The sequence below is a fragment of the Lontra canadensis genome, unplaced genomic scaffold, assembly GCF_010015895.1.
Source record: "Lontra canadensis isolate GAN:19392208 unplaced genomic scaffold, GSC_riverotter_1.0 scaffold1, whole genome shotgun sequence".
NCBI lineage: Eukaryota > Metazoa > Chordata > Mammalia > Carnivora > Mustelidae > Lontra > Lontra canadensis.
The window spans coordinates 81,324,287-81,468,465 of NW_022630995.1; the positions used below are offsets into that span (position 1 = coordinate 81,324,287).

The 144,179-nt window shown below is 36.4% G+C and overlaps 3 protein-coding genes across 9 annotated transcripts in view; all 3 read right to left on the reverse strand.

The window, feature by feature from the left end:
* Positions 1–31,237: 31,237 nt before the first annotated feature.
* On the reverse strand, positions 31,238–81,059 carry HSPA4L (heat shock protein family A (Hsp70) member 4 like). Of its 2 annotated transcripts, none has more exons than XM_032857985.1 (20): positions 80,721–81,059; positions 79,322–79,519; positions 67,152–67,209; positions 65,453–65,593; positions 63,410–63,532; positions 59,974–60,073; positions 59,479–59,612; positions 57,501–57,745; positions 57,287–57,363; positions 56,274–56,425; positions 55,709–55,815; positions 52,594–52,727; positions 50,499–50,698; positions 44,935–45,033; positions 43,511–43,648; positions 40,296–40,421; positions 39,679–39,786; positions 37,248–37,367; positions 35,755–35,916; positions 31,238–33,862 (listed from the first exon to the last, which is right to left on the reverse strand). In XM_032857985.1, exons 1-20 carry the CDS (start codon positions 81,014–81,016, stop codon positions 33,671–33,673), a joined length of 2,910 nt encoding a protein of 969 aa, XP_032713876.1. In that variant the 5' UTR covers positions 81,017–81,059; the 3' UTR covers positions 31,238–33,670. The 2 variants fall into 2 exon arrangements, with proteins under 2 accessions (XP_032713876.1, XP_032713877.1); XM_032857986.1 differs by lacking the exon at positions 80,721–81,059 and adding an exon at positions 80,155–80,258.
* A 9,247-nt stretch (positions 81,060–90,306) lies between these two features.
* SLC25A31 (solute carrier family 25 member 31) lies at positions 90,307–120,307 on the reverse strand. The gene is made up of 6 exons (XM_032858019.1): positions 119,926–120,307; positions 111,876–112,003; positions 99,687–99,804; positions 96,667–96,821; positions 95,075–95,200; positions 90,307–90,756 (listed from the first exon to the last, which is right to left on the reverse strand). Exons 1-6 carry the CDS (start codon positions 120,167–120,169, stop codon positions 90,556–90,558), a joined length of 972 nt encoding a protein of 323 aa, XP_032713910.1. The 5' UTR covers positions 120,170–120,307; the 3' UTR covers positions 90,307–90,555.
* Positions 120,308–122,993: 2,686 nt separating this feature from the next.
* INTU (inturned planar cell polarity protein) overlaps positions 122,994–144,179 on the reverse strand; it is an 88,600-nt gene continuing 67,414 nt past the window's right edge. For 3 of the 6 annotated variants that reach the window (XM_032857990.1, XM_032857987.1, XM_032858004.1), the window contains exons 10-16: positions 139,721–139,783; positions 138,629–138,850; positions 137,531–138,013; positions 135,796–135,893; positions 133,043–133,232; positions 129,305–129,462; positions 125,154–126,363 (exon numbers count right to left, since the gene is read on the reverse strand). In XM_032857990.1, the coding sequence (XP_032713881.1) occupies positions 126,252–126,363; positions 129,305–129,462; positions 133,043–133,232; positions 135,796–135,893; positions 137,531–138,013; positions 138,629–138,850; positions 139,721–139,783 (1,326 nt within the window). In that variant the 3' untranslated portion in view covers positions 125,154–126,251. Of the gene's footprint in view, positions 124,868–125,153; positions 126,364–129,304; positions 129,463–133,042; positions 133,233–135,795; positions 135,894–136,224; positions 136,311–137,530; positions 138,014–138,628; positions 138,851–139,720; positions 139,784–144,179 lie in introns of those variants that run through there. The other 3 variants (XM_032857991.1, XM_032857988.1, XM_032857995.1) reach the window with 3 other exon arrangements.

The window sequence follows — 144,179 nt, forward strand, 5'->3', positions numbered from 1 at the left end:
TTCTCTACAACTTCTCCAGGATTTATTGTTTCTTGCCTTGTCAATTTTTGCCCTTCTAATTGGTGTAAGGTGGTATCTCAATGTGGTTTTGATTTGAATTTCCCTGATGACTAATGATGATGATCACTTTTTCATGTGTCTTGTAGCCATTTGTATGTCTTTGGAGAAATGTCTGCTCATGTCTTCTGCCCATTTTTTGACTTGATTATCTGTTTTTTAGGTGTTGATCTGAGAATTTCTTTATGGATCTTGGATATCAGCACTTTGTCTGTAGTGTCATCTGCAAATACCTTCTCCCATCCTGTGGGTTGCCTCTTTGTTTTGTTGACTGTTTCCTTTGCGGTGCAGAAACTTTTTATCTTGATGAAGTCCCAAAAGTTCATTCTTGATTTTGTTTCCCTTGCCTTTGGAGACTTATCTTGAGAAAAGTTGCTATGGCCGATGTTAAAGAGGTTACTGCTTATGTTCTCCTCTAGGATTTTGATGGATTCTTGTCTCACATTGATGTCTTTCATCCATTTAGAGTTTATCTTTGTGTTTGGTGCAAAAGAATGGTCCAGTTTCATTCTTCTATATATAGCTGTCCAATTTTCCCAACACCATTTATTGAAGAGACTTTCTTCCACAGGATATTTTTTCCTGCTTTGTTGGAGATTAGTTGACCATAGAGTTGAGAGCCCATATCTGGGCTCTTTATTCTATTCCATTGGTGTATGTGTCTGTTTTTGTGCCAGTACCATGCCATCTTGGTGATCACAGCTTTGTAATATAGCTTGAAGTCAGGCAACATGATGCTTCCAGCTTCGTTTTTCTTTTTCAACATGTCCTTGGTGATTCCGGGTCTTTTCTGTTTCCATACAAATTTTAGGATTGTTTGTTCCAGCATTTTGAAAATTGCCATTGGTATCTTGATTGGGATGGTGTCGAAAGTATAGATTGCTCTGGGCAGCATAGTCATTTTCATGATGTTTATTCTTCTGATCCATGAGCATGGAATGTTTTTCCATCTTTTTGTGTCTTCTTCAATTACTTTCATGAGTGTTTTGTAGTTCCTAGAGTATAGATCCTTTACCTCTTTGGTTAGATTTATTCCAAGGTATCTAATGGTTTTAGTGCTGTTGTAAATGGAATCAACTCTCTAATTTCTCTTTCTACAGTTTCATTGTTAGTATGCAGGAAAGCAACTGATTTCTGTGCATTGATTTTTTATCCTCCCATATTACTGAATTGCTGTATAAGTTCTAGCACTTTGGGGATGGAGACTTTTGGGTTTTCCACATAGAGTATCATGTCATCAGTGAAGAGAGAGAGTTTGGCTTCTTTTTGCCAGTTTGGATAGCTTTTATTTCTTTTTGTTGTCTGATTGCTGTTGCTAGGACTTCTAGTACTATGTTGAACAATAGTAGTGAGAGTGGGCATCCTTGTGGTGTTCCTGATCTCAATGGTAAGGCTCTCAGCTTTTTCCCATTGAGAATGGTATTCACTGTGGGTTTTTCATAGATGGATTTTACGAAGTTAAAGAATGTTCCCTCTATCGCTATACTCTGATGAGTTTTCATCAGGAAAGGATGTTTATTTTGTCAAGTGTTTTTTTCTGTATCAATTGAGAGGACCATGTGGTTCTTGTCTCTTCTTTTTTTTATGTGTTCTGTCACATTGATTGATGTGCAAATGTTGAACCACCCTTGTGTCCCAGGGATAAATCCCACCTGGTCGTGATGGATAATCCTTTTAATGTACTGTTGGATCCTATTAGCTAGGATCTTGTTGAGAATTTTGGCATCTGTATTTATCAGGGATATTGGTCTGAAATTTTGTTTTGATGAGGTCTTTGCCTGATTTTGGGATCAAAGTAATGCTGGCCTCATAGAAAGAGTCTGGAAGTTTTCCTTTGTTTCTGTTTTTTGAAACAGCTTCAGGAGAATAGGTAGTATTTCTTCTTTGAATGTTTGGTAGAATTCCCCAAGGAATCCCTCAGGTCCTGGACTCTTGTTTTTTGGGAGGTTTTTGATCACTGCTTCAATCTCGTTACTAGTTATTGGTTTATTCAGGTTGTCAATTTCTTCCTGTTTCAATCTGGGAAGTTTGTAGGTTTCCAGGAATGCATCCATTTCTTCTAGATTGCTTAACTTATTGGCATATAGCTGTTGATGATAATTTCTGATGATCGTTTCTGTTTCCCTGGTGTTAGTCATGATCCCCCCCCTTTCATTCATAATTTTATTAATTTGGGTCCTTTCTCTTTTTTTGGGGGTAAGTCTGGCCAGTGGTTTATCAATATTATTAATTCTTTCAAAGAACTAACTTCTAGTTTCATTAATGTGTTCTGTTGTCTTTCTGGTTTCTAATTTGTTGATCTCTGCTCTAATCTTAATTATTTCCCTTCTAGTTTGTGGGTTAGGTTTAATTTGTTGTTGATTACCTAGATCTTTAAGGTGTAAAGACAGTTTGTGTACTTGGGATTTTTCTGTTCTTTTGAGTGAGGCTTGGATGGCTATGTATTTCCCCCTTAGGACGCCTTTGCCTTATCCCATAGGTTTTGGATTTATGTGTCTTCATTCTCATCAGTTTCCATGAATTGATTAAGTTCTTCTTTGATTTCCTGATTGACCCAAACGTTCTTGACCAGGATGGTCTTTAACTTCCAAGTGTTTGAATTTTTTTCAAACTTTTCCTTCTGATTAAGTTCCAGTTTCACAGCAGTGTGGTCTGAGAATATGCAGGGAATAATCTCATTCTTTTGGTATCAGTTGAGACCTGATTTGTGACCCAGTATGTGGTCTATTCTGGAGAAAGTTCCATGCATGCTTGGGAAGAATGAGTATTCTATTGTTTTATGTTGGAATGTTCTGTATATGTCTATGAGGCCCATCTGTTCCAGTGTGTCATTCAAAGCTCTTGTTTGTTTGTTGTTCTGCATAGTTGTTCTGTCTATTGCTGAGAGTGGTGTGTTAAGGTCTCCTACAGTTAACATATTATTATCAATATGTCTCTGTATATTGGTTAACAGTTGGCTTATGTCGCTGGCTGTTCCCATGTTGGGGGCGTAGGTATTTACAATTGTTAGATCTTCTTGTTGGATAGACCCTTTAAGAATGATATAGAGTCCGTCTGTATCTGTAACTAGTCTTTAGCTTAAAATCTAATTTGTCTGAAAGGAGAATTGCTACCCCAGCTTTCTTTTGAGGGTGTTGGCATGAAAGATAGTTCTCCATCCCTTCATTTTCAGTCTGAATGTATCTTTAAATTCAAAACGAGTCTCTTATAGACAGCATATGCATGGGTCCTGGCTTTTTATCCAATCTGCAACCCTGTGCCATTTTATGGGAGCATTTAGGCTGTTCATGTTGAGAGTAATTATTGATAGATTTCATTGTCATCATGTTACCTGTGAATTCTTTGTTTCTATGGATTGTCTCTGTATATCTCTGTTCTGTGTCACTCTTGGGGTCTTTCTTCTTTTATAGAACCCCTCTCTAATATTTCTTGCAAGGCCAGCTTGGTGGTCACTTATGCAGTCTCTGCCAGTCCTGGAATTTTCTTATCTCCCATCTATTCTGAATGATAACCTTGCCAGATAAAGAATTCTTGGCTGCCTATTCTTCACATTTAGTACCCTGAATATGTCTTGCCAACCCTTTCTGGCTTGCCAGGTCTCTGTGGACAGGTCTGACGTTATTCTGATGTTCTTTCCTCTGTGCATAAGGAATCTCTTCCCCCAGTTGCCCTTAAAATGGTTTCCTTGGTTCTAAAATTTGCAAGTTTTACTGTTACATGCCTGGGGGTTGATCTACCCTCATTGATCTTGGGGGCTGTCCTTTCTGCCTCTATGACATGATTACTTGTTTCAATCCCCAGATTAGGGAAGTTCTTGGCTATGATTTGGTGAAATATATCTTCTAACCCTCTCTTTCTTTCCACCCCTCAGGGATCCCAATAATTCTGACACTGTAACGTTTCATGGTGTCGTTTATTTCTAATTCTGTTTTCATGGATTTTGAGCTGTTTGCTCCAGGCCTCCTCCTGATCCTTCTTTTCTATCAGTTTATCTTCAAGATCAGTAATTCATTCTGCCTCATTTACCCTGTTTGAGTATCTAGATTGATTGTATCTCATTGATACATTTTTAAGTTCTGCCAGATCTGCTCTCACTTCTTCCCTAAATAAATCTATATTGCCATTAATAGTTTTCTCCAGCCTGACTATTGTCTTCATAACTGCTACTGTGAAGTCTATTTCTGACATCTTGCTTAGATCCATATCTATTAGATCTTCCGAGAAGCCATTGTCTCTAGGTCTTTTCTTTGTTGGGAATTCTTTCTCCTTGTAATTCTGTTGAGTTGTGGTTAGGGATGTATAGCTGAAAATATCAACCACTATCCAGGCAAGGTGCATCCTAGGAAGTTTCAGAGCAATTTGGAAGCAATTGAAAATCACCTCCAAAAAGAGAAAGAAAGAAAGAGAGTAAGAGAGAAAGAGAGAGAGAAAGAAAGAAAGAGAAAGAACCCTAGCCAAAATGAGCCCCAAGAGTAAGATTTATAAAGTACAAAAAGAGAAACAAACAAAAAGACCAAAAAAACCCATCCAAAATGAGCCCCAAGAGTAAGATTTATGAAGTACAAAAATGAAAACAAACAAACAAACAAAAGAAAGAAAAAAAAAAAGTGGGGACTGATGGGAAGGTGGTTATAATCCCTCTATGTGGGCAAAGAAGTGTATTTCAGTTCTTCCTGGGTGTATTTTGTTATCTTTGTTAGAGAACTCAACTTTCCAGAAATACAGGGAAATTAAAACTATATAAAGGTAGTACTGAGGGGCGCCTGGGTGGCTCAGTGGCTTATGCCTCTGCCTTTGGCTCAGGTCATGATCTCAGGATCCTGGGATCAAGCCCCACGTGGGGCTCTCTGCTCAGTGGGAGGCCTGCTTCCCCCTCCCCCTCTGCCTGCCTCTCTGCCTACTTGTGGTCTCTCTGTCTCTGTCAAATAAATAAAAAATAAAAAATAAATAAATAAATCTATTTTTTAAAAAAGGTAGTACTGAATAGGGAAAAAAGGTCTACATTGAAATATACATTGTGTATACACACACACACACACACACATACATATAAAGAAAAAGAAAAAAAAAGTATGTGAAAAAGTTCATGTTAAAAAGTTACTATGGAGGGGTGCCCAGGTGGCTCAGTGGGCTAAGTAAGTCTCTGCCTTCTGCTCAGGTCGTGATCTCAGGATCCTGGGATCGAGCTCTCGGCTCTCTGCTCAGCAGGGAGCCTGCTTCCCCCTCTCTCTTTGCCTGCCTTTCCACCTACTTGTGATCTCTGTCAAATATTACCTTAAAAAAAAAGTTACTATGGAATATCTTGTATTAAACATCTAGTTAAAATAGTATGTAGTTAAAAAAATAAAAGAACAAGAATCATGAGAAAGTATTAAAAGAGGAGAAGAGTTGTATCTAAGAAATATACAGGCTGTGAGATAATACCAGGAGCTTAATATGCTGTTTTCTCCTGATGTTTGGAGAAAATTGTTTTACAATTTTATGGGGACCCTGTGGTGGTTGTCCTCTTATTGTATCAGCTTGTCTTCTGGGGGAGGGGCCTACCATGTTGTTTTTCAATCATCCTGCGTGGGCTGAGTTGCCTTGCCCCCTGGGAAACTCTTTTTTCTGGCTTTTGTTCTCTGGAGGCTTTTGTTCTTTGGAGACTTTTCAAGCCTTTCTGGAGGGTCAGAGCAAAGTAAACTGTCTGCACCCGACCTCTGCCTCAGAGGGAAGCCACAGTCTGCTCCTCTCTGAATCCTCCAGAACATAGACTCCCCCTCTGCAAACTCTGTTGAACACTGCAGCCTCCCACAGGCGGTGCACAGCCCCAGCCACTGTTTCAGTGTTTCCCCGAGGCCCCCACTTATTTCTGTACCTCCATGGTACCAAAACCTCTAGTAATACTGGTCCAGGCAACCCTGGTCCTGGTGGTCACCATTCCCAGGACTACTGACTCACGTTAGTGGGCCTTAGGTCCCTGTGCACCTGAGACCACCTGGTCCCAACAATTGCCCCTTAAGCCCCTTTGTTCTGTTTGAATGCTGTTACCAGTCCCTTCCCAACTTGCAGCCATTGCTCTCCAAGCTATTGCTGGTCCCCAGGCTCAGGGCACTTTCACACTGGGGTATTACTTTCCAATGGCTAGCTTCTGGTGACCCCCTCCCCTTTCTGTTTAATCTCCCATATATATCTGCAATTTTGTTGGTCTTTTCAAAGAAGCAAGTCCTGGTTTCACTCATCTGTTCTATTGCTTTTTTTACTCTGTTTCTCTTATTTCCTTCCTTCTACTGGTTTGGGGCTTTTTTCCTCTTTTTCAACCTCCTTTAAGGGTAAGGTTTGGTTATTTTTTTTTTTAGATTTTTCTTCTTGAGTTAAGACTATACTGCTGTAAACCTTCCTGTAAGAACAGGTTTTGATGTTTCCCAAAGATTTTGGTTTGTTGTGTTTTCATTATCATTTGTCTCCACCTAGTTTTTTATTTCCTCTTTGATTTCTTGGTTGATTCATCCATTGTTTAGTAGCATGTCATTTAGCATCCATGTATTTGTCATTTTTGTCTTGTAACTGATTTCCAGTTTTATACCATTGTGGTTGAAAAAGATGCTTCCTGTGATATCAGTCTTTTTTAACTAACTGAGACTTCTTCTGTTCTGGAGAATGATCCATGTACACTTGAAAAGAATATGTTTTCTACTGTTTTTGGATGGAATGGTCTGAATATATCTGTTAGTTCCATCTGGTCCACTGTGTCATTCAAAGCCATGGTTTCCTTGTTGATTTTCGGTATGGATGATTTATCCATTGATTTAAGTGACGTTTTAAAGTCCCCTACTATTCTTATACTGCCAATTTCCCCCTTTATTTTGGTTAATATTTGTTTTATGTACATAGGTGCTCCCATGTTGGGTACTTATATACTTATCATTTGTGTATCCTCTTATTGATTAGTTCCCTTTATCACTTTATCATCATATCCTTCTTTGTCCCTTGTTCCAGCCTTTGTTTTGAGGTCTATTTTGGCTGATATATGTATTGCTACCCCAGGGTTTTTTTTTTTTTTTTCCCTTTCATTTGGATGCTAAACATTTTTCTGTCCCTTCACTTTCAGTCTTTTTAATCCACGTCTTTAGATCTGAAATGAATCTCTTCTAGGTAGCATATGGAAGGGTTTTGCTTTTTTATCCATTCAGTTACTATGTATCTTTGATTAGAGCCTTTAGTCCATTTACATTCAAAACGGTAGGTAAGTACTTATTGCCATTTTGTTACTTGTATTATGATTGTTGTAGTTCTTCTCTGTCCCCTTCTCTTACTTTCTTTTCTCATGATTTGCTGGCTTGTATAGTGATATGCTATGATTTCTTCCTCTTTATTTTTTGTGTAACTATTACAGGTTTTTTTTTTTTAAGATTTTATTTATTTATTTGAGAGAGAGAGCATGAGCAGAGGGTAGGGGCAGAGGGAGAGGGAGAAGGAGGCTCCCAGCTGAGCAGGTTGCCCCATGTGGGCTTGATCCTGGGATCATGAACCAAAATCAGATACTTAACTGACTGAGCCACCTGGGTGCCCCAGCTATAATACAGGTTTTTGATTTGTACTTACCATTAGGCTCATATATAACATTTTGTGTCTGTAGTACTCTATATTAAATTGTTGGTTCCTTGGGCTTTAGCCCACTTAAAAGCACTACGTTTTTACTTTTTGCTCATTGATGTTTTATGTATATGATATTATAGTTTACATCCTTTTATTTTGTGGATGCCTTGACTGATTTTTATAAATATAATTGACTTTAGTGCTTTTGTGCTTTAATCTCTATACTGGCTTTATAAATGATTAATCTACTACTTTTATTATGTTTGAATTTACGTGTGAGTTTTCTTTCTTTTATAATTTTCTTACTTCTGATTATGGCCTTTTCTAACACTCAAGGAATTCCCTTTAATATATCTTGTAAGTCTGGTTTAGTATTGACGAACTCCTTTAACTTCTGTTTTTCTGGGAAACTTTATCTCTCCTTGTGTTCTGAATGATATCTTTGCTGAGTTTTTGTTTGCAGTGTTGTTGTTTTTCTTTCAGTACTTTGAAAGCACCTTATCCACGTTCTTCTGTTTTTTTTTTTCCCTAAGATTTTATTTATTTATTTGAGAGAGAGAGAGAATGAGAGAGAGAGAGCATGAAAGGAGAGATGTCAGCGGGAGAAGCAGATTCCCTGCTGAGCAGGAAGCCCGATGTGGGACTCGATCCTGGGACTCCAGGATCATGACCTGAGCAGAGGGCAATCGCTTAACCAACTGAGCCACCCAGGCACCCTATCCACGTTCTTCTGGCCTCTAAATTTTCTGCTGGAAAAGCTGTTAACCCTATAGGATTTCCCTTGTATGTAACTGGTTTTTCTCTTGCTGCTTTTAAAGTCTCTGTTTATCACTATTTTTATGCCATTTTAATTACTGTGTGTCTTGATGTGGATCTGCTTGGGTTATTTTTGTTCAACACTTTCTGGGTTTCCTGGAACTGGATGTCTGTTTCCTGCATCCATGTTATACAAGTTTCAGCTATTATTTCCTTAAATAAATGTTCTCTCCCTTTTACTTCTGGGATCCCTACAATGGGAATGTTATTATACTGGGTGATGTAACTGAGTTCCCTTTACCTATTCGCACTTTTTATTACTCTTTTTTCTTTTTGCTGTGTAGCTTGGTTTTTTTCCCAATACTCTTGTCTTCTGATTCACTAATCTTTATTTTTCTCTCTCTTCTAAACTACTATTAACTTCCTGTAGTGTGTTTTTAATTTTAGTTATAGAGTTCATCTTCTTTGGTTCTTTCTTATATTTTCTATTTCTTTGTCAAAGGTCTCACATTTCAAGTCCAGTGGGCATCTTTATGACATCACTTTGAATTTTTTATTAAGTGTATTCCTTATCTCCGTTTCATTTAGTTCTTTTGTTGTGGTTCTTGTTCTTTCATTTGTGACATATTCCCATCTCCTCATTTTATCTCTTTGTGTTTGTTTCTATGTGTTAGGAAACTTAGCTCTGTCTCCTGATCTTGAAAGATGCAGCCTTGTGAGTAAGAGTTCCTTTGGTACCCTGTAATGCAATGTCCCCTGTTCACCAAAACCAAGCACATGAGAGTTGTCTCCTATGTAGGTTTTGTGTACTCCACTATTGTAGCTAAGCCTCATTTGCTTTCATTCCAGTCAGCATCCATGGCCCATTTTGCCTCTTGTGGGCTGGTTTGGTCCCGTGCTGTTAATAAGCTAGTCTGGAGGTGTTGTGGGCATGTAATTGGGCAAGGTCAGCAGTCAGATCAGGCACCTGTGCTTAGCCCATTTGTCTGGGCTGTGGTCCCACCAACTACAGCCAGCAATCCTTGTCTTGTCCACTGAGAGGCTTTTTTTGGTAGGCATGGCCTATAGTTGGTCCATATGTTTTCCCCAGACCCTGTGCTGGGGCTTCAGATACACTGATCAGCAGAACACTCTCTCCACACTGCCAGTTTGGTGGCTGGGACTGCAGAGGTACTGGTGTGTGTGGTCATTTTCCCCAGGAATCACTTTGCAGTGGTGCTGGTATTTGCCAGGGCTGCATACAGGACAGAAGGTGGAAGGAGTTGCTTTGGAGGGACTCCTGCTAGGTGGGGCAGTTTGGATTCAGAGGATCTGCAGAAGAATAGGAGACGTGTGGTGTTTGAAAGGTAGGTGCAACGTGTTCATGCTTTTTCATGCAAGCATCCCACTATTTAGCCTGGAGGTAGGGGAGAAATGGTGCCCATCAGCTTTTTGTTCTTGAAGTCTCCTAAAGATCCCTGCTCCTCCAGCACACTTTGAGGGATGAGTAATTTTTACTTGTACCCCAGATGCTTTGCAGAGTGCTGCTTCTCTGTTGTATCTTGGTGGAGCCTCAGTTTTCCTATCTTCCTTTGGCTCTGTCAGGACTGAATCTGCCAAATTTTACCCAGAGTTAAGCTCCACTGATTGTAAAGATTCATGGTATTAAGCCCTACTGGTTTTCACAGTCAAATGTTACAGGGATTTGTTTGCCCATGTGTGTGGTGCCTGGTGTGGGGAGTGTTCCTTTCCCTTCTCTGTGCTTGTGGTGTCCCTCCCATCTGTGGTTAGTCTCACTGAGACTGGTTCCAGACTGCATCTCTACCCCCTTCTATCCTTTCCCATGTGTCCTCCTCTTGTCGGTTAACTACTGAAAGTCTGTTCCACCTGTCTTTGAGTTATTTTCTGTGTTCAGTGCACCCAGGTGGCTGTTACACAGGTTGGTCTGTGGAACATAATGAGTTTAGAATCCTCCTAATCCAGCGTCTTCCAAAGATCACAAGTTTTTTTTTTTTTTTTCTTGAGCACTTTAAACATACTGTGCCGCTCCCTCTTGGCCTACAAAGTATCTGCTAAAAAATATACTGATAGTCTTTTGTGCTCGCTTCGGCAGCACATATACTAAAAAATATACTGATAGTCTTTTGATTTTCCTTTAATTTTTTTTTAAATTGGAGTTGACATAGAATGTTACATTAATTTCAGATGCACACCGTAGTGATGCAACAACTCTATACAGACTGCTGTGCTCACAGCAAGTGTAGCTGCCGTCTCACCTTACAACACTATTAAAATATAGTATAGCCATTGACTACATTCCATATTCTGTTGCTTTCCTCGCCATGAGTTATTCATTAAATAATTGGAAAGTTAAGGCTTCCCTTTTATGTAACAAACTGTTTTTCTCTTGCTACTTTTAATATTTTTTTGGCCTTTAAATGTTGACATTTTAATTATACTGTATCTTAGTATGGGTCTGTTTGTATTCATCTTTTTTGAAATGCTCTGGGCATCTTAGATATGGATGTCTGTTTCCTTCCCTAGGTTAGAGATGTTTTCAGCCATTATTACTTAAGATAAGATTTTGGCCCTTTCTTCTTTTTCTGGGACCCTTATGTTAGTTCACTTGATGTTATCCTATAACCCCCTTAAGATACTTTTACCTTTTCCCGTTCTTCTTTTTGTGCTCTGATTGGATGAGTCCCACTGCCTTGCTTTTGAACTGACTGATCCTTTTCTCTGTTTCATGCAACCTGCTGTTGAACTAGTGTATTTTCCAGTGAGGTTATTTGGTTCTTCAGTTCTGTGACTTTTTTGTTTGATATTTTATTTCAAATCATTCTGAACACCCAAGAAATCAATCCAAGGACTGAGGGAACAAACTACACATCTAGAGGGAGAACAGAGGCCACATCGTGGAAGGTACCTAGCTGGTGCAGAGACATGATTTGGGGGAGAAAGAATCACAGGTGCTGCGGAGGTGGGGAAGCCTTCTCACAAAGAAGAGAGAGAGTAAGAACAGCGTGCAGAGATTGCACAAGAAAAACACTTCCTAAAATCACTGTCTGGGTAAATGAGAGGGACTGATTACCGCAAGTTTTTACAAGCAGTGGAGCTCAAGACTGAAGGGTTAGAAGTCCATGCTATCGCTGGGGTAGAGCCTGAAGTGCTCCTGTTGAGAAGGAGGGCAGAGGTCTGGGAGCGGACAGTATGGTTTGAGGGTTTCCTGGGTCACATAGGGAGAGACAGTTTCCCTTCTGGAGTGAATTTGGGACAGGCCCACTGCTTCTTAGGGGACACAAGAGCTGGTGAGTGCCATTGAGCTGCCCCATTCATTAGCAGAGGAGCAGACACACCTGCTGAGGGCAGCTAACCTGAATGCTGGCTTTTTGATGTGCTTTACTATAAAGTCTAGTCCCCCTGTGTGTTCATGCAAGTGCCCTTCCAGAACAGACCAGCACTGGCCACAGTGTGGTGAGACCCACATCATGGGTCCATCCTTTGCTGGGTCCCTAAAACGTGGAGTTTTGAAACCCAGCAGGTGCACCTGAGATAAAACACAGGAGCTGTGCTGTTGGGTGGACAGATGACTCAGAGACAAGGGTGAAGACAGGGATTTGAGGAATGCCTGGCAATCACAAGGGGATCGGTCACTCTTATGTGAGGGCTTCCTGAACAGCAGCAGGTATGAACTCCCCTCTCTGGGGATGAGACAACTGGCTAATACCATTTTCACTCTGCCCATCAGCATGGGCAGGCTTCAGTGAGCCCCACAAAACCCACAGTGGAGGCTCAAGCTGCTCATACCAAGCCCTATCCCTGCTATGCTCTGCAGGTGCTTTTTTTGTTGTTTGTTTTGTTTTGTTTTGTTTTGTTTTTTTACTGGGGCACGTGTGCCTGTGAGCCAGAGCAGTAATGGGCTCTTCCTCCAGGAAGCCAGCATAAAACCCCCTGGATGCACCAATTCTACTCACCACAGAATGCTGCAAAGCTGCAGTTCTAGTGGAAACAGGATCTAAGTTCTTTTTTTTTTTTTTTAAGGGGTAAGAGTGGGGGAGAGGGAGAGAGAGAATCTTAGCAAGAAGCAAGAAAAGTCTCAAATATACAACCTAACCTAACCTTACACTTAAAGGAGCTAGAAAAGGAATAGCAAATAAAACCTAAAGCCAGCAGAAGAAATAATAAAGATTAGAGCCAAAATAAGTGATATAGAAAAAGAAAAAAACTATGAAACTTCAATGAAATTAGAAGCTGGCTCTTTGAAAGAATTAATGAAACTGTTAAACCTCTAGCCAGACTTATCAAAAACAAAAGAGAAAGGATTCAAATAAATCAAATCACAAATGAAAGAGGAGCGATCACAACCAACACCACAGAAAAACAAACAACAATAAGAGAATATTATGAACAATTAAATACCAACAAATTAGGCAATCCGGAATAAACATAAATTCTTAAAAACATATAACTATCAAAACACAAACAGAAAAAAAAATAGAAAATTTGAACAGACCCATAACCAGCAAAGAAATTGAATCTGTAATAAAAAATCTCCCAACAAACAAAACTCCAGGGTCAGATGGCTTCCCAAGGGAATTCTACCAAACATTTAAAGAAAAGTTAATACCTATTCTCAAACTGTATGGTGGGGGTGGTGGTGGAAGAGGAATGGAAAGAAAACTCCCAAATTGTTTCTATGAGGCCAGTATTACCTTAATTCCAGAACCAGACAAAGACCCTACTAAAAAAAGGGAATTTATAGGCCAATGTCTCTGATGAACATGGATACAGAAATTCTCAACAAGATACTGGCAAATAGAACCCACCAGTACATTAAAAGAATCATTCAACACAATCAAGTGGGATTTATTTCTGGGCTGCAAGCGTAACTCAAAATTCACAAATCAATCAAGGTCATACACCACATCAGTTAAAAAAAGGTAAGAGCCATATGATCCTCTCAATAGATGCAGAAAAAACATTTGACTAAGTATAGCATCCATTCTTGATAAAAACCTTCAACAAAATAGATATAAAGGGAACATACCTAAACATCATAAAGGTCAGGGTGCCTGGGTGGCTCAGTGGGTTAAGCCTCTGCCTTCGGCTCAGGTCATGATCCCAGGATCCTAGGATCCAGCCCCACATCAGGCTCTCTGCTTAGAAGGGAGCCTGCTTCCTCCTCTCTCTCTCTCTCTGCCTGCTTCTCTGCCTACTTGTGATCTCTGTCTGTCAAATAAATTTAAAAAAATAAAATAAAAAACAATTTTTAAAAATATATCATAAAGGTCATATATGAAAACCTACTGCTAATATCATCCTCAATGGGGAAAAAACAGAGATTTTATTTATGGTCAGGAACAAGACAGGAATATCTACTCATTGTTATTTATCGTAGTACTAGAAGTCCTAGCCTCAGCAATCAGACAACAAGAAGAAATAAAAGGCATCCAAATTGACAAAGAAGTCAAAACTTTCATTCTTTGCAGACAACATGATCCTCTCTGTAGAAAACACAAGACTCCACCAAAAAATTGCTGGAACTGATATATAAATGCAGTAAAGTCGTAGGATACAAGATCAACATACAGAAATCTGTTGCATTACTGTATGCCAATAATGAAGCCAAAAAAAGAGAAATCAAGGATTGGATCTCATTTATGATTGCACCGAAAACCATAATATACCTAAGAATAAACTTAACCAAGGAGATAAAAGATCTGAATTCTGAAAACTATAGAACACTTATGAAAGAAATTGAAGAGGACAAAAAGAAATGGAAAAATATTCTATGCTCAGTAATTGGAAGAACATTGTTAAAATGTCTTTACTACCCAAAGCAACCTACACATTTAATGTAACCCCTATCAAAATGCCACCAGCATTTTTTACACAGCCAGAACAAACACTCCTAAAATTTGTAGATTACCCAAAAGACCCCAAATAGCCAAAACAATCTGGAAAAAGAAAAGCTGGAGGCATCACAATTCCAGACTTCAAACTATATTACAAAGCTACAGTGATCAAGACCGTATGGTATGAACAGAAAAACAGACACATAGATCAATGGAACAGAACAGAAAACCCAGAAATGGAGCCAAAACTATATGGTCAACTAATCTTTCAACAAATCAGGAAAGAAAATCCAATGGAAAATAACGGTCTCTTCAATAGATGGTGTTGGGAAAACTGGACAGCCACATGCAGAAGAAAGAACTAGACCACTTTCTAACACCATACACAAAAATAAACTCAAAATGGTTGAAAGACCTAAATGTGAGACAGGAAGTCATCAAAATCTTAGAAGAGAACACAGGCAGTAACCTCTTTGACCTTAGCTGTAGCAACTTCTTACTAGATATGTCATCAAAGGCAAGAAAAACAAAAGCAAAAATGAACTATTGAGACTTCAAGATACAAAGCTTCACAGCAAAGGAAACAATCAATAAACCTAAAAGGCAACCTTTGGAATGGGAGAAGATATTTGCAGATGATATATCTGATGAAGGGTTAGTGTCCAAAATGTACAAAGAACTTATCAAACCCAATACCCATAAAACAATCCAGTTAAGAAATGGGCAGAAGGCATGAATAGATATTTTTCTAAAGAAAACATTAAGATGGCTAATAGACCCATGAAAAGATGCTCAACATCATCATCATCAGGGAAATACAAATCAAAACTACAATGAGACCACCTCACACCTGCCAGAATGCCTAAAATTAACAACACAGGAAATAAGAGGTTGGCAAGGATGCTAAGAAAGGGGAACCCTTTTGCACTGTTGGTGGGAATGAAAATTGGTGCAATGACTCTGGAAACAGTACCGTGCTTGCTTCAGCAGCACATATACTAAAATTGGAAAAGAGTATGGAGGTTCCTCAAAATGTAAAACTAAAACTATGCTATGATCCAGCAATTGCTTTACTAAGTATTTATCTGAAGGATATGAATGCTGATTCAACGGGATACATGCACCCTGATGTTTATAGCAGCATTATCAACAATAGCCAGATTATGGAAAAAGCCCAAATATTCATTGACTAATGAACGGATAAAGAAGAGGTGGTGCATATATATACATATAATGGAATATTACTCATCCATAAGAAAAAATGAAATCTTACCATTTGCAATGTGGATGCAGCCTAGAGTGAATTATGCTAAATGAAATAAGTCAGAGAAAGACAAATACCATATCACTTCACTCATATGTGGAATTTAAGAAATAAAATGGATGAACAAAGAGGAAAAGAAAGAGAGAAGCAAACAGTAAGACACTCAACTATATAGAACAAACAGGGTTGATGGAGGGAGGTGGGCAGGGGGATGGGCTAAATGGGTGACGGATAATAAGGAGGGCACTTGGGATGAGCTCAGAGTGTGATAGGTAAACGATGAACCACTGAATTCTACTCCTGAAACCAATATTACACTATATTTTAACTAACCACAATGTAAATAAAAAATGATACAAAGAAACAAAGATTAAAATACTAGGCCAGTGGAAAAAAGAGGAAATGGAAGAATTATCTGTCAAACCGTGAAATGTCAATGTTGTTAAATAGGACAGTGAGCCAAACTGAAAGTAATGCTTTATTTGCTTCCTGAGCTACTGCAGGTAAGAAGCAAAGAAAAATGCTAGCTCTTCAATGTTCCGTTTATCATGGAATGGTACCAGGCTTGGGCCAGTCTGATGATAGGCAGTGCTGGTGGTGGAAAATGACTCACTGCTGAAGAGTTGGACAAAACACTTCTACCATTTTAAGGACTTCAGGCTTGGGAGAAGGAAAAGGGGTAATGGCTATGCGTAAAAATACTTGAAAATAGAAAAGATTGTATTCTTATTGTTTGTTCTTCCAATCACTGAGTCAGAAGGGAAAAAAGTTTTAGTCAAAGTCCCCTGATGAGGAAGTCTTGGTAGAGGCTCTACTGTATGGAGGCCTCTGAATAGAGGCGGTTGGGCTAGGAATGCTGAATGTGTATGAGCAGTGTTGGCTCAGGGGTGGAATGAAGATCTGAGTCCTTGATTGCAACTCCTTTCAGAGACTGCAATACACTAACCATTCACCAAGTCTGTTGTGAGGAGGGCAGTTTTCCCACTTGTGGCCAGCTTGGTAAAACCTGTATAATTGCCTGTCTTTGAACCTGAAGGATCATGTGTAAGATTTTGGCCTGGAACTAGACTCCTGTGGAATTTAATATTAAAAGTGGTAACAGGTATAAAGAAGGATGTATATAAGGTCACAACAAATTAAAAAGATGTTATAAACCCCTTTGCACTAAGGAAGGATACACAAAAGTATTAGAAATTTAGAAACCAAATTTTTAAAAAGGTACCTACAGGGGGAGCCTGGGTGGCTCAGTCCATTAATGTCTGCCTTCAGCTCAGGTCTTGATCTCAGGGTCCTGGGATCACGCCCCATATCAGGCTCCCAGCTCAGCAGGGAGCTCCTTTCTCCCTCTGCTATTCCCCTTTGTTTGTGCTCTGTCAAATAAATAAAACATCTTAAAAATAAATATGTACCTACAGGAGATAGCATCACAACAGTGACATTTAGAAATGGCATTGAATTGTAATAGATATGTGTGTGTGTGTGTGTATATATATATACACATATACACACACATGTGTATATAAGTTCACATAACAGTTCACATAATTCATGACTCATGAATTATTTCAGTTGCATTTCATTTGTGTTGCTAAGGAAGAAGTGCATCTAAGACAAAATTTGCAAAACTCTGAGGCTGGTTTTGGTTCTGTGTTTTTTTAGAGCACTAATTTCTTGTCATGCGTTTTTGCTTGTATTGTGATCAAGACAGGTTTTTTTGGTTTTGTTTTGTTTTTTTAAGTAATCTCTGTGGGGTTGAACTTGTGACGCTGAGATCAAGAGTCACATGTTACCCACTGAACAAGCCAGGCACCCTGAGACAGTATTTTTTTTTTTTAAGATTTTATTTATTGTCAGAGAGAGAGTGTGCACAAGCAGAGGGAGTGGCAGGCAGACAGAGAAGCAGACTCCTTGCTGAGCAAGGAGCCCAACATGGGACTTGATCCCAGGATGCTGAGATCATGATCCGAGCTGAAGGCAGCCTCTTAACTGACTGAGCCACCCAAGCTCCCCAAGACTTTTTTTTTTCCCAAAGATTTTATTTATTTATTTGAGAGAGAGACAGTGAGATAGGGAAATACAAGCAGGGGAAGTGGGAAGATAGGGAAGTGCCAAGCAGGGAGCCTGACGTGGGGCTCAATCCCAGGACCCTGGGATCATGACCTGAGCTGAAGGCAGACGCTTAATGACTGAGCCACCAGTTGCCCCTAAAACACATTTAAGATTTAGATTTACCCATACATTTCTATTTTCTGTCTTTTCCTTGCATTTTTCTTCTGTCTGAAGAGTTCTGTATTAGTATTACTTTTGGTGCAGATTTAAGAGCTTTTATATGAGAGAATATTGTGCCTTTTGAAGGATATTTTCAATGGGTATAGAACCCTAGGTTGGTAGGTTTTTGTTTCACTTTACTGTGTCAGTAGTGAAAATTTATCTTCTAGATTCTATCATTTCTCTTGGAAAGTCAGTCATTAACTAGTCTTGTTGCTCCTTAGAGGGGGAAATGGTCTTTGTTCTCTGGCAACTTCTAAGACTTTTCTCTTTATCTTTCAACAGTTTTACAGTGCTCTTAAAACAGAAGATGACCATTGTGTTGGAGCTCTGTGATGGAGGAGGAAGGCAGTAAACATGAGGTAAGAGTTAATGGTACAGATCATGTACAGCTGTACAGGATATGGTGAGGACTTTAGGTTTTACTGAGTGCTGTGGAGATCTATGGAGTGTTTTAATCAGAAGAGTGACCTATGATCGGATATACAAGTTTTAAAAGGATAAATTTGAGTTGTGTTGGGAATGTCAGGAAGACCCCTTAGTACACTACTGTAATAATGTAGATGAAGGACGATGGTGGCTTGGACTAAGTATAAGATTATTTTTTTATGGGGATACCCATGTGTCTCAGTTGGTTAAGCAATTGCCTTCGGCTCAGGTCATGATCCTGCAGTCCCAGGCTCAAGTCCCACATCAGACTTCCTGCTCAGTAGGGAATCTGCTTCTCCCTCTGACCTTATCTTTCTCCCCTCTCATGCTCTCTTTCAAATAAATAAAATCTTTTATTTTTTTAAATCATAAATGAGCAATGAAATGTACTCTCAAGCAACTGTTAAAAATATTTTCTCTTAGTCAAAGTGACGAATAAGGGATTTCCTAACATTAAACTATTCTTGCATCCTTGGGATATAACTAATCTGATAACATATTTTTTTTAATTTTATTTTTTATAAACATATACTTTTATCCACAGGGGTACAGGTCTGTGAATTGCCAGGTTTACACAATTCACAGCACTCACCATAGCACATACCTTCCCCAATGTCCATAACCCCTCCCTCCAACCCCCCACCCCCCATCAACCCTCAGTTTGTTTTGTGAGATTAAGAGTCACTTATGGTTTATCTCCCTCCCAATCCCATCTTGTTTCATTTACTCTTCTCATACCCCCTTAACCCCCATGTTGCATCTCCTCTCCCTCATATCAGGGAGATCATATGATAGTTGTCTTTCTCCGATTGACTTATTTCATAAGCATGATACCCTCTAGTTCCATCCACGTCATCGCAAATGGCAAGATTTCATTTCTTTTGATGGCTGCATAGTATTCCATTGTGTATATATACCACATCTTCTTTATCCATTCATCTGTTGATGGACATCTAGGTTCTTTCCATAGTTTGGCTATTGTAGACATTGCTGCTATAAACATTTGGGTGCACGTGCCCCTTCGGATCACTACGTTTGTATCTTTAGGGTAAATACCCAGTAGTGCAATTGCTGGGCCATAGGGTAGTTCTATTTTCAACATTTTGAGGAACCTCCATGCTGTTTTCCAGAGTGGTTGCACCAGCTTGCATTCCCACCAACGGTGTAGGAGGGTTCCCCTTTCTCCGCATCCTCGCCAGCATCTGTCATTTCCTGACTTGTTAATTTTAGCCATTCTGACTGGTGTGAGGTGATATCTCATTGTGGTTTTGATTTGTATTACCCTGATGCCGAGTGATATGGAGCACTTTTTCATGTGTCTGTTGGCCATCTGGATGTCTTCTTTGCAGAAATGTCTGTTCATGTCTTCTGCCTATTTCTTGATTGGATTATTTGTTCTTTGGGTGTTCAGTTTGCTAAGTTCTTTATAGATTTTGCACACTAGCCTTTTATCTGATGTGTCGTTTGCAAATATCTTCTCCCATTCTGTCAGTTGTCTTTGGTTTTGTTAACTGTTTCCTTTGCTGTGCAAAAGCTTTTGATATTGATAAAATCCAAATAGTTCATTTTTGCCATTGCTTCCCTTGCCTTTGGCGATGTTCCTAGGAAGATGTTGCTGTGGCTGAGGTCGAAGAGGTTGCTGCCTGTGTTCTCCTCAAGGATTTTGATGGATTCCTTTCTCACATTGAGGTCCTTCATCCATTTTGAGTCTATTATCGTGTGTGGTGTAAGGAAATGATCCAATTTCATTTTTCTGCATGTGGCTGTCCAATTTTCCCAACACCATTTATTGAAGAGGCTGTCTTTTTTCCATTGGACATTCTTTCCTGCTTTGTCGAAGATTAGTTGACCATAGAGTTGAGGGTCTATTTCTGGGCTCTCTATTCTGTTCCATTGATCTATGTGTCTGTTTTTGTGCCAGTACCATGCTGTCTTGATGATGACAGCTTTGTAATAGAGCTTAAAGTCCGGAATTGTGATGCCACCAACTTTGGCTTTCTTTTTCAATATTCCTTTGGCTATTCGAGGTCTTTTCTGGTTCCATATAAATTTTAGCATTATTTGTTCCATTTCTTTGAAAAAAAATGGATGGTACTTTGATAGGAATTGCGTGAAATGTGTAGATTGCTTTAGGTAGCATAGACATTTTCACAATATTTATTCTTCCAATCCAGGAGCATGGAACATTTTTCCATTTCTTTGTGTCTTCCTCAATTTCTTTCATGAGTATTTTATAGTTTTCTGTGTATAGATTCTTAGCCTCTTTGGTTAGGTTTATTCCTAGGTATCTTATAGTTTTGGGTGCAATTGTAAATGGGATGGACTCCTTAATTTCTCTTTCTTCTGTCTTGTTGTTGGTGTAGACAAATGCAACTGATTTCTGTGCATTGATTTTATATCCTGACACTTTACTGAATTCCTGTACAAGTTCTAGCAGTTTTGGAGTGGTGTCTTTTGGGTTTTCCACATATAGTATCATATCATCTGCGAAGAGTGATAGTTTGACTTCTTCTTTGCTGATTTGGATGCCTTTAATTTCCTTTTGTTGTCTGATTGCTGAGGCTAGGACTTCTAGTACTATGTTGAATAGCAGTGGTGATAATGGACATCCCTGCCATGTTCCTGACCTTAGCAGAAAAGCTTTCAGTTTTTCTCCATTGAGAATGATATTTGCAGTGGGTTTTTCATAGATGGCTTTGATAATATTGAGGTATGTGCCCTCTATCCCTACACTTTGAAGAGTTTTGATCAGGAAGGGATGCTGTACTTTGTCAAATGCTTTTTCAGCATCTATTGAGAGTATCATATCGTTCTTGTTCTTTCTTTTATTAATGTGTTCAATCACATTGATTGATTTCCGGATGTTGAACCAATCTTGCAGCCCTGGAATAAATCCCACTTGGTCGTGATGAATAATCCTTTTTAACGTACTGTTGAATCCTACTGGCTAGTATTTTGGTGAGAATTTTTGCATCTCTGTTCATCAAGGATATTGGTCTGTAGTTCTCTTTTTTGATGGGATCCTTGTCTGGTTTTGGGATCAAGGTGAGGCTGGCCTCATAAAATGAGTTTGGAAGTTTTCCTTCCATTTCTATATTTTGGAACAGTTTCAGGAGAATAGGAATTAGTTCTTCTTTAAATGTTTGGTAGAATTCTCCCGGGAAGCCATCTGGCCCTGGGCTTTTGTTTGTTTGGAGATTCTTGATGACTGTTTCAATCTCCTTACTGGTTATGGGTCTGTTAAGGCTTTCTATTTCTTCCTGGTTCAGTTGTGGTAGTTTATATGTCTCTAGGAATGCATCCATTTCTTCCATATTGTCAAATTTGTTGGCGTAGAGTTGCTCATAGTATGTTCGTATAATTGTCTGTATTTCTTTGGTGTTAGTTGTGATCTCTCCTCTTTCATTCATGATTTTATTTATTTGGGTCCTTTCTCTTTTCTTTTTGATAAGTCTGGCCAGGGGTTTATCAATCTTATTAATTCTTTCAAAGAACCAGCTCCTAGTTTCGTTGATTTGTTCTATTGTTTTTTTGGTTTCTATTTCATTGATTTCTGCTCTGATCTTTATGATTTCTCTTCTCCTGCTGGGTTTAGGGTTTCTTTCTTGTTCTTTCTCCAGCTCCTTTAGGTGTAGGGTTAGGTTGTGTACCTGAGACCTTTCTTGTTTCTTGAGAAAGGCTTGTACCGCTATATATTTTCCTCTCAGGACTGCCTTTGTTGTGTCCCACAGGTTTTGAACCATTGTGTTTTCATTATCATTTGTTTCCTTGAATTTTTTCAATTCTTCTTTAATTTCCTGGTTGACCCATTCATTCTTTAGAAGGATGCTGTTTAGTCTCCATGTATTTGGGTTCTTTCCAAATTTCCTCTTGTGACTGAATTCTAGCTTCAGAGCATTGTGGTCTGAAAATATGCAGGGAATGATCCCAATCTTTTGATACCGGTTGAGACCTGATTTAGGACCGAGGATGTGATCTATTCTGGAGAATGTTCCATGTGCACTAGAGAAGAATGTGTATTCTGTTGCTTTGGGATGAAATGTTCTGAATATATCTGTGATGTCCATCTGGTCCAGGGTGTCATTTAAGGCCTTTATTTCCTTGTTGATCTTTTGCTTGGATGATCTGTCCATTTCAGTGAGGGGAGTGTTAAAGTCCCCTACGATTATTGTATGATTGTTGATATGTTTCTTTGATTTTGTTATTAATTGGTTTATATAGTTGGCTGCTCCCACATTAGGGGCATAGATATTTAAAATTGTTAGATCTTCTTGTGGGACAGATCCTTTGAGTATGATATAGTGTCCTTCCTCATCTCTTATTATAGTCTTTGGCTTAATATCTAATTGATCTGATATAAGGATTGCCACTCCTGCTTTCTTCTGATGTCCATTAGCATGGTAAATTCTTTTCCACACCCTCACTTTAAATCTGGAGGTGTCTTCGGGTTTAAAATGAGTTTCTTGTAGGCAACATACAGATGGGTTTTGTTTTTTTATCCATTCTGATACCCTGTGTCTTTTGATTGGGGCATTTAGCCCATTAATATTCAGGGTAACTATTGAGAGATATGAATTTAGTGCCATTAAATTGCCTGTAAGGTGACTGTTATTGTATATTGTCTCTGTTCCTTTCTGATCTACTACTTTTATTTCAATATTATAAATATAATAAATATGATAAATATTTATTATATTTAATATATATATAATAAATACTTTCAATATTTCCTATAGAGCTGGTTTGGTGTTTGCAAATTCTTTCAGTTTTTGTTTGTCCTGGAAGCTTTTAATCTCTCCTTCTATTTTCAATGATAGCCTAGCTGGATATAGTATTCTTGGCTGCATGTTTTTCTCGTTTAGTGCTCTGAATATATCATGCCAGCTCTTTCTGGCCTGCCAGGTCTCTGTGGATAAGTCTGCTGCCAATCTAATATTTTTACCATTGTATGTTACAGACTTCTTTTCCTGGGCTGCTTTCAGCATTTTCTCTTTGTCACTAAGACTTGTAAATTTTACTATTAGGTGACGGGGTGTGGACCTATTCTTATTGATTTTGAGGGGGATTCTCTGAACCTCCTGGATTTTGATGCTTGTTCCCTTTGCCATATTGGGGAAATTCTCTCCAATAATTCTCTCCAATATACCTTCTGCTCTCCTCTCTCTTTCTTCGTCTTCTGGAATCCCAATTATTCTAATGTTGTTTCATCTTATGGTGTCACTTCTCTCTCGAATTCTCCCCTTGTGGTCCCGTCGCTATTTGTCCCTCTTTTGCTCAGCTTCTTTATTCTCTGTCATTTGGTCTTCTATATCGCTAATTCTTTCTTCTGTCTCTTTTATCCTAGCAGTGAGAGCCTCCATTTTTTATTGCACCTCATTAATAGCTTTTTTGATTTCAACTTGGTTAGATTTTAGTTCTTTTATTTCTCCAGAAAGGGCTTTTATATCTCCCGAGAGGGTTTCTCTAAAATCTTCCATGCCTTTTTCGAGCCTGGCTACAACCTTGAGAATCATCATTCTGAACTCTAGATCTGACATATTACCAATGTCTGTATTGATTAGGTCCCTAGCCTTCGGTACTGCCTCTTGTTCTTTTTTTTGTGGTGGATTTTTCCGCCTTGTCATTTTGTCCAGATAAGAGTATATGAAGGAGCAAGTAAAATACTAAAAGGGTGGCAACAACCCCAGGAAAATATGCTTTAACCAAATCAGAAGAGATCCCAAATCATTAGGGGGGAAAAAGGGGATAAAAAGAAGTTCAGAACGAAAAAAAAAAAGAAAGAAAAAAAGAAAATTAAAAAAAAGAAAACGAATAAAGAAAAAATATTAAAAAGAAAAAACATATATACATTAGATAAACTAGTTAAAAAACGTTAAAAAAGAATAGGGTAAAAGTTAAAATTTGGAAGAAGAGAAAAAAAATTGAAAGAGGAAAAAAAAAATTAACTGCAAGGCTAAAGAATCATGGGAAGAAAGACATGAGTTCCGTGCTTTGCTTTCTCCTCCTCTTGAATTCCGCTGCTCTCCTTGGTATTGAAACTGCACTCCTTGGTAGGTGAACTTGGTCCTGGTTGGGTTTCTTGTTGATCTTCTGGGGGAGGGGCTTATTGTAGTGATTCTCAAGTGTCTTTGCCCCAGGCGGAATTGCACCGCCCTTACCAATTGCACCGCTTCGGTTTGCTTTTGGGAGCTTTTGTTCCCTGAGCGCTTTCCGTAGAGTTCAGAGGACAGGAATGAAGATGGCGGCCTCCCAGTCTCCGCCCGGAAGAGCCTAGAGTCTGGGGCCCCACTCCTCAGTGCGCCCTCAGAGAACAGCGCCCAATTACTCCCGTCACCCTTCCTCCGGCCGCGCTCCGAGCTGACCGAGCCTGAGACCGGTTCAAGGTAATCCCGAGCTGAGAGCTCACTCCTTGGCTCTGTCTCTGTAGCCGGCTTCCCCGTCCTAATACCTGTAAGCTCTGCGACACTCAGACACCCCCGATCCTTCTGTGACCCTGCTGGACCTGAGGCCACACTGACTCCGCGTGGGCTTCACCCAGGTTAAGCCTCTGGAGCGATGTCCCTCAGCAGAACAGACTTTTAAAAGTCCTGATTTTGTGCTCCGTTGCTCTGCCGCTTGATGGGAGCCGGCCCCTCCCCCCCGCGATCTATCTTCCTGTCGCTTTGGATTCACTTCTCTGCCCGTCCTACCTTTCAGAAAGTGGTTGATTTTCTGTTTTTAGAATTGCTGTTCTTCTTCTCTTCGATCTCCCGTTGGATTTGTAGGTGTTTGCAATCTTCAGATAAGCTATCTAGCTGATCTCCTGTTACCTGAAGTAGTCTCAGCCTGCTACTTCTCTGCCATCTTGACTCCTCCTCCTGATAACATATTTTTAATATGCTTATAAATTTAGTTTGCTAGTATTTAGAAAACTTGTAATTTGTTGCATTTATGTGCATGATTGGGTTTAGGAAAGTATTTTGTTCCTCATACCATCCTTTTCTGGTGTGGCATATCAAGAATACACTGTGAGAATGGTTTTATAAAAAGAATTAGGAAGTTTTCTTAATTTCTTAAGTTTAAAGTTGTCATTTCTAGGATATTTGTAAGACATTCTGGTCTTGGTTTATCTTTTATGGGTAAATTTTTAACTCATAATTGATTTAATGATTATGTTTTTTCCTTCACCCATTCTGCTAGAGGCTTTTTAAAAGAAACTTATTTTCAGATAGAGGTTTTGACTTCGTTGATCCTTTATTCCACTTGCTATTTTTTTTTTTTTAAAGATTTTATTTATTTGACAGAGATCACACATAGGCAGAGAGGCAGGCAGAGAGAGGGGTAGGAAGCAAGTTCCCCGCTTAGCAGAGAGCTTGACTTGGGGCTCGATCCCAGGACTCCGAGATCATGACCTGAGCTGAAGGTGGAGGCCCAACCCACTGAGCTACCTAGTTGCCCCTTTTCCACTTGCTATTAATTTTTCCTCTTATTCATTCTCATTTCTTTAGGTTTATTTTGCTATTGTCTTCCTCCCTTCCTGGGATGATTAGCGTCATTACATTTAAAAAATATATATTTATTTGACAGAGAGAGAGGGGCATTAAGAGAGGAAACACAAGCAGGGGGAGTGGGAGAGGGAGAAGCAGGTTTCCTGCAGAGCAGGGAACCCAACACAGGGCTTGATCCTAGGACCCGTGGTATCATGACCTGAGCTGAAGACAGTTAATGACTGAGACACCTAGATGCCCCAGGGTCATTAGATTTTTAATTTTCATTTTCAGTATATGCATTGAAACACAGAAACTTAAAAAAAAAAAAAAAGATTTTATTTATTTGGGGGTTGGGCAGAGCAATAGGTAGAAAATCCCAAGCCGGCTCCACACCCAGCATGGATCCTGACCTGGGGCTAACCTCACAACTCTGATATCATGACCTGAGCTATAATTTAGAGTCGGATGCTCAACTGACTGAGCCACCCAGGTACCCCGAGGCATAAGAACTTACAAAATAGTACTCTAGTTGCATGTTACCAAGTTTTGTTTTGTTTTGTTTTGTTAAGATTTTGTCAGAGCGAGCACCAGCAGGGGGAGCTGCAGGCAGAGGGAGAAGCAGGCTCCCTGCTCAGCGGGCTTTATCCTGGGACTCTGGGATCATGACTCAAGCTGAAGGCAGACACTTAAGTTTTTCACCCAGGTGTCCCATTATCAAGTCTTACATGCAGCTTTCATTTATTTAAATATTGCTGAACACTTACGTGCGTTCTTGTGTATTGCAATGAGAAAAATAGATCTTAAATCTCAAAGAGGTGCATTTGCAATTTAAAAAATATTTTAAAAATATATAAAATGATTATAATGTCATTCCATTTGAAGTATTTTCTAATTTTTAATGTGCTTTGATGTTTCATGAAGTTAATTTTTTCAGTTCAAGCATATAGGAATAGGAATTTCTTTTGGGCTCTCTTCATGGGTTACTCATCGTCTTATTGTGCTGTTGTCTGAAAATCTGTATAATGGCTTTTGGTGTTTGTTGAGATTTGCTTTGTGGTTTACTGATATTTTTATAAATATTCTATGTGTACTTAAAGTTTTACCTAATAGCTGAGTGATAATTTATGTAAGTCTATTAGATCTAGCTTTTAAAATTCAATTTTTTTAATTACTATTACCTATCAGTTATCACAGATACCTTGGACCTAAATTTCTCTTTGTAGCTGTCAATTGCTTTATAGATTTCAAAGCTTGAGTTTTTAATTCCCAGTGAATTGCTCCATTTATCATTATTAAAGCTCACTTTTTATCCCAATTTTTTTCACCTTAAAATCAACTTTATCTGATTAATAGTTTCACAATTTCATTTAATTGGCATTTTTTTATTCCACCAATTTAAACTATTACATCATTGTGTTTAAGAATTATTTTTATAAAAACCACATAGTTTTTAAATTGGCAAGTTTACAGTATTTATATTTACTGTAACTACTGACATTTGGATTTCTATTATTTTTTGTGATTTGTTCTTTGCTTCTCTTTGCCTTCAACAGGGTTCTCTTAACTACAAATTATTTCTTTCCTATGAATTTAACTTTTAATTTAACCTAACCTTTGCTAGCTCTAAAACAGTACACTAAGCCTTTCAGGTTTACACTGATTTTCACCATCACAGTGAACTTAAATAGGAAACCAAATGCAGTCATTTGGCAATGCAGCTGCTGGATATTAGTTCAAACTGCCTTCCGGCATTTCCAGGCTATGTAAACCATTTTGAACCTTTTGTTCCTTATAGTTAAAAAGGGAGAATTTTTAAGGACAAAGTATTGGAAGGTACTTATAATCAACGGACATTCCTTCTCCAGCCCTGGAAGGTTCTGTCTTTCCTGTTTAACTAATGACTTGGGTTTTACAACAAGTAAGCAAAACAAACCTAAATCCTATCCAGTTCTCCCCAGTTCAGGATGAAGAGGAATCAAATGCCAATTGTTAAGCCTTCTAGACTTAACAAGTATTTATTTGCATTTCATTGGACAGTCTACAGTCCATATAAACATTTTTCTAGACAGAGGATCCATTAGCCTTTAATTCTTTCGTGTTTTTTGGTCCCTAGAATATTAAGCACCGAATGCTCTAATCTATACTAGGGGACCTTAATCATTTTCTTATCCCAACACCCTAAACTACTTGATACATTTTTGTCAACAGCAGTTCTCAAGCAGGAGCTATTATGAGACTCACTGGGGCATGGAGCTCCTCTATGCCTACTGAAAGTGCCTAAAGTCTTCAAATTCATTTATTCCTGTTTTCTCTTCCAGTATATAAAGCTAAATTTATTCTCTGACAACACATCCAACATTAGAAAACTATTTTAGTTTTAAGAATCAATAGCATTAGAAGGTTTCAAAAATTTGCCCAGTTAAAAAACCCTCATCAACAAGCAAATTTTTGTAAATGTTTCTTAGGACTTGTCCGCAAACTACCATCCAGTCAGTGAAGTTCAATATGTGAAAATTAAACCTCAGGTATGCAAAATGCATGGTTCAAGAAGTAGATATAGATTTATTCTGATTACATGACTTGTCAGTGTGCACTGTCATCCAAAAATTAATTGTATTATCAATTTCTATTTGTTCACCAGTACTAAGATGTCAGTTTACATACATAAATTGTTTTATATTCTTTGATCCTGCCATATGTAAACATTTTTTAGGAGGTTTATGAACCAAAACTGTATGCCAAATATATATTCCTAGAATGTTACAACGCAACATCACAACCTATTCTCATGTTGGCTCACTAAAGCTGAGGGTCTGTAACATGGAAAAATCAGTTGATTATTTTTATAGACACATACTTGGCAATGATTTTATGCATTGCACTGGTTACTCTTTGTATTGAAAACAAACTGGGAAATGAAGAAATCAAATGTAGTTTCCTTAAAAAAAATTAGCTAGTAGGAACTAAACTGCCAGAAATTTTTTTACACTAATGACTAGAGTCAGAGTCACCATGTACAGAAATTATTTTAATAACGGTTGAAGAAAAGAAAAATGACTTGGATGCCATATTGTTAGAACTAAAACAATGATAATATCATTTAAAAAACTGCTTCTATATACTGTAGTATTAAACAATGACTTCATCCTACCAAGTATAAAAGGTAACCACTTTTAATTTGAGTCTCTTTCTAAAACACTAAGCCATAAAATTTTATTTCAGGGACAAAAATACAATACTTTAAAGCAGAACCTTGCATTACCTTGATTTCCCTATCTCTAATGACATTTTAACATCTTATTTTGGTTTGATCCATATGATTTCAAGAGGATTTTACTCAAGGTCTTGGAAGTAAAAAAGTTAGGAAATTCTAAGAAAACAAAGATGCACAGCACATGTATGTAAATCAGAGAGCAACAAAGAATGGAAGGTGGCTAACCCTTTAACAACTATTTTGAATTTCTGAACTTTGTTATTTTTTCACATTGATATTTGTATTAAAAATAAGGAATGCTGGGTTTCTTAATACACAATAATTCACAAAATTGATCTCTTTTGATCCAGAAGTACTTTAAAAAGTATTCTACTTAAAAGCATTCTAAGGCCAAAACATGAAAAATCTAGAAGCCATTATTAAATTTTAGAGATATTTATATATGGAAACTTACAACACGGCTCAAGTATGAATTTAAGAGTCAAAGCATGCTTCACAGTAAGATTTGGTATTTAAATGGGACAAAGGTAATAAAATTAGCTATCGAAGTGATAGGATAGCAGTGAAACTATTTTTAAAAATCATGAAATAAAGCACCTAATGAATCTAAGATAAAAAAAACAAAATGTGCTTGAGAAAAATAGATTATTTCAGAGCTTAGAACTGAATGAAAAGATAAACAAGATTAACCAGGAATAAGATCATTTCCATCTATAAGTTTATACACTATAAAAGTAAAACATACTGAATTTCACTTATCTCTATACAGGATGGGTTATTTTTTTTAGGTTTATCAATTTACTTCCTTAATAAATTAATCCTGTAACTTAGAACATGACAGTAATAGATTCCAAAGCAAAGATGATACTGTTAATTTTTATTACAGTTATGGATTTTGACCTGCTTGACAGAGTCAAATGTTCATGATTCAATTATTTTCTTCTTTGATTTGAATGTTCCTAGTCATTTAATAATATACTTTAATAGATCTGCATTTTCTTTTGGTACCCACTCTGATAATATGCTAGAGGACGTGTCCTTAGGGATCTGGAAGATGAAAGAACAATTACCACCTAATAGGTACTTTACCACTGCCAGAGAGATTTAAGTTGTCTTCTAAGCAGTTTCAGTTTAATATTCTAAGAATTCCAGGTGCCCTTTTTTGTGTGAAACAAATACCCTTGAATTTAGCAAGAAAAGAATTTAGACGCCTGTTTTATAAACTCAAAGCTGCTGTTTTCTTGGGAAACAAAGGACTATATGGAAGACCATTAATTTTAGTACTTTTTTAAATTAGAGATTGGAAGCAAAACAGCTGAAGTTTTTTGTTTGTTTTGGTTAAGTTTCATTTGGTCTTTTACATCTGCATTAAAGTTTTGTTACATTATTGGAAGAAAAAATTATATGCTTCCTGGGAACTTTAAAATGGTAAGACCTTAGATTAAATAAGACCTTGACAAAAAACAAAAGGTAACTATAAACCTTTTTCTTTTTTGATCAAAAAAAGTGTCTTCTGAAATTGACTACTTCAAGATTAGTTTGCTAAACGATAGTTACAAACCACTGTAGAGTAAGAGGATAATAAAATACTAGAATCACACTTTATAAGCATTGCTACTACCTATGTCATTTGGAAAGTTCTCAGTGGCTCACTTTAATCAGTGCCACCAGACTTTAAATACTGATTAAGTTATGCTTATCATTAATTTTGTAGGATCAAATATCACAAAGGCAAATTCCACCTAAAACTTCCAAAGTTTAACCACAAAATAACATTTACCTTAGAACTGCAGTTATTGGTTATAAAACTCTAAAATGTTAGGTAAAGTTATATTTTTCTTGTCATTTAAGAATCACTTCTGTATGTAAGATCAATGCCAGGGTTTCATTTGCTGTAAACTACCAAATATCAGCTATTTTTAAAAAATCCTAATGGGAAGGTTTATAGGTTTATTATTAAAAATCAAATTTTTGAAAATGGAGGAATGGTTCTATTTCAGGTCAAAATGAAGTCAGCTAACTGGTTTACTGTATCTGAATGCCTATTGTCTTTAAAAGTTGATAATTTCTCAAAACAGTTCAAGATGTGCTAATTTGGATAAAATGCTTTAACACTTATTATATTGAAAATTGAGCCCCCAAATTCACTTTAATATAGACTTCTATCTAGGAAATAATCATAAATATACTAAAAATTGGCCAAGATCTTTATTCCTTAATAAAAGTCTAATTAATTATACTCTTAAACACAGATGATCTGTTTATTCCAAAAGCCCAATTCTTTGGTGTGCTGTTTCTAGTTGTTTAAAACTTAAGAATTCTGTATACTGCTAAGGAACTGAAACATCACAAACTTTCTTATTTAAGCAAAATCACAGTATTATTGACTATCAGGAGTTGGATTCTGAAACCAATTTATACTTTTCCAGAGTGTACTAATCTATATTTATTAATCATCCTAGGTATTTTCTACATACTTAGTTCATATTTGATTATAGGAAAACATTCTAATTTTTTATGTCTTTTAAAATAACTTCTAAAATAGTGGCCTTTTATTCTGAAAAAAATTATGTTTAGTACTGAACATATTTCAGTGATTAAAATTAAACTGATCCATGCCTTCTACCCAAAACTGTATTAAGGAGAACATATTTTCCTTTATTAATATACTTGATAAATAACCACATCATAAGGTTAAAGGGCTTTTGAAAATATTTAAGTTGAATGAGTAGGAAAAGTTATACATATCATCTTTGTTAAGTGTTATATAACTGCAAGAATTAGAATGTTAAATATCTTTGACTAAAACAGAGCTACATGAACTGAAAAGAAGGAACAGAAAATATCAAGTATAATTAGGCAATTCAGGTGCAGAAAGGGCTATTTCCTCATTTGTCTACAAGAATTTATGGGGCCATATAGCTCCTAATGAAGTTCCTGGAGATTTTCTTGTAACTCCAGTAAAAGCTATAACCTCCCTAATGTCTACTGTTGAAATATTCCTTTCTATCTTTGATGCTCTTCCTGAAATGAACCTACATATTTAATCTATAAAGGAAAAATAACTGCTTTAAAGAAAAAAAAAGTACTTCATTATTAATGGGTATAATTAGTTCACCTTTAGAGTATTAAGACAAGTTTGAAGACTAGAAGACATTAAAAATATGTTGGGTCTATATGATTTTTTTAATGCAAAAAAGGGACATCTCCCTCAAAAAGGATGAATAAAAATCCCTGCAAAATGCACTGCTCCATACTCTCCCTTTCAGTGCAGACTACATTGTAGAAACAAAATCTCTCTTACGAGAACTATCTCTGAGAAATAATGACTATCCCTAAAGATATTCAACTCTCAATTTTTACTACTTAAGAAAAGTCAGTATTAATATAAAGGGTTAGCTTTGGGGGAAAAGTGAGCCTTTCAAAATTTTAACTTAGGTTAATCTAGTTGATTGGCATGAAACACCAGTGCCCATGGCATTGTCTATGCTTCTTGTAGGTTTGCAAAGTCATTTCAGTCTGCTCCCATACTTAAAATTTAGTTTCAAGCTTCTGGAAGGAACTGAACAATGTGAACAAGTCTGGTGATGGAGCACAGATTTAAGTGCTTAAAATATCTTAATTTCACAGTCCTTTGTCCCATGTAATATATTTAAGAAGCACCAAAACTGGAGCCAACATCTGAACAGGTAATGTAACAGCAGGAACTATAATTTAATCACATCATATCATATTACACTTATGTAACATTCTATATTTTGCCTGTTGATATGTAACATAGTTAAGTTTATTACAAGCATTATTTCCTAAGACTTAACGGTAAAAGTACTTCTTTTCAAGTATTACCGCTTATTTAATAGTGTTTATCTACTTCTTAACATTAAGTAAATCAGTGATAAATGTATATAATGCGATACACATTGTGCCCATTTCTCCCTACCCTGTGTTATTAACAAAATCAATTAAGAAAACCAAAACAACTATTAAAACTGAAACAAGGCTATCAACATCACAGATGCATGTCTGAGTAGGTCAACAGAATTTCCCCCTTAACATGAAGGTATTTTCATCAATAATGCTTCTTATCTTTAGGCTAGTATTACTTTAGCAGCAGCTGGTCTTCAGGACAAGTAGATCAGAAGTTTCAAGTGAAAATGACACTGAATTACTCTCAGAAAACATCAATCCACATTACTAATAAAAGATGCAAACTGCTGGTGTCACTGTAACATAAAAATTGTGTTTCCCTTTCATGTGATTTATTTCATTTATGTGATGACAATACTTTGGAGTTCTCATTGCATACCAATGAGATCATCTGTTTTAATATTTAAATTATAACTACAATAACTAGAAAAAAAGTCAGTGCCTCAGTGGCTTTAAACCACATCCATTTCAATGTTTTTCAAAATGATGATGCAATTAAATCTACGCTTCTGCAACAATAGTGCAATACAGTATCCTCTCCTGAATACAGGAGCTGAGGTTTATCCAAGGAGAAGCTTTAAATAAGGTAGATTGTTGCCAAATACATATCAGTCTCGCATGTTTGATAGAACATGTATTAAGAAAGCTAAAACTGACTTGTAAATCTATACTCAGCTAAAGCTTCACATAAGCAGCAATGGAAATGAACAGAGGTGCACTCAATACAGAACACTTTTCAAAACTACTCCAAAAAACAAATGACAAAAAGTGGTTAAGAACAACGGAACATATGTTGTGTGTACCACATGTAAAAGGAAGAATGGACCTTATGGTTGCTTGCACTGTTTGAATTATGTGAAGGTAAAATTAAGACTTAGTCCACTTCCATCTCTCCAGAAGATTTAGTATGCTGGGAGCTGTCTTTTGTTGTATCTGGTTTAGTTTCAGTCCCACTCTGTCCATCCATTGGTCCATTGTGTTCACTATTAGCTTTTGCTTTGTCTTCAGCAACCTCTACTTTCGGTTTGGGCTTGTGAATGATGGGGTTACAGAAATTATCCAGTTCCTAAAGACATGAAGAAAAATGATAGTAAAAATACTACAGAACAGATTACCATTAATTTTCTAAATTTCCACATTAATAAGATATTCCTAAATTTATGTTAGCTCAGTTAGATAACCAAGTTTCTTCAAATACATCAATAAAGCATTTATTTCTGGGTTAGTGCATATTAATGCTGACAAGGAACTCTTCAATCTTTAACAAATTCTTTGTATCTAATCTTCCTAAAAACTGGTTCCTCATAATTGAGATATAGTTTTCTTGGACAGAAATAATTTTTAATTCATTCCTTTAAATTATACCTAGTGCTCTGAGAATTATATCAAATAACACATTTCATAAATTGGTATTTACATGAAAACAGCTTTCATAAGTGGAACTGTAGAACTGTGCTGAAAGAAAATTAAGTCATGAATGTAAATGCAACTTAATAATTTAAAGTAAGTACAATGTAATTTATCTTTGCTTATTTCTTTTTAACACAGAAATAAAAGACCATTAAAATCCCCAAGACCAGTGTCACAGAGATCGGGATAGGGACAGAAAGGGAGTTAACAACCTGGGGGAAACTGCTCTTACCACCTACATCTGATTAGGAGTAAATTATTATGTCTTCTTTGCAAAACTCTCTCAAAAGGAAAATACTTTGCTTTGATTTAAAAAATACCTGTTTATTGTTTAAAAAAAAGCAAAAACAAAAACCTTGAAAACACATTGAACTAGGTAAGGCAAAAAAATAAAAAGAGCACCTGAAATTCCATCTTCTACAGATTAACGTGAACATTTTAGTGAATATCCTTCTAGGTGTATGTCCATGCATACACATACCTGCAAGCCTACAGATCTGTGAAGAGGCTTGCTAATTTATACAGTGAAATAATGTCATTTAGGTTCTGTAATCTTTCCTTTTTCATGCAGTATGTTGTACACATCTTTCTATCTAAATAGATCTCTGTATCTAAAATTACGTAATGATTGCAAAGTGTTGAATGGATGCTTCAATTTATCTAATTTCTTACTGCCAGGTATGTGTTTCTTCCAATTTTTTGCTAATTAATAAGCAAGGGTATTTATGTGCCTATCCCTGTGCAATGATCAGTTTAGGATGAATTCCTACAATTGTGATTTCTGGGTTAAAGGGTACCTATATGTCCTTTAAATTTCTAAACATATACTGATACAAAATGTTTTAACAAATTCAAGTTGCTAAGGGAGAACATCCAATTCTTTGCACCCTTGACAACTTATGACAAAGATTATGAATGTAAACACAAAACCATGAATCAGATGAAAAGAGATGGGAGGAGAAGAATGTGATGAAGATGAACACCTTTTCATATATATTTATTGGACATGTATACCTTCTTTTGTCAATTGCTATCCAATGTTTTTTCTCATTTTTCTACTAAGATGCTTATCTTTATTATAAAATTTGTCTCTATGTTTTTCATGGTGTTCTTTTCTATGATAATCTTTTGTATTTTCATGGGTAATGTTTTTTAGACTGGGAAATTTATCTCAGAAATAAGATTTACCACAGAATTTTACAGGTTTCAAATGATGTCAAAGACCAATGCTGCAAAGTTTTACTATGGAGATTTAGAAGTCTTATCTAATCTAGAAAAGTCTGAAGTATTTAACAGTAAATTATCACATTGCTTTCTTTCTTTCTGCATTACACTTAAAATGTAAAAAACAGCCTTGTGTATGTGACTAAATCAAGGGACAGGGATGTCCCACCTAAAATTTTTTTTTTTTTTTTTCAAAATTAAAAATTAGCCTTAAACTTATTTCTCTAAGTTCTTTTGCAAGTTGATGATTTCTCAAAGTACGGCTCCCATTAAAAATATTTAATGCTTGAACCCATTAAAAAAAGAATTTTGTAGGTAACTTACCTTTGACTTTGCAACTATTTCTGAAACTTTCACCACAGGATCTTGAGTGAGACTTAGTTTGTTCTGTGCATTCATCTTACTGTTCAGCCAACTCATGGCGTCGCTGATATATTTTTCAACTTTTTCCACTTCAGTAGGATCCAGGTGATCGTATCTTTCATCCTATTAAAAATTTTTTACTTAATGTAACAGATTTTTATATCAATTAATACATCAATTAATAATTTCTATTTAAAAGATTTAGATTCTTATTGAATGTATACCTCACACATATCCATGCGAAGAAGCCATATACAAATATATAGAATTGAAGAGACTGGGAGAAAGAAAAAAGATCAGTGTGCATTTTTTTTTTAAACTTTAGTTTTGAGGTATTGCCTTTTATTTTTCTTATTTTTTTTAAGATTTTATTTATTTGACAGACAGAGATCACAAGTAAGCAGAGAGGCAGGCAGAGAGAGAGAGAGGGGGGAAGCAGGCTCCCCGCTGAGCACAAAACCCGATGCGATGTAGGGTTCAATCCCAGGACCCTGAGATCATGACCTAAGCCGAAGGCAGAGGCTCAACCCACTGAGCCATCCAGGCAGCCCTCTGTGTGCATTTTTAAAAGAAAAGGCTTTCTGAAGAAGTCATTTTTGCCAAAAAATGCCTAGTGGAGAATATTCAAGGGAACAATACTTAGCCAACAAAGAAGCTGTTCGGAACTGAATTTGTTAGGGAATAAAGAGAAATAAGAGAAGAAGGCATACTGCAAGCTAGACAGAAAATTCTCAAAATACAGCAGAACAGCATGGTAAGTTGTTGATAAGGAGAATTACATAATGACATTCTGTCTGAAAAACACAACTGCAGCCACCCCATATAGGAAACAATCTAAGAATTCATGGTTTAAGATGGTAGTCATAAGACCAGAAAGAAATGGCAATGCAATGTGGATTACAGATTAGACATGGAAAATAAAGGGAAATGGAATGAAAGAGTACTCCAAAGCCAAAAAACTGGGAGAATAGTGATAATGTGTTTTAAAACCACAGACACCTACGGAATTTTAAGAGATTAAAGTCATATACCTGCACTGTATTTTAGGAGTGTAAGTACCCTTTATGTAACTTTCCAATAAATAAAACTTTTTGTTTTGTTTTGTTTTGTTTGGTGAGAGAGTACATGCATGGGGCAGGGATGGGGGTGGAGAGAGAGGGAGAGAGAGAATCCCAAGCAGGGTCCATGTTCAGCATGGAGCCCAACACAGACCTCGATCCTAAGACCTGAGATCATGACCTGTGCCAAAATCAAGAGTCAGATGCTCAAATGACCAAGACACCCAGGAGCCCCTCCAATAAAAAAAAAAGGTTTTAAGTTTGGTGCACAAGGTCTCCAGAATTTGGTGGCAACAACTGCTATTGCTTTGTAGCTGAGAACTTACAGATTTACCCCACTGCCACGATGTACTACCCACATGCCATCATCATTAGCTGGCTTTGTGGTTTTCATACCTTGTTTCTGTATGCTTCTATCACTTTCATAACAAGTTGAATCTTTTTTCCCAAGTCGTTTAAAGCTTTTGGTCTCTCTTCATGTTCCATGTACCTCATCTGAATAGGCTGGCCATATTTCTATTAAATTTTTTAAAAGAAAAAGTTATTAACAGAAAACAATTTTTAAGACAATACTTTTAATTCCTTCAAAGTTAGGTGTTAAAAGTTTACAGAACTATTAAATAAGAAGACCATAAAGACAATACTCCATGCAGAATTCATGTATTTGAAACCAAGTTTCTGTGTATAACTCTGTAAACAACATGATTACTAGAATTTCTGGATATTCAGTATCTACTGAATATTATTTATGTTTATTAATTAGGTGGAAATTCTGGATCTATGAGTATAGCACTTAAAAAAACAAAACCAAAAAAATAAACCTCTGGCTCTTACCCCAAATGCTTGGAATGAGTAATTTCTAAATGTTTTAACAGCCCCTGTAACTTTGAGGAGGGGGATGCATTAGAAGAATGAATACCTATTTTCTTTTCTATTCTTTATATACTTAAAAAAATCAACATATTTTAGACTAATTTTAGATTTTCAGAGAAGTTATAAAGGAAATAATAGAGCATTGAGTACCTCTCACTACTTTTCCTCTGATGTTTTAACATCCTGTACCACCATAGAACATACACTTGCCAAAACTAAGAAACCAACACTGGAGCATTACTATTAACTGAACTCCAGACCTCATTTCATAATTTTCCGTTCCAGGATACCATATTGCCTTTAGTCTACTTACATCATATTTTTATTGAAAAAAATTTTTTAAGATTTTATTTATTTGAGCAAGAGGATGCACACATGCAGGAGTGTGAGAGTGTGCATGAGCAGGGGGAGGAACAGAGAGAGCTCACAGGAGCGTGGAGCATGTTTGACCATGAGCAGGGGGAGGGGAGAGAGAGAGGGAGAGGGTGCAAGCGTGCGCGCGCGTGCGCGCGCACACACACACACACACACACACACACACACGAGGGTGAGGAGCAGAGGGAGAACTACACTCCCCACTGAGCAAGGAGTCCTTGGGATCATGACCTGAGCCAAAGACAGATGCTTAACCAACTGAGCCACCTTGTGCCCCTTACTGTAAATGTTTTTGAAAAATGGACCAAGTACTGTATTTTTGAACCATCTCAAAAAAAAAAATACTAAGGCCTGTGAAGCCTTCTACAACATTCATTTCTATGGTTACTTATATATTTGGGGTAAAATAATCCTTTTTGAGAGCTGCTGGGCTTTTCAGTTTCTTCTACTGGCCTCAGCTGCCTGGCTGCTCCTACCACCCAAAATATATACATTCTTCTAGGGAGATAGGGAGTAACACTATCAAGATAAAATGTGATAAAGACTAGTTTTGGTTTTAAGTTTTTTTTAAGTTTAGGTTTTCTAGTTGATTTTTAATTATTCCATATGGAAGTAATTTACTGGCATGAAGACAGTTCTTTTTCAAGATATTAACTTTTGCTCTTAAGTAACTTCTCTTATACTCCCCACCTCTCCCAGTCCTTAAAGGGCTGTCTTTTCCCATAGCCTAGGAATCATTATCGATGTCATCTACGTTTTTTTCCTTGCTACTCAGAATGGCTCAGTGACCAGCAGCATCAGAATTTCTTGGAAGCTTGTTAAAAATAGATAATCACCGCCCATCATTCAGATATATACTGAATCACAGTCTACATTTAGTAAGAGCCCCTGGTAATTATGTGAACATTCAAGTATTGCTATGATCCACACAGAAGAAGAAGAAAAGACAAATTTCCTATCATCCTTGTAATGTGAACTTAAAACTTCTTTTTTCAGGGTAGGGCAGATAAGCAGAAAGCAGTAATAGTGGTCTTTTCTTATATCATTGGACCTAGAAAAGGGAGACCTGGTGGCCACATCTCCTTATTTCTTTGTGGAAGGACATTCAAGAGCAGGAGTGCTACTTTCTAATTTCTTCACTGGCCAGGTGTCCCCCTCAGTTGCAATGTGAAAATACAATAGGGCAGTATATTACTCCTCAAAATCATGACAGTGAAGGAGAGAGAAGTAGAGAAAGGGTGTAATCTCTAATGGGTAAGAAGGGATTAGGTTCACAAATCTGTTCTTAATGACATCTCAGAAATATATGGCTAGTGTAAAACTGGTAACACTCCAATTATCTGCTACATATTTATATCTGAAAATCTTAACAAATATGATTATACATTATTTGATTTCAATTATGTAGCATTATTACCCTCCAAAAATGCTTTTAAGATTAGAGAACATTTCTTCCTACATGTATCTTGCTTTATTATTTTCTAATATATTTATTAAAAATAGACTTTGCTTTTACAGCATAATTTTTAGGAAAACTTCATGTTCTATTGAAAACTAACATGGACTTTAAAAAATTTACCTTTAGTTCTTGAAGCTTATCCACATAAATTTGTTTAGGTTGGTCTTCTCCTTCTTCATAAAGCCAATTTTCTGTGTCTTCCAATATCGCAGACAGTTTATTCAAGTCCTAATTATACATTTAAAAGACACTAACTGAAAATTCCTTAGAAATAAAAGTTATCAAAGAAGGACAGAACGTTTTTCAAGTATAAAAGATTAAATTTCAACTTCTCTGGCTTTTTATTCATAAACATGTTTTTCACTATAGTTCTGCTGTTGGGAGAAATAACTAAGAACCATTCTTAAACGTGGCTCAAGGAGAAGAACAACAGTAACACATTTGGTATGCTTATTTATATAATTCATATCAGCATTGTCAAACAAATCATTTTTTTAAAGATTTACTTTAGGAAGACAGTGTGAATGGGCAAGAGTGCATGGGAGCGCAAGTAGAAAGGAGGAAGAGAGAGGGAGAGAGCAGACTCCACACTGAGCACAGAGCCCAATATGGGGCTTGATCTCATGAACCTGAGATCACAACCTGAGCTGAAATCAAGAGTCAGATGCTTAACCAACTGAGCCACCCAGGGTGCCCCTCAAAGAATTCTAATAAAAAATTTTAAAATTTAGACTTACTTCTTGAGTGATGAATTTTTCATAGACCGTGCCCAGCTTGTCTCTAAAATCATACACATACTCTTCAACAGCATTCTTAGCATCGTTTCTTTCTTTCTCTAATTTATCTTGCATTATCATCTTCCCCTATATTCAAAACGTTTAGATTAGCTGCTATTAAGAATATGCAGGAGAATCATCAGGGAAATGCATATAAAAACCACAATGAGCTATCACCTAATACCTGTCAGAATAGCTAGAATCAAAAAGACAAGAAAAAAGTGGTGCTAAAGGCATAGAGAAAAAGGAATCCTCGTGCAGTGTTGGTAGGAATATAAATTGGTGCAGCAACTGTGGAAAACAGTAAGGAGGTTCCTCAAAAAATTAAAAATAGAAGTGCCATATGATCCAATAATTCCACTACTGGGTATCTGCCCAAAGAAAACAAAAATAATTAGAGGTATGCACCTCTGTTTATTGCAGCATTATTTACAATACCAAGATAGAGAAGAAACCCATGTCCATTGATAGATGAATGAAGAAGGTATGGGTTGGGTGTGTGTGTGTGTGGAGGGTGTAATGGAGTATTACTCAGCCATTAAAAAGGATGAAATCTTGCTATTTGCAACAACATAAATGGACCTATGTTAAGTGAAACAAGTCAGACAAAAACAAATGCCATATGATTTCACTTAGTGGAATCTAAAAAATGAAACAAATGAATAAACAAAGAATAGAAACAGAACTGATGGTTGCCAGAGGGGAGATAGGTGGGGGGATGGGCAAAATGGGTGAAAGGGAGTGGAGATACAGGCTTAGAGCTAAGGAATGAGTAAGTCATGGGGATAAAAGGTACAGCATAGGGAATACAGTCAATAGTAGAATAATAGTGTATAGTGAGGGATGATAGCCATACTTGTGGTGAGCAAGATGTATAGTTTATCACTATGCTATATATCTGAAACTAAAGTAACACTGCATATCAACTAGACTTCAATTAAAAAAAGATAAAGAATATGCATCAGGAAAATGCAAACCAAAACCTGTTCATACCTATTAGAATGACTATAATCAAAAGAAATGGATTGTAAGAAATGGACAACACTGGTGAGGATGTAGAGAATTTTTAACCCTTGCATATTGCTATTGGGAATGTAAAATCCTGCATCTATTATGTAAAACAGTTTGGTGGTTCCTCAAAAAGCTAAACAAAGATTTACCGTATGACAGCAATTTCACTCCTAGGTATATAACCAAAGGAACTGAAAACAGGAACTCAAAACAGATATTATTCACAATATTATTATTGTGAATTATTATTATATATTATTATTATATTGTATTATTTATATTGTATTATATTATATTATATTATTCACAATAGCCAAAAGGTGGACAACTCAGTTGTCCATTAACAGATGAATGGATAAATAAAATGTACATATATATCCAATGAAATATTACTCTATTCTAAAAAAGGTGTTACGTTCTGATACATGTTACAACATGAACTCTGAAAACATTATGCAAAGTATATGAAACCAAACACAAAAGGACAACTATTGTATGATTACAGTCAAATGATTTATCTAGAATAGGCAAATCCAGAGCAGAAAGTGGCTAGAGTTTACTGGGGGTTGGGGGGAGAGAAGAATGGTGAGTTATTAATGATTACAGACTTTCTGGGATTATGAAAAAGTTATGAAAAAGAAATAGGCAGTGGTGACAATTCACGAAACTTTGAATTTAACAATGCCACTGAATTGCTGTACATTTAGTCAAATGGCAAATTTTATGTTATATACATTTTACTACAATTTAAAAGATTAGTAAAGTGTAATATTCCAAAAGCCACCAAACTACACTTTGAATGGGTTAACTGTATGGTATGTGAATTATATCTCAATAAAGCTATTTAAAAAACCCCACATAGACTATGTCATTGTACATAGTCGGGTTCAATACCTTGGCTCTCCGTTTACTAGCTTTGAGATCACAGCAAGTTCACTGAACCTCTCTAAGCCTCAGTTTTCTTATCCTAAAACAGATAGAATACAACTATCTGTCTGTTAGGGCTGTTAGTAAAATTGATATAATTCACATAAAATTTTAGTATAGTGCCTAGCACCTAACTCATGCTGAATAAATGTTAGCTCTGGAAGGGGATATAGTATAGCGGTTGTGATCTTGAGCTTTGGAGACAGATTACCCAGGTGCAACTCAAAGGTTACTCTCTGACCTTGTATGATTAGACTACCTGTTCCTGTCACTTCATCTGTAAAATATAAATCTCTAACAGTACTTATACTTCACAGGTTTGAGTATTAAATACAATATCAATGTGTTTTAAGAGGTTTAGCAAATATGATTGTTATAACTAATGCAAAGAAATAGAGAATCTGAGAATTGTTAATACCTAAACAAAATTTTCACTTTAACAGAAACACAGTATTTTAAACAGAAGACTACAGTGTACAGACCTTTGGAATTTACATTGTTAGTGTTCATTCTTTTAAAACCTTAAAAAAAATCGTATACACAAAATTTGCCACAGCAGCACTTGCCTACAGTTTATTCCTTTGGGAAAATTAATTTGTCTCAAAACAAATTCTTAATTACTCATGGTCTCCAAGAATGCTTGCTTCACCTTAATAGTTAATGAACAGGCAATATAGATAGGTACTAAACAGGGCAATCATTATAAGTCAAATTCTCTTGAAGAAATTCCCAGAATAATGTGCACCAAGAGGAGAATATTGGTGCTTCAAAGAAAACTGATTTTTTCTAACACTAGCCAAGCTGTAGAAATTACCACTACTTAGACGTTTTAAAAATAATTTCTTACACAACTGCTAGTCAAGAAACAGAACTCTTTTCCTCGAGAGACTATAAAATTAGATACATGTAATTAGACATGTAAAGAAAATTTCAAGAATGACAATAGATCTTAAGTCAGAAAATATTCTGAATAGAGCCTTATCTTTAAGAACACATTAGAAGAGGGGAGCTGCTAATACTTCCCCGTACAATGTCTGCCTCTGATGAAAGTTACACCGTACATGACATTAACATAGCTCAGTATTTTGTCTAAAATAAAGTAGTTCAATGACTTAATAATTCCTTAGGGGTTATAGACTAGGTACCCAAACTGTGTGTGGGGGGTCATAATCATTGACTTTTACAAAAATTTCAGCCTACACTACCACTTATTTCAATATCAACTCAAATTTATATACCTCATTTTCAATGTAGCTGTTGAGAAGATCTTGGCCCAATTGTCTACACAGGCTACTCTGAATAGGCAGATCAATACTCTTGACTTTTCCTTTTTTAATAGTCTGGTTTAATCGATCTTGTTTGTCTGAGGGAGCTGACTGCAAAGAGAAATGCAAGAGAAGTAAAATAAAACCAGCTTAAAAAAAGATTTAAAGTGATTTCAGATGAAACAAAAAAGTAAAATCAAAACTTTTACCATCTACTGTACTTAATACTACTTTAATATGGATAGTATTTTATACACTGCATACACTACATCTTTCTACATAAAAGACACCAGGATGGAAATGCAAATTAAAGCCAAAATGAGATGCCACTTCACACTCACTAGGAACAGCTATAATGAAAAAAAGGAAAATAACAAGAATTGGTGAGGATGTGGAGAAACTGGAACTCTGATATACTGCTAACAAGATTATAAAATACTGAAACCACTCTGGAAAAACAGTTGGGCAGTTCCTGAGTGATGATAACACTATAAAAATGACTATAGTAATAGTTGCAAAACTCTGCACTATTACATTTATAAAATGGAGTATATTAAAAACCATTGAATTGTACACTTTAAATGGGTGGACTATATGGTATATAAACTATATCTTAAGCTGTTAAACAATTAAAGCAAAAAATACCAAGAAAAATTGAAAATCTAGAAAAATAGGCTTTAATTTTTAAATTACAGAGAGCCTAGAACTGTTTTGTTGTTTTTTTTTTTGTTTTGTTTTGAGAGCCTAGGGCTTGAAACAGGATCTTTATAACCTCTGGGAAAGATCTACAACTAACCTACAACTAACCAATGTAGATTAAATTCTGTTCAGGTTAGACAGACCTGTTGAAGATGTTTATTTAGAACTGCAGCCCCATTCATCTGGGTGATTAGATCGGGGTCTCTCCCTTTTTTTGGCAACAACTGTCTTAGTAAAATGATGACTTTCAATAAAAGAATTCTCCTTTAAAGTTTTACCTTCAAAAATATATGTATATATATATTTTTTTGCACAAAGGGAAATATTGTATAATATGCAGCAAAATGCTAAGAGTGGTTAATTTTGAGATGTGAGGTTACTGACAATGTAAGTTTTCTTCATTTAGCTTATTATATTTCCTATTTTTCTGGGATTATATGGTTTTTAACGACACAAAAAAATTACTGAAAAATGCATCTTCTTTTTCTCACCAAAGGGATAATTTTACTTACATTGTTAGTGTTCATTCTTTTAAAAATCCTCTATAATAAACTCATAGAATTGTATTTATTCTGGTTATATGCCTCTATACTAAGATTTAAAATATCAAGTGTATTAAAAGCATGCAGTATAAAGTAAATACGTTACTCAAAATACCAATCTCAAAAAGACACAACCACAAAAACAGTAAAACACACCTTTGTTTTGGTTCCTGTATGATCAATTTCCTCTTCTGGGGTGTGTTCAGCATGACATTTTTGATGCCCTCCTTCTTCTTGGTCAACTTGCATTTTATCCTGGATAGAAAAATGTAATTGATAACATAAGTGTCCTCCTTATTCTATTTTTTTAAAAATAAACAGCATGTTAAGTGTTCAAAATTGTAATGTGTGAACATTGTAAAGTAGAATGCTGTTTTCCAATGGAGAATAACTACAAATAAATAGATTAACACACAAAAGAAAAAGATCTATTTGATGATAAGTGAATAAACAGTTTCATTCAGCTGTGGTCAAGTAACTACAAAAGAAACAGAAAACGGTTTTCAAGTTAAAGTCACCAATCAAAATTCACAAATATAAGCTTACCAAAAAAAGAACATTAAATTTGACTTGAAAAATATTTTTAAAGAACTAAATGTGGGAAAATGAGATACAAAATACGTGTATTACATAAGTTCATTTTTTTAAATGTAGTAAAATACCCAATACATCAGAACTGTCAAAGTAGATGTCTCCAAATTATTACAAAGTAAACTTCAAAGATTTTTTAATGTCTAAAAGACAAGCTTTCAACCAGTTAAAATAAACTCTACTTGGTAAACAATCACAAGTAATAGATTTTTCTGGTCTTTCTTAACCTTATATGGTCATCTACTAAAAAGAAGCCTGGAATTCAGGAATCAGTATAATTTAAATCTTATATATTTGGAGTTAAGCAAATATAAAATACTCAGAAGGCTATCATGAAGAAATGCTTACTTGTGGCAAAGAGAATAAGTTAGAAGATCATTTAGCCAGTGTTCTTTGTAGTTAAAAGGTCAATTATCTCTGGGGTGCCTGGGTGGCTCAGTGGAGAAAGTGGCTGACTCTTGGTTTTGGCTGGGGTCATGATCTCAGAGTCCTGGGATCGAGCCCCATGTAAGGAAGTCTGCTTGTGGATGCTGTCTCTGCCCCTCCCCTTGCTCTCTAATAAATCTTTTAAAAAGTTTTTTTAAAAAGCCAAGTATTTCTGATATTCCACCCACACCCCACCCCCCGCCAACTTCCAACTGTAGAATTTCCCTGATCCTGATTGAAAAAAGGTGAAAAAAAATGATATAGTGGTGAGTTGGTACAATGTAGGAAGACACAAATACATTTAACTCTACTTCATGAAATACTAAGAAAAAAATACTTTCAATTAAGTGGCCAAAATGCTTGATCAGTTAGCATTTTTATGATACTTATTGAAAGAGCTCTTCTAACATGTATATATTTATCTCTAAAAGATAAATCATATGAAGTGGTTAAGGTATTTCTAAAACTTCACATTCAAATTTTCAACTCTTCTGAATCAGTTAATTCAGTTGTTAAGTATTTTTCTACAAAATATTGTCCTCTCTGCCATCAAAAGCATCAGTGACCCAGCATTTGTTTAAAAATTGTTCCAGTATGGTCTCTTAATATTTTCTTATAAGCCCCTGATACCTATTCTACAAGTTTATGATGGTATTTTTTTTAAGATTTTATTTATTTGACAGAGATCACAAGTAGGCAGAGAGGCAGGCAGAGAGAGAGAGAGAGCGGGATGAAGAAGGCTCCCTGCTGAGCAGAGAGTCCAATGTGGGGCTCGATCCCAGGACCCTGGGATCATGACCTGAGCCAAAGGCAGAGGCTTTAACCCACTAAGCCACCCGGGCACCCCTATGATGGTGTTTTATCACACCAAAAGGAGTCGGTTTTCAGACAGCAACCAGGACTTGAATTCCTTCCATGGAGGGTCTTGAAAACAATTTATTGATGGAAGTGTCAAGGGGATGCAATTGCCTAGTCATGCCATTGGGAATAACAACCAAATTCACACTTGTACAGGTGATGAGAACTGTATCATGAGTACTGCCACTGGCAACAATACATAAAAGATATGATCATTTGCAAAACCTACCCCAATTTCAGATATATTAAAAAAAGTAGAAAATTGTATAGCTTACAATTGATTTGAGAGTAATATGTTAACCTTTTGAAATGATTTGAGAAGGTTCATACAAATATTATCCATGGTGGGGAAATTAAAAGAAGTGCTTCTAGACTTTGGCTTCTCTAACAGATTTTAAAATTGCATGAGGGTCCAGATTGTTATTCTGTTTCCTGCTATATCCATATACATATTCTTGTGCTTTTAGTTATTTGCTTAATAAAAAGTACTTAGGAATAAAATCCAGGGGCGCCTGGGTGGTACAGTTAGTTAAGCATCCAACTCTTGGTTTCAGCTCAGATCATGATCTGAGGGTCATGAGACTGAACCCTGCCATCAGGCTCCATGCTCAGTTCAGAGTCTGCTTGAGATTCTCTCTCCCACTGCCCCTCTAGCTTGTGCTCTCTAAAATAAGTAAGTAAATCTTAAAAAAAAAAAAAAGAATAACATCCAGAATCATTATCATGAACTATATAAAGGCTTTACTGGATTTGTCCCTTGATCTACCTTCTCAATTGTTTTTCTTGCCACTCTCCCCACCTTCTCCACTCCTGTATCTCATGTATCAGCTACCCTTGCGCATTTGTTACAACAAAAAAGGGCTTTCTGCTTCAGTGGCTTTATACTTGTTACTCTCTCTGCCCAGACATCTACCCACACCTTACCTTCAAACTGCTTTCTCATCTTTCAGGCTGGCTTACCTGTTCCTTCTTCAAAGAGGCTTTCCTTATCACTACCAGTTAATTTCCACTATGCATCTCCCCCCCCCCCATTAATTTCCTTTAAATGGTATCTTGTTGTTTCCAGCTTGTCCTTTCCCATTAGAATGTAAGTTAAAGACAGATGGAGACCTTTTCTTTCTTGCTTACCACTGTATTCTCAGTGCCTAAAACAGTGCCTTGTACATATAAGTAATCAGATATTTTGAAAAAATGGCCAACTGGGGAATAGTAAAATCAAAGTATGTTAGTATAATAAATGGCATATAGTCTTTCTGATCTCTGGTTTTGTGACAAAGCCTAAGATGTGATAACTTCTTAGTATGACCATATATTAATACATATATGTGTACATATATATATACACATATATATATATACCTAGAAATATTAATTTTGAGGTATCTTTATATTGAAGAAAAGTCAGCAATCTGTTATGATTTTTTTGGGAAAACCAAAGCTATCCTAATTAAAAAAAAAAAAAAAAAAAGAGGCCCATAAAATAATCTTTCATAAATCAACTCATGGAAACCCCCCCCCCCAAAATATTCCTGCTGTATACTGGGTTTACATCAAAGCTACTAGTGTCAGCAAGCAGGGAAAAGTAAAAAGAACTTACTACCCTCTTAGTTTCCCTCTAAAACTGAAACAATTAAATTCCAAAGTCTACTCTGATTTGGTTCACATTTTTTGGGAAGAAGGAAGAAACGACTTTATAATGGTATGTAAGACTTAGCTCTTAAACTTCTGGATACAGAATTTAAAAAATCCTAGAGAAAAACATTAAAAAGTAAATACAGCATACAGGATGCTTTCTACAGAGGATACTCAAACATCACTCCTTGTTAGCAATGCTTTGGAAATAAACTACAATTTATTCAACACTTACTATATCCAGCTATGGTAGGGATTTAAAAGGAGATAATATGTATGGTACATGCCTGCTAAATATGCCAAGAATATGATCCACAATATTAACCTTTCTTTTTCTCTTGGTTATGTATGTTGTAGAAAGAATATTTAGGAACATCTTACTTATCTAGAAGAAATGCCTTATATGGCGACATCAACTACCTGGAAATGTTCCTATAAGCCAAAACACTCTTGGGTAGGCAAGTAAGTCTCTTGAATGGCCAAAGCAGCTGTCATAACTTCATACCCTTTATTCACAGGTGCAATCTTTTAAGTCCACATCCAGATCATCTTTTAAGCCCACAGACAAAATAAAAGCAGCAAATAAGAAATGCTAGAGGTGGCAGAAAAATGGATGCTATATTATTGTTTTTAGTGCCTAGGACCTGCTATATACAGAAAACGAAATAAAGGTCTCAGCAGAGATTTTTAAGAAAAAGAAGTGAAGAAAACTGAAATAGTTATGAAAAACTCATCCTAATGGCATAGTCTCTCAATATTAGTAAAAATAAATCTTAATGGATTAAATGTACATGCCTGACAAATTATTATGAACTACAACTAAGAAAACTAACTTTAAAAAAAAAAAACTAGCCTTACATTAATTATAAAAAATTTATACTCTTTACTAACAGATTAAGACACTTCTTTTCTCCTCAGTTCAAGGAAAGATATAATAGCAAAATAATACATGGGAAGAAGAATGAAAGAAAATGCCATGATCCTTCTTAAATGGGTACTTTAAACAGCAGTAGAATTCTGATCAATGTGGAAGATTTTAGTGTAAGTATTAATAAAAACAAAGAGACAAACTTCACAAAAGGGAGAAATAGTCTTGAAATTTAATAAAACAAAATCCATTTTTTTTTAATTTATTCTTCTATTTGAGAGAGAGAGGGCACATAAGCAGGAATGGCAAAGGGAGAGAGAATCTCAAGCAGACTCCCCAACGCAGAGCTTGATCTCACAACCCTGAGATCACAGCCTGAGCTGAAATCAAGAGTTGGATGCCCCATGAGCCACATCACCCAGGCACCCTCAAAATCCATTCCTAATAGGGGCGCCTGGGTGGCTCAGTGGGTTAAGCCGCTGCCTTCGGCTCAGGTCATGATCTCAGGGTCCTGTGATCGAGTTCTGCACTGGGCTCTCTGCTCAGGAGGGAGCCTGCTTCCCTCTCTATCTCTCTGCCTGCCTCTCCGTCTACTTGTGATCTCTGTCAAATAAATAAATAAAATCTTAAAAAAAAAAAAAATCCATTCCTAATATACACAAAACACAAAAAATCTAGGACATATTTCCAATTATTACCAAAACAAAATCTAATATCCCATTAAAAATAACTTATAAATAGTACATATATAAAAAGATGAAACCTTTGTGTAATGGAAAATATCACGTTCTCCTACGATTCCTGCATCTAAAGTATACGAAGAGTAATATAGTCTTAGGGTCATGTAACTCTTTCCTAAGGAAATAAACAGTCTAAAATCTGTATTGACATTACTGAATATATAGCACACTCTTATGTTCAAATACCACAGATATCCCCTAAGCCCAGAAAAATAGCATTAAGCATGTACTTTATCTAAAAAAAAGGTACATGTATAGTTCAAAATGTATCAATCTGAATGGATTTATCTCTAAGCTAAAAAGCTAGCCATAATACATATTTTTAATGGAAATAAAGAAGAATTTAGGAAAGATGACTCCAAACACATGTGTTTCATCTAAGGCTATTAAAGATGCAAAACCTCTAAAGAGTTTAAAAATGTGAAAGATGTATAGCATTTAAAATTATACTTAAAAAATCATTCTTTGATGCTTTTATTTAAAAAGTTTATATCAATTTTTACAGTAAAGCCTCAGAGATTAATATTTTCAACTTTTAAGCTATCAGTTATAAATAAAAAACTAAATAATTATTAGAGGAACCTTGCAATACGTTTTCTACATACCACATCGTCTTTGCTTTCATTCTTAAATGAAGTTTCTGTCTCCATAGGAGCATCACTGTGATCCCCTTCCACATTTTGCTTCTCAATTACTGATGCACTGGCCACACTGAAGATTCCATGGATGTTAACACGAACTTTAACCTTCACTTTGGAACTATCACCATCAGACTGAGGAAAAACATTCTGAATAGTGAAGCTCCCTTAAGGAAAAAAGAGCTTCCATCAGAACATGAGCCTCCAATTAATTTATTCATTCATTCTTTTAGATGAAGGCAAATAATCATAAATTATATCCAGAATAACTACTGTGGAAAATGCACTGACCCTAGATCACCTCTTTTTTATATCTTAATGGACCTAATATTAAGATTTAGAAGGGTTAAGCAGCCTGCCCCAAATCATCAATGCTAGGACAAAGGACAATTTGACTCAAGGCAATAGAGCTTTTAAGTATTTTATAAATTGTTATTTTAAAACCAAAATAACAAAATTTATGAGCTTGATAAAAATGGACATTATCCTTTTGCTCCAAGTTTTGCAAATCATAACCATCTCGGTAATTTGCAAATAAAGCAATTTTTAAAAACTTTACCCTGTTACAAAATTGCTAAGTTATTCAGTCACTAATACCTACAAAGATATTAACTTTTCACTTTAAGAAACTATTTTATCTTTTAAAATACCTTATTTTTAGGTAATCTCTACACCCAACATGAACTCACAACCCCAAGATTAAGATTCACACAACTCTTCCAACTGAGCCAGACAGGTGCCCTTCTGCTATTTTTAAAAATCCATAATATTTAATGATATCTATAGTACAGAAAGGACACTAGGCAGAAAAACTGAAGTAAAAAATTTGGTTGACCTTTGTTACAGGTTGAATTGAGACCCTTACCCTCAAATTAATATAAAGTCCTATTCTCAAGTACCTCAGAAGATGACCTTATTTGGAAGACAAGGTCTTAGCAGAGGTAATCAGGTTAAAATGAGGTTATCAGGCTAGGCTTTAATCCAGTGACTGATGTCCTTATATGGAGACAGATACACATATAGGGCAAATGTCTTCTGAACATGAAGATGGCCATCTACCAACCAAGGACAGAAGCCTGGAGCAGATCCTTTCCTCAAAACCCTCAGAAGGAATCCTGTCAACACTTTGATTTCATACTCCTAGCTTCTAGAACTGGAGACAACAAATTCTGTTTAAGCCACTCAGTTACAGAAGCAAGGGCAAATGAATTCCACCTTCCCTAACTTATTTCTACTGCTTTAAATAACGTATTTGAGATATTCAGATTGTTCCCTTTTTAGTCTATTAATAAAAGCGATACAAACAGAAAAGTTAAAGAATTATAAATTATTCCTTCTCTTTAATGTTATAAAAATCACACTTTTGTTTTATATCTCTAAAAAAAATTACTCAGCTAAAACAGTTATTATTATAGTTATTATAATATTATATAGTTATTATAGTCCCCAATTTTCACTTTTGTATTGATCCAAAGATATGCATTCTAGTTGTTGCCAGGGAACTTAAGTTTAAAGTCAGAATACATAGTCTAACAGCACAATTTCAACTTACTGTTGAAGGAGTTTTTCCATAAAAAAATGACCCTTACCCAAACCTTTCAGGCAAATTACAGGGCATTTTATTTTATTTTATTTTTTTTTATTTTTTTTTTTTTTTAAAGATTTATTTATTTATTTGACAGACAGAAATCACAAGGAGGCAGAGAGGCAGGCAGATAGAGAGGAGGAAGCAGGCTCCCCGCTGAGCAGAGAGCCCGATGTGGGGCTCGATCCCAGGACCCTGGGATCATGACCTGAGCCGAAGGCAGAGGCTTTAACCCACTGAGCCACCCAGGCGCCCCTACAGGGCATTTTAAATGGAGAAGTCAAAATGAATTAAAAATATTCAGATCTGCTGTTATTCCAGGATAAACTGTGAGTACTAAAAGCGCATGCTTAGAAAAAGTATGAATAGCTTTCAGTGCTAGCTTAGCTCAAACATCAATTTATTAATTACTTGATTCAAATGTTAATATATTTATAAAGCAAAAGTTTGTGAAATTTTTTTCTTGAGTTCTCTTACCAATTCTTGGATCAGGATAAGGCACTTCATGTAAATTAGTATAAAATGCTTCTAGTTCAAATGGTTCCTTCTTGTGGAAAGTAATGACTTTTGAAAATGGGGCAGGATGGTTCTTACAGAATACTTCACATTCCCTAAAATGAAGTGGGAAAATAGTTCAAAATAAACAGGAAGTTGTCTATGAATCTAATTACAGAATCCATGTGATTCCTAATTCAAAAGCAGCAACTGTAAAGACCTCTATCACAAATGTAAAAGATAAAGAATTACTGGTTTTGCTATGAACATACAATTTGATAGGTTTATGGCTCAAAGTTTTTAGAATGTCTGTCATGAGACAATTTTATCCTACCAAAAAAAAAGAAAAATGAACTGAGACAAGGTATATTTTGAGGCCAAAATACAGGAAGTAGTTTTTTGCTCACATCTGTGGACAAACTCCTATCAGTTTCCAAAATACTTGTCATATGTAACCCTTTTAATTCTAGCTCCCTTTAAAATACTTTAATTTGAAACTAATTTCAAACTTACAGAAAGGAGCAAAAATAATAGCACAAGAAACTAAAGGAACAAGGAACACCTATATATCTTTTAACTAGATTTACTGCCAGCATTTTATTCCACTTTTCTAATCACTTAAGTGCACACTCTATGTACATGTGTATTTTTTTCAGAACCAGTGGAGGATGTTACATCCATTACAGCCCTTTACATCTAAGTACTTCAGTGTGTATTTCCTAACAGGGATATTTTCTACTATAACCACAGTACAGCTGTCAACTTTATAAATTTGCACTGATACTTCCATATTCCAACTTTTTCAACTGATATAATAATGTCATAGTATTTCTTCCTCTCTAGTACAGGAAGTTTTAAAATCTACATAAGAAGTCCCACTCTTTAAACAGTTTAACAGAAATAGCTTAAACTATTGTTTATAGTGGCCCAGAATCTTACTCTATAATACTATACCATTACCCTATTCATTATGCAAGGTTTGCAAATCTCATATTCGTGGACCTTGCCCTCTATCCCAGCTTTCAAAAACCTACATTATCTTTTACTTTCTTATAGTAATTACTAGGATAGATTTATTTTTCAATTTAACTCCCCATATGTTTCTTAAAATACTTTTCTGGATCACTGTATCTTCAACTTAACTTTAATTATCTACTTTAAAGTTTATTTAGGGGCTCCTGGGTGGCTCAGTGGATTAGGCATCTGCCTTCAGCTCAGGTCATGATCCCAAGGTCCTAGGATGGAATGCTGCAATGGGCTCCTTGTTTAGCAGGGAGTCTGCTTCTTCCTCTGCCCCTCACTCTGCTCATGACCTCTCTCTCACTCACTCTCTCGAATAAATACAATCTTTAAAAAAAATAACGTTTATTTAAGTTAATCTCTACACCCAACATGGAGCTCAAACTTACAACCCTAACATCAAGAGTCACATGCTCTTCCAACTGAGCCAGCCAGGTGCCCCTGAAGTTAACTTTAAAGAACAGCATTTCTTGCCTCAAAATTGACATTAGGACATGCCATTTAAATGTTCTGCAAAACATTCAGATCAGACTGATGATCCATAGTTTCAGAATTTGTGTAAAACTTTTAGTTTCTTGGGGGTGTGGATGTAAAGAGCACAGAACAAAATTTTAAAAGTAACTTTAAAATCTAAATACAGGTTTATCTTTTTGTACACATTTTAAGCTCTGAAATCTAGTCAGATATATTATTGGAAACACAAATTTTTATTTTGGTAGGGAAGCAAGCTATTTCAATCTTAAGCAGTTCATGGAAAAGGAAATGTAAACGTCAATAAAAGCATGAAAAGACTGTGGCTCATGAAAGTCAGAAATGCAAATCTATTAACAAAGTACTTATTTTCACTTTCAGAATGTTATCTTTTTTTTTTTTTTTAAGATTTTATTTGACAGAGAGAGAGAGATCACAAGTAGGCAGAGAGGCAGGCAGAGAGAGAGGGAAGCAGGCTCCCTGCTGAGCAGAGAGCCCGATGTGGGGCTCCATCCCAGGACCCTGAGATCATGACCTGAGGCCGAAGGCAGAGGCTTTAACCCACTGAGCCACCCAGGCGCCCCCAGAATGTTATCTTTAAAAGCATAGAAGAAGGGGCGCCTGGGTGGCTCAGTGGGTTAAAGCCTCTGCCATTGGCTCAGGTCATGATCCCAAGGTCCTGATCCCAGGGTCCTGGGATCGAGCCCCGAATCCGGCTCTCTGCTCAGCAGGGAGCCTGCTTCCCTCTCTCTCTCTGCCTGCCTCTCTGCCTGTGATCTCTGTCAAATAAATAAATAAAATCTTTAAAAAAAAAAAAAGCATAGAAGAAAATGAGCTACAACAGATAATTCAGCAATGTTAAAAGGAATATAAATTGGTATAATCCTTTTGGTGAATAGTGCGGCAATACTGGTTATAATAATGCTCATATCCTTTGAGTCAATTTCGGTCCTATATAGTTATCTTACAGATATACTAAACCCAACTAAACAAGGAAATGTGTACAAGGATGTTCCTAATAGCACTAACTGAATCAGAAAAAATAAGACTTTAGGGTGTATTCGTTAAATTAATTATGGCACACACAACTGCTGAGAAAACAGTCACTGTCTATTGACATGGAAAGGTAGTATGTAACATATTAAAAAGGAAGTTGCACTGGAAAACATTCAGATGATGTATGTATTTAAAAAGTGCAACTTTTATTTTTGGATATTCAAGAAAATGGATAAATGTAAACGTAAGTGTAGCTATTAACAATGGCTACCTTTGTAAAATGGGCTAAGTAGGACTTGGGGTAGGGCAGATGCAGGTTTTTAAAATTTTTATATTTCCATATTGTGATTTTATTCGAAAATAAAAATGATTTACTTTATACTAAAATATTAATCAAAAATATGCCATCATGGTTTACATGTTATATAATATTTTATAGTTCCTTTTCGCTAACATTTTATTCAAAAGTATTTGAGTTTTCATAAATAAAATCTTTAAAAAAAAAAGTATTTGAGAGTTTTAGAAGAGTAAATTCCTCTAGTTCAGAAAGTTCTTTCAATTAGTTATTTACAACAAGCTCTAACTAACCAAGGCTTTAAAAGTAACTTACCCAGTTCCATCTTCAAAAGAGGTCTTCCATCTTAATGTGATTGAATAGGGAACAAGGTCTGTTATAGAAAATTCACGCACTTTAAATGCTGGTGAGAGAATCGCACACTGAAAATAAGATGTATACCATATTTAAATCAACAGACACAAAACATACCATAGGTTACCCTGACTGAACTGCTTGATAAAGTCCTTGTAATAAAATCGTTACGTCCTAAAAATTACAGTCTTTTGGTAAGAGCTACTTTAAAATGCCAAGAGTACTCTATGACCTTACAAAAATTTAAAATATTTTTAAATCTGAAAAAATAATTTTAAATGGGAATAAATATAAAAATTCATAAAGTAAATGTTCTTTCACTACAGTATAGACATTGTCCTATGACAGTTTAAAAACATAAATTGGAAAAATGCAAGACTTACTTATCAGGAAAAATTTAAATTTATTTTTAGCCTATTGACAAGTGGTTCGAACAAATAATATTAAAAGGTCCCTTTAGGCTTATCACCATATTTCTGGCAAAAAATATACTGTAAAAAAGAGGGAGATTATTAAATAATCATACCTGTAATGCACATCCTCTTGCAACAGCTTCATCAGCATTTAATGTGGTACTTATGTCTTTAAGAAAGAATTTAGTGATTTGTTCTTTCACTGCAGGAATTCGAGTTGCTCCCCCTACAATTTCTATACTACTTATGTCTTCACGTTGCAAGTCTGGAAAACAAAATGTTTTTAATTGCGAAAAATAAGATAGTCTTTATTAAAATGTGACCAAAAGACCTTGGAAGGTACTTTAAAGGTACTTAAAAAAAAAAAAAAATGATTTCGTTTTTGCTAAAAACAAGACTAAATAGAAAAAAGATAAAAACAAATTTTAGAAAAAGTCAAAACTTAATAAATATTAACTATCCATGCATCAAGCACTGCACTTGGTCGAGATGACAGAGTGACAATAAGAACAGACAAGTACCTCATGGGCTCTCCAGAGTCCTTCAATTTTCTAATTTTCACCTCACAAATACCCATAGAAAGTAATGGTTACCAAAAACCTTAACAAAATGCAATCATGTCCCATTTCTACTTTTTTCTCATCTTAGACTTTACAGGATACTTACATATAAACACCTCCAAATATAACTAATGTTAGTTTTATGATGTAAACAATAACATAAGTCAGGAATTAGTCTCATAAACCCAGATTCATAGTGCCTTTACTCTTATGAATGTAGCTAAAATCTCCCTCTCTAAAACGAGAGATAAAGGGGCTCCTGGGTGGCTCAGTGGGTTAAGCCTCTGCCTTTGGCTCAGGTCATGATCCCGGCATCCCAGGATCGAGCCCCACACATCAGGCTTTCTGCTCAGGAGGGAGCCTGCTTCCCCGACTCTCTCTGCCTGCCTCTCTATCTACTTGTGATCTCTCTCTGTCAAGTAAATAAAATAAAAAATCTTAAAATGAGAGATAGAAATCTCAAAAAACAAATGAAAGTTTTCATCACTTTTACCATTTCCTACCCCATTCAAGTGAGTTAATGCCATAATACAATTTTGATGGTTAGTCTAGTAATTTACACTTACTAGATTGTTCCATTACTGCTTTTAATGGTGGCTCAACCCTGGTGAAGAGGGAAGCACATAACTGTTCAAATTGAGCCCTGTGGGAAAAGTAAATAAAATTCATCATTTTGGGATATAAAATTCAAGTAGATCTTCTAAACAGGATGAAAAATATCAGACATGATCTAAACATAAAATAAGCCAACACTTCTTAAATTGAAAACATACACGGTACCTGTTCATTTTACTAGAAACATCAAGGTCATTCATGAAACACTCAATGTTCAGTGGAAGATCTGATGCATTTGCACTCATTAGCTTCTTCAGTTTTTCACATTCCTGATATAAACGCAACAAAGCCCGAGAATTTTCTTTCACATTTATCTTATATTTGGTCTTGAACTCCTCACAGAAGTAGTCTACTAAAGCCTCATCAAAGTTCCTGCCACCCAAATATGGATCAAAGGTAGTAGCCAAGACCTGTTTAACCAAAAAACCAGAACTGAATTTTCAGAAATATAAATGCTTTCAAAAAGATAAAAACCAACTTTTAAAATAAAGTTAAAGGCAAAAAACTTGACAAAAAGGGGTGTCAAACTTGCTATCACTTATACTAATTATCACTTATATTTAGTCAACATACTTACCCATTCTGAATTATCTATTTTGGGTTGCAGATCCATATGCCATAATTATAATTAATTCTATTTCTGAATAATTTAGTTATAATTAAAACTTCACTATCTCATATCCGTTGATTCTATAACAACACTGAACAGACAGGCCAAAAACCAAGTTTAAGAGAGCAAAGGAACAGTCCTAAAGCATGAAATCAAAACAAAACAGCCAAGAAAAGCCAATTCAAAGATTAAATCTAAAACAGCACAATTGGTCAATTTTCAGGTCAGGAATTAGGCCTTCCAACTACCATGAAAAAAAAAAAAAAAGCCAAGCCATTTTTATACCATTTTTATAAAAACACAGAACAAAAGAATACATGAAAAACCAAAAAATAAAACAGAAGAAAGTGAAGAGAAGAAACAAAAATTAATAATATAATAAACTTGTCGACCAATGAGCCCCAGCTAGTGGATGGATCAAAGAGGAGTATAAAAGTCACAGAACTCGAACACCATACCTCTTGAAAATGCAGGAGCAAGATATCTAGTCTCTCTCTCCAAACTAGAGGACACAAATGACTACTTACACTAGTCACTTAAAAAAGAGAAACCCCACCGTTGGTGTGGCTCCTCAGGTTTTTTTCACAAGAATGTGTGATGGAACAATAGTAAACCCCACAGAAAGTTGTAAACATAATGTGACTGGGTTATCAGCCCACAGACTAGTACGGAGAATTCATGGATCAACTTCTTGCTAGGACCAGTACCACACAAAATTAACTGCAAAACTATGTTGGTATGTGATTAGTGCAAACATGCATCCTTCTGGATAGAAGGGCCACAGATACGGCTACTCAAAGATATCTACTAAAAAGGAAGGGAGGAAAATATTCTTAAGTTAAAATTCAAGACTAAACAACAGATTAAACCAATTTACAGAAAACTATCCTATATTCATTGTAAGTCATTACCCTTGTGTTTTCTGATTACAAGGATGTTACTATAAACTGAGAGACAAAAGGCTCTAAAAGGTCTGTTGGATAGTATTTCATCTTCTAAGTAACTTCTACATATGTGACTGATGATGAAAGACAAGATGATAAGATGACCAATGTAAAAATGAATGTAAAATCAAATACAAACTATAAGATAAGCACACAGAACTAAACGATGCCACATTTTAGAAAACTATAATTAGAACTCCTGGATAAGGAAAGTTTATCAAACAAAGGGAATCATTTTAGAAAATGTTTCCTAAATATATTTATGGATAGTAATGTACTTAATGCTCCCTGTAGGTGACTTAACACCTTGACAATAAAAATAGCTAATACATATTACAGTATCTATTATAGGCATTCCAAGCATTTATCATACATTAAAACTAATTTTTCCTCAAAAATTATGAGGTAATTACTGATACTATCTTCAGGTGGCAAACCTGAGATTTAAGGAGAGTATGTAACTTGCTCAAGGTCACAGTTTTTAAGTGGCCGAGCCAGGATTTAAACCCAGGCACCAAGGTTCTCTATATCGTCTTACATGCTCTCTTAACCATTAAAGTTACATATAGCAAATCATTTATTTACTTACTTTAAGTTTTCCTTTGTTAAAAGCACAAACGGAGACCTGGTAGGCAGAATGTCCCATATCAATAAATACTACATTTCTTGGTTTCTCATCCAGTGGGGGAAGATCCTGTTTATAAATTCCATATGCTAGTGCAACTGTGTAAGAACAAAGAAATTACATTAGTATCAGGATAGGAATCACTTGGAAAACAAAAGATAAGTCCTTTTAATACTGCACTTTAATAGAGAGTAATATAAATTATATTCATTTCAAAGTAAATTAACTTTTTATAATTTGGTTACTGTTTTTATTTTTCCTTTAGAATCATTTGTTATAGTTAATTCTTACAGCAAATATAAGACATATTTAACTTTTAGCAAAATACTGTACTACAAAACTAAAGGTTAAAAGAGCTAGTACACATTAAGTTTTAAAAAGATAAATGCTTTATATTAAAACAAAAATAACCGGAACAGTATTTTTCTGACAGTGATTTTCAAACTACAAAGTGCTCACCTGCAGTAGTTTCATTCATCAACCTTAAACAATTTAAACCTGCAACCTGGGCTGCAGCCATCACAGATCTTCTCTCAGCATCAGTGAAAAAGCTAGGAATCTGGTATTTTAAAACAGTAATTAAAATATATTAGTTTGATGTAATAGATTTTAAACATTTCGTCAGCTAAAAATGTAAAATAACTGCTCTAAAACTTGTGTAGGGCTTAAGGCAAAGAATGGTGTTCTAATTAAATAAAAAAAAAAAAAATACTAGTTTTTTTCTTTTTGGCAATTTCTTTACCATAAAGTGTTGACCTAAGTTTGAACACAAATTTAAAGCAATTAATAAGATGACATTATACTTCAAGATTTCCAAAATATGTTCATCTAAATCCTTCTTGTGTTGGTTCTGCTCTATGGAAAAAAAAAAAGTTTGTTCATCTTTAATAATGAAAAATTGAAAGCCCAAGACTGTTAAAATGAGAATAAATATATCTTGGTATTTCCATATAATGGAATACTATGTGGCTGTTAGAATCAGGCAGATCTGAATGGTCATGGAAGAGTATCTATACTGATTAGAAAAAAGGACATGTGTAGCATGATTTTTGTGTAGGTATATGTTACCTAGGAGAATATAAAACCCAAAGGTTTGCAGTGCCTATCATCTCAAAGGGAAGGGGTACCTATATTGCAGGGGACTTACGAAGAGCACGTACTTCTTTTAAAATCACCAAAAACCACTATATGTTTAATTAATGTTAATTAAACAAAGATTTTATTAAAAGATAACTGAGACTTTTAAGATTTACATATATTTAGTTCTGTCAAACTTTGATTTGTGTCTACAGACAGATTTCTGAGAAGCTAATTAAGTAGGAATACCTGGGTGGCCCAGTTGGTTAAGCATCTGACTTAGGCTCAAGTCATGATCTCAGGGTCCTGGGACAGAGCTCTGAGGTGGGCTCCACACTCAGCAGGGAGTCAGCTCTTCCCTTCCCCCTCCCCCTGCATGTGTGCATGTGTACTGAATGCTCTCTCAAATAAATAAATCTTTAAAAAAAAAAGCTAATTAAGTACATTCATGTACAAAATGACTTGAAGCTCTTCCAATTTTAAGTAAGTTGTCTCCAATTTTATTGCTTTCTAAAGTCAGAAATTTCATTTAACAGATACTAACAACAGGAAAAGAACTTGAATTTTGATAAACTGTTTATCCTGATTTTGCTATTATCCTTCTGACAAAAATCCAAATTCTAATATAGATTTCATTTAATACTCATTGAGCAATTATGTACCAGGTACTTTTCTAACCACTTAGGGATATAACAGTGCATAAAACAGAGAAAATACTTCCCCTTATATAGCTCACAATGTGTCTATCACACTAACTACAAAGTAAATAATGGCCAAAATGTTCATCATGCTCTCTTCTGACATTAACTTCTTTTTTTTTTTAAACTGGTGTAAAGGTGTTTTTTTTTTTTTTGTTTTGTTTTTTTTCTTTTCAGCCAGTGCTCCATGCAATACGTGCCCTCCCTAATACCCACCACCTGGTTCCCCCAACCTCCCACCCCCCCACCCCTTCAAAACCCTCAGGTTGTTTTTCAGAGTCCATAGTCTTTCATGGTTCACCTCCCTTTCCAATTTCCCTCAACTCCCTTCTCCTCTCCATCTCCCCATGTCCTCCATGCTATTTGTTATGCTCCACAAATAAGTGAAACTATATGATAATTGACTCTCTCTGCTTGACTTATTTCACTCAGCATAATCTCTTCCAGTTCGGTCCATGTTGCTACAAAAGTTGGGTATTCATCCTTTCTGATGGAGACATAATACTCCATAGTGTATATGGGCCATATCTTCCTTATCCATTCCTGACATTAACTTCTGATGTGAAATTATTATCAAGTATAGTCAATGAACTTGAATTTAAGATGGACTTTAAAACCAAACCCGCTATGATGTATACTTTCAACTGGTAGTACAAGGGTAGAGTTATAGGCAGAGGCTTGGGAATGAAATACAGGGTGCGTGAATTCTGGCTTAAAACTCATTAGCTCTGTTGATTTGGGGCAAGTTATTTAACTTCTCTGTGTCTGCTTTCTAATCTATAAAACTGGAGTTAAAAATATCCTACCTTCATAGGGTGGGTTCTGAGGATTAAATGAGTTAGTACTTATGAAATGCCTGCAACATTGCCTGGCCAAAGGTACACTCTAGTATTTGCTATTATTAAATGGTCAGAATAGAAAATATTAAAGCTCTATTATTTTTCTCTCATTCAAAAAATTCTAAATACCTATAATAATCTAATTACTAAATTCCAGGGGAGTTTATATTTCAATTCTATTTTTCTGAGGATAGGAGACTGTTGAAATTAGGTAGAGAAGTTTAATAGTATTAGAAATATACTCACATTTAAGTGACAACATGTAAATTTAAAAAGTTATCAGTATATAATGGGATCTCAAAAGATAAATGATGAAATGTTCTATGAATCCTTAAAGAAAGACCTTTTCTTTCTGAAAAATATTGCATTCTCTCTTATATGTGGAATGTACAAAAGCTAAATTCATAGAAGCGATAGAGTAGAGTGGTGGTTACCAGGGGCAAGGAGGTGGGGAAAATGGGGAGATACTGGCCAAAGATTACAAAGTTTCAGTTATGTAGGATGAATAAATTCTAGAAATCTAATGTATAGCATATGGTATCTAGAGTTAGTTATAGTGTATTATATACTGGAAATTTGCCAAGAAAGTAGATCTCAGGTTGTTCTTGCCACACACACAAAAATAGTACTTGAGATGGGTATGTTAATTTGCTCAATTGCAGTCATCATTATTGTTTCACTATGTATATGTATGTCAAAGGATCATGCTACACAACCTTATACCTAAACAACTTTTACTTTAAAGGAGATACAATGGGATTCTGAGGGGGGGTTGATAAATATGTTTATAATACTGATAATGATTGATGATGGTTTTGTGTAAGCATATGTCAAAATTTCTGAAACTTTAACATGTTAAATATATCCAATTTTTCATTTAAAAAATATTTTTTTCTTTCTGATACAAAATATACAAATATATATAATCTCAAATTCCCAACTGAGAATTTTCAGCTTTGCCATGAAATGTTAAGGTCCCTACAGGTGGGAAGTTAAGAGTGACCAGGAAAGATTCTTAGGAATTACTGGCAGGTACAGCAGTCACTAATCATATACACTGTTTTAAGATTCACAGATTATCATAACTGACTTTTTAGGAAACTAACTCAATCCAAAACTTTACCAAATAAGGTGTTTTTTTAAACATAAAAATGGTGTTTTTTTTTTTTTTTTTTTTTTACTAAAAAAGATCAGAAAGAGTAAAGAAAAGTGAAGAAAAATATTTCAATAGAATGTTAATAAACTGGAAGGTGCGATTTGAAAGTAGTGAAGTAAACTTACTGAAATCACACAGTCTGCCACTGGTTTCTTCAAAGCATTTTCTGAAGTCTCTTTAAGTTTAGCCAGCAGCATTCCAGTAACTTGCTCAATTGCAAAAGGTCTCTCTTCTTCTAGGTACCGCACCTAAAACCAGAAGTTGAGATATTTATTAAGAGTCTTTTATTCATCCAATATACATTCTGTGAGGATCTACTCTATACATGATAGACAAACAACAGCAAAAAAGACAGTCTTTGCTCAAGGAAGTTATATTCTGAAAAAGATTATTCTACTATTACCACCTTTCATTTCTAAAACTCAAGTGACTTACACATAGTAATATAACCAAATTGTTCTCAAAAATGTCTTCCTGCCTTAAATCTCTCCTTTTCACAAAAGCAATTTTTCAAAAAGATTTTAAGAGAGTGTGTGTGCTAGTGTACACATAAGCAGGGGGAGAGGGGCAGAAGCAGGCTCCCCACTGAGCAGGAAGCCTGATGAAGGGCTCAATCCCAGGACTCTGAGATCATGACCTGAGTTGAAGGCAGACGCTTAACGGACTGAGACACCCACATGCCTCTCAAAAAAGCAATTTTTAACATTCACTTTCCAGGCATATATTGAACGAGAAAAAGATCAAATAATCCTTCTTTTGAAAGTTAGAACTCTTCTGGGTTTAAAATGAAAGATTTAATCATACAGTTTTAGGAAGAGGAAATTAGAATATCAGGAAAGAAAATTTCTTATTAAAAAAAGATATTTTATCTATTATTCCAAGGTTTCTAGGAATAATCATAAGTTAAATATTAGAGATGTATACATGAAATTTCAAAATTGTTTTTTAGACCAAATAACCACTTCATCTTATACACAGGTTTAAGAGTAGGTTGCATTTAAGCACACAAAAGGGAACTTTACAATGCTTCTTGATGAAGGAATACTGGAAGATGCGTGCTTTAGATAATTAAGCCCTTTTATAATAACCAATAAATTTATGAGCAATATAAAGTTACCTTGGAACCCATATAATAACTACATTTAGTTTACTGAAGAAAAAGTTATGTCTTACTTCTGTGTCCTAAGTAAACCAAATTTTATTCTGTAACACTAAACTCTGGAAGAGCTTTTCTCAAGCAGCACAACATACGTGTGTGTAAGTGTATATATGTATATTTATGTGGCCATGTTCATCTCTATGAAGTCACTCCAGTTTATGGCTAAATATTCCATTGTATAGGTACCACAATTCATTTAACCACTCATCAGATGATGAATACTTGGACTGTTCCACTTTATGGCTATTATGAACAATGCTATCGTGAAATCCATCCATTTGGAAGTAGAGTTTGCTTTAATATAACAATTAATATACTTATGCAGTCTATTTTTCTAAATCACTTATGCCTCTGCCTTTATTGCTTAAATACTGTTCACTTCTAAAAGTTCTTCAAATAATTTTTTTTTTTTGAGATTTTATTTATTTGACAGAGATCACAAGTAGGCAGAGAGGCAGGCAGAGAGAGAGAGGAAGGGAAGCAGGCTCCCCGCTGAGCAGAGAGCCCAATGCGGGGCTCGATCCAGGACCCTGAGATCATGACCCGAGCCGAAGGCAGAGGCTTTAACCCACTGAGCCACCCAGGCGCCCCTCAAATAATTTTTTCTTGACAATAAAAGTATTGTCTGGATTTTAAAAATTATCTAGGGGCACCTGGGTGGCTTAGTTGCTTGAGTATCTGCCTTCAGCTTAGGTCCTGGTCTCCCGGTCCTGGGATCCAGCCCTGCATTGGGCTGCCAGCTCAGCAAACAGTCCGCTTCTCACTCAATCTCTCTCCCTCTTTGCCCCTCCCACTGCTCATTCTCTCTCTCAGATAAATAAAACCTTTAAAAAAATGAGAAAATAAAAATAAGAATTATCGAATTGTAATTGTTCTGCACTCACTAAAGCTTACTACAAAAACTGAATCTTGGTACATATGTACTAGGTCTAGTGGAAAAAAACTATAAACAGGCAATATTATATTTGGTTTCTTGAATTTAAATATGTTTGTACTCTGAGAAGCTTACCTTAACTCCTGCACTTCCATTAGGCATCTTCTGCAGTTCATAAGGAAGCCTGATCCTTTCCGTTTGCACAATGGGATCATCAAATGATCGCCCATGAAGCTTTTTGAAGCCATGAATTGTATTTCTTACATTTGTGACTATCTGTTGGCAGTAAACACTTTTATTTATTGATATTTAATGAATGCAAAATCAACATTATGCTAATATTTAAGACCACCAAGTCTCCTTATCCTACACATTTAAGTTTAGAATTATACACAATCATTTGTCTGGCTTCCAGCTGACAGTAAAATTATACAGTAAGAATGTATGCATCTTATATATTGCTCCACAAATTCTCTTCCTATCCTAGGAATGTAGACTCAAAATTAATGTTTTCAAAAAAGAAAGAACAAAAATGTAAAACTTTTCGAGTAATACAGTGAAAATCTATCTACAGCTCATCTGTTTGGTTTTCCTCACCTTTTGCTTTAGTGAATTAGTATGTTTGACTTCTCTTTCTTCCACTTTCATTCCTAAGTTTTTATTGAAACACTCTTCCACATTGCCCCCCTTTTCTTTTCCTCTTAATATCTAGTTCTTTGTGAAACTTCCCATGTAGTGAGAATGAAATTTCTTACAGTTGAGAAGTCTTCTAGGCTGGTAAATTTAAACTCCTTCCATGTAGCATGACGCAAAGTTAAAGTGTCTGAATTTGCAAATGGCTTGTATTTTAGCAAAGTAATTTTTTAACTAGAACATCTAGCTCAAACTATACACTAATATTGAGATCTAGTTGCTGCCCTCTTAGTTAAAGTCAAACAGATCGTGCTCTTCAGTTACAAGTTACAAGATGAAAGCTACAGGGACGCTGAATTACCACATTGGTCTCTTTAGGAGGAGTAACTTTAGTTTGCATTCTTTATAGAGACTCTGTTATCCATGATACGCTTAGAAGATCACACAGAATATAAGATGTAAACTTTAGTGAAGAAGTCTTTTTGGCACAAACTCAACATGTGTTAATGTACAATATGAAAGTGTAGAAGATAACATTTTCATATATAGGCCAATTAGAAGACAACCTTGAGGAAAGTCTTAAGCAAAAATTCCTAGATAAATGAGTCAATTATTCCCATAAAATCAGGAGGGGAAAAAAGACCTATTAAAGTTATTTTATGACAAAAAGAAGACCCAGGTACACATTAAAATATAAGAAGTAATTGTTAAGGGCTTTTGGTTCAGGGAAATAAAGTCTGAGGAAAATGAACCTCTAACAAAAAACATTAAAAGTAAATGTTCTACTTATAAGCAATTTGGAAGCTTAGAAATATGAATACTTAAGCAGATTCCATGCAAAAGTAGCCACACTGGGTTACTCTGGAAATTAGTTCTTCCATATTTCCCACCTTCTTTTACAAAGACATTGCTTACTTGTTGAAGTGTATATTCTAGACAGGATACCTCATAGAAAAGTAACCATACAGGCGAAAAAGTGATGTTATACACCCTAACTTCACAACTAAATAAGACTTTTTAAAAAATAAAAGATAAGAAATATTTTACAACCCCAAAGCAAAATATATCTATTAAAATACAAAGATATTCGAGTCTGTCAAATTTCTCGCCTTCTCTTTTCTCACTAACAAAGTGGTAGCTTGGTTACCAAGATTCCAATAAATTCTTCCTGTAAGTCAAAACATCTACATTAACAATTTACCTGGCTCTTAGCTGCATTTCCAATGGCTCGAGTTCTTGATCCCAAAGATATACAGGCCCTAAACAAGGGAAAAACACAAAGTTTGTTCCCATGGTATGTTTATATTGATATGCCATTACTCTATCTCTTGTTATGAAAAAAATGAATTAAATGGATTAACATAATGATGTATATTCTAAAAATAGGTTAATGAACATCAGAATTTTACATAGTTTTGTTTCATAAGTAATAGAACAGTAGATAAAGTCAGAACGTTAGAACTTTTAGAATAAATGTTGCTAATAGCTGGCAATGCTCTGCTGCTCCCAAAATTGTTTAGTAGGTCTATGACCTACTAAAAAAATTAACCATCCAGGTTGCATGGATCTAAATCCAAGCTCTGTAATCTTGTAGAAATTACTTAACCATTATTTGTCTCAGTTTCCCATCCAGAAGATAGTGCTGATAATACCTACTTACAGGTTTGTAAGAGGATTAAATGAGTGAATATGGGTAAATGGTTTGGACACCATGCTATTTTTTTATTACTGCATTTAGATATAAATCTGCTTATAAAAGCAATTATAGAGCAACATTTTCATCCAAGTATCATTTCGCGTTATAATTTAAGAAACTGTTTCCATGACTTTAGTTGTAACTAGAGGTACCATTCATTCAACCAATAACTAGGAGCACTATGTGTATACTAGCTACAATCACCGTTGTTGGAGAATTTATAGTCTACAGAAAAAAATCAACATATAGGACTATGAACATATGGACATGAATACTAGTGAAAAAGAATAATCACTTCTATATGATAAAGCTTAGGAAAAGCAAGTGGAAGATGTAATTTCTGAATTAAGATCTGAAAGAAGAGAAAAAATTTTAATATGTAAAATGTCCTTTGTCCAAAAGGACATTCCCAGTATGTAGGTATATACTTATTCTCAATATAATAATCAGAGTGATTCTCTTCCAAGACTAGGGTCATGAATTTCAGCTGCTGAAACCCTCCAATGGCATCTTGTCTCACAAAGCCAAAGCTTAAGTCTCCCTAACAGCCAATAAAATCCTTCCTGGTCTGCTCTACTCTGTAACTTCAATATAGACACACCAGTCTCCTTGCTATTTCTAGAATAAGGTAAGCACACTCCTTCCTCAGGACCTTTGTACATGCTATTCTCTACTCTGGAACACTTCTAAATATACCCATCCACATGGCTTACACTCACTTTTTTCATATCTCTGCTCAAATGTCAGTTAGTACCTTTTCTATCTTACATAAACATTTTCTGCTCCTTCCCAACATATACATCTCCTAATTTTATTTTCCTGCATAATGTATCACCATCTGATACAGTTTATTTACTGACTATCTCCATACCAGGGTATGAACTCCATGAGGGCAGATAGCATGTGCTCCATTCCTTTGATCTGCACTATCCAATATGGTAGCCACTAGCCAGACATGGCTAATAAGATTTAACCAAAATAAAAAAACTTAGTTCCTCAGCATTATTCACATTTCAAGTGCTCAACAGTCAACTTTCAAGGACTTAACAGCCATATGCGACCAGTGAGTATAGAGAGAACAGATTATACAATACAACAGAAGAGATATACAGTAGAATAGAAAGTTCTACTTGATAGTACTGGCCTTGATCATTATCTGGTAATATAGTAAAAGTACTTATTGAATGAATAGAAAGATGGCTCCTAAGGGTAATGTTTATTTGGAGAGTAGGAAGAATACAACTCAGCTAGTTTCATTTTTTATGATCTTGGGGTCAGATTACACAGAGCCTCAAATGGCAAGTTATAAATTTGAAATTTATCTCAGTAGGTAAAGTGAATTAAAGGCTTCTGAATAAAGAACAATCCCTGCTTATACAGAAGATGAACTGAAGAGGAAAGATCCAAGAACAATGCCTTTCTTTTAGTAGGCTCCATACCCAGTGTGGAGCCTAACATGGGGCCTAAATTCAAAAACTAGAGATCAAGACCTGAGCTGAGATCAAGAGTCTTAAGAACATTTTTTTTTTTTAAGATTTTTATTTATTTATTTGACAGATCACAAGTAGGCAGAGAGGCAGGCAGAGAGAGAGGGGGTAGAAAGCAGGCTCCCTGCTGAGCCTGATGTGGGGCTCGATCCCAGGACCCTGATATCATGACCTGAGCTGAAGGCAGAGGCTTTAATCCACTGAGCCACCCAGGTGCCCCCAAAACAGTGCTTTTTAAGGGTTGAACAGGATACTGTTACACTGGGAGCCACAGCATTTTCAAGGAGGGCAAGCAGTTAAATTCATCAGTTAACAGATTTTGGTTGAATAATTACTTTACGTCTGGCACTCAGTTACTAAAGATATAGCAAGGGGAAAAAGACATGGTTTTGGCTCTTTTGGAACTTACAGTGCTCACACAAATGAAAGTAAACTAGATGCTACAAGAGAGGGTGTACATGATGCTCGATGAGTAGATAATAAAATTGATTTAGAGGAGGAGTATCAGGAAAGGCTAACCCAAAGAAGCGATGAGATTTTAAAGAGTAAATGATGATGGGGGTGGAATTAAAAGATTTGGGAGAGATCATTTTGACCACTGTGTACTGATGGGAGGAAGGCTAGAAGTTATCAGTAATCTGTATCAGGATGATGCCAGCTGAGAGAGAGAGAAGGAATTAAGAGTTATTTAGGAGGTACAATTCAGAAGACTTAGTGACAGACTAGATCTTCACTGTCCAATATGGTAGCCACCAGCCATATGTGATGATTAAGCACATGAAATGTGGCAAGTAGGAATTGAGATGTATTCATTTTAAGTGTGAAACATAATCTGGACTTTGAAAATTTAATATTTAAAAAGAAATATAAAATATCTGATTTTAAAATATGGAAATAAGATTTTGGACATATTGAGCTAAATCAAAAATATCAAAATTAATTTCACCTGTTTCTTATCTTTTTGGTGTAACTACTAAAACATTTATGGATATTGCTAACATTTTTACTGAACAGAGCTGGAATATATAAGGGGAAGAGGCAAGTATCGTGACTAATATCTAGGTTTCCCATTTGTAGAAGAGAGTAGAGTGGTGTCATTTAATGAGACAGAAAACACTGTAAAATGGATGGGTTTGAGATGGACCATCGCAGTGCTCATTGGACATGCTGAGATTGAGATATGTTTGAGACACCCAAGTAGATCATCTCTTCCAAATAACTCCTTGATCAACATAGTCACTGCTAGAGTAGGTATTTGCATACCTAATATGGTTATTTATGTGGATGGCTGGCATTCTGTCCTAAAGTTCATCAGAGAAAATATGGATTTGCCTTCTTTTAGCTTACTTTATTATAATCTGTCCTTCTCTCTAGTCCATTATTTGGACACACTTAATAATACTTTTAATTTTTTAACACTAGGCGACCATCACTTGAGTATATAGAAAATCTTATTCTTAAGATTGATTCTCAAGAAGTTAACTTTTCTTAGAACACTGAAGCCAAATAATAGATTCAACGATCTATTATTAAGTGCTAAATTCTTTGAAACATGCTGCACACACACATCACTTCACAGAGAAATCTATATAGTTACATTATTCTCTGAAGTTAAAAGTACACAACTTTTAAAGTTTAAACAATTTAGTGTTACAGCTTGGAAATACCTAGTTTCAATATACAGAAAACCTTCCTTACATAGCTAAAAAAGGGTTTAACACTCCTTCCTTGATTTTCTTTCAAAAAGATTCTGGAATCAAAATACCTAGCATCTCTCAAAACTTTTACCTGACTTTACTAACACGAGGAAAATAAACACATTATACCATACCTCAGAGGCTGACATAAAAGTTTTAATAGAAAGGATATTCAATACTTTACCCAAATATATATTGTATAATCCATTTATATCATACTTTCTATACTTTATTTCAACTGCTATTTAGAAATTCCATCTTATACCTAAAAACAAATTTACAATGCAGCTTAAATCTCTAATTTCTAATCTGATATTGCCACCACAGTGGTAATCCCAGATTCTCAGAAAATGCCACAAACTTCTAAACAAACAAAACTTCTAAATGTCCTATGTCACTTTTGGTAGATGAGGGGCGTAAAAATCAAATGGTAAGTGTTAATTTAAGAAAGTTGTATTTTGCGGCGTCTGGGTGGCTCAGTGAAGCATCCAACTCTTGATTCTGGCTCAGGTCATAATCTCAGGGTTGTGAGATCAAGCACCACTTGGGCTCCACCCTCACTGGAGAGTCTGCTTGAGATTCTCCCTCTCTACCTCTGACCACCCCCACAGGCATGCTATCTCAAATAAATCTTTAAAAAACAAAACTGTATTTGTATTTTCCCTTAAAATTTAAGATTAATTTTCTTTCTCTCTTATAGAGCCTATTTTTTATAAAGCCAAGCATGATCAGGCTGGAGAAAACACATACTGTCAAAAGACTATGAGATTTCTCACCTAAGAGGTCAGTACTCTTTAAATTTGTTCACTTTGTCAGTCTCTACGAAGGATTCAAAGCCTCTTGACTGTACCACTTTCATTTTAAAAATAACCCCATTTTAAAAATTGTCAGCTTTCCCTTGCCAGTTTCCATAAAATCAAAATTACTATTTATAGCTTCTTATGTTATCAAGTACATACTAAGAAAACAATGGCAGGATGAATAATGATATGAAAGGGCAATCAACTGATTTAAGTCAGGGGGTCATCTCCTGAGATTCCAGAAGCATTCCCCCCATTCCTCACCCCCAGAGTGTCAACCAAAAATGTACCTTCAGATATTGTCAAATGTGCCCTAAGGTGCAAAATTTCCACCTGAGACCACTGCCTTTTAGCATCATTTTCCAAATACTGTTCTATGGAATATAATTCTTTGGAGATTCAAATAAGTTGGGAAAAACATTCTTTCCTGGGAGTGTTTCAATGCCTATAAACAAATGAGCGGATTTGAGAAGCTCTGCAGTAAAGAAAACATATGGTTATTTTTCAAGGTTAACTATCTCGAAAAAATTGCCCCAGAAGGAAGTGGGGGAGGAATGTTCGCCAAAAGACTTCTGATTGCCATTTGCTTTCTAGCTTGCCACGTAGAAAAATAACCTTTTTTTTTTTTTTTTTTTAAGATCTGAGAGAGGGAGAGAGAACGCAAGCATGCATGCCTACGCACGGAGGGGTGGGGCAGAGAGGGAATCCTCAAGCAGACTCCCAGCTGAGAGTGGAGTTGACTGGGGCAGGGGTATTCTGTCCCAGGACCCTGAGGTCATGACCTAAGCTGAAATCAAGAGTTGGCCACTTAACCTACTGAGCCACCCAGGTGTCCCCAAAAGAAAGACTTCTTTTAGGCATACATGATTTTAGTAATAACAAAAACTTTCCGGTCTTTCAGTATGGACAATGGATAAAACTTTTTAACATATAAAAAATAAAAATTTCTTTTATGAGTTTCTAAATGCTTTTAATAAATGTGCCTAATTCATAAACAAACTGGTTCACAACTTGAAGCTATTAACAGAAATCACACACAGTTGAACCCTGAACAATGAGGGAGTTAGGGGTGCTGAATCCCTACACAGTAGAAAATCCATGTATAATTTTTAACTCACACACAACTACTAATAGTCTACTGCTGGGCGCCTGGGTGGCTCAGTGGGTTAAGCCGCTGCCTTCGGCTCAGGTCATGATCTCAGGGTCCTGGGATCGAGTCCCGCATCGGGCTCTCTGCTCAGCGGGGAGCCTGCTTCCCTCTCTCTCTGTCTACTTGTGATCTCTCTCTGTCAAATCAATAAATAAAATCTTAAAAAAAAAAAAAAATAGTCTACTGCTGACCAGAAGCCTTAATGCTAACAGTTAACACATATTTTGTGTTGTATTATACACTGTGTTCTTATATTAAGCTAGAGAAAAAGAAACATTAAGAAAATTATAAGAGAAAATATATTCACAGTAGTGTACTGTATTTATCAAAACAGAACAAAAAGTCCACCTATAAACAGACCTCCACAGTTCAAACCCATATTGTTCAAGGGTCAACTATAATTACATAGACATATTTTATAAAAGCTGATTAGTTACATTAAATTAGATGTATTTAACTATTAGATACATTATTTTAAAAGCTGATTACCTTAAAATCGACAGGTCAAATTCCAATAGCAATGCACCATAATTTTAAAGCTCTTTTGATTATGACTAACTAGACAAGGGGTTTGCAAATTACCATTTGCCACCTATTTTTGTAAATAAAGCTTTATCGGAACACAGCTATGCTGATTAATTTGTATTGTAGTGACTATATACGAAAGACTACCATAGCATGCTAAATAACTTAAATTCACAATGGTATGTCATTTGTACTTACAGTTCCTCGCCTTCTAGAAACTTTTCAGAATTCCTCATCCACAAATTCAAGGCAATAAAGATTTTGTTTTATCATAGAAAATATTCACACTAAAAGATTTTATAGTCCTAGCTTTGGCCTTGCTAATGAGTGAGCCATCTGTCTTTACATTCTACTTAGCACAATTAAAAAAACAAACAAAAAAAACCAAAGATACTCACTGAATTTTTGTTTTTGTCGATGGCAAAATAATAATTTGAAACATTCACTAATAGTGCACTTATCAATGGATGTACAGCCATTTATTTTTTATTTTTTTAAAGATTTTATTTATTTGACAGAGATCACAAACAGGCAGAGAGGCAGGCAGAGAGAGAGAGAAGGGAAGCAAGCTCCCCGCCGAGCAGAGAGCCCGACTCGGGGCTCGATCCCAGGACCCTGAGATCATGACCTGAGCCAAAAGCAGAGGCTTTAACCCACTGAGCCACCCAGGCGCCGCGTACAGCCATTTAAATAAACAAGGTAAATTAGGTCAGAATGGCTAAAATCAACAAATCAACCAAGAGGTGCTGGCAAGGATGTGGAAAAGGGGAACCTTCCTGCACTGCTGGTGGGAATGCAAACTGGTGCAGTCATCGTGGAAAACAGTAGAGAGGTTCCTCTAAAAGTTAAAAATAGAACTACCCTATGATCCAGCAATTGCACTACAAGGTATTTACCCAAAGGAGCTTGAGAGTATTATGCTAAGTGAAGTAAGTCAGAGGAAGATAAGTACTGTATGATTTCACTCATATGTAATTTAAGAAACAAAACAAACCAGCATAGGCTAAAAAAGAGAGAGGCACACCAAGAAACAGATTCTGAATGACAGAGAACTGATGGTTACCAGAGGTGAGGTGGGTGGGGGGATGGGTGAAACAGGTGATGGGGATTAAGGAATGCACTTGTGATGAGCACTGAGTGCTGTATGAAGTGCTGAATCACTAAATTGTACACCTGAAATTAATATTACACTGTTAACTGAAATTTTAAAACTTAAAAAAAAAAATTAAAAATGAGGTAAATTAGAACTATACACACGAGTTTGAGATGTTCAAAATGTATTTTGAGAAAAAGTTGCAAAATACATACCATGTAATTCTACTTTCGTTAAAAAACACACAGAAAAACATACCAGTTATATACACATACACTTGTATAAAACTAAAAGCATACATACTAAAGTTTATTAGGTGGCTGGGAAGGGCTGGAGATTTACTTTCTCGGATGTATTTAAAATATTTTAAATCAAAGTTAACATAAGCTCATACTAAGATATACAAAGCCAATTCATATGATACAAAGAATATTTAAATGTTAAAGCCTCCCCTTCCCCCCACCTCCCCAACTGCTATCACCAAGAAAAGTTCTCCTCCTACCCAACTATAGCTACTATTAACTTCTGGAGTTTGGCATTTCCTATGTATAAAAATGTTTATTTTTAATAACCCAAAGTAAGTGATTTCTACTTGTATGCACTGAAGAGGACAGCTCAAAGTAAGGTAAAAACAGTATATTCCCAAATTATTCATACACTGGTAAAGAAACAGGGAAAAATGAGGACAGAAAACCAGAGAACTGAAAATTCAGTCTGATCATACAGAATTTTGAAAAATACACCTAACAAAAATGTCTTGAAATACTTTCATTTTAAAAAACTCATTTTCCTTATTGTAAATTATGTTCATAAAAATTCAAAACCTTACACATTATGTGGTAAAAGCATGTCCTCCATAATTCTACCCACAAGAAATACGCAGTTTGTAGTTTACAATCTTCCACACTGCTTTCCTCCATATACTTATAATAACCTATTGTGTTGCTATGCATTTTAATGAATTTGTTAAACAAAATAAGATTTTTTACATGTTCTTAAAATAACTTAAAAGCATTTTAAAACAGTTCTTAGAAACTAGTCAAAAACAGGTGAATTTATTGATACTAGAGCAAAGATGCTTCTCAGCCAGATAATTTGTTCCTTTGATTGTTATGTCCCCATTAACCTAATATGGATATACTATCCTTATACCAATGGATAATGGAAGGACTTTGGAGTTCTGGGGGTAAAAGAGGCCTGAAACTGAATCAGTTTCATTGCTTACAAGTTCTTGGCCAAAACAGTTAAGTTTGCTTTAGGCTTATGAAAAAAGCTAGTATTACCAAACTCACAGAATTGATATAATGCATATGACAATAGAAGCACAACACTTGTCACATACCAATCACTATTATCAACAAAAGTTTTGTTTTAGCTGATCACATGCTTTAGTCTAATATTGAATGAAGGTTCTTGGCTACAGTTTTCTTTTCCCATGAAACTAATCACTTTGATATAATTAAGTCTGGGATGGAAATTCCAATCCCCCACATCTATGCTTAATTGAATACAAACATCCCAAAATGTGCATATTCAGTTATTCTACTTCTAAGAATTAATTTGAAAGAATTATAAGGGTCAAAAATTCAGTCACAAAGATAGTTATTGCAGTATGGCTTATTAAAAAAAAATATAAACAACTTCACTGTCCAAAAAGGGATGGAATTAAAGAAAGGATTATACAAAAACACTGAAACTAATGGTATAGAAGTATGTATTACATAAAAGTTACCAAACAGGATATAAGTGCAAAAAGTATAATCAATCCTTGAAACACAGAGAAAACCATCTGGAAGTTTTATTTCTGGGCAAATTAAATTTTTCTTTTAATCTTTTAATATGTCTACCTCTCTACAATGAACATGTATAAACAACTTCACTGTCCAAAAAGGGATGGAATTAAAGAAAGGATTATACAAAAACATTGAAACTAATGGTATAGAAGTATGTATTACATAAAAGTTACCAAACAGGATATAAGTGCAAAAAGTATAATCGATCCTTGAAACACAGAGAAAACCATCTGGAAGTTTTATTTCTGGGCGGAGGAATTAAATTTTTCTTTTAATCTTTTAATATGTCTACCTCTCTACAATGAACATGTACTATTTGTGAAACAATTGCTTTAAATAAGAAAATGTTCTGAAATTAATTTTCCCCTTCAACTTATGCATGTTAATTTCCTTCCCCCTCTTCAATTTATGCATGGGAGAAGAGCAGCTAGTACAGGCCCTCCAACTTTACACAAGGCCAAAACTTAAGCAATTATCTTTTCCATTAAACTGCCCTTGGTTGGAGCACCTGGGTGGCTCAGTTGGTTGAGCGACTGCCTTCGGCTCAGGTCATGGTCCTGGAGTCCTGGCATCAAGTCCCGCATCGGACTCCCTGCTCGGCAGGGAGTCTGCTTTTCCCGCTGATCTCTCTCCTCTCATGCTCTCTCTCTCTCTCAAATAAATAAATAAATAAAATCATTAAAAAAATTTTTTTAATAAAAACAAACAAAAACAAAAACAAAAAACTGTCCTTGGTTTATTCACCAGACCTTCCCATGTATAATCAAGTATGTTGAAGAATGAAAAAAATGTTAAAAAGCATAAATGCCAAAACGAACTAAATGGAACATTTCCTTCTTCTTTCCACAAGGTCCTTTTGTAATGTACTTGGAAACACCTATGTCTTACTACCTTGGTGTCAGTGACTGGAACAGGGGAAAAAAGTTTTTGAAAGCTAGTTTATATCATTAAATACTGTGATATATTAGAAAATTTACAGGTTCTCCAATAGTTATGCTTTTTGCAAGATAACATATTCAATAAACAAAGGTCCAGGGACCTGGAAAAGATATGTTTTCACTCAATAATTTAAGTTCCACAGAGCAAATATAGTGTAGGAATAGACTACAGTGAAGTATTAGTTCAGTAACAATAAAAGATCCTGAGGTAAATAACCGTACACAGCCATGAAAAGAGGGGCAGAGTTGCTAACACAAGCTAAGAATACTTCCACCTTAGTAATTTTCTAGTTTGGACTAGGTTCACTAAATCTAGGTATTAGTGACTCTTACACACAGATCAGAAATATATTAGATCTCAGCCATGCAGAATTAGCCAATGTGTCTAAGAAACATGAAAATGAGCAGTCTAATTTTTAAAGAATTAAGTCTGGCCTGGTTCTTTAAAGAGTCAATGGACTCGCTAATAAGACTTCTGAGCCGGAAATGCAGCATCTGTCTTACGGTTCTGGTTTGTGATCTTTTAGGATAAGACTTTAACGATTAGAGGAATATCCATGCTACCCCTCACTTTTTCTCCATGGTCTTAAGTCCCTGAAGCCAGAGACTGCTCCCATTAACTTCTACTCTGCTGAAAGAGGACAATGGAATTTACTGCTTCTTTTCTGGCAGCCTCTATCTGTTGTGGCTTAAAACAAGATCTTGCAGACATAAAGTCATGAAACAGTTCACAATTTCTGCTTGAACCTCTCATTGTGCATAAAGGCTGGAAAAAGACATAAAAGGAAGCAAAAGTTGTAACAGTACTATGAGGATTAACTGATCTATGCTCATACCTGAGAATTTAAACATGTAAAATTTCAACAGAATATAATGTATATATCTAGAAAAAAGTGGTATAAAACCTTCCAGAATATTCTTTGAAAGAAACCAAAGCACAGACTGCTTCAAGTCAGCTACTCTTCAACATCTTGATATATTTTTAAATTATTCATACAATCATAGTAATTTTATCATTTAGCTTAACACGGATCTTAAAATTAGTCTCATATTTATATATTTTGGGTCATCTTAAAGCATCAAATCAAGATGTTTAGTTACTTTTCCACAGAAAGGAAGACATGAACAGTTGGGTTTGTTCACAAAATTACCAGTAACAGGAACTGACAATAAAAGGCTAATTTTTCATAGACCTGTCTTAATTACTCTTTGTCTAATTATTCTTTGCCAACAAACATTCGCAAACCAGAGAAACAATGGAACGTGTAGAAACATGTTTCCGTGACATAATGCCACTCCTAAGTCTTTCATTAAGTGTTCATAAACGAATCACTCTACGATCCTGTTTATACAGGACACCCACCTCTGATTCTTCTATAATTCACTCTGTAGAAATTCGCTTTTGATAGGTTCTGGCTGCATCGCTTTCCATTCATGGACATACATTACCAATACAATTCAGGAGGCCAACAACTCCCATCCCCGATTCCCTATTAATGAATCATCAATATACGCCACTGGAAACCAGTCCAATTCCCACGAATTTTCAAGGACACGGGGTAAAACCCTGAACACCTCAACAACTTAGCAAAAAAAAAAAAAAGGGGGGGGGGGCTTTCTGGGCCAGATGAACCTGCAACTCATATTCTGATGTGTGCAGCCTAAGCTTTCTTTTTCTTACTTTTCTGAAAAGCCGTCACGCAGAGAGATGGGGAAAGGAGGAAGGGCAGAATGAAGAATTCTTTGCTCAGCTAATGGGAGATACGCGCCCGCGGCCGGTAATCCCCAGCAAGCCCCGCTAGAGGTAACCAGACATCTTTTCACAGATTTGTTCAGGATATCGAGGAGGTTCTGCACCCCCCCCACCCCCCCCACCCCCGGAAAACTAAAGCAGGCCCGCTGGGGAACAGAGGCAGGGTGGGGATGTGGGCGTGAGAGGGTACAGAAAGGAGATGCGCCAACTATTAGAGTGAAGTCCCTTGTCCTTTAAGGAAAAGCAGCTTTGCAGTGCGACGAAGTCCGACTCCCACCTGGGCCCGCCAACCAGCGGTCTCCAGGGATTGCAGTTGATGGACTGCACCTGTCATCACAAGGTTCGGCGCGCAGCAGCAGCAGCCAGCAGGCGGGACCCACGCAGGGTCGGGAGGAAACGTTTGTTAGGGTCGGGGTTACGATCAAGCCAAGGCACTTACGGGGTACACCTGTCGCTGTACTCATTGGCGATGGTCTCGATGCCGCCACTCCTTGCTACAGCGATGTAGCAGTTGAGAAAGCCGAGGTCAATGCCAACCACAGACATCCCGCCGCCGAATCGTCGGGGAGCTGGTGCTGAAGCCTCCCGTCTGGGAACCGCGTCCTTTTCTGAGCTGTTGCTCCAAGAATTGGGACTCCTACGAGAAGCAGAGGAGAAATGACCCGAAGTCGCTACGCATTAAATCTAGGGCAGCGCGTCCGGGACCAGAGGAGGAGATAGAGGCCTCCCGCGCCGCAGGCTCCGCCGCCTCTATCTCTCTCCACTGCGGTTCGACCGCCTCCAACCGGCAGTTACAGAGGTCTGCGCCTGCGCGCTCGGTCGCCGGGGAGGTGCGCGAGCGGCCGCTCTGCACCCGAGGCTGCTCCTCGCCTCCACTTCGGCCGCTTCCGTCAGTACTCGGGCAACGGCTGCCCGAGAAGCCGAGGGTTCGAGAAAGATCTGGAAAATGGAGGCGGCCGAGCCAGCGTAGGGTGGGAGGGAGAAGGCGGAGCGGGGAGGATCAGGGAGGAGAGGACGCAAAGCAAAGGGAGTTTGCTCGCCATCGCGCGGCAGCTCGGAGAGCTGCGACTGGGTTGGGTGAGAGGCAGCCGGCCGACCCCGCGCGTTGCCAGCGTGTTTTGAAGCACTGAAGCACCCCTTTTGAGTTGTTTGTGGCAACCACAGGCACGCCTTTTACAGCAGCTGGATACTGCCTAGGCTTGCTCGAAGTGGGACGCGCAGGCCACCGCCTCTCTTTCCCGACGAAGTGCCACCCGCAGCCAGGGAACCCACCGGCCGGCCTCGCCGCCCCGAGGGGCCCATGTGCTGGCAGCCGGAGCGCTCGCAGTCTGACCGCGCGGTCCTGCCGCCCGCCCGCCGCGCCCAGCTCTGTGAGGTGGCGCCCATTGTGCCGCATGGCGGCAGCCTCGCCTCTTCTGCAGGGGCGCCGCCGCTCGCAGGGAAAGGAGTCCTTTTCATTTCAGTTCCCGCAGTGTCTTGTGTGAAAGCCAGCTGAACAAATTTTAGGGGTTTGTTTTTCCTTATCAGGGCCTGAAATGGCAAAAACCAAACTTCTACCAGGAGACAAGAGCACACTAACAACTTGATCTTCCTGTATCTTCCTTTAAACCATTATAAAGATGCAGTCTCCACTAACACTTAACCTCTGAAAAACAGTTTCACAGAAAGCTGACCTTAAAATAAGTCTGACACTGTGATACCAGGCAAGACAGTGCATTGCATCCAGACTCTGCCCTTTGTTCCGTAGAAAAGGAGCCTAGTGTCGTCCCACTGTCTGCCTTCATTTGATCTGCATCATTGTCTAGCCAAAATTTAATCAAATTATAGTTTACACTTACAAAGTTTGGCTGTCTTGTTTCTCCTCGTTCACTTCTTCCTGTGTTTCCTGTTCCTTCTCACCCAATTCTTTATGTGTTCCGTGTTTCCTATTTGTTTCCGTCTTGAAATTGATTTTTTTACTACTCTCATCGTTCCTACTTGTTCTCTTCTTTAAAAAACTTAGACTTTTTACTACTATCAATGCGGTAACAGCAGCAGCAGCAGCAAGTGTGGCTACAGCTCCTGCAGCTGTTGCCATGAGTAACATGAAATCCATTTTCAAGGGTAATACTAAGGAGACTGGAATGTATGGCATTGTTTTGACTCCAGTCTTTCTATATTAAAGAATCCCATCTCTCTCCCGTGTCAGGAGCACACAGGAAGACAGGAAGCTCCTGACTGACGCTGGCCGGTCCTCTTGGATGTGGCTAGACTGGGTGGGGGGCCTCCCAGCAGGCAGTGCGTGAGCAGAGCAGGGATTGGGTACTGCTGCCCCCAACAGAACCTGGGCCCCCAGTCCTACTGGGCATCTCATGGCCTCTCGCTTTCCTCCCCAGATGCCTCTTCAGCTAGCATCCTTTTGAACCCGCCACCATCTAGATTTTTTCCAGAATTATCCTGAAACTCTCCTACGACCATTTATTTAATCATGCTTTCTGTCTGTAGAATTTGAGGGCATGAGGATGATTCATCTGTTAAAGAACACTTAAAACATTAGAGTAAAAAGAAACAGTTGAGGTCAGGAGCAAGGGGATAGCACCACATTCTTTACATAACTGGAGAGGAAATCACAGAATCTAGTGGCTAAAAGCATGACAAGCTTTGGGGTCACATAGACCTGGGTTGTAGTCCCAGGCTCACTTAACAGCATTAGGACCTTTGCCAAATTACCTAATTCACCAAGTCCTAGGTTCAAAATCTGTTAAAATGATGACAAATATACCTACTATGCTCTTTTTATTATTAAATAATGTAAGTGTAACAATAGTACCTTGCTGGCACTGAAAATGCAAAAAAAAAAAAAAAATGGTAATTATGCCTGTCACTAGAATATGGGGATTATACTGATTTAGTTACACTGATCCATGTATACAGCAGCCATGCTGTACTCTCATAAATTCTAACATTTGTAGAGTTTCTTTAATTTCCTGTGTATAGAAACACAGGAAACAACTATTTTTTCTTCATTTTTAATCCTTCTTGTTTTTTATGTTGCCTAAACTCTCTGATGTTGAATATGAGCAGTAATGATGAGCATCTTTGTCTTGTGACTAATGTTAAGTACTTGTACTTATGATGAAAGAAATTAAAATTATCCTCTTTTCCTAGTTGCTAACTTTTTCTCATCTGTGGACATTGAAACAACAAATGTTATTTATCTATTGGTATGACATTTTTCTTCTCCCTTAATTTGTTAATGTGGTGAATATTAATAGATTTTTCTAATATCCTTGTGTTCCTGGGACAAACCAGTTAGACCATGACATTCTGATTATTTTTAGATATATTGGATTTGGGTTATGATTATTTTATTTAGAATGTTTACATTTATAAGTAAGATTAAGTTTTCCTTTCTTTACTCATCTTGTGGATATCAGGATTATATTTGCCTCATAGAACTTGAGAGGTTTCCTCTCTTTTTTCTTTTCTCTGGCAAAGTTTTGGTAAAATAGGCTGTAAACATCTTGACCTGGAATTTAGGAGATTTATGGCCACCAGTTAAGTTTCTTTAGTGGTAGTCTATGTTTTCTATTATTTCTTGAATCAATATTTATATTTTTATTGATAATTTACCATTTCATCTAAGTTTTCACATTTGTCGGCATAAAGTTGATTATTCACTTGTGAGTTTTGAAACTTTCTTCTGTAGTTATATATCCACTTTTCCATTCTTAATATTGTTTATTTGAATCTTTTCTTCTTGGTTCTTTTTTCTGCTCTTTCATCTTTCATCTGCTCTTTATTATCTCCTTCTATATTTTTTAAGTTTACTTTGATTTTTCTGATGTCATGAGTTTAACACTTACAGCATTAGTTTTCAGTCCTCCTTGTTTTCTAATAGGTATATTTGTAGCCATAAATTTCCTTCTAGATACCACTTTGGCTGAATCTCTGTCTGAATTTTCGAACAACTGAGAAGAGTAGGCAATGGAGATTTTAAAAAATCAATATTATTACTGATAAAACTGGTATTACAGAAATAATAATGTGTCTTATAGGCTTATAATTACTCTACCCCAGAATTAAGCAGACTTACCTAGTTATAATAAAACACATAGCTCCACACTGAGGCCTGTCCCTGAAAAAATCCAAGAAAAATTGGATCAGAATGTATGTAGGCTCTCAAGAGAAGTGAGAACGAGGCTTAATTATTCCCAAACTCATCAAGTTAAGTCACTTTCCCCACTAAAAAGTGTTTTAGCCAGTGCTTATTTAGGTTTGCCAATTTGTTCTTTGCTTACTGCATCCCATTCCTTCCTTCTGGGTTTTTAATTTCGGTAATTTTTTAAAAGATAATATTCATTTATTTGAGAGAGAAAGAGAGAGTGAGAGAGAGAAAGAACACAGGGAGAGGGATAAGCAGGCTCCCCACTGAGCAGGGTGCCCAATGTGGGATGAAATCCCAGGATCCCGGGATCATACCCCAAACAGAAGGTAGACTCCCAACGAGCTGAGCCACCCAGGTACCCCTGAGTAATTATTTAAATAAAGTCCTCTAAGTGGTGAACTGGTTTGTTGTTCTCTGAAAAGAAAAAATTTCTTTTCCCTAATTTTTGAATAATAATTTAGCCATGTGTAGAATTCTTGATAGTTAGTTACTTTCCCAAAACAGTTAACAAAACCAAAAGACAACTGACAGAATGGAAGAAGATATTTGCAAACGACGTATCAGATAAAGGGCTAGTATCCAAAATCTATAAAGAACTTAGCAAACTCAACACCCAAAGAACAAATAATTCAATCAAGAAATGGGCAGAGGATATGAACAGACATTTCTGCTAAGAAGACATCCAGATGACCAACAGACACATGAAAAAGTGCTCCACATCACTCGGCATCAGGGGAATACAAATCAAAACCACAATGAGATACCACCTCTCACCAGTCACAGTGGCTAAAATTAACAAGTCAGGAAATGACAGATGCTGGTGAGGATGCAGAGAAAGGGGAACCCTCCTACACCGTTAGTGGGAATGCAAGCTGGTGCAACCACTCTGGAAAACAGCATGGAGCTTCCTCAAAGAGTTGAAAATAGAGCTACCCTATGACCCAGCAATTGCACTACTAGGTATTTACCCTAAAGATACAAACGTGGTGATCCGAAGGGGCACGTGCACCCCAATGTTTAAAGCAGCAATGTCCACAATAGCCAAACTATGGAAAGAACCTAGATGTCCATCAACAGATGAATGGATAAAGAAGATGTGGTACATACATACAAAGAAATACTATGCAGCCATCAAAATAAATGAAATCTTGCCATTTGCGATGACATGGATGGAACTAGAGGAGGGTATTATGCTTAGTGAAATAAGTTAATCAGAGAAAGATAATTATCATATAATCTCTCTGATATGAGGAAGTTGAGAGGCAACGTGGGGGGTTTGGGAGGTAGGAAAAGAATAAATGAAACAAGATGGGATCAGGAGGGAGACAAACTATAAGACATTCAATCTCATAAAACAAACTGAGGGTTGCTGGGGGCGTTAGGGGGGTAGGGAGAGGGTGGTGGTGGGGTTATGGACATTGGGGAAGGTATGTGCTATGGTGAATGCTGTAAGGTGTGTAAACCTGGCGATTCACAGACCTATACCGCTGGCGCTAATAATACATTATATGTGAATAAAAAAATAAAAAATTATAGGGGGTGCCTGGGTGGCTCAGTGGGTTAAAGCCTCTGCCTTCAGCTTGGGTCATGATCCCAGGGTCCTCGGATCGAGCCCCGCATTGGGCTCTCTGCTCAGCAGAGAAGCTCTGCTTCCTCCTCTCTCTCTCTCTGCCTGCCTCTCTGCCTACTTGTGATCTCTGTCAAACAAATAAATAAAATCTTAAAAAAAAACCGTAAAAAAATAAAAATAAAAATAAAAAAATTATTAAAAAAATTAGTTACCTTCCCTTATCTTTGGGCTTCCATTACTATTGAGACTAAATATTGTTCCTTTGAAAGTCATGAGTTTGTCTTTCTTTTTTCTTTGATATTTTGTAGCTTTATTATGTTGTGTCTAGGTGTGGATTTCTAAAAATTTATTCTGAGATTTTTGTTAACCTAAGGATGAATGGTTTTTTGTTTTTGTTTTTTGGTTTTTGGGACGGTTGGTACTGCAGAAGTCTCAGATATTCCTTTGATTATTGCTTCTCACCCCTTCTTTTCAGTTTTTTTTGGATCTCCTGTTAGAATATATAGGTCTCTTTATTCTAACCTCTATGACTCTTAGCCTCTTTTTGTTATCTATTTTTAATTTCAAGCACTCTGCTATTTTTAGATGTTTGTTTTCAAACTTGTCTGTTCTTTCAGACTGTACTGTCTTATTTCTCCTCCTTTAAAAAGATCTATTGTTTTAAATGTTCTAATTTTATAGTCTCTTATTTTATCACCTTTTTAGTTCTTGAGGGCTAATTCTGATGGTCTTATCTACCAACTCTGCCACAATGTACTTTCTCATTTCCTCATAAGATTTAAATATTTGACCATAAATTCATCTTCACTAAGGCAAATTTTACTGTAGGGTTTTTGTGTACCCTGGGTCATAGAAGTGTCCCAGAGATGTTTTGTATTTGTCAGAAACCTGAGGAGTCTTACTGGTCCTAGATCAGTTTTAATTTCTCAGTTTAGAGTTCATATACCATGCATATAGTGCTTATGTGTATATACGGTTGACCCTTGAACATGGATTTGAACTGCACAGGTCCACTTTTATCTGGATTTTTTTTATTAACTATAGTACAGTACTATAAGTGAATTTTCTGTTCCTTATGATTTTCTCAGTACTTTTTCTCTAGCTTTATTGTAAGATTACAGCATATAATATGAAAAGTGTGTTATCGGTAATGATTCTAGTCAACAGCAGTCTCTTAAGTTTTTGGGAAATCAAAAATTATACATGGATTTTTAACTATGCAGGGTCTTGGCCCCACTAGCTCCCATGTTTGTTCAAGGGTCAACTCTACTATGTCCTGGCAGAAGCCTAGTTGTTTTGATTTCTCATAGATGACTTTTTCCCTATTCACTGCTTTGAGATGGTTGTCAATCCACTTGTCTACTATGGTTTGGTGCCTACTTTTCTAGTCTCTCTTCTTAAAATAAAGAGTCTCTCACTCATGTGTGGAATTTAAGAAACAAAACAGATGAACATAGGGGGTTTAAACAGAGAAGTAAACCATTAAAAAGACTCCTTAAAACGGAGAAAAAAACAGGATTGCTGGAGGGGAGGTGGGAAGAGAGATAGGTTAAATAAGTGATGGGTATTAAGGAGGGCACTTGTGATAAGTACTGGCTGTTATACGTAAGTGATGAATCCCTAAATTCTACTCTTGAAACTAATATTACATTATATTTTAACTAACTAGAATTTAAATAAAAATTGAAACAAACAAAAAAGAAAGCATATGGGAATAGCCATATGCTAACTCTTAAAAAATTTTTTTAAAAGGGACACCTGGGTGGCTCAGTCATTAACCGTCTGCCTTTGACTCAGATCATGATACCAGGGTCCTGGGATCAAGCCCTGCATCGGGCTGGACTCCCTGCTCAGCAGGAAGCCTGCTTCTCCCTCTCCCACTCTCTCTGGTTGTGTTCCCTCTCTTGCTATGTCTCTGTCAAGTAAATAAATAAAATCTTAAAAAAAAAAAAAAAAGAAAAAACACTCCTTCCAAGCTTTTAGTACACATGATGTATTCAGTTTCAGTTCCCTTACCTTACCAGGGCCCAAGTTCATAATCCTATCCACATGAGGGTGTTGAAACTACTCTTAAGGTCTGTAGATGTTTCTGACTCCTCTGAGATGTTATACAATATTAGCTCCCAGCAACATTCCTAGCCTTGAGTATTTTTGTTGCTGACATTTTTGTTAAAAAAAATTCTTTTAGATATATTTTATCCAATATCCAACATATCCAATATGTTCATTATGTTTGTGGGAAAGGGTATCTGTGTAAATTCAATCTGCCACATTGCCAGATATTTAGCTCATATACTTGCGATAAATATTTGATCCAGAATCTCTACTTCAACTGGATTATTGCTGTAATTTGCTTCCTGGTCTCTCCACATTCAGTCTTTTCCCTATTTACTGTGCCAACGTTGTCTTCCTAAAGCATTGCTTTGGCTTTGTTATTCACTTGTTCAGAAAATTAGCGATGGTTCTTCCACTGTGTAAATTCTTCACTCTGGCATTCAAAGCCTCTCACAGTTTGACCCACAACTTACTTTTCCAACTCTATTTCCTATCATTTTTCTACATTAACTGTTTTATCCTAGCCAGCTTGACCTCTTGACCTCTTACTGTTGCTCAAAGATGACAAATTTCTCCACCAAGTTTCTGGACCACTGTCTTTCTCTGGGACATAGCTCAAATTTTACACCCTTATTAAAACCTTACCTTCAATATTGTTTAAGGGTATCATAAGGCCTCCCAAGAGTGCCTCAAGTTAACTGTTTCTTTCCTTTGCTACCATTTTGTACCTTTCTTTATGATATTTTCCACATTCTGTTCTCCACCAGTTATTTTTGTCCATTTTACTAGATTATAAACTCTAAATTATGACCTTTACAAGATTATGAGGGTATAGGATGTATTTGTTTTTGTATACTTCAAAACTAGCCAAGGCATTGAACTAAATAGTGTACAATAAATTCTTGTGAGATAAGTAGGAAATTCACCCTAATAATAAATGCTATAATAAATGCTATGGTAGAGATTTGCATTGAAGTCTAGAAACTTCTGTGTTTGAAGGGCTAGAAATGGGACTGTCTGTCAAGGGAGGGATCCTTTGAAGCAGGAAGAGCTCAAAGGAGGCAACTTTAGAATTACGCCTTAAAAAATAAGTAACTTTCAAGGTAGATAATGAAAAGGAGCGAGCTAATGAGCAAAGAGGAAAAAAAAGTACAAAAAAGATAAATGACATTGAAAAATAAGGTCCAATGGCAGAGGCATCAAAAAGCATGTTGTGTTTGGGGATCAGAAATTACTGGTAAGCCTATAATGCCTAGGAGGACAGATGTGATACACAGCTGAAGTCTAGAGCTAGAGCACAAAGGATCCTGTATTCCACAGTAAGAATAAGAAGTCTTTCATTTATCCTGCAGGCTAGCCATTTACCTTTTCAAGAATGAAGACACGTTTTTAATGTAACAAAAACTATGCCTCTCAAAGTAACTTTTTAAAAGCTTTTATTGAAATAGGATGTCCATGTACTACCATGAGTTCAAGAATATTTCAATGCAATCTTGTATTTTGCTAATCCCCTAAACTTGTACATATGTAAACAAAATTGCTACATATACATAAAATCCCACTTTAAAATTCTATTTTCATTTTTAATTGGCATATGGACTCCTAAGTTACTTGCAAAAACTGCCCCCCAACCTTGCCCAATGCTGATGACCTGCAAGCCCGGAAGTAGTACTGTAACTTACTCAGAAACATTGAAATATATGGAGACTGACATGATCAGATTGAGAGTTTAAAAAATACTCTGGTGGCAGTGTTAAGAATGGATTAGAGGATGGTGAGAATGGATACAAAAATGTTACTTAAGAGACTGTGGAAGACTACTAGCAGTCTTTCAAAATCTAATATTTTGTCTTGTACACATGGCTGCTGAACTGCAGACTATATTTCCCACCCTCTTTATAACTAAGTATGGCCATGTGACTGAAGTCACTAATATGTATATTCAACATGTGCAACTTCCACACCTTTCCTGGTTAAAATTTCTTCCACCTCCTGTGATTTATTTTTCCCTTTTCCTGTCAGTGGGAACACAGATTAGCCAGAGACCCAACTTTGATTATACAAATGAGTACAATGTTCTAGGACAAGTGTTCTTTACCTTGGGGAGGGGGTCCCCATATCCTCAAAGGATCCATAGGTAGAATTAAACAGGGATTGTTTTGAACTAACCTTTAACTAAAATTTAACATTTTTTTCAATTTTGAATATAAACACAAATAAACACAGTTGTATTTTTTAAAAGATTTTATTTTGAGAGACAGTGTGAGTGGGGGGAGGAGCAGAGGGAGAGAGACAATCTCAAGCAGACTCTGAAGTCTGAAGTCTGAAGCCCAACACTAGGCTCAATCCCAGAACCGAGATCATGACCTGTGCCAAAATCAAGAGTTGTACACTTAACTGACTAAGCCACCCAGGCACCCCACAAATTACAGTAGTATTAATAGTATGTGATTTTTGAGGGAGAGGAGATGCAACATGGGGGGTTAATGTGGTAGGAGAAGAGTAAATGAAACAAGTTGGGATTGGGAGGGAGACAAACCATAAGTGACTCTTAATCTCACAAAACAAACGGAGGGTTGCTGGGCAGAGGGGGGTTGGCGGGGGGGAGGTTATGGACATTGGGTAGGGTATGTGCTATGGTGAGTGCTGTGAAGTTTGTAAACGTGGAAATTCACAGACCTGTACCCCTGGGGGGGAAAAAAAAATATATATATATGTTTATAAAAAATAAAATTATAAAAAAAAAATAGTATGTGATTTTTCCCACCAATAGAAATCAGATATTTTCATACCACATTATAATTATTGGATAAATATTATTTTTGTTTTGTCTTTTTCCACCCCCCTAGCAAACCTTGCTGTGAGAACACAATGTTAAACTCACCAAAACAGATGAATATTTATACTTTTGCCACTGTGCACCAGAAGTTCAGCTGGCTCCATTTCTGTTCATTCACAGCCTCCAAAAATCTCTCTCTATAGTTTATCCCCTCTAGTTTAACATTCCTTTACCCGCTAAAATGTTAAAATCTTGGGGATTTCAAATGTACTATCTTCTACAACATTTCTGAAAAAACAAGACAGACTCTTGTATAAAGCCTTGGAAGCTCTGTTTTCTGTCTTTAAGTCAATTCCGAATTCTGGCAAAAATTTTGTTACTCTCTGCTTATTAATGAAGCTAGAATCAAGGAAAAAAGCTCATCTATAACAGTTTTAAACTTTATTATCAATACACAGCACACTAATTTTCAAAGGTATATTTTTTGTTCCAAGATATATTCACATTAGTCAGATTTTTTTATTTTAAAGATAAAAGCAGACACACCATTTTATATCTTTTCTTTTCCACCAACATGCTTATAGTGCCATAAAGTCATTAATTTTTTATGATCAGATCTAGAATCTATCTTATAACAGGTATATGGTAACATAAACTATGCATAGTAATACCTGAGCTGTCTTAATAGAGATGTTGTAGAAGAAAGTTTACTTCTGCCCATAAATATGATGACATCTCCTGATAAGCTTTTAAGAAATATTTGTCATATCATATGATTTTAAAAGATGAGAAGGCAGTTATATTAAGAGAAGAACATTTAAAAAGAATATACTTTCATTTCTTAGATTTTAGTATATATTTTAATTTTCATTACAAAAGAAAAGGATTTTAAACTAATAGAAATAACATACTACTTAAAGTCAAATGTCTCCTTAAGGTTTGAGTCTAAGTAGGAAGGAAACCCACATTTATCTGATTTTTAGTATCTAAAATCCCTGAAAAAGCATATGCTTTATTGTAGAATTATTCTAAAAAATACTGACAGTAATAACACTCTATCAAATCGTACACAAATGGCAGCTATATAATTTGTATGTTTAACAAGTTAAATACATGTGTTTCTTAATCTCCTGATGAACTACCTCCAATATCAATATTAAGGAATTCTTTAATTTTATCATATAGTACCAACACCAAAGCACCCCCTGTACCACGAAGGATATTGGAGAAGGCACCACGAAAAAATGCACTGATTCCCTCATGTTGGTATATCTTCACAAAGCAGTCTAAAGTTCCTTTATATTGCCGTTCCACCTCACCACTCTATACAAAGGAAGACAAATAGTTTGCCATTATTTTACTATCTCTCATCTTAAAATAGTTTTTTTTCAGCACTAAGGACATATAAAATTAACACTGTGTTGAATAAGTATGTTGCATTAATGGACATATATAGAATATTGTACCCAGTGGTTGAAGAATACTCATACTTCTCTGGCCCACCTAAAAACTGATCATATATTAGGCTTAACAAACTTCAAAAGATGGTTATCACATACTATTATTTACCCTCTCACAACATTGCAGTTAAATGAGAAACTGACAGCAAAAAAGATAACTAGTAAACTATCAACTGTTTAGATACTAAGAAAAACACATCTTAGAAGATATTTAAAACCTAATAATAACCATAAAACTCCTTAATAAATTTGCAAGATGCAGTTTGAGTGGTAAATTATAAGAAAATTAATGACTTTGAAATATTAGAAAGGAAAAGCTGAAAATTAATGAGCAACCTGAACATTTTTAAACCAAAAGAAAGTAGAAATAAGAAAGTAGCCAGCAGAAATTATGGAATTAAGGAAATAGGAAATAAATACAACAGAAAGCATGCAAAGTCAAAGTTAGTTATTTGAAATACCTTACTGACAAATTTCTAGAAACATTGAGGAAAAACAAGAAAATGTTCCAAAATTATTAGAAACATCAAAGGTATCATCACTGTAGATGATCCAGAGATTAAGATGATATTAACAACTTCATGATGCCTATTTTGAAAACTCAGAAGAAATGGACAAGTTCCTTAAAAAGTATAATTTACCAACAGAATAAAAAATAAAACATTAGAATAATATATGAAATTCACTTAAGTAATCTAATCAGTTGTTGAAAATCCTCATATAGAAAACCATGTGTCCAGATAGCTTTATATGTGAGTTCGCTAAATATTCAATTTAATTCCAATCTTACAGAAGTTATTCTAGAAAAGAGAAAAAGTGGAATACTCCACTATATATTTTATAAATATAAAGGTTTTACAGGCCTTGATATCAAAATTAGGCTAGGACAATACAGGAAGGAAAAATAACAAACTAAAGTCACTGAAACAATGCAAAACTCCTGAACAAAAACTAGCCAATCAAACCCAGCTAAAAATACAAAATACAATACATAATGACTAAGATGGGTTTATACTAGACATATATGGTTGGTTTAGCTTTGGAAAACAGATAAATATAATTTATTAACATATGGAAAAAGAAAAATGAAATCATCTCAAGATACAGAAAATCATCTCAACAAATATACAGAATCACCATTCATGATTAAAAACTGTTCTAACCCAAAACAGAAAGGAACAGTCATAATATGATAAAAGATAACTACAAAAACCAGACAGCTAACATTAAATGATGTAACTTTGAAGGCATTCCTATTAAGACTAGCAAAAAGATTGTTAGTTATTACTTCTTTAATACAGTAACACTGAATCATAGGTCTCAGCCAGTGCAGAAAGGCAAGAAAAGGAAATAAAAGGTACAAGAATTGATAAGAAAGAGGAAAAAAACCTAGTATTACTCATAGATTATATACCTGTGTGTAAAAAACAACAACAACAACACACAACTTCAGAGTGTACATATAGATTAGCTTTTGTAGTTGGGTTTAACAAAGAAATGAAAATAGAAAAATTAAAGTACCATTATGGGTTTGCATTGTATCCCCCCAGAATTCATATATTGAAGTCCCAATCCCCAGCACCTCAGAATGTTACTATATTTGGAGACAGAGTATATATGTATGTATGTATGTACATATGTATGTATATATATATGTATATATTTACAGTATATTATTTGTTTCAGAGGTACAGGTCTATGATTCATCAGCCTTACATAATACCCAATGCTCATTACAACACATAATTATATATTATATATATATATATATAAATATATATAGTTATATATATAGTTATATAACAATAACCTCCCCAATGTCCATCACCCAGTTACCCCATCCCTCTCCCCATCTCCTCTCCAGAAACCCTTCGTTTGTTTCCTATAATTAAGAATCTCCTATGGTTTGTCTCCCTCTCTGGTTTTGTCTTGTTTCACTTTTTCCTCTCTTCCCCTATGATTCTCTGTCTTGTTTCAGTTTTCATAAATATCAGAGAGATCATATGATAATTGTCTTTCTCTGACTGACTTATTTCACTTAGCATAGTACCCTCTAGTTCCATTCACATCATTGTAAATGGCAAGATTTCATTTTTGATGGCTATGTAATATTCCAATGTATATATGTATCATATCTTCTTTACTCATCAGACAGGATCTTCATAAAAGTAATTAAGATTAAATAATCTTGTTAGGGTAGGCCCTAATCCAATTTAGCTATCTTTATTAGAAGAGAAACAAAAAAAAGGACCATGGGAAGACACAAGGAGAAAGCTATCTACAAGCCAAGGAGAGAAGCCATCAGAAGAAATCAACCCTGCTGGACACCTTGACTCAGACTTCTAGCCTCCAGAACTGTGAGAAAAAAATTTCTGTTGCTGAAGCCACCAAATCTCTGTTGTTTCATTATGGCAGTCCTAGTAATATACACATGTATCTAAAACCCCATACAATCACAATTTTTTTCTGAATTATTTTGATAGTAAGTTATGGACTATCATGTCCCTTACCTTTAAATACTTCTGTGTGCATTTTCTAAAAATAAGATTATTTTCTTGCAAACCCAAAGTACAGTTAACAAAATCAGAAAATATAACATCAATATAGTACCATTCACCTAATCCAGTCTGTATGCAAATTAATTTTCAATTTAAAAAGGTTTTTCAATGTATTAAACTAGAGCTAGATACAGATCAAGAGAAAACACACATATAAAAGGAGTAACTTTAAAAACAGTCTATAAGTGAATAATGTTAATAGGTATGCTTTACCTTTTCATGTGGCCTACAGGGTTCTCCAGGACCAATTTGTAGACATAAAATGAGGATGAGGATAATGACAGTAACTACACCTCATAGCATTGTTTTGAGAATTAAATGAGTTAAAGTGCAAAATGCTTAGGACAATATCTGGAACACAATAAGCATTATATTACTATTCTAGCTTTCTGGCCTCATTATTTTTATTTCCAATTGCCCTCACGAACCCTATCATCTGCTACTCAAACTGTACATCTACGTATGTTTTTTCCCCTCTGCTTAGAATATCCTCTCACTGTCTAAAGAAAAAAATCTATTTATAGAGATTTAGCTCTCCAAGGGGCTACATCTGATCACTTTAAGCATTTAGGTATCCTTCTGTTGCGTTCCTGGAACTTATGTATATTTCTTGTTTGTTTGTTTTTTTAAGATTTTATTTATTTATTTGATAGAGAGAGAAATCATAAGTAGGCAGAGAGGCAGGCAGAGAGAGAGGGGGAAGCAGGCTCCCTGCTGAGCAGAAAGCCCAACATGGGGCTCGATCCCAGGACCCTGGGATCATGACCCGAGCCGAAGGTAGAGGCTTAACCCACTGAGCCACCCAGGTGTCCCTGCACATTTCTATTTAAACCATATGCATTCAGTGCTATGCTATGAATTTGGAAGCAGGTTCCACATTATTTTTATTTGGGTTGTCATAACTTAGCATATATTAGGCACTTAAATATTTGCTGAATAAATGAATGTAACAAAGAACATCAATGAAGACTGAATGTATCAAAATTTTGATTTAGAGATTTATATGTATTTGTTTTTAAAGACTTTATTTATTTGAGAGAGAAAGAGCAGGGAAGAGAGGCAGAGGAAGAGAGAGGGAGAGTCTTAAGCCCAACACAGAACTCAAGTTCACGACCCTGAGATCAATACCTAAGCAGAAACAAAGAGTCAGACACTTAACCAGCTACCACCCAGGCACCCCAGAGATTTATATTTAGAACACACAGAATTTTAAACAAGTTTTCATCCTTGGAATTGAAAATTATTTACTTTTGTTAAAATATATTACAACTAATAATGACATATGGCAGTGGCTTGTGACAGGGTTTGATCTACTTACCCTAATATTCATTTAGGATAGACACACTCTTCCCATCCCTGTCACCCCCCTCCACCTTTCAAACAATACGTTACAGGAGTGGAGGGCATTTCTATTCTGATAATAGAAGAGGAAGAAAGTTTTGCTGGATGATGGCTGTTTTGGGATAGGAAAGGATATAAGACAGAGCACAGCACACATTTATTTAAGTAAATAAAACAGATGACCTGCCTTTCAGCCAGAATTTCTCTAAAATTTGAATAAATTATACTTGAATATCAAGGATATTGTAAAATTCAATTAAACTCACAAATAATATAAAATACCTGCATCATCATGCGTCTTCTAACTGTGTCAAAGGGATAAGAAAGAATTCCAGAACATGTGGTCACAACTTGAGCAATGAAAAAGGAGACAAGAAATGGGGTTTCCTTTGGTTTTGGTAATAAGCCCTAGAAAAGAAATCAATATGTCAAGTAACCATCTAAATTTCCAAAATATCTTAAATTCTTAAGTCAAAGGATAACTCCTATAATGCAAGAGGGTTCTATTATACTTAAAATGCAATAAAACACAGTTGGATTTAATGTGGAAAGATTAAAACAGTATCAGGAGATCAATAAGAAAGAAATATGCCACACATGACTTTACTTTAAAAGCATATCTGAAAAAAGAAAGCATACTTGCTATTACCAGAGATTTGTTATTAATGGCAAACAGTAAGGGAAATAGCTGCCAGTGACCAAACAAGTTTTTAGCTCTTCTTCATAGTTGAAAAATCATTAAATAATGCCTGATATTATCATTAACAGGTATTTAATAAACATCTTTAAAGCCCTAAGCTAGTGAAGAAACACTTCTAAATTTCATAACTACTATAGGTGATAATAAAGAAAAACAGAGGGAGGGCATACATAAAATTTTCCATGACTAAATATACATAAGAACTTGTTAATTTCCATTAATCTGTCTAAAAAATACACAAGAAACTGAAAATAACATGCCCAGACCACAATAAAAATAATCTATAATTACATTCATACTAATGAGGGAAGGCCAAGACAATATGTAAAACATATAAATTTCCCTCAAGTTTTAATCTTATCTAGTAAATAATACTAATATTAATTTCCCTGCTTCCTTTTTTAAGAGACTATGAGCATGGGATTTTTGTTTGCCACTTAACACAAATTACTTAACTATTCCTAGGTTATCTTTAAAATGGAGATACTAAAAGCTATCCTAGGATATTACTAGGAAGTATTTAACAAAGTTCCTAGAACTAAGTAGTAACTCAAAATATGGTAACCATTATTATAATTTTCCTCTTTCCTACTTTATGGAAATACTGTTAAAATCTGAAATGAAAAGGCAAATTGCAGAACAACCTGGAGAATACAATATAGAATCTAATAGAACCCAAGTGATAACTGAGCTCTAGAAGCATTTATTACATTTAATTAGTTATGCCTTGCTTGCTTTTTAAAATGATGAGATGGTAAGCTGATTATCCTCATGTAAGAAAGTGATAATGAAGTGAATGTAAAATCAGAAAAACTGTTAGAAGATGCCTTTCTATATGCTAAAGATTTGATTTAATTATGATGTAAGGCTAATTAATTAGCACATTTTCTATTTGCAACATGATGTATAGTGAGTCTGTCCGTGGCAAACAGCACAAAAACTTAATGTTTGTGTTTATGTTTTATATCTAAAGTCAGATCCATAATAGAATTATAATTCAATAAGGTTATGGCAAAGTCACAATTAAAGAGATTCTATAATGTTTCTTATTTCATCATTTATTTTGATTTCTATAATTAAAAGCAAGAGTTCATAGCTGAACAAACTACTAGTTAAGACAATAAAAAGAAACAAACCATGTATTTAGTATATACCAGTTAAATCCCCAAATTACCTTAACTGTGTCATATGCTCCGAAATAGGAGGCTCGGTACACAATGATACCCTGAACTGAAACACCAAACCCTTGGTACAAACCAACAATTCCGTCTGATTTTGCTATTTTTATAATACAGTCACCTAAACCCTTGAATTGTCGCTCTTCAGGACCTAAAATAAAGCCATTTAAAATGTATTAGCAACATTATATACATTATATATCAGATAAACACTTTAATCAAAGTAAATTAATCTTACAGATTTAAAGTATCTTCTTAAACTGCCATTTAGAAATTTTTCTAATAAAAATGGACACAAATCAAAATCCTCCCATTTCTTTAAAGAGAATTAAGGTTTCAAAAATATCTTAAAAGATTTTAACTGAAAATATTAATCTCTTATAAAAACAATCTAATTCAAGCAATTTGACTGGCTTAAAACATTTCAATAAAATTACCAGAAGCTACTGACTGGAATTCAGAAAATACTTGGGAATGAAAAATTCTATGACTTGCTTCAGTTGAAAGGCGAAAGACAGACACAGTAAAAAGACAAAGTTAAAAACTACCAGTTATGGACATTGAGGAGGGTATTTGCTATGGTAACTGCTGTGAAGTGTGTAAACCTGGAGATTCACAGACCTGTACCCTGGGGCTAATAATACATTATATGTTAATAAAAAATTAAAAATTAAAAAAAAAAACTACCAACTTTAAGAATCATTAACATTTTAGATGAGTTATTATAATAGTGTTTGCTGGTTTTAATTTTATTTTCCCTTCACCTAGAACTCCTTGACAATATTTTAAAAATATTGTATATAAAATATAGTCTTCAAAATAAACTAATTTCTCCCAATTCTGATAGAAAACTACAGAACTAAAAACAAGATGCAGGAATTTTTGTCACTTTCTTAATAACAAGAAAATTTAAACTGCCAGTTGAACATGTTAAATGGAACTCATTATTTTCATCTTTGCTCAAACTGCTACGACTTCTGAGGCATTTTTTCTAACCAGCTTATCTAAAACTGATGTCACTCCCTGCTCCTAAATATTTTTGTATGTCATTTATTGCTAAATTACAGTATATTTTGGTCATTCATTCATTTTTTCATTACTTCTGTCTTCCCCTAGACCATAAAGTACTTGAGCCATGAGCTCCATGTTTTTTAAAATATTTTTAAAGATGTATTGATTTATTGATTTGACAGAGAAAGAAAGAGAGAGAGATCACAAGTAGGCAGAGAGGGAGGCAGAGAGAGAGGGGAAAAGCAGGCTCCTTGCCGAGCGGGGAGCCCAATGCGGGGCTCGATCCCAGGACCCTGAGATCATGACCTGAGCCAAAGGCAGAGGTTTAATCCACTGAGCCACCCAGGCGCTCCGAGCTCCATGTTTTATATGGGGGGGGGGTCTATGTGTATGTCTCTCATCTTATAGCTGAGGCATGCCTTGGTCCCGGCAGGGACTCAATTAAGTATTTGTTGAATAAATCTCTGCTTTCTTAGGAAATTACACTAAAATGGTAATAAAAGAACAAAACAGGTTTAAAGCCATATAGGCAAGAACAGTACATGGCAGAGAATGAAAACCACAAATTTTAGCAAATGGAAAGGAGAAGGAGGAGTAGTAACTCACTCAGAGCAGAAAAAGCTGAAACCTATGTTCCTGCAGAGAGAAAAGCAAGCCATTTTACACCAATAACCTCAGAAAGACTTAAAAATTAGAAGAACTAAGTATTGCTCTTTTGGGGCCACATGGGTGGCTCAGTGGGTTAAGCCTCTGCTTTCGGTTTGGGTCATGATCTCAGGGTCCTGGGATCAAGCCCCCATCGGGCTCCCTGCTCAGCGAGGAGCCTGCTTTCCCCTCTCTCTTTGCCTGCCCCTCTGCCTACTTGTGATCTCTGTCAAATAAATAAATAAAATCTTAAAAAAAGAAAAGTATTGCTCTTGCAGTGAAAACAAAGTAGCATCTGGATGCTCAAAACCTCATCCTTGAGCTGCCAAGTGAGTTACTCCTCTGCCATCCTCAGAACTGAACACAAGGCTCCAGACTGAAAGGGGCCAATTGAGCTACTTCCACAATTGCTGAAAAAGCCTCAAAAGATATACCATTGTGAAATGTCAAGATCATCAGGGACATAAGGTAATTAAAAGAAAAAAAAGTCACATACAAAAGAATTCGCAGTTAGAAGATCAGTTTCTTTTTCTTTTTTTTTTTTAAGATTTTATTTATTTGACAGAGAGAGAGAGAGATCACAAGTAGGCAGAGAGGCAGGCAGAGAGGGAGGGGGAAGCAGACTCCCCGCTGAGCAGAGAGCCCAACACAGCTTGATCCCAGGACCCTGAGACCACGTCAGAGCCAAAGACAGAGGCTTAACCCACCCTCTCAGCCACCCAGGCACCCCAGGAAATCAGTTTCTTAAGAGCAATATTAGAAACAAGAATCCAGAAAAATGCTTTCAAAATTGTGAAACAAAGAAACTTTAAAGTATAATTTTACATATTGCCAAATATTAAGTAAAAGGGTAAAACAGATTTTTTTTTAGACATGCAATATTTCAATGTATCTCCTATACACTGTTCTCAAAAAGCTCAGAAAGCTATTAAAGAGCATAATCTACCAAAACAAGAGTATAACAAAAACACAGAAAGATGTTATACATAAAATAAGTAAGGTAAGAGGCAAAGGGAATCTCTAGGATAAGAGCTGTGTATGTAACCTAGGGAAGAGCCATAGTTGAAACAGGAATAAGTTCAGGGAGGGATATAAGAGGTGGCTCTCTAGGAAAAAACTGGAAGTGAGTTAAAAGAAGTCTTTGCATTTGCTCTCTTGATATCACAGTGCTGGCCTTCCCCTTCCTTCTTTCTAGGGAAAAGAAAAAAGTAGTAATCTTTAGTCTCAAGACTCTACCATTTAGTTGAGGGTAAGATTTTTAGAATGTATTTCATGCTGTCATTATAGCAAACTCTACAATAAATAATGCTTCACTCAAAACACAAAGAAGGGAGAGTTAGTATTTTTGAAAATCCTGTACCTTTTCCAATATCAGCACCTAATCGGGTTCGGGCAAAGTCTAGCGGATAAACTACACATAAGGATGTTGCTCCAGCAGCTCCACCAGAAGCCAGGTTTGCCAAAAACCACCTCCAGAACTGAAACACATTAATTAAAAAGTGGTTATTAAACTGTAGAATCTGTTTAAAAGTCTTATTTTTATGAAGGTTAAAAAGTCAGATTTATAAACTGCTCTTTTAAAGTAAACGTCTATAATAATGTGTATCATATTATCCAAAATATTTCCCTTCATGTCCATGAAGCCTTTGTTTCTTTCCAGGCTGTATGGGAGATACAGTTTAAGTGCTGATATAAAGAAATACCAACATATTTTAATTGTCTTTAGCAAAAGTAGCCCAAATTAGCAAATAAGGCCACATATGATAATCGTCTCTTTAGACTATATAAATTTTTTGTTAATAACTCGTATTATGGTTAAAATGTCAGGGATCTATGGAGGCTTTAGTTGTACCCTTTTTTTTTTTTGGTATGGGGCAATAATACTTCATAATGCTATAATTTTACTTTGCAATTTTAGTAGATATTTAAGCAGCTCAAAATTTAACAGCTCAAAAAATATAGTATTTTCAGCTGCTAACATGAAAATTAGCAGAAATCAATTATAATATAGTTGAGCAGTGTGTAACTTAGGCCTTATTGATCTACTGGTTCACATGGATTGTTGAGGTTCTTTTTCATAAATATTTTAAATGTGCCCTGCTTGGTCCAATAAACTGCTTTTCAACATCTAGAGCTTACTGGAGAAGAATATTTGAATTGGAGTGGTTATAGAAAATCTATTGAAGGCCACTGTAACCATTTAAAATACATTAAAATGAATAATATTCTAATCAAGTTCAGTTTCTTGTTTTATTCTCTGGCCTTTATTTCTAACAATAGTTTTTAAGTCTCAGATAGCTTTGGAACTCTCAATTTTCTCTTGGCCTAGAAAGACTTTCCTAACTTTTTTAAACAAAAAGTTACTAATTTATACTCTAATTCAAATTCAACTTCTTCCATGAAACCTCTGATCTCTAAACCTACCCAAATCTATGTGTAATCATCTCCTTCTATAAATACTTCAGCTCTCAAGAGAATTAGAAGTGAATCCTGTGACCAATATGTAAAATATGTCAACATGTTCTAGATTCTCAATTTAAATAGTATTTACAATCACTTCCTACTTTCAATTTATAAGTATTTATATACATGTCTTATCTTACCTCATGTAGACCATAAATTTCTGAGAGTTAGGATTATTATCATTTAAGAGTTTTACTGAGATGTATTTATATACCATACAATTTACCAATGTAAATTTGCCATACAATCCAATGGATTGTTAATATTTTCAGATTGTTCAACCATTATCAGTTTCAAAACATTTTTATCAGCTCCCCCCAAAAAGCCCTATACCAACGGAGTGACCAGAAGTCACTCCATGTCCTCCCCATGCCCCTGAGTCTGAGGTAACCATCAAGCTACTTACTGTCCCTATAGATTTGCCTATTATGGACATTTCCTACACATGGAATAACACAGTATGTAGTCTTTTGTGACTGACTTCTTTCTTTTAACATAATATTTTCAAGGTTCACCCATATGGTAGCAAGTATTAGCATTTCATTTTTTTAAATTTTTTTTAAAGATTTTATTTATTTATTTGACAGACAGAAATCACAAGTAGACAGAGAGGCAGACAGAGAGAGAGAGGAGGAAGCAGGCTTCCTGCTGAGCAGAGAGCCCGATGCGGGGCTCGATCCCAGGACCCTGAGATCACGACCTGAGCTGAAGGCAGAGGCTTTAACACACTGAGCCACCCAGGCACCCCAGCATTTCATTTTTTTAAAAAGATTTTATTTATTTGACAGAGAGATAGAGAACTCAAGTAGGCAGAGCGGCAGGCAGAGGTAGAGGGAGAGAGAGAGGCAGGCTCTCCAATGCAGGGCTCGATCCCCAGGACGCTGGGATCATGACCTGAGCCCAAGGGTAGCCGCTTAACTGACTGAGCCACCCAGGCACCCCCCTTTTTAAATTGCCAAATAAAATTCCATTATATGAAGTTACCACATGTTATTTGCCCATTCATCAGTTCATGGACATTTTGGTTGTTTGCACTTTTTTGAAGCCAAGATTCTTAATTCATCTGTTTATTTTACGAAACAAGTTATGGGCCTTGCCCAAAGTAATGGTAATGCATTCAATAAATATCTACTTAATGAGGTACTGGTAATACCACATATTGTCCTCCGACTATCATGGCTCCTTTTCAGTGAAACTCCTAGGTTTTGTATGGGTAGACATGTTTCATAATCACCCAGAGATAATTAGATCAGGAGATTACATCTGACCCCAGGATAGCTAATCTATAATCTAATAGATAATCTGTAACCTGGTAGAAAAAATGAGTTGGACCAAAGTCTGTTTCTTGGGAATTTAACTCTAAAATTCTATGCCAATTAGCAGTAAGGACAGAAATGGAAAAGGTATTAAATAACTATTTTTAGGTCTCAGTCTTCTTTGAGACTGTTGCAATCAATAGATCCTCTTCCAATAAAAACCACATATGTATAAACACACTTTTAATGGTTTAAGGTATTCTTTAAACATTCATGGATCCCGGGAAGGCAGATCAATGACTTTCTGCGTGGATTATCATAAAATTTATTACTCAAACTATGACACTTCTGACAGTGGAAGTGGGGCTTTGGAAAAAATGACACAGGCAGGCAGAACATGTCTAAGTAGTATTGCCAACTTTCTGACCAAAGAAAGGAAGAGGGAAGGAGGAAAGACTGAAGGCAGCAAGGAGAGGGAGACAGGAAGTATCTATGTTGAATCATAATCTTGCAAGTGTTTGTATAACAAAAAAAATCTATCCCTTCAAAATTATGCTTGAAAATAAAACAGACCCAAAGGAGGTGGTACATCAGTATAAGTGAGAGTTTCAATTATTGAAAGTCAGTAATTTCAGATATTACTATATCATAAAAGGAGAGGGCAAAGAGAAGAGTCAGGGAGGGAGAGGAGGTTGAAAGAATCTGAGGGTTTTGGAGGAAGATAATCTTGTTTATTTTGTAGACAAATAGGTAATCGTGTTAATGGGCTCAAGGATGCACTGAAGAACAAATGCTCTAGAAGCGAAATTGTTTCTAACAAAGTTTGTCTGGGCAGGAAAGAGCTAGAAGAAGTTCTAGTCCAAGATTAAGAGTCTGATGCTTAACTGTCAAGGGTTATATTAGAAGCTACTAAAAGGGGGCAGAGAAACATTTTGTACCCAGGCTCAGCTAAGTTTCACTCAGTGTAGTCACCTCAGTTGACATAGAAAGAGTCCAGTTGAAGGATCTAAGTTTGGGAGTTAGAAAGACCTGAACAAATGGTTTGGACAAGTGCTCTCACCTCTGAGTCTTGCTTTCCTTAGCTTTACATCTAAGATAAAAATAACTACCTCAAAGAGTGAGGTGAAAATTCAGTGAAACAGTATATAGTAGCCTATAGCTCCCATCATGGTTGTTGTTGTTATTATTATTTAAAGTAATAATGGAGATGGACGTGGAGCCCAACATGGGGCTTGAACTTACAACTTTGAGATCAGGACTTGAGCCAAGATTAAGAGTCTGATGCTTAACTGACTGAACCACCCAGACATCTCCTCACCATGGTTATTTTTTAAAAACTTCGTATTTTTAAATAATTGCAGATTCACATGCATCCTAAGAAATGATACAGAGAGAGTATATAAACCCTTCAACTAATTTCCCCTAATATCTAGCATAACTATAGTAGAAAAAATCAACACTGATAAAAACTTATTCAGATTTCACCAATTTTACATCTATTTGTTTGTGTGTGTGTTTAAATATATGTAATTTTATCACATATGCAGATTCATGTGACCACTGCCACAGTCAATAGTTCCGTGATAAAGATCTCTCAATGCTACCCTTTTATTTTATTTCATTTTTTAAAGATTTTATTTATTCAACAGACAGAGATCACAAGTAGGCAGAGAGGCAGGCAGAGAAAGAGGGGGAAACAGGCTCCCTGCTCAGCAGAGAACACGATATGGGGCTCGATCCCAGAACCCTGAGATCATGACCTGAGCCGAAGGCAGAGGCTTAACCCACTGAGCCACCCAGGCGCCCCTCGATGCTACCCTTTTAAAGCCATAACCACCTCCCTCTCTTCTGGCAACCATTACATTATTTTTATCTCAATGATTTTAACATTTCAAGAATGTTATATAAATGAAATCAGAAAGCAAATTTTGAGATTTTTTTTTCACTTAGCTTCCAAAGTTGCTACACGTTATCAAGTTTGTTCTTTAAAAAATTATAAAATACACATAACATAAAACTTAATCATTTTAGTCTTTAAAAAAATTATTTATTTGAGAGAAAAATCATGCAGGGGAAGGGGCAAGGGGAGAGAAAGAGAGAAAATCTCAAGCAGACTCCCCGCTGAACATGGAGCCCAACCTGGGGCTCTACCTTAGGACACTGAAATCATGACCCGGGCCAAAACCAGGAGTCAGGCACTTAACCCACTGAGCCACCCAAGTGCCCCTGACTTCAGCTATTTTTAAGTGTATAATTCAGTGATACTAAGTACATTCACAATAACATAAAAATATCACTCTTTTTGGGGTGCCTGGTGGTTCAGTCGGTTAAGCACCCGACATTGGCTCAGGTTATGATATTGGATCTCTGGGAGGGAGCCCCAAGTTGGGCTGCCCACTCATGGGAAGTCTTCTTGTCCCTCTGCTCCTCCCCCGTTTGTACTCTCTCTCAAATAATGAAATAAAATAATTTTTAAAAAACCCAATACATCACTACTCTCTACTTCCAAACCTCATCATCCCAAATAGAAACCCTGTACCCATTAGATAAAACTCCCATTAACATTTGTTAATGAAGTATAAATGGTGAGGGACGCCTGGATGGCTCAGTGGGTTAAGGTTCTGCTTTTGATTCAGGTCATGATCCTAGGATCCTGGGATCCAACCCTACCTCAGGTTCCTTGCTCAGCAGGAAGCCTGCTTCTCCCTCTCATTCTGCCTGCTGCTCCTCTTGCTTGTGTTGTCTTTTCTCTCTCAAAATAAATAAATAAATGAATGAATACATAAATCTATCTTAAAAATATATATAAATTGTGAAAAAATGGGAATAAAGGATATGAAAAGAAATTTAAAAAGGCAGCAACAAAGGAATGTTCCACAAATAGCTGCTTTTATAAAAAACCTCCTAGGAAAGCTTAATTGGTTGGTTGGCTTGCTGGGGGAAAGAGAAAGGATAAAGGGGAAGAGAGACTTTATAAGGGTAAAAGGACGACCTTAAGAGTGAAGTAGGTGGGGGAGGAGTCAAGATGGCGGAGAAGTAGCAGGCTGAGACTACTTCAGGTAGCAGGAGATCAGCTAGATAGCTTATCTAAAGATTGCAAACACCTACAAATCCAACGGGAGATCGAAGAGAAGAAGAACAGCAATTCTAGAAACAGAAAATCAACCACTTTCTGAAAGGTAGGACTGGCGGAGAAGTGAATCCAAAGCGACGGGAAGATAGCGGGGGGAGGGGCCAGCTCCCGGCAAGCGGCGGAGCAACGGAGCACAAAATCAGGACTTTTAAAAGTCTGTTCCGCTGAGGGACATCGATCCAGAGGATTAACCGGGGTGAAGCGCACGCGGGGTCAGCGTGGCCTCAGGTCCCGCAGGGTCACAGAAGGATCGGGGGTGTCTGAGTGTCGCAGAGCTTACAGGTATTAGAACGGGGAAGCCGACAGAGCAGAGGAGTGAGCTCTAAGCTCGGGTTTACCTTGAACTGCTCGCAGGCTTAGTCAGCTCGGAGCGCGGCCAGAGGCCAGGGTGACGGGAGCAATTGGGCGCTGCTCTCTGAGGGCGCACTGAGGAGTGGGGCCCCAGACTCTTGGCTCCTCCGGGCCGGAGACTGGGAGGCCGCCATCTTCATTCCCACCCTCCGGAACTCTACGGAAAGCGCTCAGGGAACAAAAGCTCCCGAAAGCAAACCCGAGAGGATTACTCAGCCCGGCCCCTGGTAAGGGCGGTGCAACTCCACCTGGGGCAAAGACACTTGAGAATCACTACAACAGGCCCCTCCCCCAGAAGATCAACAAGAAACCCAGCCAGGACCAAGTTCACTTACGAGGAGTGCAGTTTCAATACCAAGGAGAGCAGCGGAATTCCAGAGGAGGAGAAAACAAAGCGCGGAACTCATGGCTTTCTCCCCATGATTCTTTAGCCTTGCAGTTAATTTAATTTTTTTTTCTTTTTCAATATTTTTTCTCTTCTGCTAAATTTTTTTAACTTTTACCCTTTTCTAATGTTTTTTAACTAGTTTATCTAATATATATTTATTTTTTTCCTTTTTATATTTTTTCATTATTGGTTTTCTTTTTTTGTTTCTTTTTTCTTTTTTCTTCTTTTTTTCTTTCTGAACCTCTTTTTATCCCCCCCCCCCACGATTTGGGATCTCTTCTGATTTGGCTAAAGCATATTTTCCTGGGGTTGTTGCCACCCTTTTAGTATTTTACTTGTTCCTTCATATACTCTTATCTGGACAAAATGACAAGGCGGAAAAATTCACCACAAAAAAAAGAACAAGAGGCAGTACCAAAGGCTAGGGACCTAATCAATACAGACATTGGTAATATGTCAGATCTAGAGTTCAGAATGACGATTCTCAAGGTTCTAGCTGGGATCGAAAAAGGCATGGAAGATATTAGAGAAACCCTCTCGGGAGATTTAAAAGCCCTTTCTGGAGAAATAAAAGAACTAAAATCTAATCAAGTTGAAATAAAAAAAGCTATTAATGAGGTGCAATCAAAAATGGAGGCTCTCACTGCTAGGATAAATGAGGCAGAAGAAAGAATTAGTGATACAGAAGACGAAATGACAGAGAATAAAGAAGCTGAGCAAAAGAGGGACAAACAGCTACTGGACCACGAGGGCAGAATTCGAGAGATAAGTGACACCATAAGACGAAACAACATTAGAATAATTGGGATTCCAGAAGAAGAAGAAAGAGAGAGGGGAGCAGAAGGTATATTGGAGAGAATTATTGGAGAGAATTTCCCCAATATGGCAAAGGGAACAAGCATCAAAATCCAGGAGGTTCAGAGAACCGCCCTCAAAATCAATAAGAATAGGTCCACACCCCGTCACCTAATAGTAAAATTTACAAGTCTTAGTGACAAAGAGAAAATCCTGAAAGCAGCCCGGGAAAAGAAGTCTGTAACATACAATGGTAAAAATATTAGATTGGCAGCAGACTTATCCACAGAGACCTGGCAGGCCAGAAAGAGCTGGCATGATATATTCAGAGTACTAAACGAGAAAAACATGCAGCCAAGAATACTATATCCAGCTAGGCTATCATTGAAAATAGAAGGAGAGATTAAAAGCTTCCAGGACAAACAAAAACTGAAAGAATTTGCAAACACCAAGCCAGTTCTACAGGAAATATTGAAAGGGGTCCTCTAAGCAAAGAGAGACCCTAAAAGTAGTAGATCAGAAAGGAACAGAGACAATATACAATAACAGTCACCTTACAGGCAATACAATGGCACTAAATTCATATCTCTCAATAGTTACCCTGAATGTTAATGGGCTAAATGCCCCAATCAAAAGACACAGGGTATCAGAATGGATAAAAAAACAAAACCCATCTATATGTTGCCTACAAGAAACTCATTTTAAACCCGAAGACACCTTCAGATTTAAAGTGAGGGGGTGGAAAAGAATTTACCATGCTAATGGACATCAGAAGAAAGCAGGAGTGGCAATCCTTATATCAGATCAATTAGATTTTAATCCAAAGACTATAATAAGAGATGAGGAAGGACACTATATCATACTCAAAGGATCTGTCCCACAAGAAGATCTAACAATTTTAAATATCTATGCCCCTAACGTGGGAGCAGCCAACTATATAAACCAATTAATAACAAAATCAAAGAAACATATCAACAATCATACAATAATAGTAGGGGACTTTAACACTCCCCTCACTGAAATGGACAGATCATCCAAGCAAAAGATCAACAAGGAAATAAAGGCCTTAAATGACACACTGGACCACATGGACATCACAGATATATTCAGAACATTTCATCCCAAAGCAAAAGAATACACATTCTCCTCTAGTGCATATGGAACATTCTCCAGAATAGATCACATCCTCGGTCCTAAATCAGGTCTCAACCGGTATCAAAAGATTGGGATCATTCCCTGCATATTTTCAGACCACAATGCTCTGAAGCTAGAACTCAATCACAAGAGGAAATTTGGAAAGAACCCAAATACATGGAGACTAAACAGCATCCTTCTAAAGAATGAATGGGTCAACCAGGAAATTAAAGAAGAATTGAAAAAAGTCATGGAAACAAATGATATTGAAAATACAACGGTTCAAAATCTGTGGGACACAACAAAGGCAGTCCTGAGAGGAAAATATATAGCGGTACAAGCCTTTCTCAAGAAACAAGAAAGGTCTCAGGTACACAACCTAACCCTACACCTAAAGGAGCTGGAGAAAGAACAAGAAAGAAACCCTAAACCCAGCAAGAGAAGAGAAATCATAAAGATCAGAGCAGAAATCAATTAAATAGAAACCAAAAAAACAATAGAACAAATCAATGAAACTAGGAGCTGGTTCTTTGAAAGAATTAATAAGATTGATAAACCCCTGGCCAGACTTATCAAAAAGAAAAGAGAAAGGACCCAAATAAATAAAATCATGAATGAAAGAGGAGAGATCACAACTAACACCAAAGAAATACAGACAATTATAAGAACATATTATGAGCAACTCTATGCCAACAAATTTGACAATCTGGAAGAAATGGATGCATTCCTAGAGACATATAAACTACCACAACTGAACCAGGAAGAAATAGAAAGCCTGAACAGACCCATAACCAGTAAGGAGATTGAAACAGTCATCAAAAATCTCCAAACAAACAAAAGCCCAGGGCCAGATGGCTTCCCGGGGGAATTCTACCAAACATTTAAAGAAGAACTAATTCCTATTCTCCTGAAACTGTTCCAAAAAAATAGAAATGGAAGGAAAACTTCCAAACTCATTTTATGAGGCCAGCATCACCTTGATCCCAAAACCAGACAAGGATCCCATCAAAAAAGAGAACTACAGACCAATATCCTTGATGAACACAGATGCAAAAATTCTCACCAAAATACTAGCCAATAGGATTCAACAGTACATTAAAAGGATTATTCACCACGACCAAGTGGGATTTATTCCAGGGCTGCAAGGTTGGTTCAACATCCGCAAATCAATCAATGTGATACAACACATTAATAAAAGAAAGAACCATATGATACTCTCCATAGATGCTGAAAAAGCATTTGACAAAGTACAGCATCTCTTCCTGATCAAAACTCCTCAAAGTGTAGGGATAGAGGGCACATACCTCAATATTATCAAAGCCATCTATGAAAAACCCATCGCAAATATCATTCTCAATGGAGAAAAACTGAAAGCTTTTCCTCTAAGGTCAGGAACACGGCAGGGATGCCGTTATCACCACTGCTATTCAACATAGTACTAGAAGTCCCAGCCTCAGCAATCAGACAACATAAAGAAATTAAAGGCATCCAAATTGGCAAGGAAGAAGTCAAACTATCACTCTTCGCAGATGATATGATACTATATGTGGAAAACCCAAAAAACTCCACTCCAAAACTGCTAGAACTTGTACAGGAATTCAGTAAAGTGTCAAGATATAAAATCAATGCACAGAAATCAGTTGCATTTCTCTACACCAACAACAAGACAGAAGAAAGAGAAATTAAGGAGTCCATCCCATTTACAATTGCACCCAAAACTATAAGATACCTAGGAATAAACCTAACCAAAGAGACTAAGAATCTATACACAGAAAACTATAAAGTACTCATGAAAGAAATTGAGGAAGACACAAAGAAATGGAAAAATGTTCCATGCTCCTGGATTGGAAGAATAAATATTGTGAAAATGTCTATGCTACCTAAAGCAATCTACACATTTCACGCAATTCCTATCAAAGTACCATCCATTTTTTTCAAAGAAATGGAACAAATAATCTTAAAATTTATATGGAACCAGAAAAGACCGCGAATAGCCAAAGGAATATTGAAAAAGAAAGCCAAAGTTGATGGCGTCACAATTCCGGACTTCAAGCTCTATTACAAAGCTGTCATCATCAAGACAGCATGGTACTGGCACAAAAACAGACACATAGATCAATGGAACAGAATAGAGAGCCCAGAAATAGACCCTCAACTCTATGGTCAACTCATCTTCGACAAAGCAGGAAAGAATGTCCAATGGAAAAAAGACAGCCTCTTCAATAAATGGTGTTGGGAAAATTGGACAGCCACATGCAGAAAAATGAAATTGGATCATTTCCTTACACCACACACGAAAATAGACTCAAAATGGATGAAGGACCTCAATGTGAGAAAGGAATCCATCAACATCCTTGAGGAGAACACAGGCAGCAACCTCTTTGACCTCAGCCGCAGCAACATCTTCCTAGGAACATCGCCAAAGGCAAGGGAAGCAAGGGCAAAAATGAACTATTGGGATTTTATCAAGATCAAAAGCTTTTGCACAGCAAAGGAAACAGTTCACAAAACCAAAAGACAACTGACAGAATGGGAGAAGATATTTGCAAATGACATATCAGATAAAGGGCTAGTGTCCAGAATCTATAAAGAACTTAGCAAACTGAACACCCAAAGAACAAATAATCCAATCAAGAAATAGGCAGAAGACATGAACAGACATTTCTGCAAAGAAGACATCCAGATGGCCAACAGACACATGAAAAAGTGCTCCATATCACTCGGCATCAGGGAAATACAAATCAAAAGCACAATGAGAAACCACCTCACACCAGTCAGAATGGCTAAAATTAACAAGTCCGGAAATGACAGATGCTGGCGAGGATGCGAAGAAAGGGGAACCCTCCTACACTGTTGGTGGGAATGCAAGATGGTGCAACCACTCTGGAAAACAGCATGGAGGTTCCTCAAAATACTGAAAATAGAGCTATCCTACAACCCAGCAATTGCACTACTGGGTATATCCCCTAAAGATACAAACGTGGTGTTCCGAAGGGACACGTGCACCTGAATGTTTATAGCAGCAATGTCTACGATAGCCAAACTATGGAAAGAAGCTAGATGTCCATCAACGGACGAATGGATAAAGAAGATGTGGTATATATACACAATGGAATACTATGCAGCCATCAAAAGAAATGAAATCTTGCCATTTGCGGCGACGTGGATGGAACTAGAGGGTATCATGCTTAGCGAAATAAGTCAATCGGAGAAAGATAACTATCATATGATCTCCCTGATATGAGGGAGAGGAGATGCAACATGGGGGGGTTAAGGGGGTAGGAGAAGAGTAAACGAAGCAGGATGGGATTGGGAGGGAGATAAACCATAAGTGACTCTTAATCTCACAAAACAAACTGAGGGTTGCTGGGGGGAGGGGGGTTAGGGGGGTGGGGTTATGGACATTGGGGAGGGTATGTGCTATGGTGAGTGTTGTGAAGTGTGCAAACCTGGTGATTCACAGACCTGTACCCCTGGGGAAAAAAATATATGTTTATAAAAAATAAAATTAAAAAAAAATCAGAAAGCTTCTATTTGGAAAAAATAAAAAGAGTGAAGTAGGTGGTACAGTGTATATGGAAGCAACAAAACAAATAGAAATCTAAACAAATGACATAGTTCATACAAATAGGAAATTTTGAAACTGAAATTCTGTAATCAAGGGAGTGATTACCTTGAAAAGAGAAAGTACCTTTTCAATAATAATAAAAAAAAGAATCCTCCAACTTTAATTTGTTTCTTTTCTTTTCTTTGATATTCCTATGCACTTTAATCTCACCTAAATAGAGCCTTAGTCATAAAAATGAAACAATGTACTTCTTTAGGAGATTAATTACCTCAGATCTATAGGAATACAGATCTGTTGATTGTTTTGGAGCTCTCCTAGTATAGAAGAATAGTGATTATAACATGTATATGTTTTAATTATTATTTCTTCTACCACTCAGCACCTCCTCCCAAATAAAACATCATAGGCTAAGGCAAATTCAACTATTCCTTAGAAAATAACAGATATTAAAATGTACTTACCTGCTTTTCTTTATTAACTCCAGACATGAAAAGTTGTTTGTATTTGTCCTTAAACGCAAAATTAAGAGCTTGTGTTGGAAAATATCGGATTACATTGGCCAAATTGCCACGCCAAAAACTGAAGAAACCTACAAAAAAAACCACATTAAATACAAGCTTGTATTATTATTTAAAAAATTCCCATAGTTTTAACAAACTTAGTTATTTGAACTATCTAAAACTTACACTCTTTCTCATGAGAAAAAATTAAGTCTACATGTGAATCCACTGAAGAAAAAAGGCAGTGTTAACTCATGTACCCCATTTCAATTTTGTTAATTTCCAGTAAAAAGTCTTAAATACCTTTAAATCTATGGAATGTATCATCATTTGAATATAAGGCTTTTTACTAGGTAGAAAAACAGAGCTTGCTAAAGCTAGTAATCCTTACCCTCATTTCCAAATCAGGATATGCAGTTTCTATGGTTAAAACAAAATTGGTTTGTATATATACTTGTGAGAATGAGAAAGCATTAAGAATCTAAAGTGGGGGTACCTGGGTGGCTCAGTTGGTTCAGCATATGATTCTTGATTTTGGCTCAGGTTATGATCTAAGGGTTCTGAGACTGAGTTGCGCATGGGGCTCTGTGTTGGGTGTAGAGCCTGCTTAAGCCTCTCTCTCTCCCTCTACCATTGTCCCCCCACCCCACAAAATGGAGTCTAAAGTATATTTACCTTTACCTTCTGGAACCTAGCCAGAAAAGAGATCAATTTACAATTCAAGGCATTCTCCAGAGGCCTGATGGAGAGACTGAAGAAAACTTTTCAGGTCAATAATCTTCCCACTTCAAATCTCCATGGATTGACCAATCCTTAAAATTCAGTCATTGTGTTACCCCTATAATTCAGAGTTACCTTTATAATCTTTATAATTGAGCTGCCCTAGAATACAATAGGCTATCTCCTCAGCAGCCATAGTTGTTTCTACTATATTGCAAATTATCCAATGGTTTGATCTGGCTGCTCTAGTCCCAACTTGGAGAATACCCAGAATCAGTCTTCTGATGATAAAAATTCAAAGGAAAATAATCTCAGTTGACTGGGCTGATGCTCAGAAACTGGAAGTTTTATTTAACAAATAATTTTTGGGGGGAAGAACACAGAATCTCTGTGAATCCCAAACTGCATGTAAAGCACAAAGATAATTTTTTTTTAAGATTTTATTTATTTATTTGACAGAGAGAGATCACAAGTAGGCAGAGAGGCAGACGGGGGGGGGGAGCAGGCTCCCTGCTGAGCAGAGAGCCCAATGAGGGGCTCGATCCCAGGACCTTGGGATTATGACCTGAGCCAAAGGCAGAGGCTTTAATCCACTGAGCCACCCAGGCGCCCTTTTACAAAGATAATTAAGGAGCATATTTAATAGCCAAGAAATAATCTCAGTACTCATAACTGATTCAGTTTTTACTAGGACATGGAACATGTAATGCTAGATGCTACCATTTCCTGAGTGTTTAGTATGGCCAGGCACTGGCCAAAGGTTGTATATTTCATTTAATCACTACATTTTGCTTACGATGTAGGTTCTCCTATACTACCCATATTATACATGCACAAACTGAAATTTTAAAAGTTTAAAGACTGTCTACAGACATGGTTAATAAATAGCCAACCAGGATTTAGTCAGGTCTTGTGTCTAGCAACAAAACTCTATTCCAGGTTTGGGTTTCTGAAGAAATAAATCTTAAAAAGTTTTAAGATTATTAAAGTGTGGTAAATAAAGCTCTTTTTAAAAAAAGGAAATGGATTATTATAAAACTTTTGAGGCAATATTAACAAAAATGACAATACTAAATTCTAGGAACTTCTTTTTATTAATTTAATCTTCATAATCTCCTATGAGGAAGGTATTATTCATGTCTCCATTTTAAAGATGGGGGAATGAGTTAAAACAGAACTTCTAAGGCAGACAGAAATTAAGTTACTTGCCTAAGGTCACTTAGAAAACTGTAGCTCTGGAATTCAAACCCAAGCAATCTGGCTCAATAATTTAGTCCCTTATCTACAATACTTTTCCATATATACTTTAATCAAGTGAATATTTTCCATACTAAGAAAGGTCAACTCTTTTTCTTTAATGGAAGCAAAATAAAAATCTTAAAACATGAGAAATGTAAGCTAATTATAGAAGAATATTTTTTGCTAGTTATGGCCACATTGAATTATTGAGGGAGATTGGTGAATCTGATTTTTGGAGGTATTTTTGTGATTTTTAAGTTCTTTCTTGTTAATGGAAACATTTAAGAAAACATTTGTATTTTCTTAGAGGTTAGACCTCCAAAAGAGAAATACAGAGAATGAAATATGACTGTGTAAATGATACTGAAGAACGATTTGATTTTCTAGACCATGGTTTATAGTAACACAACGACAGATTACTGGCAGAGAACAATGTCAATCTTAAAAGGATGAAAAAGAACATATTGCCAGGAAAATTGCCAATATGATCAAATGGGATTTAAGTTGAAGAAAAAAAATCATTTGTTTAAAAAATATAAACAGTTTAGAAAAAGTGCCATGTTATCAAAAGATATTACAATTTCCATTTTATACATGACTTTTAAATATTTATAGTCATTTTGGAAATGGCTCACTCAGCTGAATGTTACTGAGATATTATGGGCTTTAGATTATGAGTTATTAGTAATAATTCTGTAATTATGATTGCAGTCTAAATTAATATTTATTTCACAAAAAGAGTGTCATATGGGGTACAGGGGTGGCTCTATCAGTTAAGCATCTGACTCTTGATTTTAGCTCAGGTCATAATCTTTGGGTTAGGGTTGTAAGATCCAGCCCCAGCATCAGGCTCCATGCTCCACAGGGAGTCTGAGATTTTCTTTCTCACTCTGCTCCTCCCTATCAAGCATGCTTGTTTTCTCTTTCTGTCTCTCAAATAACTAAATAAATCTGTAAAAGAAACAAGTGTCATATATAAAGCATTAAAAAGATTTGTAACTTTGGCTAATGAATTAAATACAAGGGAAGATTTTGATGACAAAGTCATCTGAAAACTAACACAAGACCATGACGGAATGCTGGATTTATGAGTCAAGGGGTTTGTTAGAGTTGGCTGAAGAACATATTCTTTTTAGCAAAAATGCATTTGCATGAAAAAAAACCTAAAAAATTCATCAAAACAAATGTCAATGTCTCAATGAAAATCTAGAAACAAATAAATCCCTAGAAGTATAACAGGAAAACTGTTATTGTTATTATTGTTAGGAAAAATTGTTATTGTCTTAATGGGTTATATCTGAAAAAATATAATCTCACATACATAAAATACTTTTGCATATATTTCAAAGAACTTATGGATTCCCTGACGCTGCAGTGTCAGATTACGAACTACTCTTTTGGGGGACTTCGGTGGCTCAGTTGGTTAAGCCTCTGCCTTCTGCTCAGGTCCTGGGATCAAGTCCAGTGATGGGCTTCCTGCTCAGTAGGTAGGCCTGCTTCTCCCTCTTTCTCTGCCCTCTCCCCACCCCACTGCTTATGCTTGCTCTCAAATAATAAAATCCTAAAAACAAAAACAAAAACAAAAAAACCAAAACCTTTTAATTTTACCCTTATATACATTTCCCACTATACACTACTCTATTATGCACATTTGTAAAATATACCCGAAAGAGAAATTAAAGGATGAAATAAATATTTTTCACTTAAAAACCTCTTATTTGGTATCCAGTGTGTAGCCGACTTGCTGGGGATAGCATTAGGAATAAATTTCGTGGTCTTATGGAGCTTATATTTTGAGGGAGAAGGACCAGGGAGACAGACAACGAATAAATAAATATGTCAAGTGGCTATAAGAACAAAAATAGTATATGGAGATGGAGGAATGAGGAAAAGCTATTTAGACATGATGGTTGGGAAAAACTTCTGGCTAGGAGATATCAGAGCCTAACTTAGCATTCATTAGAACAATTAAACAATCTTTTTAGATATCTTACTAATCATGATGTTTTCACACCATCATTTGTTATATATCTCAAGGCACCCTTAGGATAATGTTCATTCTTAAGAACAGTATACATAAAGCTATATTTCAAATAGTCTTCTTGATAATTTCAAATATTCAAATAGTCTTGTCTCTATAAATACAATTGAGCAAACATAAACTATGTTTATTATATAATAATTGAGGAAGGATACCTGTCATCCCCTCTCTGGTGTATAATTCATATTTTTTTCCAGAATGCCTTAGTGTCCAGTGCTATATAATTCACATTTGGCCAGCATAGATGCCAGTGCCAACTCATATACCAAATATCATAAAGTTTATTTTCCCATTTTATTTAAAGTGAATGCCTAATATTTTCTTTTCATACGCCAAAACACTGTTTTCAAGATATAAAAACCTCATGGTCAGAAACTCCTAAAAGAGAAAAGAGTTCTAGTAGGTGCTTAAAAATGAACTGCATAGATCAGATCTTTAAAAGATTAGGTTTACAATATGTTAAATAAAAAATTATTTTAATTTAGAATATGCTTTCATATATGCATATTGTGCCCAGTGAAAAATTATTGCATAGACACCAAAATGTTAACTGTGGGGATTTTAGTAGTCATTTGTTTTACTTTCTATAATAAACATGCTTTGTTTGTATAATAACGGTTTAAACAGAAATTAAATGCACACAAAGTTGGAAGGTCCTACAACGAACTAAAGAATAGAATAAATCTTTAAGAATACCATCAGCCAAGTTAAATCCAGAAGCTTTTATAAGCCAAAGAAATCTTGTAAGAAGTATGAAAAGTACCCAAAGAGATGTTTAATGCTAAGTTCAAAGCTTTAAAATGATGAGATCTGTCTTTGGGGTATAAACAAAGCAGAGATAAGATAAGAAGACAGTGTGAGAGCAACTACTTGTGCCTAATGAGTGCATGTCCCTCAGGTTCATTTCATGTTGTCTAAAGAAAATTTATCAGTACAATTAGAGCAAACATGAAACACAAAAGAAACTTCAGAACATTTGAGATGAGGATGTGTCTTGATTTTCAAAAAAGCAAGAGAAAGTAAATTCCAGAAAATAACAATTTCAGAACTTGATTGCCTAGTAAAGTTCCAGTGATTTACCACAGTGATTCTCAAACTTACCAGACTCAAGTCCTCTACACAGAATACATATTTTACAACACTTCCTTTACTATCTAGAAACAGAATTCAAAAACTGTGACCTCTTGAACAATTTTTTACAAATCCATATAATGTCCTCTCTACAATATAGGAAGAGAAAATAAAGACATTTTGAATAAAATAGGTATTTTAATTAGTAAATTGGTGAAGTATGAACACACCATAGAAAAAACAAGCAGATGTTTGCTTCTACTTAATAATGAATGTTATACTTAAGATACATTTACATTTCTTTTAAAGGGCTTAATAAATATATTTGTGTATATAAATGTGCAACCATCATGAATTCAAGAGTAAAGTGGTGACCGAATGTAAAAGAATTGGTGAGTTTTCCCAATAGTGAACAATTCTCAGTATAATTTTTTTACCGGGGGCAGGGGAGGGCAGAGGAAGTGGGAGAGAGAGAATCTTAAGCAGGCTCCATGCCCACCTGGTACAAAGCCCCACATAGAGCCCGAGGCAGGGTTCCAACTCAACCCTGAAATCATGACCTGAGTCAAAATGAAGAGCTGGACACTTCACCAACTGAGCCATCCAGGTGCCCCTTAGTACACTTCTTAATAAAACAAAGTACAATATTCCCTCTACTCACATGGCAACTGCATTTCTGGAATCAGTGAACATGGAAACAATGTTCCAGATAGTTTGTGTTTATAAGCAAATCAGAGTTAGGTTCTAGGCTTAGAAAATCATAAACAGGTTTTACTGCTACAAGAATGTCCAGTGGAGAACTGAGTCATTCATGTTGTAGAATAAATGTTTGTTGTGTAAGACGGCCATGTACAGCAGCAGGATGTTTATCATCCCTGGCTTTTGCCTTTTACATCATTGGAATTAGGGATTACAACCTTCTATCTTTGTGCTAAACAAAAAATTCCCTACAAGATTGTAAAATATACCCCTAGATGGCAATATTATCCCTGTTGTGAATTCTAATCTCTTAGCACAAAGCCTGGTCTATAAGAATAGAAAACATCTTAAAATTCTGCCTATAATCATCTCATTGGAAGGTAAAGAAAACAGGGACTGGAATACTATTCAAAATGATCTCAATTTACAAGAGCCATATTGAATATAGGTTTAAATATTATTTAAAACACTTAAAATATAAACTAAATTAGTGCTGATCAGCACAATCTGAGTAGGATATTTAACTTTACCTTACTAAATATTTAAACCAGATTAGCTAATAATAAAGTCCCTTACTTCTCTGAAGAGGTCTTAGAATGTCAGCCAAGAAGAGATAGGTTCCCACTTTTCCTTTAAAAACCCTGAGGGAAATGGGAAGCTTACTCTGATAAAACAAACGGGAGTGGAGAAATGTGAAGCACAATGAAAGATCTGAGCTCAGCTCCCCGGATGGGCATTCTAAATTTACGACTTAGATGATGCCTTAAAAGTTACACTCAGGGGCGTCTGGGTGGCTCAGTCCATTAAGTGCCTGCCTCTGGCTCAAGTCATGAATCCAAGGTCCTGAAATAGGGTCCTACATCTGGCTCCTTGCTCAGCAGAAAGCCTGCTTCTCCCTCCGCCTGTCATTCCCCCTGCTTGTGCTCTTGCTCTCTCTCTCAAATAAATAAAATCTTTAAAAAAAGTTACACTCCAGGGGCACCTGGGTAGCTCAGTGGGTTAAGCTGCTACCTCCGGCTCAGGTCATGATCTCACGGTCCTGGGATCGAGTCCCGCATCAGGCTCTCTGCTCAGCGGGGAGCCTGCTTCCCTCTCTCTCTCTCTCTGCCTGCCTCTCTGTCTACTTGTGACCTCTCTCTGTCAAATAAATAAATAACATCTTAAAAAAAAAAAAAAGTTACACTCCACCCTAAATACTATACTCAACAGCTCAAGAGAAGTTGTAAGGACATCCCTAGGGAAAGAATGCTTTTCTCCTGGAAGAGCAACCATTGATTTAGGAATGGAAGAAAAGGATGGCACTGGAATTGAAACCACTTCATTTCTCATTTAGAATACACAATAAATAGACCTATTTCCTTTTTAAAGTTTATATAGAGTTTTCAACTGAATACAACTACATGGGTCAATTATAGAAAATTGTTGGTAAATTTATCCTCTTCCCTACTTAGCTAATTTAGGAGCCATTCTGTAACAGGAGGGTATTTAATGGTTAACAAAGCACTTTCATTATTTTTTCCTTGAAATCATTTCAATAATACTGGATAAACTCTCCACAATGAAAAAATACGAAAATTTTAATTAATGCAGGGCTGATGCAAAATACTACTGTCTTTATTTAAAATTTTGATATTTTGCTCACCTTGGATTTTTCGCATTTTGATTTATATCATTTGTCTTTTTGAGTTTTGGGGGTGTCCTCCACAAATTTGTGCAGGGGTGAATGCCCCTCTTTAGTTTCCGCCCTGATCTTCAGGAGTTCTCAAGAATAAACAGAACCTCTTTCACTGAGTAGGAACTAGAGTACTGGGAGGCTCCGATGCTTCCATATTTGGGGTACTTCTCTTAAAAATACTATTTCAACAAAAACTTAAGCACCTTAAAGCACCTGTTAACACATAAAGCAAATTACCTAATGGCATCTCCCTTGATCCTGGGAGGTCAACCACTTTCCTTCTGAGCCAGGCACAACTGCACCAAGGTGTAAATCCTGATGTTGAGGAGAAACAAGAGAATCTGGTGGCCGCTCCTACTCAGAACTGACCACGTGGTAGGTCTTCTCGGCTCGGGGAAGTGTAGCCTCTTAAGACCGGTTAAGACACTGACTTCTCAACCGAGAAGAAATAAACTCCTCACGGACCAACGCGGCTGCGGTGCAGTCCATCCCCTCTCGCTCCACCCCCCTTTCTGGGACGCTGACCTAGAACCGGTAAGGCTGGCACCATAGCCGCCGGTACGCACCTTGCTCTCGGGGAATCCGCACCAGGCAGTCCACCATGCCTTTGTACTGCGCCTCGGCACTGATCTGCTTGGAAGACGCCTGCACCTGCAGCAGCAGCTTCACCCGCTCGATGGGGGCCACCGCGGTCTTGGACACAGCCGCTGCGACCCCGCCTGCCAGCAGGTCCTTCCCAAAGGATGCGGGGTCAAAGAGCCGCTTTTCCGACTTCTTCTCTTGCTTCTTCTTCGGAGGTTCACGCTGCATGGTGGGATGAAAGAGGTTAAAAACAGGCAGCAGCTGTGGCAAAACAAGCCTGAGAAGGACGACGAAAGGAAGCAGAAAACCGCCTCGGCGTCCTCCTGGCGGGAAAGCAGCGCTCAGGATGCCGGGATATCAGCGTGCAGGGCCTGGGTTCCCGGAGCTGCGCAGGCGCCTCCAACCGCCTCCCGCCTTCTGGCACCAGCCACGTGACTCCCGACACGTGGCTCCTCCGCGCAGAGTTCTGCGGTGATGAACAGCGATGTGGGCTTTCCCTGCTGCCCGCAGGGTCGCAGGAAGGCGGGCCGTGGGGCTGAATCGCAGAGGTGCAGGAAGGGAGCCTCGAGAGCTAGTCCAGTAACAGGATATTTAGGAGCCAAAACTGTAATAGAGTAGTTAACCAACCGCGTGGGTTAGCCAAGTTTAGTTTTAGTTCCTAGGGTTATCCTTCCATTTTCTCTTACAAATCCATTCGATTTCTGCTCCTTTAATTAGGCAGGGATTGTTTATCCAGTCATGTTTACAGTCTGCCTTTGCTCATAGCACCCCAGTAGCTTAATTTAACATGTTCCTCTTTCTTCTGTATTTTATTCAAATTGATTGTTTTATCTGGAGCAGAGGTTCTCAAGACTAACCAAAGGGGACAGGGATATGCTGTTTTAACTAGTGCTTGGGCTTAGGGATTCTATTAGAACAGGGCTTCACAACCTTTTTATTTTAGGACCCCTTTCCACTCTTAAAAAACTAGGGTCACAAGGAAGCTGTTTCTGTGTTAAACGTATTGATACTGTTCAGAAACCGAAACGGAAAATTTTAAAATATCAGTTTACTTGAAATAACCCATAATATAAATAACATTTTAAAAAGTAACCATTTTTCAAAACAAAAAAAAAATGAGAATAGCCTTGTTTTGTATTTTTGAAAATCTCTTTAATACCTAACTTAATAGAAGACAGCTGGATTTACATGACTGCTTTTGTCCCCACTCTACTGCAATACCACACATCATGTAGCTGCCGGAAAACTCCACTGTGCGGTCAGAGAATGAGAGTGAAACAGGCAATTAGTGTCTCAGTATTATTAAGGAAAGTTTTTATCCCATGGTGTCTCAGAAGAGGTCTTGGTGACATCTGTACTTGATATCTATCTATACCCATACCACACTTTGAGAACTAACCTGGAAGCTTATCAGATTCAGGTCTGATTCCAGGCAAACAAAACAAACAAAAAAACAAACCACAGTAGATGTGATGTACATCTAGCCTGCATCTAATGTCTTACTCTATCTTCACCTTGCTTCTTTTCAGTTTGTACATCCTGGAGATCCTTCGGTGGTAGCATATAATATATTCCTGATTTCTTTTTATATCTTGTTTAATGGTTTCTAATAAATAGAGATTCTATTTTAACGTCTCTTATTTAGGACCTGCACTCTTGAAACACATCTACAAACCATAAGTTGAGTTATTTTTTGGAACTTAGGGTTCTAGTTTTTTCTTTATTAATCTTAAGTGTGTTTTTACACTTTTTTTAAAAAAAGATTTTATTTATTTATTTGACAGAGAGATCACAAGTAGGCAGAAGAGACAGGCAGAGGGGGAGGAGGAAGCAGGCTCCCTGCTGAGCAGAGAGCCCGACTTGGGGCTCCATCCCAGGACCCTGAGATCATGACCCAAGCTGAAGGCAGAGGCTTAACCCACCAAGCCACCCAGGTGCCCCCATTTTTACACTTTTGATACAACTTGTCACAAGTACAAAACCACACATTAAGGCCAGGATTCCAGAGTGGGAAATTGTTTATATTTTGATTACCTCACATAAAACGAGTTAGCAAGTCCTACATGTTTAGTGCTATCTTCCTTTCCATAGTAGCTTATTTGACTCTTAGCGGGGTTTTCAGCCAAATCTCTCTCCATTTGACATGCCACTGACAGGTTAATCTTTCCGAAGCAATTGCATTAATCATTATTCCTAGGCTTAAAAGATTTAGTCTTTTCATTGCACAGACTTCAAAATCCTTTGCGAAATACATTGCAAATTCAAGAAGTGATGTTTTTTTCTGCAAGAAATATAATGAAAGGTTTCGGTCTCCTCTAAGGGAATTTGAAGTATTAACAAGCATACAGGGAGAAATTTAAGGGGGCAGAGGGAATACTTGAGTCACACTCCAGGCAAGACTTTTTAAGGTGCCAAGAGAGGTCAAAGGAACATCTCTGGTCACGGGGATCATATGCATCGCAGACAGAAAAAGCAAGTGTTCTGTTGCTCTCCAGGGAGATGTTTTTGACTCTTATCATTGACAATGTTTATAGCATATTGCATTATGATATCCTCAAGCTTACTTCTGACATATATTCTTCCATAGAAGACAGCAAACATGAAAAAAGTGAAAGTACTTAAAAATGTAGATCTTTTTTTTTTTTTTTAGGCTTAAAAGCTATGGACCAGCTCTTTTCAATACATGGAGCTAAAATTATTTAACTAGCTGTATTTGCATTTTATTTACTGATTTAGGAAACAAAAAATATTCTGGTGATTTATAAGTTGATATTAAAAGTAGAGAGTCTCAGAACCTTTGAGTTGTTCATTCTGGTTTCCTTAGAAATCAGCATGGTTAGTTGTCTCTCTCAGTTCAGGTCTAGGGTCATCTTAGCAACCCGTTCCCTGGCCACCCTATTTCTCACACTTCATATCCTATTTTCTTCCTTCACTTTTTTTCTCTTAGCTTTTATCAATATATTTTACTTATTTGTCTTATTTGTGGCCTGCCTTGCCCATGGGGACATCAGGTCCACGAAGGCCGGAATTTTTAGCTGTTTTGTTCACTGCTTTATCCCTGCATCCAGAACAGAGCTTGGCACAGAGTAGAAAGTCAATGATTTGTTGGATGAATGCATGAAAAGACAACACAACTGCAAGTAAACCTCCAAACCATCTTTATGAAAGACTATCAATATAAAAATAGCTTCAATTTTATAGAATATAGAAATACAACTCTACAAAATTAAATTATTTTCACATAGTTTAGTGTATAAAGTTTTAGTAACATTTAATAATGTATTTTAAAATATCCAAAGTATACATCCTTATTCTCAAAAGTGTTTAGTGTTGAATATTTTTCTCAGCTTCTTTCCGACATTTTGTACAGTAGCAGGTATGATTTAGCTGATACCTTGGTTTTTAACCAATGGATATATAATAATAATAAATGGTAGTAGTAGGTGGTAGTAGGAGTAAATAACACTTTCACAGCACATGATATGTGCACAATTTAGAGGGAACTTATACAGACAACAAATAATTATTCACAATATTATTGTGAAGAATGTTCAAAGCAGACAAACCTAGTAAATTGGTTTTATGACTTTGCTCATTTGTGTCAGAAATATAAAAATCAGGCACTGCAAATTTACTATCTTGCCAGTATGCATCACCATCAACAGTTCCTTGGCACAAATAAGAAACTCTCCCTTGCTAAGTACAGTTCTCTAACCTGACAAAATGAAACAAACAAAAGAACACTAAAGAAAGGAGAGGGAGGGTGGAAGGGTGGAAGGTGCCGAATCTAAAATGTAATTTTGGGGGGGGGGCCTAAAAGATGTATGATGGTGATAAAACAGTATTTGATATTTCCAAAACTGATAGTTCTATAATCTTTTGCATTTATAGTCTGGTAAAAGGGAACATTTGCAGAATGCTAATAAAATTCAACTTAAGAATATTTCTATATCAGCTAAAGTACACCTCTGGGGTATTTACATTGTCATGTTGTCCCCTTTTATTTAATAAAGTAGCAGATAGGCACTCATTGGCTAAAAATTAAATTGATCTTTCAGATGTGAATCTGAACATATTTGGAAAAATGGGCAGCTAGGTTTAGCTACAATGCTTACTTCAATATTCATTTAGAGATAACCACAATGTTTGGTTTTATTTCTTAAAAACTCAATGTCTCAGAAAAATACAATGTCTCTGCAACATGGACATTAAAGTATATATCTACAGTATAACAAATGATTTTCTACTTATTAAGACAAGTAGTCTATTTTGTCTTTTTTTTTTTGTTATTGAGTGGTGGTCTCAAGATGTTTTGACACCAGGAAAGTGGTTCAAAAGGCCAAAATTTCATTAACTGAAACAAAAAAGTCCCTTGTAATAAAAACCCCAGTTTTAGTTCAGTCTGTTTGAAAATCTGAGGTAACTGTTACATTTATTAATAAATCTTAGTACTGAAAATAGCTAATGTGTTTCGGGGGATATGTTAAGAAATTTAAGATACTTAATAAATACTTTTAAACAAAGTGCCTTATTTCCCATATATGTAGCAAGCAGAGCTAAGGCAGTGTTGAGGGTCTCTCTACCATTCTGACCAATATTGTGATCTTAAGCAGAGGATATTTCAAGCTGTTTTGTACATTTCAAGAACCGAAGTTTCTTTCTCTGATTTAAATGCCAAAGTTAAGGCCCACAAATCACTAACAGGACAAATACAGTGGTTTGCATTTTAAATACCTGGGTGAAAATCTCTTAAGCTGATTATACAGAGGTAACAGTGTTTCTTCGAAGACCAAATGTTTCAAAGGGTGCACTCACTGTGTTTTACAGTTAGTTCTAACCCCGAGGGCTCATGTTCCAGGTGTCTGAAGAGGCAATAGAGACTAACTTTAGATGTGTTGGCATAATTCCCCTTCTAAAGCTTAAGTCCTGAAAAAGAAAAAAACCCAGTATTGTAGTTTTGGGGACATCTGAGACTTCAGGACGATCTACTGGGTAAATGTTAACTAAAAATACAGGGGTGCCTGGGTGACTCAGTGGGTTAAGCCTCTGCCCTTGGCTCGGGTCATATCTCAGGGTCCTGGGATCGAGACCGGAAGCAGGCTCTCTGCTCAGCGGGGAGCCTGCTTCCCTCTCTGTCTCTGCCTGCTGCTTTGCCTACTTGTGACGTCTCTCTCTGTGTCAAATAAATAAATAAATAAAATAAAATAAAAATACAGTATTTGTTATGTTTTTCCTTCTTTCTCAATCCACCAAATTCTCATAGCCAAAGAAAATTCTTATCCTGATAGTTTTGATTCTCTACTAAGGGTCAAGTAAACTATTGTTCATTAACCTAATTTCCTTTGGGAAAACCCACTACATAACAAACCATATTTATAAGGCAAAAATTAGTATTTAACGGAAGTCACCACAGGATTTCTTTCACCCAACTTTTTCAGTGTTTTTAACATGATCAGGTTTTTAAAAATGATTTACATATAGCTGTCCTGAAATTCAAGAACTATATAAAATATGTGTGCATACCTGAATATATCTCAATAAAAAGAATAAAATTTTATGTACAAATAGTTTAAAAACTATATCCTACCCAAAATAGAGCTGACCTGAAAGAGTACACAAAATCAAATAAATAGAAAAATAAGTTTAATTTTCAGTCCTCAGTTCTTCTACCCCATGGTGAGGTATCTACTCAAACAGTTAAACTAAAGCAAAGTATTTGATGTAATAAGGAATCAGTACTTGGACATGACAAATTTAGGTACTGAGCAGTAGGCAAGAAGAAAAAAAAAAACTGCACATTTTATTTAAGAGGGACTTCAGAGGTCTCAATACAGTCATCTCATTTGTAATGAAGATTCTGAACTCAGAGAGGTACAAAACTTGCTCACAGTCCCAGCACTAATTAGTTAGAGGACTTGGTCACATCCTCCTGATTTTGTGATTCTTTTACCAGATATCATTATTAGTCTTGAAAATAATATACAACTTATGAATTGTATATTCTTTCAAGATAAATATGTCCTCTATTAATTTTATATAAAACACTTCACATTATTTCAAACTAGTCAATAAATTAACATTAAATACCAAAATGGAAATAAGTTAACAATCTCTTTTTTTCAAGTCTCACAATACTACATTAAGATTAGTGCATCAAATCCAAGAGCATATCATCTCAATATTTAACAATATTATGTTCAAAACTGAACAGTTAAGAGAGGCTAACCCTTATCTTCTTGTGTATGGGTGTCAGCAATTCTAACACCGTTCAGTGTTCTGTGCACAGTTGCCATGCATCAAGAAAACACAGCTACACGGTTAATCCAAAGAACAATTTAAAAGCCATTTCTACGGCAATTTCTGTGACTGAATCATGAAAACAGACATAAAGTTCTTGAAGTTTGGGATGAAGAAAGAGTCTCCTGTAGAGGAAAAGAACATGCCCATTTCAGAAATTAAAAAAACAAATATCAAAGGGGGAAAAACCCCAACCTTTCAATTTATTTTATTTTATTTTATTTTCTGACAGAATTCATAGTGAAATAAAAGCCACTAATCTAAATCTATAGTAGGGGAAAATACAGTTAGATTTATTTTAAAATAAATAATACATGCCTTAGGTCAATTATTTTTATTTTTCCAGAGTAAAATAGCCTATTTTATCAATATATATATTACCATATACCTCAGTTTTAAAATATTAAATTTAGTCATTATTATTAAAATAAAGCTAAATGTGTTACTATCGTTAAGTACAATGGCTATTAAACATGGTCATTTACTTTCTAAATGTTAATTATTATTAAAACATTCTATGAGGGAGCCTGGGTGGTCCAGTCAGTTAAGTGTCTGCCTTTGGCTCAGAGGTCACACTCCCAGGTTCCTGGGATTGAGTCCCTCACTGAGCTCCCTGCTGAGCCGGGAGACTGCTTCTCCCGCTCCTCCTCGCTTGTGCTCTCTGTCACTACCTCTCTCTCAAACAAATAAATAAAATATTAAAAACAACAACAACAACAAAACATTTTATGATTGTTCTTTTTGTAGATAGTACTTAACTGGAAATACCACTAAAACTTTAATTTTTTTAAAGAGTTAAAATTTTTATATATTTAGTCAGTACTAGTATAGATCAGACAGTTTAAATCAGGTATATTTTATCTGACTTCCTTAAATTCCTGTATTCTATATAGATCTGCATCATAATTCAATACCTTTTGATTCTTCCTAGTCCAATTGTGAATGTAGTTTAGGCTCTGCTATACACCTGTATGTATGCCTAACTGTTTTTATCTCTATTTTCTCTGTCTACACCAGGGACACTTTGCTGCTCCCAGCTCAATCTTCCAATAGCACAGCTCTGATCACACTACACAGACTTGAACTTATGCTGATGTTCCTTCCAAGCTTGGCTGGGTACACATCACAATCACAAAGAGCTTACCACTACCCTAGATTCTGTTGGCAGGTCTGGGGTGGGCCAAAGGCATCTCTGATTTTAACAAGTGACTCTGATGATTCTAAATCTCATGGACCAACACACAGGATTACTGCTTTGGATAACGTTTGTTATATAGTTCAGTACTGCATGGTAGGTATCTGGTAACATCGGTCTCACCTAACTCTGTGTCCCTTCCTCCACCAATTCTTGAACCCAATTCAAAGAACCTTCAGTGCCTCAACATTTCCCTCAAAATTAAATTCCTTAGTCAGGAATTGAAGGCTCTCTACAGTGGCCCTAACTTAGCTTTCCAACCTGATCTTCCATTTTATCTTTGCCTATGTCACTCCCTTACCATCCTGGCAAATCAGTCTACTTAGCTGCTCTGCCTTATGATTTCCCTTGTTTCAGTCTTTGTTCATCCCATCCTTTTCCTAGAATGTTCTATCCAAATGTAATTCATTTTCAAACCAGATCAAATGGAATCTATAAGCCTTTCTATATAATCCCAATGTAGATTTTTACCCCTTCCTCAGAACTCCCATAGCATTTGGTTGTATCAACTCATTTATTCAATCTATCTAAAAAAACTCTATCCAGAAATACATATATGTCTGAGCATATTTCATATTTTTTCTGGTGAGTATAAGACCATGAATGTAATGACTTTATGTTTGCCTTACCAGCCTCCCACCACCATATTTTGCCAAGCACAACTCCATTTATTAAATTGTGATGTATTTATCAAGTGACTATGTGCCAGATGCTGTTGCAGTTACCAGTGGTGGACAAGACAGATACAATTCCTGACCTCATAAAGCCTAACTTCCTAGTGAAGGGGAGAAAGACCATAAACAAACAAGAAAATAAACAATAATAGTAGCCACTTTAATGCAGGAAAGAGATCCTGGATTCTCTTTTTGAGGCTAGCACTGATCTGAATATCAAGGAACCAGACACCCAAAGTTAAGAAGCTGAACATTTCACACAGGGACTGTAGGAATAAGATTCAATGGATGCCAGTGTGGCTGTGCACAGTGGATGGAGACGGAAATGAGAAAAGGTGGAAAGAGGTGGGCAAGGGCTACGGTCAGGCAGCCTCTTGTAGTTGGTGGGTTGGAGTGGGGGGGGAGGAGAGGAAGTGGTAAAGAAAGGAGAGAGGGAAGAAAAGAGGGAAGGAGGGACGGAAGGAAAGCAATAGCATTAAAATTGTGGAGTCATTATCTTTTAGTATATTACTATGATAATTTTATAAGGTTACTGAATCAGCCTTTTATTTTAATAGAAAAAAGCCTTGGCAGTCTGAGAAAGACAAATACCACACAATTTCACTCACATGTAGACATTAAGAAGCAAAACAAAGAAAAAGAGACAAACCCAAAACCAGATTCTTAAATAGAGAGAACAAACTGGTGGTTACCAGAGGGGAGGTGGGTGGGGGGAATGGGTGAAATACGTGGTGGGGTTAAGGAATGCACTTAAGGAGTAATATATAGAATTGCAGAATCATTATATAGTACAGCTGACACTAACAGAACACTGTATGTGAATTATTCTTGAATCTAAAAATAAGTTTTAAAAAAGAAAAAGTAAGAAGAGAAAGACTTGAGAGGAATTTAAAGGAGATACTTAGTAAATAAAATAAAAATTCTAAAATGTATTAAAATATTATAGTTGTTAGAGGGGCACCTGGCTGGCTCAGTTAGAAGAGCATGAAACTTGATCTTGGAGTCATTCATGAGTTCCACACTGGGTGTAGAGATTACATACATACACACATACATACATACTTGCCTAAAAATATATATTACAGTTAGATTAATAATTCCATGCCTACATTTTAAAATGCTTTTCTCTTTTACCATTTTTCTTTCACTTTTCTAACATTTTATTTCCCTTTCAAATCCTTTTCTTCCCCCACTTACCCTACTACCCAGTAAGCCATAACTGGTGGTGCTTTCCTCTGATCCGTCCACTTTTCAGGTGAGCACTCAAACAACACACCATGTTCTTTCACAGGGTTAAGAGAAGATACAGAATTTGTAGAACCTGAATGATCTCCACGATTTAGTGCCTTCTTTTTCTGTAAATTAATATGTATTATTAGTATTAACTGGTATTACAATGTTACTTTAAAATGTTTTCCCATACAGATTTGAATTGGCTACTTAAGTGCCTGGAATGACATTCTTCTGGTCTGTGGGAAAATTTCTATTCTTCCTCATACTTAGTTTAAATACCATCTCCTAAAAGAGATTTCATGGATACAGTGTCCTTGAAGTCTCTCAGAAAACATTTGTTCATAGCCCTGTATTATTAGTATTTACATTAATTACGTTAGTAGTTTGTAGGTCTGTCTTCCCCAGTAGATTATATGCTTTTTCCAGGCCAGAGACCAAATGGTGTTCATCTTTGTGTGTTTTGAAGCAGCAGAGGCTAGTACATAAGGAGATGCTTAATAAATAGATTACAAGTGAGTTGGTTACTAAATTCATAGATGATTCTGTAATAAAATGAAAACACATATACTTAAAACAGTATGTCTCTTCCTTTCATGCATCCCCTTTAAGTTACCCATTGATTAAATTATTAGCAAAACAATGACTCATTTGGATTAAAAAGACTTTTTATAAGGCTAAATAAAACTTAGTGGAGTGACCCTGGATTCTTTTCTTTCTCTCAAAACTCTTATCTAACCCGTCAACAAATCATTTTTGCTCACCCTCCAGAATCCAGAAACCACTATCATTCTTTGCTTTGAGAAGTTCCATAGCCTCCTGACTGGTCTCTGCTTCCACCCTCCCTACCCTACAGAGCTTGTTCTTCATACAGTAGTAGCCTGAGTGATCCTTTCAAAAATGTAGGATCCTGTCCTTCCTCTACTCAGAACTGTCTCAAGAGCTTCCCATCTCCTTCAGAACAAACCCCAAAGCCCTTCTATCAGGCCATGTGCGATCTGGCCCTGCTAACCTCTGCCATCTCAACTCCTAGCACTCTCCTCCCCGCCAGCTCCAGCATTCTCAGTCACTCCTACTTCTGCAGCTTTGCACTTGAATTTGTTTTCCCTGTCTGGAAGCCCTGCCTGCAGCCTGCCACTTAACGTGCTTCCTTCCTCACTTCATTCAGGTCCTTGTTCAAATATTATCCTATCTTACTATTCCTCTTGAAACTTACCTACCTGACATATTGTACTACATTAGTCTTTCCCTTGAGAATATAGACTTTGATAAAGTAGACAGTTAGTTGGACGTGGGCTGGAGGAAAAGTGGTGATAAACAGGGGACACTTTAGAAGCCTGAGGACAGGGACACCTGGGTGGCTCAGTCGGTTAAGCGTCTGCCTTTGGCTCAGGTCATGATTCCAGGGTTCTGGGATAAAGTCCTGCACTGGGCTCCTTGCTCAGCAGGGAGTCTGCTTCTCTTTCTCTTTCTGCCTCTCCCCCTGCTTGTGCTCTCTCTGACAAATAAATAAAATCTTAAAAAAAAAAAAAAAAAGGAACCCAAGGACACAACATCCTGACTTTTCGGCTTTTAACATCCTGGCCTAAATTAAGGCTTCCAATAGCCCTGGGTTGACAGACCAAGAGCCATGTGTGGAGAAGAGTGCTGTCCTCTTCAACCACTGCCCCGGGGTAATGAATAGCTGCATTATAATATATTTAGATTGTGCTTTCAATGCCCCTCACCTCCATGGAAGAAGATGACCATGATAGTTCTGGCAAGAACCCTGTAGGGCCAGTGGTTGGGAGTAGGACCTATGCCCAACCATAGGAGTCCCTTAGATGACTGGAAACCACCTCAGTGGGAGACTGTCCTAGCTACGACCCATAAACTATGGAAACATAAAAAGAAAAGATACTCCTAACCCTGGTGCAGTTGCCATCTCTGGGCCTGCCTGCTCTCTCACCTTGAGAGTGTACTGTCCTCAATAAACTGCTTTATGTCTGCTATCTTCCTTCTGGCCATTTTTATTCAAGCATGGATCCTCACGTAAATATTTCATGAGGGAATCCAAGAACCCAGACCTCCACTCACACACTGGTAATAGCTTCAGGAAGAAAGGAACTTTGTTCACTGCTATATCCCCAGCACCAGAGTAGTGTCTGGTGCATAGTGGATATCTCAATAGTTCAGTATTATGGGAAAGGCTAATTTGCATTACTATTACTGAATAATTACATTACTATTACTGAATTATTAATGAAAGATTCCTTTAGAGACTCTATCAGTTATATCAAAAGGAAAGGAGGAGATTAAGACCACAAAGCACATATATATGGTTGGACATAACATTTTGCTGAATACTAATTTCTGAGAGCTCAAAGAAGAAATCCTATAAGGGGCACCTGGGTGGCTCAGTTGGTTATGCATCTGACTCTTGATTTCAGTTCAGGTCATGATCTCAGTGTCGTGAGACTGAGCTCTGTGTTGTGGGCACAGCACAGAGCCTGCTTAAGATTCTCTCTCTCCCTCTCCTGGTACTTCACCCCCAGTTTGTGTGCTCTCTCTCAAGAAAGAAAGAAAACTTTTAAAAATCCTACAAAACACAGAATTTTATTGCTGAATGAATTCTAAGACATAATTCAGGCCACTTACTTTATAGCTGAGGAAATAGGAAGAATCCAGGCTCAGATTAAATTCCTTACTCCCAGCCCAATATTCTTCTACATTTAAACCCAAGTTCTTCACAATTTTAACTTTTTTTTTTTTTTTTTTGATAGAGAGAGAGAGAGACAGAGTGAGAACAAAAGGAGGGGGAGCAGCAGAGGGAGAGAGAGAAGCAGACTTCCAGCTAAGCAGCGAGCCCAATGTGGGGCTCGATCCCAGGACCCCGAGTTCATGACCTCAGCTTAAGGCAGATGCTTAACTGACTGAGCCAGCCACCCAGGTGCCCCCAATTTTAGCATTCTTCTTTTTTAAATTTTTTTTTTCAATTTTAGCATTCCTAACACACATACTGCTATATACATTTCAATCATCTTCATAGGGGTGTTTTGTTTTTTGGTTTTGGCTGTGCGATGTTTGACCACTGACAAACTTCTGTATGTTTATCCCTTTCAAGAAATCAACACATACTTTTCCCTGCCATTAAGATAATCTAGTTGATTTTTTAATTACATATAACATTATTACTTATGCAGAGGTAAAATATTAAATGAAACTTCATCCTGGATTAAAAAGCAAGCAAGAAATGAATCAAGTGGCTAAAAGATTTGCAACAGTATTGTGTCTATCACTGTACCTTACCCTATTATGTTACAAAACACCTTATACTACTGACAGAATACTTAAAGAATTATCAGACTTAACAATTGGTAGATACTACTGTCCGAGCAATGGCTGACTCGCAGATCATAAATATAGAGGCTAATTTACATTATAAACTATCATATTCTACTTTGCGATAGAAAAACACAGGTCTACCATTTTTTGGAATAGCATTCCAGGACATCAAAATCAGTTATTATGAAACAAAGCTTTTAAGTTAAATATTGTGAGTATAATCCTTTTGGCACTCAAGTTAGATTGTGTACTCTAATTAGACTGGGTTACTGTTAAAAAAAATTAAAATAAAAACTGTCATTGTTGGACATACTGATTAAAGAGCTTTTAGAGAGAATATTTAGAGATCTGTAAACAAAATTGACAAAACTATATTTATACCTCTTTTACCAATGTCTGTTGGAAAATTGCACGAATGGAGAGACAACACTGATGGAAATTCTTTATTAGTTGAGGGTGGATAGAGCCACTTAGCTGTGCCACCTCTTCATGGGTCGGAGTAATAAAGATCCCTTGCACAGTTTCTAAGGCAACATAGTGGAAAAGTGTGTTCTCAGGACCAGATGTTAATCTTGAAAAGAACAAAAAAATAAGAAAAAAAGAGAGAAGATATTTAAGTAAACTTAAAAAATATTGCTTCGTTTTGAACGTTGTAGATTCCAAACTTTTATCTACAGTATAATATTGGCAACGTAATCAGGGCAGGAAAACTAGGCCAAACATCTAAGTCCCATTTTCTTCTTAACTAGAATACAGGCTAGAGCTATTATCAATTCCTTAATGGAGGCAAATATCACATGGGAGGCGAGGATAAATACACACCAATTGCAAACAATTGTTCCTTTGCTAAACAACCCAAATTGGCTAAACCCCTCTTTCTCCATAGTTGGTAATAAATTATCAGCTCCTTTCTGGTTCGGATACCTACAAGTCATAAATAAGGTATCAGCCTAGAGTTGACCACATACAAGAACACCTTCCAACAAAATAAACATATTTAAATTAGTAGCCTAACAGTCCAACTGATGATCCTGAAGAAAAATAAAATTATTATTACCAACTGCAAAGCGGGTTAATATTCTGGAATACTATGGCATTTACTTGTATTCTACTACTCCTCATTAGAGTCTTCCTTCCCTTCCATGTTCTCTTACTATTTTCATTTCTCTATTCTTCTTTTCCATCTTTTCTTCCCCTATTTTGGTCTCAGACATGCCAGCAGAATCTATATATACCGCTTATTTCTACCAGTGGTAAGAAGAGCTAAAGAAAAACAATAACAGCAACAACAACATAATAATAGTTATCATATATTCAGTGCCCTCTCTGTGCCAAGGAAGTGCTACAACATACCTTAGTCTTAATGCTCATAATGACCCTTTGAGATGTTCAATAGTATTACTACCCTCATTTTAACCATGAGGGAATCAATCTTCAGGGATCTCAGATTACCTGGCTTGCCTGAGGTCACAAAGCTAAATGGCTGAGTTTAGTTAACTCTGAAGCTTCCTCCACTAAACCTTGCCTTTTTCCTCTTCATCCATAACTTCTGATTAGTAATCTTTAAGCATATGGACTGCAATTCTGCATTTGCATCTCAAACACTCAAGCTGCCCCCATTCTAATTCTAATAACTATTTAAAAGAAATCCCTCCAGTTTTTATTTTTTTTTTTCCCCTAGTCTCAAGCACAGGACAAAGAAAAGGCATATTTCAGCTCTTAGCTCTAGGCTGCCTTGATCACTCATGTTAGTTCTACTCCTATTAAACTGTTAATTAGGCTGCATAATCAGAATAATTTCTCCTTATTATTGACTTATGGCCTTGGTTCTCTTTTAAGATCAGGGACAGACAGGGAAGGAGATCATCTATAAATCTGAACTTACTATAAGATGTTTCAATGATTAAGGTCATAGTGTTGAAATTTTTTGTATGATTTTTATTTGTACATGTCTGCTTGTCCAGATAAAAGTGTGCAGTTGAGTTTGTTACATACTAATTGATCCTGACAGATCTGCTTGTCATCACCTAATAGCTGCACAAGAAGTGAATATGTAACATTTCATATTTTAATAATTATAGACAATTTAAATTGTTGAAAATGCTCCTCTTAGTCCCTTTTTCTTCAGAATTCTCTACTTAATGTAAGTTTGAGGTTTCATCTCTTTTTGAAAATGAGAGACTCTGAGAGATATGCAGCAAGCAAGTTTATTAGGGAGAACCTTGGGGAACAACACCTGTGGCGGAAAGTGTGCAGGAAGCAGGATTGAGCGAAGGAGAAGCTGCAATCAAAACAAAGGTCTCCGCAGATACCACTTGGAACTCTGAAGCTTGGATGGCCTTTTAGAGTTGTCTTGAATTTAGGCAAAGGGCCAAGTCTTTGCATTCACTTATCTATTAGCCACTGGATGTGGGCTATTCCCAGGGAGATACTATAATCCTGGATGAGTCAATAAACTTCCAAACCCAGCAAGGCCAGGGAGGGACTCAGCTGTGTGTAGTTCGCACTCACTATCCCCACCCCCGCCAACTGCCAACACTGGGCAGGAGTACCCTGGGCTATGGAGTATCTGGGGAGCAGACCACAGAATCCACTAAGGTCTAAAAATGTAAATACAATAATTTAAAAATATACACACCCAAAAGGGAGGTTACCCATGGAAAGGAGATAAAAGGGGCTTTCACATTTTGAAACATTACTCTGTTTTTTTAATCTTTTGTAATAGGAGTACATGTTCCTATACGTGTAATGAAAAACATTAGTGAATTAGCATAGATACTTCCTTTAATAATGAAGATATATCATAATTACATTTTTTTTAAAGATTTTATTTATTTATTTGACAGAGAGAGATCACAAGTAGATGGAGAGGCAGGCAGAGAGAAAGAGAGAGAGAGAGAGGGAAGCAGGCTCCCTGCTGAGCAGAGAGCCCGATGCGGCATTCGATCCCAGGACTCTGAGATCATGACCTGAGCCGAAGGCAGCGGCTTAACCCACTGAGCCACCCAGGCACCCCCATAATTACATTTTTGAATTAAATCTCTATATGGTATGGATTTGTACTTTCTAACTGTAAAATTTTCTTAAAGACACGATGTTTAAGTGAAAAAGAATATTATAAGGAAGTTTCTTACTTCATTGTGTTAAATATTTCCAGGTCTTTTTCTGAAAGGTTCTTTTTCAAGTTCCCCAAATGAAATGGATTTGGAAGACTAACCTTCTTTTTAGTGACCTGAAAAATACAGTTAAGTAGATCAGTTTGCATCTAAGAATGGAATCAAACAGCAGAAATAGTGTAAAAACTGAAAATCCTTCTAAGAGAACTACTTACTGTTTTGCAAAGTTTCCTTTAAATATTTTTGATGCTAACTTGTACCTCTTGCTTTGTACCTTGTACCTCCTTTGTACCTGTACCTCCTTTGCTAACAGTGACCTCGGAACCATGTCTTAGGACATGATAGTTCTTGCTGAAAACTTACCAGAGCCATTATCAAGTTTTGTTACGTTTTATATGTATATGTACTTATCTCCTTCTCTAGACTTTATACTTCTCAAAGGCATGTGTCTTATCCATCTTTGTATCTTCTCTGTTTAGCATGGCCCTTGGCACATAGTAGGTGTTCAATCAAGTTTGTTGAATGGCTCAATCCTAGGGATTAATTCAATCTCTCTTAGGAACTATTCATGGTTCTTTAAATCTATTACCTCCTAAATTATGTTTCCTACCAATTTCACTGACCGGATAATGAATATAGTAAGAATTTTTTTCCTAAATACATCTACCTAAAGTCCCAAGAGTTCTGCATTGTTTGGAATTAGAAGATGCAATCTATGGCTATTTATGCCATGACACTCAGAATCTCAGATCTTATTTGTGCCCCTTCTCAGGTTCTTCCTTCTTTATGCCTTGTCTGGCATTGCCTCCAACAACCCAAATGAGAGTTTCAAAAATGTTTTGAAAGAGAAGCATCATTAGAATAAGCATAACATCCCCCAGTGTGATTACTTTGATGATCATTTGGATACATTATGGTATTTTCGTGGAGAAAAAACATGGGAAAATGATAAAAATAAACAACCTGAAAACTGAACATTCTCTTTATTTTATAATCACATTTTAAATTCTTGACTATGGATACCAGACCTTCACAGATGCAGATAAAAACAAAACAAAATAAAACAAAAAACTCCTATAAAAACCTGTAGAATAACATATATACACACAAATATTTACAAGTATACACTTACATGTATTTTTTATAATTATATACTTATATATAAGTTTCTGATTTTCTTTTTGTTTCTGCTGAATATTTTATTGGTTATTTAGCCAGATCAGCCCTCTAAAATCCCCCACAACTAGGATGTTTTCACTTAACACTGTGAATACCGAAGGAAGATGAACAGGGAAAGCAGGATTAAGCAATTTCCCTACTTGTAAGTAGTGTCAAGCAGCTTTCCTGGATGCTACTATTTTATTACTTGATTTTTTTTTCTCTTTTTGGTTCTAAATCACTGGTTTGCCAACAGTAACCAAAACAACCAGTAGTTCAAATGAAGAATGATCCCGACATTAAATTAAAAATTTTCTTGCATTTTTAAAATAAGAACTGGAGGGTGCCTGGGTGGCTCAGTGGGTTAAGCCTCTGCCTTCAGCTCGGGTCATGATCTCAGAGTCCTGGGATCGAGTCCCACATTGGGCTCCCTGCTCAGCACGGAGCCTGCTTCCCCTTCTCTCTCTCTGCCTGCCTCCCTGCCTACTTGTGATTTCTCTCTCTCCACCAAATAAATAAATAAAATCTTAAAAAAAATAAAATAAGAACTGGCAAGACAGCTTAGCTCAATGTACATACTTGAATGAACACACACCTTAAGCAAGGCCCCACTTTCCTCCGAGCCATCAGAGCCCTGAGATTCTCTTTGCTTCCATATGGCATCTGGTGTAGTATGGGGGCTCAGGCCAATGCCTTCTCCACCTTCACAACCGTTGTCAGATCCTCCACTGCTTCGGGAAGGGCTGGGCTTACGTATCTTTAAGGAATAGTCACCAAAAAGAATTCTTCTGCATGTTGGAGAGGTTGCTACCTTGGAAGTACCTGGTAGTCTACTGAGGATAGGTGAGGTCGTCAAACTATCTAATTTTTCATGTGATCCAGTAAGGAACCAGTCAGCACAAGACAAACAGGGGCTGGGAGAAGCTGTTAGCTGTTCACTGATGCGACAATCTATTCCTCCCAGTTGGTGAAGAGTTGTTTTGACCTGATCCACATAAATACAGTCGGGTCCAGGATTCCCAATAGCTTTGGATGCACAGCCTCCAGATTCTAATAGCACACATAACATATAGTGCTTCTATAAGAAAAGAATATTAATAGAGCTTTAGCTACATGAAAATGTTTATATGTAGCATGCATGTATACATTTATGAATACTAACAACATACAGCATAATCATACTATTTTTAAAAATTCCTCCCTCCCTTTGTTAGTTATTTTCAGTGCTGCCTGACTGTCCTTGAAAACAAATCTTCAATCATACTGCCTTCTCCTGGTATACCATCAACTACTACTTTTTGGCACATGTCACAAGGTAGCTTTCAAAGAGCCACAATTATTGGAAGTCCTTTTATTTACAATCCCATGTTTATTCTCATTCTATATCCTTTTCTATTTCCCAAGACAAACAAGAGGATAAAAACACTATAGAAATATGAACAAAAGATCTTAAGGACCTGATAACAATCTTATTCTGGGTTTCACTAATTAATTTCTCCACAAGCATTAAAGGGATGCAAAAGAAAAGGAATAAGGGACAAATAACATTTTCTTGAATACTGGTATCTGAAATGCTCATAATTTTAAATTATTATGTTTGTTTGAGTATATATTTAGATAGTAAATGGCCAAAAAAACTCAACCCCAAAACACACACACAAACATACACACACAGAAACCAAGGTAAACTTACCAAGCCAACAATTAGCAAAAAATATCTCCCTTCAGGTTCCTGAAAGACTTCAGTGTTTGAGTCTGTAGAAGGTTGGAGGTGATGTCGAGGAAACACCTCTCTCCATATAACCAACTGACCAATTCTTTGTTTTGCTGCTAAAGGCAGTAGGCAGTAGTGGCGACAGTATACAGCAATATCAATAAGATCATCTTTAGGCAAATGACTGCATATCAAATAACCCTTGAATTTAACCACAAAGAACAAAAGTCAACTAGTGATATAAAGCAATAATTCCATTATTTCTAAGAGTTTCATAGGTACTTCAGTTGGCTTAAAATATTCCAGTTTCAACTGGAATAAAGACACAGTAAAGATAATTTTTTTTTCCTGACGTCAATTAGAGATCCAAGATTTATGAAAGTCAAGTCTACAACAGATAGACTTTAGCACAAAACCAGATCACCTGAGTAGCATAAGCCCGAGTGTTTGGCAACATTAGAAAAGAACTGAATTCTGAGGATGAAAAGTGAAGAAGAGAAGCAAGAGGTAAGGTGAGGAGAGACCTAGTTTTCACTGTGTACCATTCTGTTTTGTCAGATTCTTTTTTAGATAGGTTTTAAATTGTGTTTAAAAATCTTCTTGAAATATGAAAATACTTAAATTCATTTGATGCTTAATTTGCTGTACATGGAAGTCAACTAATTGTTACATTTACTAAAAAGATAAAGGGTTATGTTGAAGATAAGAAAAAAGTATACTCATTGCTGCAAAAAGAAATCATTAAAGTGTTACTTTTCTCTCTTACACATTTGGTTCCTTCAGTATTGTTTCTCCTTTACACATCCACAAATGCTCTAGATCAGGTTAGATAAGTTTGCTTTAGATCATTTACATCAGAAATATTTATTGTATTTGTAAATATGTAGGTACCAGTGTCTTGGTTTTTGTTGTTGTTGTTGTTGTTTTTTAAAAGACCTTAATCTAATAGTAACAAACTTCAAAGGAAAAGGAAGAAATATATTTTTATGTTTGCAGAAGTTTGAGAAAATTTGTTTTAGGTCTGTTCATATAGCAGTTGGACATTTATAAAAATTTCAAGCTTCAACCTACCTTATAAAATAGAGAAGACCCTAAAATTGTATACAGCCGCCTCATGTCATAGTAATCCTCAGACTGGGGAAGAAAAACCACAGTGGATTTATATTCTGTTTTTTCATGATAAAAAACATCTTAGTTAAGCAACAATGGTTAAAATGGCAATTACATTGTTTAATAACTGAACTTTTCATACTGCCTTCTTTAGAAATGAATATACAAGGGTATTAGGAAGAAAGATAATGTGCATGTATTTTTGACGGAAAACAATTTTATTTTTTAATCTTTTACGATACTGTTGATTAGAGATATCTAAGAATAGAACATATGATTAGTTACTACAAGAGGGACTGAAACAAGTCTATCAAGACAAAAAGCTTCTACTATATATCATCTAAAATATCCCATATTACCAAATAATTTTTTAAAAAAGATTATTTATTTATTTATTTATTTGACAGACAGAGATCACAGGTAGGCAGAGAGGCAGGCAGAGAGAGAGGAAGGAAAGCAGGCGCCCTGCTGAGCAGAGAGCCCAACGCGGGGCTTGATCCCAGGACCCTGAGATCACGACCTAAGCAGAAGGCAGAGGCTTTAAACCACGGAGCCACTCAGGTGCCCCCAAATAATATTTTTAAAGGTATAATTTGATAAAACCTATTTGGAAACAACTGATTAGTATATATATATAAAAATCAAATACACAAACCCTTTGAGTAATTTTGGTTCCAAAAATCTACAGAAATGCTCAAACAGGAGAATCAAGATTTTTGTATAAAAAATTAGTAGCAGAACTATTTGTGAAAAGCAAAAATTGGAGATAAAGTCAAGTGTCACAATGGAGAATGGTTAACAAAATTAGGTACGTTCATACTACAGACTATCATAGGTCTGTTAAAAAAATAAGGTTGATCTATATGAGCAGGCACAAAAGGTTTTACAGTATACTGTTGAGCAAAGACTGCAAGCTACAGAACAAAATATTCATTATGATGTAATTTTTTAAAGAGTAGCATCCTCAATGATATACATGTACGTGTATACACATGTGCTGGTTTGTGTGTACCTATGTGTATAGAAAAAAGAATATGTTTCTTATGGAAGAATATGTTTCAAACTGTAAGAAAAGTTAAATTAGAGATAGATCTGGGGGGGGATGAAGAGGGAGGACATTTGCTTTTAAGAACTATGTTTACATTTTACCCAATTATGCATGTATTACTTTAATAATCTAAAAAAAATCCCAAAACAATGAAACCTAAAAAAAACTGAAAAACGAGAAAAAACGTAAATATTTCTCAGTTGGAAAATGGATAAACAATGTGAAACATTCATACAATGGACTACTACTCAGGAGTAAAAGGGACTAACTATAGATGCATACAGTGGCATGAATGAATCTCAAATGAACTATGCTAACTGAATTAAGTCAGGCCCCTCAAAATTATCTATTATCTAATTCAGTTTATAGGGCATTCCAGAAAAGGTAAAACCCATGGGGACAAAAACAAATCAGTAGTTGCCAAGGGCTGGAGGTAGGTAGGGAGAGGGGCTGACTATAAAAGGGCACAGAAGAATTTACCAAATATAAATTATATCCTAATAATAATTTTAAAAACTAAAGAAAACAAAATTAGGATGTAAGATTAAATCTTAAATCTAATTTCACAAAAAGTTTAGAATAAATCCTTATTTTCATTTTTTAAGGTAAAATTCATTGTGAATTGTTCTGCAAGCTTTAAAAAAAAGATATTTTTATTTAATTGAGAGTTGGGGGTGGGGGAAGGGCAGAGAGAGAGGAGAGAATCCTCAGGCAGACTCCACCATGAGCATGGAGCCCGATGTGGGGCTTGATTTCAGGGCTTTGGGATCATGACCTGAGCCAAAACCCAGAGCTGGCCACTTAACCAACTGAGCCACCCAGGTGCCCCTGTTCTGCCAATTTTGACAAATGTGCATAGTTATGTTAAGTGTTATCAACATCAAGATATAGAACAATTCCATCAACACTCTTGCCAAATTTTTCACTGGGTAGTATTTCCTTGCATGAACATACCACAATTGCCTATCAAGACACTGAGGGACACTTGAGTTACTTGAATTTTTTCCAGTTTTTGGCTATCACAAATGAAGCTGTTATGAATGTTTGTGTATAGGTCTTGTATTGACATAGGCTTTCACTTCTCTGGGGTAATTAGAAGAACAGAATGGCTGAATCATATGGTAGGTGTATATTTAGGTTATTAAGAAACTGCAAACTCTTTTCCAAAGTAGTTGTACCATCTGACATTCTCAATTTATCAGTTTTCTTCTTTCTTTATGTATGTTGTATCTTGATGTTGTATCCAAGGAATCCCAATAGAACTTTTTCTAACCACAGAAAATATTGTTAGTTCCAATGCTCATTAAAGTGATGTTACATAAACCAGGAATTAGACTTTTTTTTTTTTTTTTAAGATTTTTATTTATTTGACAGAGAGAGAGAGATCACAAGCAGGCAGAGAGGCAGGCAGAGAGGTGGGGGGAAGCAGGCTCCCTTCTGAGCAGAGAGCCCGATGTGGCGCTCGATCCCGGGACCCCGAGATCATGACCTGAGCCGAAGGAAGAGGCTTTAACCCACTGAGCCACCCAGGCGCCCCCAGGAATTAGACTTTTAATGAAACCTATTAGATGTAAGTTCCTAAAACCTGGAATTTTTAATACTTTAAACTGTTCCTAATGCTAGTGTCTATCTAAACATTCTCCATCAGTGAAAAGATTTATGACCTATGAAGAGTTCACCATGTTTAAGTTTCCATTATTTTTACAAAAAAAAAATGCTTCCATTTGCTCAGGATCTTAGTTAAGACTAAACTATTCTTGGGGCAGCTGGGTGGCTTAGTGGGTTAAGGGTCTGCCTTCAGCTCAGATTGTGATACTGGCATCCTGGGATGGAGCCCCGTGGAGCTTGCTTCTCCTCCCTCTGCTGCTCCCCCTGTTTGTGTTCTCTCACTCTCTCTTCCTGTCAAATAAAAAACTACTGATTTAAAAACAAAACAAAACAAAACAAAACAAAACAAAACACTAAGCTACTCTTTGAAGCAATCAAGATTTCACCAGCAAGCTTATGATCCAGCCCTCACTGCTTCTACATCTAATTTCCCATTTACTTTTTTTTTTTTTTAAGATTTATTTATTTATTTGAGAGAGAGCAAGTGAGCATACAAACGGAGGTGAGGGGCACAGGGAAAGAGAATCCTCAAGCAGACTCCCTGCTGAGTGGAGCCCAAAGTAGGGCTCCATCCCAGCACCCTAAGATCACGACCCGAGCTCAAATCAGGTCACTTAACCAACTTAGCCACCCAGGCCCCCACTGCCCCCACCATTTACTTTTAAAAGAACTTTTCTTCTGGGGCGCCTGGGTGGCTCAGTGGGTTAGAGCCTCTGCCTTCGGCTCAGGTCATGGTCCCGGGGTCCTGGGATCCAGCCCCGCATTGGGCTCTCTGCTCAGCAGGGAGCCTGCTTCCTCCTCTCTCTCTCTGCCTGCCTCTCTGCCTACCTGTGATCTCTGTCTGTCAAATAAATAAATACAATCTTAAAAAAAAAAAAAAGAACTTTTCTTCTTTCTTTAAAGTAGGCTCCATGCCCCACATGGAGCCCAATGTGGGGCTTGAACTCAAGAACCTGAGATAACACCTGAGCTGAGATCAAGAGTTGGACGCTAACTGACTGAGCCACCCAGGTCCCTGTTAAAAGAACTTTCCTTACTGAAAATTTCAGCACATTACAAAAACAGAATTGTATAATTAGGCTTTATGTGCCCACCATCACCCAGCTTCAAGACCAGCACATGGCTAATTTTGTCTCATCAATATCCCTCTCTTTCTTCCCTCTCCCTGCTGAATTATTTCAAAACCACTAATAGATGTTATATGATTTCACCTACAAATACTTTAGAGTATGTATCTCTAAAACAGAAGGGTTTAGAAAAAAAAAATATGTAATACCATTACCACATCAAAAGAATTATTCTCATCTAATATCCAGTTATCAATGTTACATTTCCTTGATTGTTTCAAAGAAGTTTTGAAAAATTTTATCTGTTTGAATCAGGGCCCAGGTAAGGACCCATATATTAAAATTGGTTGATATGTTTCTTAAGTCTCTTGTAACTGATAGGCTCTCTCATTTTCTCCCTGTTCCCTTTTATTTGTTGAAGAAATTGTCTTATTGTGTTTTATAGTCTGGACTTTGATGATTATAATCTCCCTCCCCCAAATGGGGTCATTTAACATGTCCCTTTGTCCCTAGTATTTCCTATATAGTGGTAGTTAGATCTCAAGACCTCATCAAGTATATCTGATAGAAAATTTGTGTGCTTCCAACGTGAGCCACATACTACCTGGCTGTCTTTCTTTTCATGATGTTAAAAACTACTCATGAGGGGCGCCTGGGTGGCTCAGTGAATTAAAGCCTCTGCCTTCGGCTCAGGTCA

Coding starts and splice junctions, on each gene's coding strand:
- HSPA4L (XM_032857985.1), bottom strand. CDS start 81,016: ATGCCATACATTCCAGTCTCCTTAGTATTACCCTTGAAAATGGATTTC. Junction 52,728..55,708: donor TCTTTTGAAGATGGAACTGG/GTAAGTTACTTT, acceptor ACTTCATTTTAG/GGAATGTGAAGTATTCTGTA. Junction 35,917..37,247: donor TAGAAGCATACAGAAACAAG/GTATGAAAACCA, acceptor AATTTTTAATAG/GATGAAAGATACGATCACCT.
- SLC25A31 (XM_032858019.1), bottom strand. CDS start 120,169: ATGCAGCGTGAACCTCCGAAGAAGAAGCAAGAGAAGAAGTCGGAAAAG. Junction 112,004..119,925: donor GCGGATTCCCCGAGAGCAAG/GTGCGTACCGGC, acceptor TTTTTTTTGTAG/GTTTCTTCAGTTTTTGGCGT. Junction 90,757..95,074: donor GAAGACGCATGATGATGCAG/GTATTTTATATT, acceptor TCCTTTGTATAG/AGTGGTGAGGTGGAACGGCA.